This window comes from Erpetoichthys calabaricus, chromosome 11 (assembly GCF_900747795.2).
Source record: "Erpetoichthys calabaricus chromosome 11, fErpCal1.3, whole genome shotgun sequence".
Classification (NCBI taxonomy): domain Eukaryota; kingdom Metazoa; phylum Chordata; class Cladistia; order Polypteriformes; family Polypteridae; genus Erpetoichthys; species Erpetoichthys calabaricus.
Window position 1 is genome coordinate 141143628 of NC_041404.2, and position 102043 is coordinate 141245670.

Here is a 102043-nt window from a genome sequence, read left to right on the forward strand (position 1 = left end):
CTTTAAATATTTAATAACAAATGTTCTGTACAGGATGGCACGGTGGGTAGCACTGCTACCTTGCAGTTAGAAGACCCAGGTTCGCTTCCCGGGTCCTCCCTGTGTGGAGTTTGCATGTTCTCCCCATATCTGCGTGGGTTTCCTCCCACAGTCCAAAGACATGCGGGTTAGGTGCTTTGGCGATTCTAAATTGTCCCTGTTGTGTGGGCGTGTGTGCCCTGCCCGGGGTTGGTTTCCTGCCTTGCACCCTGTGCTGGCTGGGATTGACTCCAGCAGACCCCCATGACCCTGTAGTTAGGATATAGCGGGTTGGATAATGGATGGATGTTCTGCACAAATTAAGAATTCGTTTTAAATAATCACAGTAAAAGAATTAATGATCAGAATCTGCAAAATAACAAATATCTATTCTTCTATTTATTGTAGCAGTCGTTGTGTTAAGTAGTAGCAGTAGCTCTGTCACAAGTACAGTTCCTGAATTTTATCTGGAAAAGTGTTTTAAGGTGCCAAATGCAAAACCTTTTATTTGTAGTAGCTTGAAACTGTAGAATGATGAACCCCCATAAAATGTAAAACAACCATATTGGACATGGGTAGCATAACAGGGTGACATTTTCAAGGAGATTGGTTCAGTTCTTGGCCCTCTGAGCCATGTGCTTCTTTTTCCCAGCCCTGTTTGAGTGTTCTCTGGGCCCGCAGGCTCTTATGAAATCCTAAACACTGAGGTGTTACTGGAAATGCCGTACTGGTCCTTAAATTAGTAGATGTGGGTGCTTGTAAGTGACAGTGTGCCTTCCCCTGGTTTGGCTTCTTCTTGCACCCAATAGTGGGATAAGCTGAGACCCATATGAGACTGAACTTTATTAAATGAGTTTTGCTAACAGATGAATGCATGGATAGTAAGAAACTGCTAAATATAATTAGTACCACTCTATTAATAGTTTCTATTTAAGCTGTACTGTTTAGGTTGTATTGCTAAACTGACCCTACTGTGTGTGTTCCCCCTGCTATAGCCTATAGCCACCTGTTCAGGCGTTGTTCTCACCTTGCATCAGATGATTGCCAAGATGGGCTCCATCCAGCTACCACGCGGCCCTGAATTGAATAAGCAGATTTAGAAAGTGGATGGATGGATGAAGTGGCTTACTTATGGTCAGACAGTTGGTAGGAGACATGGACTGAACCAGCAACCCTGAGGTTGAAATTCCACTTTTTTAGCCACTAAACGACACTTCTGGCCTTGTCTGCTTCATTTGACTTATGACTACCTTACCTGTTTGTGCTGCTCATTTAAACTGCACTGTCACTTTTTCCAAGCTACATCAACCAACCCAACCATTTTTCAACCCACTGAATCCGAACACAGGGTCACGGGGGTCTGCTGGAGCCAATCCCAGCCAACAGGCAGGAACCAACCCACCGCAGGACACACACACCAAGCACACACACTAGGGACAATTTAGAATCACCAATGCGCCTAACCTACATGTCTTTGGACTGTGGGAGGAAACCCACGCAGACACGGGGAGAACATGCAAACTCCACACAGGGAGGACCCGGGAAGCGAACCTGGATCTCCTTACTGCGAGGCAGCAGTGCTACCCACTGCACCACCGTGCCACCCAAGCTACATCAATCCATCCATTATCCAACCCGCTATATCCTAACTACAGGGTCACGGGGATCTGCTGGAGCCAATCCCAGCCAACACAGGGCGCAAGGCAGGAAACAAACCCGGGGCAGGGAGCCAGCCCACCGCAGGGCACACACCCACACACCAAGCACTCACTAGGGACTATTTAGGACCACCAATGCACCTAACCTGCATATCTTTGAACTGTGGGAGGAAACCCACACAGACACGGGGAGAACATGCAAACTCCACGCAGGGACGACCCGGGAAGTGAACCTCAGGTCTCCTAACTGCAAGGCAGCAGCGCTACCCACTGCGCCACCGTGCTTCCCACCTTACTTTTATTCTATGTTAATTAGTGTTCTCTTATTTTAATTCCTATTTATTTTGTCTTCATCATGTAATGCACTTTGAACTACATTATAGATAGATAGATAGATAGATAGATAGATAGATAGATAGATAGATAGATAGATAGATAGATAGATAGATAGATAGATAGATAGATACTTTATTAATCCCAAGGGGAAATTCATGTTCATTCTATATGAAAATTAATTCTATATGAAAATGTGCTATAGAAATAAATGTTGTTTTTGTTATATATTGTATATATATTGTGGCAAGCGGCTGGGGGGTGGTACCCAGCTGGGATGCCCAGAAGGACCAGAGGAGGGAGGCTCATTGGGAGGCACCTGGAGCACATCCGGGTGGGGATAAAAGGGGCCGCCTCCCTCCATTCGATGGCTGGTATAGGACGGAGCTCGGAGGATAGCAGTGGAAGCGGTGGAGAGAGAGAGAGAGAGAGAGAGAGGCATTGGAAAGGCCTGGACTTGTGAGTGATTGGTGCTGGGGCACTGGGTTGTGTGTGCTGTCTGTTGGTGTTAATATGAATAAACGTGTGTTGGCACTCAAACCTACGGTGTCCGCCTGTCTGTGTCCGGGCTGTTCCCCACAATATATATATATATATATATATAAATATGTTATATTCTGTGTATTGATATAAATGTAGTGACTACTGGGGGCATCTCAAAGTCCCAAACCCTTGCAACAATTCAAATAAACTCAAATAAGGTATTTGTTATTTTACAAAATACATTTTTACAGTCCTGCGGTGGGTTGGCACCCTGCCCGGGATTGGTTCCCTGCCTTGTGCCCTGTGTTGGCTGGGATTGGCTCCAGCAGACCCCTGTGACCCTGTGTTCAGATTCAGCGGATTGGAAAATGGATGGATGGATTTTTACAGTCTTCATTTTCAATGCAATACATCTTTTTTCTTTTTCTTTATTAATTCTTTTTTCTTTCTATTCTCCTTCACTCCTCACAGATGATCTTTACCCAATTCCACACCTGACTCTGACTCATCCTGGACCAGGAACTACTAAACACTTTAAACATCAAGAAGCACTTCAGGGTCAGGCAGAACTTCCACAGGACAGAGAGGAGTGTCCTTCTGGCAGCTCCCCCTGGTGGCACCCGTGTACCATAACAGGGCTGCCCATTGGGACTACAGTTCCAATGCTGCCCTGCAGTTACACAAATATGAGCTCCACCGGAGAGTGCTTGCCACTCAGTTTACAGGGGAACACACGTCTCTCATTGCCTCTCATTGTCCTTCTGTTAGGAAGGCCTTCTGGTTGGGTAGATAGATAGATAGATAGATAGATAGATAGATAGATAGATAGATAGATAGATAGATAGATAGATAGATAGATAGATAGATAGATAGATAGATAGATAGATAGATAGATAGATAGATAGATCCCTTACCAAATGACATATAAAAAAGACCTATGCATTGCATTTGTCATTCCAAATGATGGTGCATCCTAAACATTTGTAGTACTTTATTTTACTATTGCAAATGTTTAGGATGTACCATCTGTTGGAAAAAAATACAATGTGTTGTATTGCTATACATATTCCAAAATACACTCCATTAGATGCTGCGTCATAAAAATTAATCCTTCTTTCACGAATCCCTTACCAAATGGCATATAAGAGAGACATATGCATTGCATTTGTCATTCCAACAAATGGTGTATCCTAAACATTTGTAGTACTTTATTTTACTATTGCAAATGTTTAGGATGTTCCATCTGTTGGAAAGAAAATGCAATGTGTTGTATTGCTATACATAGTCCAAAATACACTCCATTAGATGGTGCGTCATAGACATTAATCTTTCTTTCACAAATCCCTTACCAAATGGCACATAACAGAGACCTATGCATTGCATTTGTCATTCCAACAGATGGTGCATCTTAAACATTTGTAGTACTTTATTTTACTATTGCAAATGTTTAGGATGTACCATCTGTTGGGCATTGCCCAAATGCCCTAATGGCCAGTCCGCCCCTGCTTTGGACTGTAGAAGGAAACCAAGGCGCCTGGAGGGAACTCAAATGGATATGGGAAGGACATGAAGAGTGCACCCAGCACTTGAACCCCAATACCTTTGGTCAGGGCCGGATTAAGACGAAATTGGGCCTGATGCTGCTGTGCAAAAAAGGCCTATTTTTTCTCGGCATTGGCGCATGTGCATTCGACACTCACCGTACATGCGCACTCAGACCGACCAAGGAGCCTTAACTGCTTGCGACGCAACCAGCCAGACTTTATTGAACATGAATAATAATAACGACGTAGTATCGTAACAACTCGAGATTAACATCAAACAATGTAACATCAACTTTCGATAGCAATTATCTGAAAAGTGCACTTAATGCAGAAAAGGCTAAACCAGATCAACTCAACCTAGGCATACTGTCACCCTAACTGCACTAGTGCTGCTTACTTATATTGCTGTTTTTCGAGCCTTAGCAAGCGCGACTTCTTGGATTGTGTCAGTGAAGTCAAGGCTGCGCAGCATCTCATGCTCAATGCTCATAAGCGCCAGTATGCTTAGCCTTTCCTGCAAGCGTGCGCAAAATAGTACGGAAGATATCACAAAGTGACGTCACGTGAAAAACCTAATTTCTTACTTAACAGAGTAAGAAAAAATGACTGCAGAGACATTGGGTCAAAGTGACTCAGTTCAGGCTCTTGAGGGTAAAAATTTGTCCACGATTTAAAGTTCATAATAGACCAGAATCCTCGGGCCGGCTTTTAGTTTTACCTTTACAGATAACCATTTAAATAGTCATCGATTTTTACTGTACAGCTAAATTTCAAGGTGAAAAATTTACTACGTGGTACTTACCGAACAATAATAAAGAGACAAGAATCTCCAAGATATTGCAAAAAACGCAAAGTAAACCGTTTAACGTAATTGATAGCATTAACTTGAAATCTTCGGTTAACAATAAACACAATGATGTTATAGTTACGTCACAGCGCAAAGAACAATAGTAACTGTATAAGAAGTAACGCTGTGTCTAGGCGTCCGAAAGTCGGACTCCAAATTTCATTCTAAAAATTATTTTGAGGTTAATATAGCAAAGGAAAACTGTTCAGCTTCTGGAAAATTCTCGCCTGTTTTCATCTGGGCCTATTTCAGGAATGGGCCTAGTGCTGCAGCATCAATAGCACCCACCTTAATCTGGCCATGTCTTTGGTGTGAGGCAGCAGCACTGATGTGCCAGTCCGCCCCTGGTGTGTCCCATTCTTAAAATTGCTGAGAAGCAGAAAGCTGCACGTTTGACGCTAATGGAGGAGCATACTTACTATAATTATTTATTTGTCAGACACTTTAGCTGGTGGTAACGTGAACCTGTTCCCCTGCTTGTTATCTTTAATCCTTCCCGGTAGCCAATGGTGAGCAGGCAAGTGAGAAAATGCCAATGGTTGTAAATGTAAAAGACACACAGGTATTGTTTCAGAGTGGTCTGCTAAATTCTTCCCGCTGGGTTAACAAATATAATCGCACACTTCCTCCTCCACAAAGCTGAACCTTCTTCTCAAGCTACAGTCTGAAAGCACCATACAGTAGGCAGATGGTTCACTAGAAGAAGTCAGGCACCCCACTCCTCTCTCAACAAACTCGACTACCACACCATCATTGAGCTCACTGTTGCTCTTACCTGACAGACACATTAGTCTCCACGGCACCTGCTTGAATCCCCTCTTCCAATGATTGGCACCTCTAGCACTTGGCAGACAGTTCCATACATTCAAGTGGTGCCCTTTTCTCATTTTCAGTTTGAATGTGGGGAGTAGTAAGGAACTGTTGAGACTATTTGCAGTAGAAATGAGCCCCATGAGCTCCAAGGTGCCAAAGATGGCAGTGGGTAATAAGAGTATGCCACCCACTTCATCCATCCATTCGTTTCTCATTGCCAGGACATTAACCTTTGAGATGTGGTCAGAAATCTGAGCAACTAGAAACATGTCACCTACACTGGGAGAACATGCAGACACCACCCAGACAGTTTTTTGGGGATCTGTGAAACAACAACACTACCCTACCGTGCCACCGTACCACCCCATGAATAAAATAAAAGTCGAAGTGTGATAAGTATATGTATGAATGAACATGTCAGGTTAGTAAGTAATGTTACTTTAGCAACTGAGGATCTGCCCTGTGGTGAATGGGAGCGGGCATACGAGAGTAGCCTGAAATGGACAGTCCAATCTTGTACCTGCAGCAGGATGGCTGCTCGCCATGGGATGGCCTGGCACGTGGGCATCAAAAAGCAGATTCAGCAAACAGACTCATGCAAGTTTGCACATGCATGTGTTTATAACTTTGGAGGAATTAGGTGAGCTTCTTGAGCTGAATGGCACGTTCTCTGCAAACATCATCTAACATTCTAATCTACTGGCAAGACGTCTCTCTTTTGGACTTTAGTAGAATATTTTTGTTTTTTTCCTTTGCCATCCTTTTCATATTTTGTCTGCGTATTATAGGTAACTGTACTCTATCCTGTCAGCAATGCACACAAGGCAGGAACAACCACAAGCCTCGGGTCTTTTATGTAATAAAGAAACTTCATTCACTCATCCTGGGCCAGTCATTACTCCATGAATGGCTTTATTTTAGTCATTTTCTTAAATATGTTTTTGCACAAGCGTGTACATTAAATACAGATGATACAAAAATTTCTACTTTATTATTTAAATAAAAGAGCACAGCATGTGTCTTCTGTGACCCAGCTGACACTTGAAGTCTTTATCTCTGCCTGGTGGGCTTGGGGTGCGGCCCTCCTACAGATACCAGAGACAGACCAGCTTGTTGGCTGCTGATAGCTCTGCCCAGTTACTGTATCTATGACTTGCCTTCTTCAATTATTTTTCTTTTTGTTAATATTCGTCACTTGTTTGCAATTTGTAAAGTTGTGTAAGTTACAAGGTGCAAGTGCTGTACAGTGCAATTGAACAACCCATAACAGAACAGAATAACACGGCACCATTTGAATGAGAGGACGCCTCAGGTTTTTCACTTGGGGTTAAAAATCCTTGTGTAATGTGTAATTATTTATTTTTTATATATAATTTTTAATATATATAAATATATTTTTCATATTATATTTTAAATATATGCTATATATATATGTATATATGTATATATGCTATATACTGTATACGCTGCCGTTCTTTATTATATTCTGTAAGTGCCTTGAGCATGGGAAAGGCGCTATGTAAATAAAATGTATTATTATTATTATTATTATATATATTATATATATAAGTTTAGGTATCTGTTATAAGAAGACATTGATATTCTGCATGTCCTTAAACGGTTCATAAACACTCTAAAGACAACTTGAATATGCTGCGCATAAAATGGAGTCCGACTTTTTTAATGGACTGAAATGAAAATTGCGCTTTTGTAAAGTACTGAAGCCCACATGTCAGCATACATCAGTATATCCATTTTGCATCATGTAATATAAATAGTCCTTTATATTTTGAACAGCGATTTATGGAATTAATTAGAAAATTTGATTAACAGTGTCAAAGTAACCCTGCTGCACCCAAAGTAAAATAAAAATATACGCTTGTCCAGCGGCACGATTATTTATTTTTTTTATAATTTTCCCATTATTGTGTAATTTCTCTTTCCCATTTTTTGCTCATTTTTTCATTCTCATTAACAAATATAAAAATTTTAAAGTTGCACTAACAAATTAAAAGTGGACAACAAAAGTGCACTTTCAAGTGTGTAGCTATAGAGATTGTGGTGTACACGCACACACTTTTATCAAACAGTGTTTTATATAAAATGTGTCATATTTTCATATCAAGTATCTTATTATTATTTAAAAAAAATGAAATGAGTTAATTTAATAACTTTCAAATGATTAACATTTTTGACCATTGTTGTTTTGAAGGCACTCAGCAACCCATTAAACAATTATAAATTATTGGAGTCAGTCTTGAAATGGATTAACAGCAAGAAAACACTTAAAGATGATTTGTAATGAATGGTGACAATTTAAACACTGGCTAATATGCACAATTAATATAAAGTTGTCTCTTTTAAACAAATTGAGACTCATCGTGCTGAAAAGCGTAATCTATTTGCAACGTGTCTGGCACGTGGACGTAAATTCCTTACAAACACATTCATTTTACAGTTTAACCCAACAAATCATTAAACGTTAGGCTGCCAAAATCATACTTAGAGAGATTACACGTTGAACGAGTTCGTCTTTTTATATTCATGCTTGCTCCCTAACTCGTCTTCTGCTACTGTGGTCTACGGACGGCGCTATATGAGCTCAAAGTTGGCTTAATTGATGTTAGCAATAAAATGTACAATTAAAGGAAGCAGCGGGCCGCCAGATTAATTCAATCATCTGGCAGCTCACTCAAATTTCGGATTTTTTTTTAATACATCCTGTATAATAGGAGGGTGGAGCGGAGTCTTTAAGATTTGAGTTGTGTACTCCGTTCGATTAAAGAATAAGCCTTCTGTGCTTCCTGATATCATTAAATTTTGTAATCGTTCCAAGTCTCCGCTCCGTCCAACCAGTGCAGCGTTTAATCTGAGTTTTACAATTAGCGCGACATTTCTCTTTTTGTTCCCGCTTATTATTATTATTATTATTATTATTATTATTATTATTATTATTATTATTATTTTAAACTGCCATCTAAAGCGTTTTCTTTTTGATGATACACATTTCGTGTTTATACGCGGATCTCCAGACTCAGTAAGGTGCTGCTGGAGTATGTGAATTTCCCCTTGGGATTAATAAAGTATCTATCTATCTATCTATCTATCTATCTATCTATCTATCTATCTATCTATCTATCTATCTATCTATACATTTCTTTCGCCCGATTAATTCTTTTGTTTTCCATCCATCTATTCACTTTCTAGGGTGCAACCAGTTCAGAGTGAAACCAGGACGGGACATCCAGCGATTCGCTAACCACACTAACTCTTGCATTAGCAATTTAAAATAGTCTATTAACTTGAGTGCCATTATTTCACTTCAAAATTAAACGTTCATTATTTATTAGAAATCACCGTAACGTTTATTTTTTTCCTATGAATTGTTTTATTTAGGACACCCGTTGCCGGAGTGATTAGCGCGTCCGCCTTACTGCTCCGTGGACACGGGGTTTCAGTTTCAACCCGGGGGTTATACGTGTGAAATCTCTATAGGTTTCTGTGACTTATACATTGCAAAGATGAACACGTTCAATTATCGGAGTCAAATGTCTAACTTGTGATGGACGCCCGTCCCATTCGTCTTGTGTGTCTGCAGGCGGTTCGCTTCAGCCACTGCATATGCTGAGTTTCCATGTTCGGTTTTCTTCAAGACTTGCGGGTTCTGTTCACTGGAACCTTACGTATTAGAGTATGTGTGAGTGTGCCATGGGATTGAGGCATCCTGACTGGGCTGTGGCGTCCTTTAGGGACAGTCACAGGTGCTTAGTGATTCTGCATTGAATAATTGAATTAATAAACGAATGGGTGTATTGAGCATCCACACTGATCTAATGGCTCTGAAATATAAGGACCGACTGAAACAGCACCTGGGGACTTAACAGGCGTTGGTAACTTTTATTAAAGAAATGCCCGATCAGCTTTACAACTCCCTGCAGCTGAGAAGAAGACCAAACTTGGAGCACCTTCGTTCACCTTCAGGTCCACATTGCCCTTTCAGATTATAAATATATTCAGGGTCCCACCAAAATAATGTAAAGTTTCTGTTGAACATTTTGATGAAAACACTGAAAGATCATGAAGTACACGTTTATTAAGTCAGGATCAAAAATTCAAAGACACGTATGATCCTTATAGTTGGTTACGCTGATTGTCTGGTTTTAATTCCAAAACATACTTGCACACATACATATGCTAGACATAAAATTAAATGAAAGTGGCGGCCGACAAATTCTCTACTGCACTTCCAAGTTAAATAATGCTTTATTAACATCCACCCATTTTCTAAACACAGTTAATAGTGAGCAGAGTCACAGAGGAGCTGGAGGCTGTCCCAGCAAGTAGGTATAAGGTGTGAGGCAGGAACAATTTCTGGATGGGATGTCAGTCCATCACACACACCTTAAGTCAAGATGTCACCAATCCACCTAAGCTGCATGTCTTTGGACTGTGGGAGGAAAGCGGAGCACCCGGAGGAAGTATGGACCCCCCCAGTCTTCTTACTGCAAGATCAATGCCACTGTGCCCCCAACTTTATGAACCATTGCAGATAATTAATTGTTCAAATTGACTTTTCCACAGGCCTGTTAGCCAGCCCTGTTTGTTAATTCACCTTTAAAAAATGCTTGCTTGTTAAGAATCCATCCATCCAAAACAATAAATCTATAAAAATTCATATCATAACTATTGATAAGGGCATCAAGTGAAAAATAAATATCTTTGTATTGCTTTGTCTGTCTACAGTAAAAAATTTGGATTGGGAATTAAGACGGTGCTTTTATATAGTGCCTTTCATACTTCCAATGAACCCATGGGTATAATAAAAAGCGCCACACAGGTAAGGTGGCACATGCAGGGCCACCCCTTTGGTCTGTTTGTTGCGGCCCTAGTGCCAGTAGGCCTTACAGTCTTAAAACAATAAATAAATCTATAAAAATTCATATCATAACAATTGATAAGGGCATCAAGTGAGAAATAAATACCTTTGTATTGCTTTGTCTGTCTACAGTAAATGCAAAGTTTCTGCATTGTTGTAAATCAGAGGTGTCGAACTCCAGGCCTGGTGGGCCGCAGTGGCTGCAGGTTTTCATTCTAACCGTCTTCCTAATCAGTGACTAGTTTGCACTGTTAAGTAACTTCTATCCATCCATCCATTATCCTACAGGGTCACGGGGGTGTCTGCTGGAGCCAATCCCAGCTGACACAGGGCGCAAGGCAGGAAACAAACCCCGGGCAGGGCGCCAGCCCACCGCAGTGTTTGTTAAGAATTCAATTCTCTTTTCAACAATCATCTGGCCGTGGTGCAAAGAAACAAAAGGCATTTATCGAGGACCTGAATTAAATAACATTTTATTTTGTCAGCCTAATGAAAGTGTGAATAACACTGACGTGTTTCCATTTTTAGATAGCTAACCCATCCGTGGCAGCACGGTGGCGCAGTGGGTAGCACTGCTGCCTCACAGTTAGGAGACCTGGGTGTTCGCTTCCCGTGTCCTCCCTGTGTGGAGTTTGCATGTTCTCCCCGTGTCTGTGTGGGTTTCCTCCCACAGTCCAAAGACATGCAGGTTAGGTGCATTGGTGGTCCTAAATTGTGCTTGGTGCCCCGGATTTGTTCCTGCATTGCGCCCTGGGATTGGCTCCAGCAAACCCCCGTGACTCTGTAGTTAGGATATAGCAGGTTAGATAACCCATCCGCTATCTGATTGTTGAACCAGACCCCAGCCTTCCAGCACGTTCTTTGGTGTGTTTCTGCTGAAGATCACAGACTATGCACTACAGTAAGATGTCATCCTGTTAAGAAGGTTTTTACTGTTTCTTACTTTTCACAACTCTTTACATGCGGAAAATCAATGGGAAACTGAGAAGAGCACATTTCAGGGGAGCCCGTCTTCTTGAAATAGATGTGTTTTGTCTCGTACGTTGATCAAAATACATTTACGTAGGTTTGCCAGTAACCCTGTTCCTTAAAATGAATGCCATCATATTCTTGATTACTTCAAAGCACCAATGTGTTTATTGTTGGAATATCTTAATAAGACCCTGCGCAAAACAAGCAGGGAGATGTGATCTGCTCATTTCTTAGCTTTAACCCTTGAATGGAATACTTCATGGACATGATTGTCCTAAGTGTGAAACACATTCTCAATGAAGACCTCAATGTAATCTTCATCACGGACTAAATTACCATTTCAACACAGCAGAATGCTCTTCTCACGCAAGAATGGTGGCTCAGTATTGAAACCTCTAGGCATGTTAATGGAGCAAGGTGACACAGCTGGCAGTTTATATGCTCAGACCCCGGGGTGGACTTTGTGCTTTTACATTCCTGTTTCGAATGAGCCACACCGGTGTTAAAGAAAGGCACAAGTCCAGGAGAACACAAGTCTCCGAGTCTCTTTTCTCTACTCCTTTTTCCCTGATCTTTTAATATGTTGCCTTCCAATCGGGGTGACAAACTAGCTGAATAGAAAAGCCACCCAGTCATTGCAAGTGACACACACGTCCTTCTTTTTATAGTATGCCTTGCTGGTCTCTTTGGCTCAAACTTATTATCCCAAAGGTTGCCGGTTCGAAACCCCGTCACTGCCAAAAGAGATGAGCTACTCTGCTGGGCCCTTAACCTTCAATTGCTCCAGGAGTGCTGTACAATGGCTGACCCTGCACTCTGACCCCAAGGGGTATGTGAAAAACCAAGTAATTTCCTTTGGGATTAATAAAGTATAATAAAATAAATAAATAATTAGTGGCAGTTGCATGACATTCTATATTTCGGTATTATACCTTTATTTTTTTGCTGGCAATTATTTATATGCTTATTTGCAGCATTTTGTAAATGTACCTATTAGACAGATCTGTCTGTCTGCACTCTTTTAAGTAAACTGTACAGGAGCAGTTCTGCAGGACAATTCCATAGGGGAACCATTTTGGATCCACATGAAGGTTCCAGAAAGATCGTTGATTTAGATCTGTAGCAGGCTCAGACAATAATTATGAACAGATCTGTAAAATAAGGAGACCGGGGTTTGAGTCCTGGTTGTACCCCTTTTAAAAACTGCATGACCTCCCTGCCTCTGTGCAGGTGTCCTCTGGGTGCTGCAGTCCAAACTCATGCAGGTTAGGTGAAGTGGCACTGGTATGTGTGTATGTGGGGAGGGGGGGGGGGGGGGGTTCACCCTGAGGTGAACTTTCCAGGTGTTGTTCCTGCCTTGTGCCTGATGGTTACTGGGATAGGCTCTCACTGCCCTACCTTGGATAAGTGGGTTAAGAAAATGGATGGATGGAGGGAGCAATGGATTCCTTATTTTAAAAAGACCCTCACTGCATGCATAACACAAGCTGAGTTCAGCTTTTCTTGATCTTTCAGTATCCTGCTTAGCCCATCATACATTAAAGATTTCTGTTTTAGCAACCTTTCCAAAGCCCAAAGAACCAACTTGCTATACAAAGAACTCTTTCCATGCAGAATAAAAATTGTTTCTTTGCCAACAAATGAAGCTTCTAGGAACCTCACAAACCAAAAAAGGTGCCATTTTACAGCAATTATTTTTAAGAGTGTGTTGGGGGCAATTCTGGAAGCAAAGGCAATTTCTGTGAGACACCGAATCACTAAGTGTGTAAATATCACTCTTCACGTGGAATATGAGCTTTCAATTCATACTACACTGCAGGTGTGGCCAATGAAAATAAAGTTCAAAATGTGTTATTGCATGCATGGCTGGATGATACATTCCTAATTATCTGATAATTAAAATTCAATTTTTAGGCTGATATACTTTATTATTGGTGAATCTTGATGAGGCTATATCATTAATAATGTTAAAAATCAATGAGTCTAAGTGATTGCTATGACTGATGAAACATTTTTACAATAACTGATAAAACATTTGCCATTCCTGTCTTATATTAGCAGTACATTTATTTATTAAAACTTTTCTAGTGGTAATAAAGAATAATAAAACAATGTATACAAGTTAGAAGTGGTGGAAAACTAAGAATTGCTCACTTGCGATATTATTTTTTAGCTTTCTTATTTTGAAAGATTGTGACGTTTTAAGTGAAAGAACCTGAAAATTAGTACGAAGTTGCTTAAATGAGTTATAAAGTATATTTGGTTATTAAATCATAATTCTGAAAACAGGGACTTTGATCATTGAAATTAAGCTGCGCTCCCGTTACGGCTGAGACAGTGATCGGTGGTCATTGATTTAAGTAATATGACATTTCTTATTTTATTACAAGCATATAGCATTATTGATTATTAACAATACTGTTTGCGCTAATAACATTTTTTTTTCAGAGGGAGGGGGAGAAAATGACTTGTTGTGGACTGAACGACAAACCGTTTTTAGATTAGTGATACATAATTGCGTCTTTATTATAACGCTATGTACTTTATTATTAAAGCTAATGGAACTCGCAGCGCTACCATTGTTCTTTTTTTTTTAATTAATAAGCTAATTGTCTCTTTTTAAACCACGTTCCTTGCCTATAGTTTGCATTATTCCTGCAGTTGAAATTATTTTTGACATTATTATTAATGCAGTATTGCCCCTATTTGCTTTATTGCGCACAGATCGCCGCATGCGGGCGGGCAAACAAATTATTTATCGTGAAACCGGTGGCCTTTACTTCAGAAAATCAAAAATCATATGATCAGTTTTAAGTTCATATAAGATATGAGAATTAAAAGTAGAATGATTGAAAATGGGGAAATGGGTGTTATCTGGGGACCTTACGGGGGGGCTGAAGCAGTTTCGAGAAAGAGATAAGGCGGACCGCCGGAGGGGTGGGATCAATCTGGACATCCAATAGGAATGGGTCTCTGCCAAGTTTCAGGGGCCCAGCTTTTCTTTAAAGAGGACTTCCCGGGGCCGCTAAGAACACGAGCATCTGTCCTTCCATCTTGAGCAAAGCTAGTCACAGCAGCACGACCCTCCTGCCTTAACAATGCCTCTTAGCGGAGCCGACAAGGAAGTGATCGCCGCCACCTGGAGCAAGGTCTCTGGCAAATCTGCAGCGATCGGTGCAGATGCCTTCGCAAGGTAAACTAGTAGAACTATAGTAGCAGTGTTACAAGGGCATTATTCATGATTACTTTTAAATGTACAACTTTACTGAAAAATACTTTGAACATGTTAACTCCTAGCTTCTTGTAAACAGCAAAAATACGTAACTGTATGTTCTCAGAGAAACAAGCCTTTTAGTCTTAGTTGTATTGTAATAATCATTTCTGCTTCCAAAGCCAATCAATTACAGTGTGTGTTTGCACTTAGGAGGTGATATTTGAATGGAATCTAACACTGACTGTTTGTCTTGCCTTTTCACAGGTTGCTCACCGTCTACTCCCAGACCAAGACCTACTTCAGCCACTTTGCTGATCTCTCCCCTGGCTCTGCCAATGTGAAGGGTCATGGTGCCAAAATCATTGATGCCATTGCCAAGGCAGCTACCAACATCAACAACATTGAAGGAAGCCTGAAGGTTCTCAGCGAGCTCCATGCCTACAACCTGAGGGTGGACCCCGTCAACTTCAAGGTGAGCCTCTTACCAGGATCACATCTCCTTTTTCAAACCCTAGTGGTAATTGAAATGTGTAAGATCACAATTTTGCATAATGTTTCATTTTGTCGAATACTGTTTTCTAAGTGATTCTGTATCGACCTTACTATTTATTGCATTTACTTATTTATTTTTGTTGTATTCTCTCTTTAAAGCTTCTGGCTCACTGCATCCTGGTATCATTGTCTATTTCCTTGGGAGCTGACTTCACCCCTGAAGCTCACCTGGCATGGGACAAGTTCCTGTGTGAAGTCGCCGATGTCCTGTCTGAGAAGTACCGATAAGCGACTCAGTGGGAGAAGCAAAGAAAGGCTTTTCGGCTCTTCAGGATGCAGTGCTCAATTCAGCTGACTGGAAACTGTTTACAACTTTGTGTTTTGCCACATGATTGTCAGTACACTCTCCTGAAAAATTCGAAATTCTGCTAATAATAAAACAAATTCTATGTAAATTTGTGCTGCCTCTATAGTGTTTCTTTGAAATGATGTATGGTTCACACTAGCTGGATGTACACACAGCTACGGGTATTACAGTCACTTTCTAACTAAAGTGTGTCTGCTGTCTCCACTGGTTCCACTGGTCCCACTCAAATTCCTACTACCTGTTGCTATTGAGCTAAATTAAATAAAAGCAAACATGTGGGGGAAGCCATTTCTTTTCATATGACTCTCTCATATTCCTGAACCTGAAATAAATCAATACGTCTACTGCAGTAATTAATCTGTGGAAGTAAAAGCTGGGCTTTTGGAGACTAACACCCTTTAATCTCATTGGGAGTTAATCCAAGGTGGTAATCTGATCAGTTATAAACAGCAGTGTATGCACCCGGCCTAACAAGAGGCACTAAAATAAAAAAATGTTTTAAACTGTATACTTAAACCAATTTACAGGTACAATAGGATTCATTATTTTAACTTTGCCAGCACTGACATCTTAAGTGACTCTCTTTGGATTGGGAATTAAGACGGTGCTTTTATATAGTGTCTTTCATACTTCCAATGAACCAATGGGTATAATACAAAGCGCCACACAGGTAAAGTGGCACATGCAGGGTCACACCTTTGGTCTGTTTGTTGCGGCCCTAGTGCCAGTAGGCCTTACAGTCTCAAAACAATAAATAAATCTATAAAAATTCATATCATAACAATTGATAAGGGCATCAAGTGAGAAATAAATAAACCTTGTATTGCTTTGTCTGTCTACAGTAAATGCAAAGTTTCTGCATTGTCGTAAATCAAGGGTGTCAAACTCCAGGCCTGGTGGGCTGCAGTGGCTGCAGGTTTTCATTCTAACCGTCCTCCTAATCAGTGACCAGTTTGCACTGCTAATTAACTTCCATCCATCCATTTTCTAACCCGCTGAATCTGAACACAGGGTCACGGGGGTCTGCTGGAGCCAATCCCAGCCAACATAGGGTGCAAGGCAGGAACCAATCCCGGGCAGGGTGCCAACCCACCACAGGACACACACAAACACACCCAGCACACACTAGGGCCAATTTAGAATCACCAATCCACCTAACCTGCATGTCTTTGGACCGTGGGAGGAAACCGGAGCGCCCGGAGGAAACCCACGCAGACACGGGGAGAACATGCAAACTCCACGCAGGGAGGACCCGGGAAGCGAAACCAGGTCCCCAGGTCTCCCAACTGCGAGGCAGCAGCACTACCAACTGTGCCACTGTGCCGCCCGCCATCCATTATCCAACCTGCTATATCCTAACTACAGGGTCACGGGGGGAATGCTGGAGCCAATCCCAGCCAACACAGGGCGCAAGGCAGGAAACAAACCCCGGGCAAGGTGCCAGCCCACCGCAGTAATTAACTTCTATTCCCTTCATTTTAATAGCCCTGTTTTTAAGGATGCAGGCCTCTGAATTGATTCCTTTCTTCATTAAAAGGCAGCCAAACAGAAATGAGACGTGAAACGAGCTAACAGATGACCAGCTAAACTGGGGCTTCAAACTCCAAGCAGTTTCTTAATGAGAATGTTAATTAGATAGATAGATAGATAGATAGATAGATAGATAGATAGATAGATAGATAGATAGATAGATAGATAGATACTTTATTAATCCCAGGGGGAAATTCACATATTCCAGCAGCAAAAATATTAAATTAAAGAGTAATAAAAAATGCAGGTAAAAAAAAAAAAACAGACAATAACTTGAATAATGTTCAACGTTTACCCCCTCTGGTCGAATTGAAGAGTCGCATAGTTTGGGGGAGGAACGATCTTCTCAGTCTATCAGTGGAGCAGGACGGTGACAGCAGTCTGTCGCTGAAACTGCTCCTCTGTCTGGAGATGACACTGTTTAATGGATGTAGTGGATTCTCCATAATTGATAGGAGCCTGCTGAGTGCCCGTTGCTCTGCTACGGATGTCAGACCGTCCAGCTCTATGCCAACAATAGAGCCTGCCTTCCTCACCAGTTTGTCCAGGCGTGAGGCATCCTTCTTCTTAATGCTGCCTCCCCAGCACACCACTGCGTAGAAGAGGGCACTCGCCACAACCATCTGATAGAACATCTGCAGCATCTTACTGCAGATGTTGAAGGATGCCAGTCTTCTAAGGAAGTACAGGCGGCTCTGTCCTTTCTTGCACAGAGAATCAGTATTGGCAGTCCAGTCCAATTTATCGTCCAGCTGCACTCCTAGGTATTTATAGGTCTGCACCCTCTGCACACAGTCACCTCTGATGATCACGGGGTCCATGAGGGGCCTGGGTCTCCTAAAATCCACCACCAGTTCCTTGGTTTTGCTGGTGTTCAGTTGTAGGTGGTTCGAGTCGCACCATTTAATAAAGTCCTTGATTAGGTCCCTATACTCCTCCTCCTGCCCACTCCTGATGAAGCCCACGATAGCAGTGTCGTCAGCAAACTTTTGCACGTGGCAGGACCCCGAGTTGTATTGGAAGTCCGATGTATATAGGCTGAACAGGACCGGAGAAAGTACAGTCCCCTGCGGCGCTCCTGTGTTGCTGACCACAATGTCAGATCTGCAATTCCCGAGACGCACATACTGAGGTCTGTTTGTAAGATAGTCCACGATCCATGCCACCAGGTATGAATCTACTCCCATCTCTGTCAGCTTGTCCCTAAGGAGCAGAGGTTGGATGGTGTTGAAGGCGCTAGAGAAGTCTAGAAACATAATTCTTACAGCGCCACTGCCTCTGTCCAAGTGGGAGAGGGATCGGTGTAGCATATAGATGATGGTATCTTCCGCTCCCACCTTCTCCTGGTATGCGAACTGCAGAGGGTCGAGGGCGTGTTGGACCTGTGGCCTCAGGTGGTGAAGCAGCAGCCGCTCCATGGTCTTCATCACATGTGATGTTAGAGCGACAGGCCGGAAGTCATTCAGCTCACCAGGACGTGATACCTTTGGGACTGGGGTGATGCAAGATGTTTTCCAAAGCCTCGGGACTTTCCCCTGTTTCAGGCTCAGGTTGAAGATGCGCTGTAGAGGACCCCCCAGCTCTGATGCACAGACCTTCAGCAGTCGTGGCGATACTCCATCTGGACCTGCTGCTTTGCTGGCACGAAGTTTCCTCAGCTCTCTGCTCACTTGCGCTGCTGTAATTGTGGGTGGGGATGTCTCTCCTATGTTGGTATCAGCAGAAGGATGTGTAGAGAGTGCAGTACTCCGAGGTGAGAGTGGGTTAGGGTGGTCAAACCTGTTAAAGAAGATGTTCATTTGGTTTGCTCTCTTCACGTCTCTCTCGATGGTGGCACCCCGCTTCGAGCTGCAGCCAGTGATGATCTTCATCCCATCCCATACTTCCTTCATGCTGTTGTTCTGCAACTTCTGCTCCAGCTTTCTCCTGTACTGCTCTTTCGCCGCCCTGAGCTGGACTCGGAGTTCCTTCTGCACGCGCTTGAGCTCATGCTGATCACCGTCTTTAAAGGCCCTTTTCTTCTGGTTCAAAAGGCCCTTGATGTCACTTGTAATCCATGGCTTGTTGTTAGCATAGCAGCGTACTGTTCTTACTGGAACTAAAGTGTCCATACAGAAGTTGATGTAGTCAGTAGTGCAGTCAACAACCTCCTCAATGTTCTCACTATGTGATCCCTGCAGGATATCCCAGTCTGTAGTTCCAAAACATTGTCTCAGAGCATTCTCAGCCTCCGTTATTTAATTCCATGGCTTGTTGTTGCTCTCATTCTGCCACAGCAGACATTTCCAAAACTGTTGATTTTCTGTTTTTTGATGTCAAAATGTTTTGGTGACCTGAGAGATCAGCCTTACCGAGACCTTCACCTTTCTTTATATTCAGATGTTGTGTGATGGGCACAGGTGAGCTGGTCATGTGTCTCATTATTGTCAGTCAGTCATTTTCTAACCTTCTATATCATAACACAGGGTCACGGGGGTCTGCTGGAGCCAATCCCAACGAACACAGGGTGCAAAGCAGGAACAAATCACCAGGCAGGGTGCCAGCCCACCGCAGGGCACACACAAACACACACACACACACACACTAAGCACACACCGAGCACAATTTAGAATTGCTAATCCACCTAACCTGCATGTCTTTGGACTGTGTGAGGAAACTGGAGCACCCGGAGGAAACCCACGCAGACACGGGAAGAACATGCAAACTCCACATAGGGAGAACCTGGGAAGTGAACCCAGGTCTCCTTACTGCAAGGCAGCAGCGCCACCACTGCGCCACCCTGCTGCCCCTTAATTTATAATGATAGCCTCAGAGTAATACTTAGTTATTACCGGTGAACCAGGTAAACATGTTGTTTTTATTTATGTTTTTGGATGAAACTTTTATACTTTGAATTTTTTTGCTTTTCCTATATACAGAAATAGAGTTTCCTGACTAGCAGGCTGTCTTGTCATAGTATATACATTAAACTCACATTCTTCAATGACACAGAAGGTTTAAAGCAACTTACAAATATTATATATAAGTGTGTGTATCTTTGAGGAAAATGGTGGCGGTGCAGTAGTTAGCACTCCATTCTCCATGCAGGGAGGACCCGGGAAGCGAACCCTGGTCTCCTAACTGTGAGACAGCAGTGCTACCCATGTATTCCCATGTATTAAAAAATGTTAATTAAAAATGATTACACTTCTTCTTCTTCTTCTTTGGGCTGCTTCCATTAGGACTCACCACAGCAGGTCACCTTTTTCCATATCTTCATGTCCCCTGCATCATGTTCAGTTACACCCATCACCACTAAACCATTCAAAGATATCATGGTAATATTATGCCATATTTTTTCATTTTGATTTTGATATTGGGTCCTCCCTGTGTGGAGTCTGCATGTTCTCCCCATGTCTGTGTGGGTTTCCTCCCACAGTCCAAAGACATGCAGGTTAGGTGCATTGGTGGTCCTAAATTGTCCCTAGTGTGTTCTTGGTGTGTGGTGTGTGTGCCCTGCGGTGGGCTGGCACCCTGCCCGGGATTTGTTCCTGCCTTGTGCCCTGTGTTGACTGGGATTGGCTCCAGCACACCCCCGTGACCCTGTGTTGGGATATAGCAGGTTGGATAATGGACGGATGGACTTTGATATTATATCCAGTTAAGGTTAAAACATTTGTGATAAATGATGCAGAACTTTGTCTACATTTTTGAATATATCACTCTTGCTATCCTGGTAGTATTAGAACAAGACAGAAATTAATTTTGGGTGGGTCACACGTCCATTACAGGAGACATTTCTTCAGGCACATTCCCTTTTGTAGAATCGAGTCACAAGTTATTTTAACCATCATATCTGTGACTTGTAAAAAAGGTGGAGAAAACCCCAGACAGAGAGACCCCAGGTCAGAATTCAAACCCAGTCTGCTTCAGCTGAGAGGCAGAAGTTTTGATGAAATGAAAAATATCATTTGGAACCTGAACAGATAGATAGATAGATAGATAGATAGATAGATAGATAGATAGATAGATAGATAGATAGATAGATAGATAGATAGATAGATAGATAGATAGATAGATAGATAGATAGATAGATAGATAGATAGATAGATAGATAGATACAAAATTGTTTTACTTTTTACAGAAGCTCATTAAATAACTAAATAGGGATGCCTGGGGCACCATGTATTCCCGCAGGGCACACTGGGAGTTGGAGTTTGGCATAGCCCTGTTGGGTTCCGTGAAGGATGCCATGGGGAGCTGTACAACCCTACTTTGGGTTTCCTTCACACCTGGGAGTGGTTCCAGTTAATTCTGTTAATTAGTTCCTGTTAGTTAGTTCAATTAATTCCCCACAGGAATCCATGGCGCCACAGCTGCCCAAGGGAGCTGCTCTCTAGTGTCCTGGGGAAGGTACTTAGGTAGTGTCCTGTGGATGCGCTGTGTCCCCCGGTCCCCCTACATACACTCACAAACATTATGGGATCTGATCATAGACCAGAATGAGTTAAAAGGACTTTGCAGTCCCACTCCTGGTGAGGCGTCACAGAGAGGATGTGCAGCGCTTGTCATGATGAAACCCAGTTTTGTCTTCATTCGTTTTTCCTCTACTACCTCCAGGGGGCCCAGAATGCATCCCATAAAAGACCCTTGCCCTTTGAATTAGCTTGTTGATTTCCTGGGTCTTTTTTGAAGTGATGTTGACAGCCCAGCACACTACAGTATAGAAAATCACACTGGCCATCACTTCTATAGTTCCTCTGTGTTATGAGAGCAGTCCCACCTGCCATTATACAGACCCCCAAGCACAGGAGTACACCACCTCTACATTCACTCCACTATCTTTGAATAGTGACCGGATGTAGAGGTCATTGGTGTGGCAAAAGTCAGTAACCAGTTCCTTGGTTTTGCTGATGTTAAGTCACAGACAGTACTTTCTACAAGTTCTTTCTGTGTGTGTGTGTGTGCCCAGGATCGGTTCAGAGCTTGTGTTCAATGCTGCCCATGCACTGGCACTAGCTCCCCACGAGCAGGTCAGCAATCCACTGATGGATGCTGGGATATATAATATTTTTGTACCCAGTTTTGCAAAGTATTGTATACTTATTTGCTTTGTAATGTACCCTTGATGTGTGTGGTAGAGACAATCCTACCCTGGCAATATTGGGCACAAAGCAAAACATTTTTTTTGAGTTAGGGGCAGTTTAGAGTAACCAATTAATGTAATACAGACATCTTTAGCATATGGGTGAAAAAAGGAGAAGCTAGGAGAAAGCCATGTCAACTCAAGTCATGTGGCTTTATTGTCATACTATCCATACCTCATATTGCAGCACACAGTGGCTCAAAATAATACAGGATTCCACAGAACTGCAGTGCAACATATACATAAACATAGCACAAGTGCAAGATAGGTAAAGAACTATGCTATACTATGCTATACTGTGCTATACTGTACTATACTATACTATGCTACACCAGTCTACGCTATACTATACTATACTATACTATACTATACTATACTATACTACATTACACTATACTATGCTATGCTATGCTATACTACACTACACTACACTACACTATACCAGTCTATACAATACAATACAATACAATACTATACTATACTGCACTATACCATTCTACACTATACTACACTACACTATACTATGCTATGCTATACTTTACTATGCTATTCTATACTACACTACACTATACCAGTCTACGCTATAGTATGCTATGCTATGCTATACTATGCTATGCTATACTATACTACACTACACTGCACTATACCATTCTACACTATACTACACTACACTATATTATGCTATGCTATACTATACTGTGCTATACTACACTACACTACACTATACTATACTATACGATACTGCACTATACCATTCTACACTATACTACACTGCACTATACTATGCCATGCTATGCTATACTTTACTATGCTATACTATACCATACTACACTACACTACAATACACTATACCAGTCTACACTATACTATGCTATGCTATACTATACCACACTACACTACACTGCACTATACCATTGCACACTCTGCTACACAACACTATACTATACTACACTACACTACAATACACTATACCAGTCTACACTATACTATGCTATGCTATACTATACTATACTACACTACACTGCACTATACCAGTCTACACTATACTATGCTATGCTATACTATACTACACTGCACTGCACTATACCATTCTACACTATACTACACTACACTATACTATGCTATGCTATACTATACCACACTACACTACACTGCACTATACCATTCTACACTATACTATAATATGCTATGTTATGCCATACTACACTACACTACATGTGGATAGTGCTTTGAGTACTGAGAAAAGTGCAATATAAATGTAATGAATTATTATTATTATTATTACACTATACTACACTATACTATACTATAATAGGTAACAGATAAATAAATCATAGGAAATGAATAAATAGTAATTAATGTAGATAGTAATAAATAAATAAATAAACAACAGTAGTAATAAATGTACTGTAAATAGACTATAGGAACAAATCTTAACGGAGGGAGTTCAGAATCCAGACTGCCAAGGGGTCGAAGCTGTTGCTGAACTGGCTGAACTGGTTTGGGTGCTCCAGAATCTGCTGTCAAGTGAAAGTGGGACAACAGGGGTGGGCAGGTAGGAGGCAGTCCGTCACAAAGCTGCAGGCTATGTGCATGCGGCACTTAATAAACGATGTACTCAATGGAGGGTAGAGATGTTCCAGGGATCTTTTCTGCTGTGTGGACACAGAAAGAATATACAAACTGTACATGGAGTGACCGGGCTGAGATTTGAACCCAGTGTCTTAGAGACATGAGACGTGGGTAACCACTATGCATATTACTATTATTTCTTGATTTGGTTGTTTGTATACTCTTAGAAATCATTTTAATAGCACTTTCCTGGATTGTGTTGTTCCTCGTGGCTCCATTGCTTGAAAAAGTACCAGTTCATTCTGGGACAGGTTCTTTGCATTTGAAAAACTTCCTAATATGGAGGGGAAAAAAAACAAATCTTTAATGTCTGCTGGGCTACAGGACACCACAGATTAAGAAAGCCTGTCCTGTGGTACTGGATGTGTGCAGCCATTGGTATTTGACAAATCCATTACCATCTATTTGTGCGGGTTATTCACTGTATGGGGATCCATTTATACTGTAGATGCAAATAAATTGCATGTGGATGAGTTTATTGGGAACCAAAAATGGTTCCACTTGCTCTGAAGTACTGGCACTTTTATTTTTAGGAGTGTACTAAACATTTTTTACAACACGGAAAAAAGGCAACAACTGAATTCTGCACCAATTGTGGAGCTATAAGAAGCTAACTGTTATGTGTCATGTGGATATTTTCATTCATTTATGAATATCCCTTTATCACATCAATACAAAAAAATATTGCCAGGGCTGGGAGAATTTCCAGCTTGTCTGGCCCCTTTGTAGAGTGAAAGGCCACCACGCCAATAGCAGATTGGCAGCGCCGAGTTGCTGCGCGTCTTATCTACGCCGGGAAACGCGCAGCCTGTGAAAGAGACGGCGCGCTGCTGAGCTGTGCGGGCCTTGCTGTTTGGTAAGGCGATGCTCAGCCAGGCGGAGATAGGGATCATCATCCGCATGTGGGAGAGCATCGCTCCCAGGGCAGAGGAATTCGGAGCGGAGGCTTTATTTAGGTAAACTGGAGAGTTTTGTTAAGGGCTTCGCCGTATCGGGAAGTGTTGAAAGTATGCCTCGGGAAATCTTACTGATGTGGATAATAATCACATGCCGCTGCCACTGAACTAGATTGAAATGGCTCGAAAATAGTTTGATGGCTAATAGCAGAAGGGGTGTGTTTTAATTAAGGTGTGCCTTAATTAATAGGTGTGTAAAATATTGTAAAATAATGTTATAATAGTACAGATCGATGGGTTCGTCTCCAGTCCAGGGTTGGTTCCTGCTTTGGGTCTATTGCTGTCTGAATGGTCTCGGAATTCCAGCGACCGCCTACTATGAGGATTATATAAATTGTTGAATGGATGGATGGATCGTAATTATTTATTTATTTATTTACTACTTACTTACTTATTTTTGTAATATCTTGTGCACAGAAACGTTACCAGCGTTACATTAATACTTTAAATTTTAAAAATGAAACGGGTTCCCTGTATACATTTCAAGTTTTACATTCAAATGTTAATTTATACTTTTTTGCCGTTGCGGTTAAATGCATTTGAATCTTCATTCACCGTAGTTTGTCTGTGTTAAGGAAGAGAAGCATTACAGTCTCTTTCACATATTTACCCTTAGAATTTTTAAATAAGTAAATAAACAATCCGGGACGGCACTTTGGCGCAGTGGGTAGAGCTGCTGCCTCGCAGTAAGGAGAGCCGGATTCGCTTCCCAGGTTCTCCTTGCGTGGAGTTTGCATGTTCTCCCCGTGTCTGCGTGGGTTTCCTCCGGGTGCTCCGGTTTCCTCCCACAGTCCAAAGTTATGCAGGTTAGATGCATTGGCGATTCTAAATTGCCCCTAGTATGTGCTTTGGTGTGTGGGTGTGTGCCCTGAGGTGGGCTGTTGCCCTGCCCGGGGTTTGTTTCCTGCCTTGCGCCCTGTGTTGGCTGGGATTGGCTCCAGCAGACCCCCGTGACCCTGTATTAGCGGGTTGGATACTGAATGGATGGATAAACATTCTAAACATTGTTCCGTCTAAATAGCTGTATATGCTAATCAATACAATTATCAAGTTGTTTAAAGCTTAGTTTCACTTGGTGCAATTGGAACAGCCATTTATACAAATATGGTGTTTTATCCTTTTCTTACCAGGCAGCGACTGGAGGCGCTGTTTAGCGTCGCAACTATGTAGCGCCTCTCAATGTGTACACAATTCCAACACACAGCTCCCAGAACATTATATGCAGTGTGTATTAATATATCTTTATCCGTATAAACATCTTTGGGAAAAAAATAAGAAGAACTTTGTCACTGAGTAATAATTTTAAAACTAGGAAATGTTTAGGGTGGCGTAGTGGGTAGCGCTGCTGCCTCGCAGGAGACCCGGGTTCGTTTCCCGGGTCCACCTTGCGTGGAGTTTGCATGTTCTCCCTGTGTGTACGTGGGGGTGCTCCGGTTTCCTCCCACAGTCCAAAGACGTGCGGGTTAGGTTGTCCCTAGTGTGCAGTTCTTGGGGTTTGTGTGCTCTGCCCGGGGTTTGTTTCCTGTGTTGGCTCCAGCAGACCCCCGTGTCCGCAATATAGCTGGATAGATGGAATTGTTTAATCGACAATCTGCAATGTTTGAAGCATTCCAATTTTTCGAAGAAAGCCGGAGCAATCTATATACTAACGCTCGAATGTTAAGATGTGTAGAGTTTTTAAAATGACAACTAATACTGTTACAAGCCATTCGGATATTTCAACACTATGTCAATAGAGACAACAAACTGTTTGGCAGTTTTGTTCAGAATTTAACGAATCCGTTTATAAATAATTTGGTAATTTCGTGACATATGTTTTCAAAGCTATTCGTTGTCCGTTGCCGTAAATTTGTTTTAATTCATTCACTTAGCGGTGGAGAAGTGGAGTCTATTTCTGTAGCCGGACTGAAGGAGCACAGCACCTCCTCTCTCTCTCTCTCTCTCTCTCTCTCTCTCTCTCTCTCTCTCTCTCTCTCTTACTCTCAAACACACACAGACACCCACACGCACGCGCACGCGCGCACACACATTCAGAGCTACTTTAACAGTCGTCATTGTAAACTGACGTCATAACATTTTGAATCCCACTTAATGTAGTTCTGGGTTTATACAACTTAATAATTAAATTAACCCTTGAGGGGGCTCCTGTCCATTGAGCACACATCCGCTCACCCACGGCCAAACTGCTATCGCCGATTAACTTAACTTAGTCTTTGGGTTGGTAAACAACAGCAAGAGAACATGCAAAAGCCTCAGAGACAGGGACTGTGTATTCCAGCATGTCATGCTTTATATGTTCCTTCCTAAACTAATTTAAAACACATATAATCTAGATTAATTCTAAATGAGCATTTTATGTTGCTTAGTGTAACATTATTGTGATGTATTAATTGACTGGGTAAAGATTAAAAAATGGCATTATAATGGTTACTGGGGGTGGCATGGTGGCGCAGTGGGTAGCGCTGCTGCCTCGCAGTTAGGAGACCCGTGTTCGCTTGCATGTTCGCCCCGTGTTTTGGGGGGGGGGGGGGGTTGTGCTTTCCGGTTTCCTCCCACCGTCCAAAGGCATGCAGGTTAGGTTCTAAATTGTGCTTGGTGTGTATGTGGGTGTGTGCCCTGCAGTGGGCTGGCACCCTGCTCTGGGTTTGTTTCCTGCCTTGCGCCCTGGGATTGGCTCCAGCAGACCCCCGTGACCCTGTTGTTAGGATATAGCGGGTTGTATAATGAATGGGGGCGGCACGGTGGCGCAGTGGGTAGCGCTGCTGCCTCGCAGTTGGGAGACCTGGGGACCCGGGTTCGCTTCCCGGGTCCTCCCTGCGTGGAGTTTGTATGTTCTCCCCGTGTCTGCGTGGGTTTCCTCCAGGTGCTCCGGTTTCCTCCCACAGTCCAAAGACATGCCGGTTAGGTGGATTGGCGATTCTAAATTGGCCCTAATGTGTGCTTGGTGTGTGGGTGTGTTTGTGTGTGTCCTGCGGTGGGTTGGCACCCTGCCCAGGATTGGTTCCTGCCTTGTGCCCTGTGTTGGCTGGGATTGGCTCCAGCAGGCCCCCGTGACCCTGTGTTCGGATTCAGCAGGTTGGAAAATGGATGGATGGATAATGGATTGATGGTTACTGGGATTGCAAAATCATACAAACCTATTGTTGCACCATTATTTGTTACGATTGATCCTGGTAGATTCTATTTATTTAGTTCTAGTGCATCGTTTCACAACCTTTAAGTATTTGCGACCCGAGTTTGAATAACAGTTTTAATCGCGTCCCCCTGATGTTTTTTTGAAAGGAGCCCACTAATACCAATTTGTTCTTTTTTAATTAATGATATATCATAGATGCATATTTTATTATACCTACTTAACTTTTATCGACATTTCTCTAACTCTATATTTATTTTTCTAGTATCAGAATGTAGTTTAAGTTCATTTGTTTCGGTTTCAATAGATGTACTTTTCAAATTTTCGACTCTTCTTTTCTTTTTTTCACATCTTCACGCACCCCCTTTTTGTTTTTTCGCACCCCCCTAGGGGGGCCCACCCCACAGATTGAGAACCACTGTTGTAGTATATGAGGGTAAGTCAATAATTATCCCGGCTTTTGTTATAATTTTTTGGGGTTGTCTTTTTAGCCTTCCCCACACATACAGTATGTGGAAACACGGTGTGCCTGTGGTCAGTGATAAAGCTTCACATTTACATTTACTTATTTGGCTGATGCCTTTATCCAAGGTGACAGACAACATCTGAGATACAATTAGTAACATTTCTTTTGTTTTGTACAATTGAGGTACAGGCAGGTGAGGTGAGTTGCTCGTGGTCACACAGTCCTGGTCTCACAGGTGGTGTGCTGCAGGGGTTCAGGCTTTAGACTCCCAAGCCTCTACTTGCAGGTTCAAATTCAGCTACTGACTGTGTGTCACTACAAGCAGCTCACTTTACCTGTCTGTGCAATCACAAAATAAATATCCTATTGTATCTAAAATCTTGAAAGCTTTGATTACTTAACTTCTCTAGAAGGAAAAATGGCCGCTCCACTCTCTATTAGCGCCAAAGAAGACCAGTGAACAGTCGTCTGATTTTTATGGACTGGAGGTGTACCAGGTGCCAAAATCCTGGTCGGTTCCTTAGAATCGGGGTATAGGGTCTCGCTCAGTGTTGTAGCCTGTAGTAGACGTGGGCGGGCATCCTGCTCCTTCTTTGTGCTTAACACATTTCTGAACTCCACCATAGTTAAACGCTGCCTCCATATTGTGCAGGGAGCCATCTGTAAATTTTGGATTCTGGTACGCCTTCAGCCAATAAAAAGCAGGTGACTGCTCACCAAATTGAGAGTGAAGCAGCCATGTTCACACTGATCCATCCATTGTCCAACCTGCTATATCCTAACTACAGGGTCAAGGGGGTCTGCTGGATGCCAACCGACATACCAGGGACAGTTTAGGATCGCCAATGCACCAAACCTGCATGTCTTTGGACTGTGGGAGGAAACCCACGCAGACACGGGGAGAACATGCAAACTCCACGCAGGGAGGACCCGGGAAGCGAACCACAGGTCTACTACTGCGAGGCAGCAGCGCTACACACTGCGCCACCACGTCAAATTGTGTATCGATATCTATAATGATGAAAAGCAAACAGATATGAAATTTGTCAAAAAGTGCTCAACCAAAAGTAGTATTCTATTTAAGCAACCATCTGAATAATTTGTATCATGGCAATATAAATGTGTGCACGATATTAAAAACTGTATTCACTATAAGGCATATTGTTTTAATAACTATCATTAATTTTATTTTAATTTATGTATCATCAGTTTAACAATAACATGTAAACATTCAACATGCCATGTAAATATAAAGATGTCATGGGAACAATAAGCTGCTACGTCCCCGTCGTGTTCCTGGTAATACAGTACATTTAATTTTATGATTTTTTTTTTCCCACCATCATTATCATAATTAACTGTAGCTAAATGCAGTTTTACCTAGAGCAATTTATTGCAACAAATATTATATAACACTTTTTCTATTTTAGGTGACTATAACTGTTTTTACTTTGCATGTAATCGAGGTAATGCATATGTCATCATGAAAGAATTCCACCGCCGTTTTCGACCTCTCTAAGTGTGAAAATATCATTTTAATATAAAGTTTGATTATAAATAGAGATAAATGTTTATGCATGCATATTATCAATTAGTTATGATAAGAAACAAAAAGATATGATACAAAAGACAGTCAAAAAGTTTCCACACTTGTCTTTAAACTCTATTTATTAAGAATTTCACAAACAAATGATGTCACTTTTCTACACAGTCACCTTCCTTTGCAATGCAATTTTCCCAGTAATGTGACATTTCCAGTTACTACTCCTCCCGCATTCACCATTGCCAACGAAAATATAAAAGTGCGGAAACTTTTTAAATGTCCCTCGTATTTGAGAAATAGATAGATAGATAGATAGATAGATAGATAGATAGATAGATAGATAGATAGATAGATAGATAGATAGATAGATAGATAGATAGAGTATGTTGTATCTGGGGTCTCTTCGTGGAATTCTGTGTTTAATTTCTTTTATTTTTTCATAGGCCCATTGGATTTGATGCTCTCACCACCAGGAGACAAGTTTAAACTATGGGGGTCTTTCACATATACAACTTGAACCAGTTCACAGGGTGCCCCTACTACATGATCCCTAACATTTGTAAAAGGCGCTATATAGCGCCCGACCCGGCACAGACTGAGACAGAGGCACGTACTTAAATAAAACACACTTTATTTCTTCTTCAGCCGTGGGGCACGCCTTCCCCGTGTCCCACAGGCCCAACACAGTCCCAAATACACTCACAATTATTCTCTGTTCTCCCTTTACCACCACTCCTCCTCAGGCTTAGTCCTCCTCCTCCCAACTCTGGCTCTCTCGAGTGGTGGTGGCTGGCCTTTTTATACCCCACCCGGACGTAGTCCAGGTGCTTGGTCACCTGGGCCTAATTGCATTTCTGGGTGGGGCTGAGGAATTGATCAGCCGGGCTAGAAAGTCCATGCAGCTCCCCCTGGCGGCCATCCAAGCCCCCAACCAGGCTGTGGAGGACTCAATGTCCCATGGAGCCATGTGCCAGGCTGGGGAATCATCATCCGCCAGGGAGGCTGCCACCAAGCGTCCCGGGGGAGGTATTGAGCTGCCTGTGGTGGCTCCCCCAGAACAGATGCAGCAGAGGCATCCCTGCCGGGCATGGAACCCGGCTGTCCTTTACACATTATTTTTCTGAACTTGGTTTCTGGTTTTCAGACAGCCACGCTCACTCACACCATAATAATTTGGAATTTCTAGCTAACCAAACTTTCACTTCTTTACACTGTGGAAGGGAAATTAAGAAGCAGAGAAACTCGTACACAGAGAGAACATGCCAACTCCACACAGAAAGCTGAAACTTGTATCTGAAACTTTGAAAAGGTTTTTCTTTTGACCTTTTTACTCCTCCCTGAAAATACAGAAGCCAGAATGGGAAAAACATTCAGAATGATAGGATACAACAGAGCTCCATAGTCCATTTTGTATTCTGTAATCTCCGTTACTTAGTTTTGCCTCATCTTATTTTTATGTTTCATCTTGTCAAGTACTTTGAGTTACATCATTTGTATGAAGACTTGCTCTACAAATCAGTGTTGCTGTGGTTATTTGGTCTTCTCCTATTTCCTTTGGCTTCCAGATTTCTTCTAACAGTCTGATCTTCTCTTGCATGCAGAATGTTCACCACTTTTCCACACACGAAGACCTACTTTGCTCACAAGGACATCAGCGAGAATTCTCCTTTCCTTCGCAGCCACGGAAAAAATGTTATCGATGCTGTTGGACTGGGAGCAAAACATTTTAACACCCTAACCACTACAATGGCACAGCTCAGTGCCTTCCATGCATACATCCTGATGATCGACCCCTATAACTTCAAGGTAACGTGTGCATTTGTGTCTTTTACCATGACATACACATTCACACAATGTCTAGACTAGTCTGTTCTGTAAAGAGCTACACATTCAGTTCTTTATCGGTTGGGCCGCGTGATTGCACCTGTTGCTCTGTGTATGTAGTCTGCACCTTCTTCTCCTGTCATTCCAAGTTAATTGGCAATTCTCAGTTTGTCCCATATGGATATGTGTTTGAATGTGGCCTGTGAAGGACTGGTGACCAGTCTTGCATTGCTGCCTATACATTGTGCCTGATAAGCTATGGCACATTCGCCAACCTGAACTGAAGGTTTAAGATGATGTATAAAACGGATCCTTTACTGCAGGATTGGTGTACAGACAGATACAAGACAAACAAGAAATATTACTCATATATACACCAGAACAGGAGTCTCCAACACGTCGCCCGCGAGGTACCGGTAGCTCGCCACCCCTATCCAAGTAGCTCGCCAAACAGTTAATGAATTCTACATAAATCTGAAAACTTGATTAGTTAAATTAGGAGGGTGGGTGATCTTGCCAAAAAAAATCATATCACGATCCTTTTCACACTGAATTATGATCCACAATCATATATTTGTAAATCGGACTCTGAAGGAGTCACCAGTCATGAACCTCACCGCCCGTCACTGGATTGCATTGCAGGTTTTTGTCACCTACTCGACATGAGCCTGATCTTAACCACAGCATAACCAGGTGTCATCACTGACATAGAACAATGGAGGGGAGCCCTGGAGGATATAGCAGGTTGGATAATGGATGGATGGATGTTCCCCCACTGTTATCCCATGTGTGTGTGTCAGTCAGTTATTGTCCAACCTGCTATATCCTAAATACAGGGTCACGGGGGTCTGCTGGAGCCAATCCCAGCCAACACAGGGCACAAGGCAGGAACAAATCCCCGGGCAGGGTGCCAGCCCACCATAGGGCACACACACACACATACCAGGGACAATTTAGGATGGCCAATGCACCTAACCTGCATGTCTTTGGACTGTGGGAGGAAACCCACGCAGACACGGGGAGAACATGCAAACTCCACGCAGGGAGGACCCGGGAAGTGAACCCGGGTCTCCTAACTGCTAGGCAGCAGCACAACCCACTGCACCACCACTTTATTAATTTAGCATTATTTCTGATAAAGAGCCTGCTTTGTGGCACTTTATTTCTGCATTCACACATAAAGGAGCTCCCATCATGTACACACTACGTATACAGTAAGAATTCACAGTGACATTAACATTGAACGTAGGCCGAATAGGACTTAGATACTGTACTGTTTATATAAAATTCTCTGTTTCTTTCAGCTTCTGTCTCACTGCATCCTGGTCACACTGTCCTCTTGGAAGGGTGACGAATTTTCCCCAGAGGCCCATGCAGCCTGGGACAAGTACCTGTCTGCACTGTCTGCTGTCCTGGCCGAGAAGTACAGATAAAGGACGAGGATGAGCGACTAGCCTCAGGGTGTCTTCCCCTTTATTTTCAGCTGCTTTGTTTCTTTATGGCTGCTTTTCTTTTCTTTTTTTAAATAAAAAGGCATTTCTCTCATTCCTCGCTTACTCCTCATTTCACTCTTTTCTGTTCCTTAATTTCCCCCGTTGTGTTCCAGATTGTCTACCTTTCAATGATATTGAAATTTGAATATGCTGTTTAAAAGGGAACAAAATGATGGCTTACAACTGCAGAAAGGCACCACGTTTTTCATTTTATTTGCCATTTCTTAAGCTCTATTTTGAAAGTATCTATATATATAATTCACTAAGCAGCCGAGAGGGCACGCAAGACAACCATGGGATACGCACGACATAGCCACGCCTGCCAACTCACAGAGCCCCGGCCACCAACTCTAAGACCATGGGATACACCAACGACTCACAGAGCCACGCCCACTAACTCCAAGACCATTGGATACGACGATGACTCACAGAGCCACGCCCACCAACTCTAAGACCATGGGATACGACAACGACTCACAGAGCCACACCCACCAACTCCAAGACCATGGGATACGACGATGACTCACAGAGCCACGCCCACCAACTCTAAGACCATGGGATACGATGACGACTCACAGAGCCCCGCCCACCAACTCTAAGACCATGGGATATGACAACGACTCACAGAGCCCCGCCCACCAACTCTAAGACTATGGGATACGACGACGACAGCCGACAGGGCACGCAAGACAACCATGGGATCCGCACGACATAGCCACGCCCGCCAACTCACAGAGCCCCGCCCACCAACTCTAAGACTATGGGATACGACAACGACTCACAGAGCCACGCCCACCAACTCCAAGACCATGGGATACGACGATGACTCACAGAGCCACGCCCACCAACTCTAAGACCATGGGATACAATGATGACTCACAGAGCCACGCCCACCAACTCTAAGACCATGGGATACGACGACGACTCACAGAGAAAAGCCTACCAACTCTAAGACCATGGGATACAATGACGACTCACAGAGCCACGCCTACCAACTCTAAGACCATGGGATACAATGACGACTCACAGAGCCACGCCCACCAACTCTAAGACCATGGGATACAATGACGACTCACAGAGCCACGCCCACCAACTCTAAGACCATGGGATACGACGACGACTCACTGAGCCCCGCCCACCAACTCTAAGACCATGGAATATGACGACTACTCACAGAGCCCCGCCCACCAACTCCAAGACCATGGGACAAGAACGCCTGCTGACCCACCCGCCCGCCTGACAGTTACCAGCATTCACCACAATGTACTGGAGTGTAAAACTATCACAGCTGCGAAGCTTTCAGCCACGTGAGATTGAGCAATAACAGGTCTGTGATGCCCTTGGATGTCCGCGCTGCACGCGCGCTACACTGAATGGATCAACGTGTGTCTACCCAGCGCCGAGAGGCGTGGGTAAGCCGTTGAACCCCATTCGTGATGGGGACCAGGGCTTGCAATTGTTCCCCACAAACGAGGAATTCCCAGTAAGTGCGGGTCATAAGCTCACACTGATTAAGTCCCTGCCCTTTGTACACACCGCCCGTCGCTACTACAGATTGGATGGTTTAGTGAGATCCTCGGATCGGCCTTGCCACGGTCGCTCGTGGCCTCTGGTGGAGCGCCGAGAAAACGATCAAACTTGACTGTCTAGAGGAAGTAAAAGTCGTAATTCCGTAGGTGAACCTGTGGAAGGATCATTACCGGTTGTGCCGACCCGTCATTGGACGGTTAGGACCCGAAACCTCTCGGGCTTGCTTCCCTGCCCTAAGGGGGCGGAAAGGGTGTCCTCCCTGGGCGTCCTTCCCCTCTCTCCCTGTTCCGCCCTCCACACCCGACCGCCGTCCAGCCCCGTCCCTCGCTCTGGGAGGTGGGGGGCACGGCGGCGGTCCTCCAGTTTTCAGTCACGGACAATAAGTATGTTGCTCTCTCCAGGGTTCCATCCTTTCATTCACTCACAGTCATATCCTCAAACCCACCCCATTTGGACAACTGTGTCGTTCAGGAAGTGTTCACCCATCAATACATAATTATGTGGCGTATGCTAACCTGTGGGTTGGCTAGTTTTATAATATTGATGTAAAGTACTGAACTGCACATACAGTAGCACATATATACTGCAATGGGGTCGCCTTTGTGTCCCGACCTCACACCCCACTAAATCAGCAAACCACCACTCAAATAAAGTAAAGCAATGCCTTTAGTATGCAACTCCAAAGGGAGCTTTTGGGTGGAGTGGTGGCTCAGAGGTTAGGGATCTGCTCTGGTAATCAAATCCCGCAAACTTCGTCAGGCAAGGCCCTTAACCTGCAATTGTTGTTAATCTGCGTCCGGCCTTCCAACCTACATTGCTGAAAACTTGGAAATTCTAAAAGACGGTGCTTAAGGTGAGATTTTTTCCTTGCTGCGTTCATTTTTGCATTTTAACCACCAAAATAGTGAACTTTCTGTGGCTTATTACAGAAGACTACTTCTTCCTGTTTCACAGTTTTGTGATGTTTATAAACAGATTAAGAACTTTGTGATGGCTGGAATTCAGATTTTCTCCCCCTACATGATAATAGTGAAAAATAGAAGCATTCATCCATCCATCCATCCATCCTCTTCCGCTTATCCGAGGTCGGGTCGCGGGGGCAGCAGCTTGAGCAGAGATGCCCAGACTTCCCTCTCCCCGGCCACTTCTTCTAGCTCTTCCAGAAGAATCCCAAGGCGTTCCCAGGCCAGCTGGGAGACATAGTCCCTCCAGCATCTCCTGGGTCTTCCCCGGGGCCTCCTCCCGGTTGGACGTGCCCAGAACACCTCACCAGGGAGGCGTCCAGGAGGCATCCTGATCAGATGCCCGAGCCACCTCATCTGACTCCTCTTGATGCGGAGGAGCAGCGGCTCTACTCTGAGCCCCTCCTGGATGACTGAACAGAAGCAACTAAATTATATAATAAAAGCCAAGAACCAAATACATTCCACTAATTACAATACAATTTATTTGTGTGTAGCCCAAAATCACACAAGAAGTGCAGCAATGGGTTTTAACAGGCCCTGCCTCTTGACAGCCCCCCAGCTTTGATTCTCTAAGAAGACAAGGAAAAACTCCCCAAAAAAATCCTTGTAGAGACAAAATGGAAGAAACCTTGGGAGAGACCCCTTACCAGGTAGGTTGGGCGTACAGTGGGTGTCAAAAAGAAAAAGGGGGTCAATACAAGACACAGAACAGAACAAATCCTCAATACAGTACGGGCCAGAATATCCCATGTACACTTCAAATTAATGGGATAATAATACCATCCATCAAAGACTAAACACCACATGTACTGTACAGTTGCAAGTCCCCTGGTTTCATCGAGTCATGGCTGTCATATGTCGAGTACAGGGACATTTTTTCTTGCGTGTGCTGATCAATATGCCACATGTTGCCACTCTCACAGCCAACCAAGAAAATCACAAATGCTGGTCTCCCATTGGCTAAGAAGCAGCTGGATGATCCATCGGCCTTTTGGGGAAATGGACAGATGAGACAACAGTGGAACGTTTTTGACAAGATGAGTCTAGTAACGTCTGCTGTAAATAAAACGCAGCACTAAACAGTACATTTTGTAACATTAAATTTGTTTTGAAATTAATTAAATGTCAGCAAATATAAATGCAGAATGTAAATGACAAAAGACTGAGAAGGTGACACTGCCATAATTGTTTTTCCCTTCTCTGCCTTTATTCTCATCCATCTACTGTATTTGTTTGTGGAGAGTCCTTATGGACTGCGGTGGGCTGGCGCCCTGCCCGGGGTTTGTTTCCTGCCTTGCCCCCTTGTGTTGGCTGGGATTGGCTCCAGCAGACCCTCGTGACCCTGTAGTTAGGATATAGTGGGTTGGAAAATGGATGGACCTTCCATTATACAGAATGGTATCTTCAGGGCTATATGTTGCACTTTCTGCATGTGCCACCTTATACAGGGTGAGCCAAAATGAAGTACCACATTTCTCAAGGTTCATTGCGTTCAATGGCAATTCTAAATTGTCCCTAGTGTGTGTGTGGGTGTGTGTTTGTGCGCCCTGTGGTGGGCTGGAGCCCTTCCTGGGGTTTGTTTCCTGCCTTACGCCCTGTGTTACCTGGGATTGGCTCCAGCAGACCCCCGTGACCCTGTAGTTAGGATATAGCGGGTTGGATAATGGATGGATGGATGGAGTCCTTATGGAAGATTGTCATTAGATACTTCAATAATGATAATAATAATTCTTTACATTTATATAGCACTTTTCTCACTACTCAAACCGCTCTCCACACAGGGAGGACTGCAAAGCAGCAGCACTACCACTGCGCCACCTGTGAGGTGGGACCTACCTTTAATGGGACCTACCATTTTTTTGGCTCCTTTAATTAACACCATGGGCGGAGTGGTGGCTCTGAGGCTTAGGAATCTGCTCTGGCAATCGGAAGGTTGCCAGTTCGAATCCCATAAATGCTAAAAGTGACTCTACTTCATTGGGCCCTTGAGCAAGGCCTTTAACCTGCCATTGCTCCATCCTGGGTATGACGTTAATTGGCACGGAGGCCCTCCAACCTGCAGGGAAAAACCTGGGAGTTGGTGGCAGAATTGGCACTACAGCCACTATTAAAAAACCTCCCACTGGTTCCATTCCATCTGAACTGGTGTGGTGCTGAGGTATCACCCTTTGCATGGTTGCACTTGGGTCCTAATCTGGGATCCTAAGGTGGTTTGTCATGTGGTGTGTGTGGAAACACGCTGGATCAGCATGTGCTCCTAACCTCTCTCTCCAAAGGAAGGAATGACAGCAGGGAATAAACACAAAGAAACAACAACATAGCACATTTTCATACAAATGATGGAGCTCAAAGTGAAAAGTTAATAGAAAAAGAGAAATATAAAAATAAGATTAGGCAAGAATAAAGTAAGGTCTGATGGCCGGGTGAACAGAAAAAACACAAAAAAAAATTCAGAGGGCTATAGGAAAAAAAAAAAACAAAATCTGCAGGGGTTCCAAGGTAACGTGACCACCCAGTCTACCCCCCCCCCCCCCCCCCTTTTGGCATTCTACCTAACATAAATGATCTCAATCAGTCCTCATGGTTTTCAGGCTTCACGTGGAAGAATTTGATGATGATGATGATGGTCACATGGCCATCTGGCCTTCAATCCATCAATGGAGGGACTGCATGGTGCCCTGATCAGGTGGTGGTGGCGCAGATCGCCACCACAGAGAACTGGATAGAGAACAGCAGAGAAAGAAGGGGTTCGTAATAAAGATTGTAAATAAGTAAATGGTAAATAAGCAAAACAAACAAAAAAAAAGTGACTCTGGAAACTGGGGGTGTCCTAGGCAAAACACTTCATGGGGGTCCTCCAAGTCCCCATGTGATACAATTTATTACCATTACATAAGTGCAAACTCAAAATTAACAAGATAGCAATGAGCAGAATTTAATAAACATAAATCATTTTTTTAAATTTATTAGTAGAAACATCCATCCATCCATCCATTTTCCAACCTGCTGAATCCGAACACAGGGTCATGGGGGTCTGCAGGAGCCAATCCCAACCAATACAGGGCACAAGGCAGGAACCAATCCCAGGCAGGGTGCCAACCCACCGCAGGACACACACAAACACACCCACACACCAAGCACACACTAGGGCCAATTTTGAATCGCCAATGCACCTAATCTGCATGTCTTTGGACTGTGGGAGGAAACCGGAGCAGACACGGGGAGAACATGCAAACTCCACACAGGGAGGACCTGGGAATCGAACCCAGGTATTAGAAGAAACAGATTATATAAAAAAAACTACAATAAATACATTTGCCTAGAAAACAGGAAATCATTAACAACATAATAAAATACATTTTTAAATCTAAATAAGTAAATAAGTGAAAAAGCAAAAAAAATGTAAATTAATGTTATGTACCCACAGCAATAAAAAAATAAATACAAATTGCCCATTTTAATATTTAAAAAGCACTGTAAAAGTGCACATAATATAAATTAAAAAAAACAAAAGATGACTTATAAAGATATTACTATAACTTTCAAACTTGCTGTTTGGGGACTTTGCCTACTACAACTGTAGCCTCGATGTCCATGAGCTCCAAAGACCTTCAGACACTGTGCGGTATTAACATACTAGCTTCGCCCGCGTAGAAGTGGAACAGGCCAATGAGGAGGCCCCGCCCCACCTATGCTTCCCCTCCCCTCGGCCCGTAGCCTCTATCTCGGATTAGCGCAAATGCCGTATTTACTCGTGTACCACGCACCCTCGTGTAAGACGCGCACCCTAATTTTTACAAAGAAAATCACAAAAAAACATTTCCCCGTGTACAACGCGCATTGTGATTGTATAGGAAGAGCTTAGGGCACATTTTCCGCGAAATGCCCTACTGTTTTTGTTGCATGACGAAAGAGCGAGCAAGCGAGAGAGGGGGAGAGAGCGCGCGTGAGCGAACGAGCAAGAGAGACAGAGAGCGCGAACGAGCAAGAGAGAGAGAGAAAGCAAGCGCAAACGAGAGAGAGCGAGCGAGTGAGAGAGCCCAAGCAGAAGAAGTAAACATTAAACATTACAGAAAAAAATTTCCAAGTGTATGATTTGCGCCTGATTTTCTAATGATAATTTTCGGGAAAAAATGTGCACGTCGTACACGGGTAAATATGGTACATCGCTCCTGCAAGCGAGAGAAGTCACAAAATCAACCGGAACGTTCAAGCAAATTCTAGAAAACAAAACTGATTTAAATCCGTTAAGCAGTTCTCTTCTTAGATAACTAAGCGGATATAAGACACGCCCCGTTGCGGATGTAAAACACGCCCCGAGGCTGTCACTTGAGTGAGGAGGGCCCCGCCCCCCTCCCCTCGGCCCGCTGCGATTCTCTCGAATTCGCGCAAATAAATCGATACCACAACCAAACTATGATACTTAGCGCGATGAGAGAGGTCGCAAATTATAGGAAAAAAACCCGATCTAAATCCGTGAAGTGGTTCTCTCGTGAAAAGCAGACAGACAGACTGACGTTGGATTTTATATTTATAGAGATGGGTAGGGACTGAAAGTTTCTCTGGGCACTTGGTAAAGATCAGATAAGAGTTAGTCAGCTTTAAAGATGGCAAACTGAAGAGTCAGAACTGCCGAGGGACTCAATTTTGACTTCATACCCCCGCGTTTCACTGTTTGTGCGTGGCTGAAATGGTTCTGCTGATTTTGGCCACGCACACTCCCTCCAGTGGGGCATGTACAGACTGACAAAGCCGAACTAGAAATGGCCGAATTGTCCGAGCAAACCGAGTCAACCTAATCTCTGCTTCCGCACATGTACATCCTCTTCATTATTTATGATGCTGATGACACTAAACATTCATTTTAAAAAAGTAACTTATATCACAAACACTCTCACAGTGGAGACTGAGGATTCCAATTGTGTCGTTATAGGACGATGCTGTGTTTCAAGGCGGACTCGCGCAGGTTTGTCATTGCAAACTGAAGCTACATAACCCTGACACTCATTACTGTTAAGGCATATTGCCATGCCTTGCCCGTACTGTCGCTATGCTTCTACCTACACATCACTGTCAGTCTCTCTATACAGGCAAAGTGTTGGATTTCACTTGTAGAGCACCACTGTCACTTCTGGATCAAGGGACCCCGACAGAGTGCTTTCTCCTTCTCAGCACAGTAGTTTCTTGCAGCAAGTCACTCGGTAATTCTTATACTCCAGAGGGGTCTTATGTCCAACTTGTATCTTTTTGGTTCCCATTGTTTTAAAAAAAAAGTTACATATGACGCATCACAATGACACAGTGCTTAGATCAACACTCTTAAAAATCAAGGTGCCAATAGGAGACGCCATAGTGGAACTTCTTTTGTTTTCCTAAAGAACTGCCCACATGGAGACTCCAGAAAGTACCTTTATATGTTTAGATCCAGGTAATATAATTAGATGATGACAGATTTGTGAAATATCGGCGGTTTGCTGATTTTAAAAGGACTCTTACTGCACACAATAGGGGTCGGCAACCTACGGCACGCGTGCTAAGCGTGGCGCGTGGAACGGTTTCCAATGGCACTCTGACTGAATTGAAATACAGTATAGTAAAAAATATATATTTTAATTACAGCGCGCGCGTTCGCTCATACGTTTGCGACTCACATGTAAATGGAAACCATGTGTTCAGTGCAGGCTGTGGTACCTTAAAACAAACCTCTTGCTGTTGCATATAAGTGAAAGTGTGATTTATAAAAAATGGTTACATTTAACATTTAAAACAGGCATTTACAACTTTAATAGCATCAATCCATTTGCTGAAACGGCTAAATCCAACTGAAGATCGCGGAGTGAGTGCCAAAGATTACACAAGTAGCTTCGAGGGTCGAGGCAGGAACCAACTCCGGACGGGTCGGCAGTTCTCTGCTGGGCACATGCATTTTATGTTCATACTCATTTGTGAATTTCCCCTTGGGATTAATGAAGTATCTATCTATCTATCTATCTATCTATCTATCTATCTATCTATCTATCTATCTATCTATCTATCTATCTATCTATCTATCTATCTATCTATCTCATTCGCAACGGGGCAATTTAAATTAGTCACTAAATGTAACCTGCATGTCTTGTGAATCTGTAAACAACGGAAAACTTGGGTGGGAAACCTAAAGGTGGAAAGTGTAAACGACACACCCAAAGTGATAGAATCGGGATTCGAAGACACGACTATCTTTACTTCAGCTACAGCAGTTCGAATAATTCACTGCTCTTTTTGTAACCCTTTTATTCAGGTTTTACCCCGACTGCCCGTCTTAGGGTCAAGGGAAGTCGCTAGCATGCCCGGGCAGCATAAAGCAGACAGCAGGAATCCAGCCGTTTGACACACACATACACATTCATATGAGGCCATTCAGAATGGACAGTTCGCATAATGCAAAACTTTGGGGTGTGAAAGGAAGACTGCTGGGGCTACAGGACAGCAGCACTAAACACTGCGCCACCGCCTCTCCCCACCATATTCTTACGATTAATGCACACAAATATTTACATACTGTATATCTGCATGTCCCTGATTGGTTCACTGGGTGACTGACACGAAATTCTTGGCAATTCGCAGAGAAGCTCCGGAAAAATGTTTAACACTAATGATAGATAGATATATAGATAGAAAAAATATGTTATTAGTATTAATGTAAACACATATATTTTTAATATAAACTTTATTCTGCACAATAATAGAAGACATGAACACATCAATACCAATAACAATGACATTACTCCTCCACTACTCCCCGGTCCACACCTCCTACCCCACACATTAAGTCAAATACACAAGTCTGTATTTAGTATTCAGTACTCCAAACAATCCTTCTAACGTTTAACATAACAATCGCACCCCAGCTCTTCTTCGTTATTCCAAATTCATTTTTAGTTGCCCCTCCTCAATGGAGCATAGCACCCCCTTCGCTCCCCACACTTTTTCAAATTCTGCGATATTACACATTGTTTTATAATACGTCAATTCCAGCTTAATTCTGGAAATTACATAAAATTTGAAAATAAACAGTACATCATCTGGTAACGTACCACTTTGTTTATTATTACTGCTTTTTAAAATGGCTAACTTCGCTTGCCCAAGTAAATAATTTAAAAGCTGAACTTTTGATTTTGATGTTTTGTTATATTTCATGCCCCAAATAAATCTCTGATCATCAAAAGATCAAAAGATATGTAAAAACAGATAGATAGATAGATAGATAGATAGATAGATAGATAGATAGATAGATAGATAGATAGATAGATAGATAGATCATATTATTATTGTAAAAAAAAATCAGTACTGCAACGGTAACTTTCTCACCCAACAATAATTATTTATGTATACATATTTAAGAAGTGCATTCCTTTCATGTTATTTTATTGTCATGAAGCATAACAACTTCTTTGATTTTTTTTCCATTGTAACAGTTTACATTAGCAATGTCCATTAAGAAATCAGAACGGCCGCCGTCTCTACCTGTCTTGTGCTACTGGAGTTTCAGATAATCACTGTATTGATAGGTCTTCATATTCTATAAATGTAGCTGTTATATATTATCACGGTAGCTCTGTTATCTATCGAAAAGAAAAAAATATTACGAGCATGTATACATCTACATATAACGTGCTTACTTCTCATGGCATTAATTATTTCCAATTTGAGAACGCTCTTTAAATTGGCCAAGAAAGGCGCTTTATAAGAACAAATTAATCTGCCGTTCAAATGATTATGAAACAATTTAAATTTTTATTAATTTAACAAAACAATTAATTTTAAAGTAATTTATTGTGTAAGGTCAGCAAATATAATCTATACATTACTTTCTTTGAATAAAGTTAATAAAAAATAAATAAAGGCATCAACTTGTTGTGTTGCTTGCCCGACGACTCTTTTGCAGTCCAATTCATGAGCCCTGGTCTGTTCATTTACTTGGCTCTTCGCATGTTTATCTTCAGGGTCTCTAATTATTCCCCTTTGCCCAAAACGAGCCTAATGAATAAAGACAAATGCATAAAGTGATTTTATTTTCTCTATTCTAAGGGACGTAACTATTTTTAATCAAACGGTCAGAGAATGACCAATGCCAAATCAGCACTTATACTGTCAGAGGAGATGTAAAGCTGCTCCTTCAAATTAACGGTTCTAAAATGACACTTTAAAAGGTTGTATGGTTTCCAGTGCTTGACAAAGAACATTTTCATTTGGAGAGGAAACTGATTCTTTTGGGCTATAAAGATGCTCCTTTGTGGGGAAAAAACAGAAATATTTAATGTATCGTATAAACAGGATGATAACAGATCAAGAAAACTTGAACTTAGCCTGTGTTACTGTAGAGTCCTTTAAATTTTGGAAGGTCACTGCTATATCGCAAATATATTATGATCTATTCAAGCATTACGGATCTATATAAATAAAAGATTCTTTCTGGAAACTTCATATGGAAGATTCTTTTGGAACCCCCCAAATGGTTCCCCTATAAAGAGCCACTTTAACACCTTTATTTTTAATAACTATGAAGCGAGACGTAAAATAATGGAGACCAAAGGTTGAATGTATGCATTTTTAGTCGAAACAACATGATTAATAATCTCAAAAAGTTTTAATTTGGTGTTAGTAATTACAGAAGAGGAAGGAAGAAACAATACATATGCAATTAACTCAGGTGATTACTACACTTCGAATCGCACTAATTGCTAAAAATTAAACGGGTCGAAATAATTCTCACACGTCATTTAGGTGAAGTGCTTTGAATCTTATTTTGCTTTGTATTTTTATTTTGTTTTGTCTGAATTGGTTTCAAAGTAAACGGTAAATCTGTTAAATCATTATTATTTGTTTGAGTGGTATTCCTTTTCGAAAATAAAATAAAAATTGCATTAAAGAATAAAGTGAAATCCACAATCCAGAAGCTTGTAAAGACAAGCGAGGAGTGTGTCCAAAATATTTATACGCGCATTTCAAATAGCGTGGAACACAATGACTCGATCAATAAATTAATTGCTAGATTAATTCATTAATTAATGTTTGCATGTCCGATTTAAAAAGACACGCCTTAATATTTGCACGTAGGCAGATCGCTGTTTAATCAACACCCCACACCCCACACACACACCCCAACACCCCACCCGCATCCTAACCAGTCACTTCGGGAGTTCAAATCGGGCGGGACCGAAAGGCGGCTATAAAAGTGGGAGAATTAAACGGGTCCTTACGTTCACTTCGAGAAAAAAAATATAATAATAAAATTAAGTCAGAACAGCGTAGCTAAGCCAAACCAAACGATGGTGCGTTGGACCGACACTGAGCGCAAACACATCACAACCATCTGGAGCCACGTCGACCAGGAGCAGGCCGGGCATGAAGCTTTAACCAGGTATATAGCGCCGTGCATGGCATTCAGAGAAGGCAGATCGATACCTTCAGACTTACTAAGCTATTATTGTTGCTTTTCATGCGCCAATAATTTAAACTACACTTAAAAAATGTTGACACTTATTTTATTGGCAGTTCATTTCACAATGATACTCTGTATTCAGAATGAAACTACTGTGGATTTTTTATTAACTTTGTTTTTTTTATTCCTCCCTTTAATACAGGCTGCTGGTTGTCTATCCCTGGACCCAGAGGTACTTTAAAAAATTCGGGAACCTTGGTAACGCCAGCGCTATTGCTGGAAACTCACACGTCCGCAATCATGGCAAAACCGTAATGGGGGCAGTGGACCTGGCCATCCATAACTTGGACCACGTCGCTGATACTTACACCAAACTGAGTATCCTGCACTCTGACACCCTTCACGTAGATCCCCACAACTTCAGGGTAAGCTGTCCACAAGATGGCGATGCGGGGGAGAATCGGTTAAACGTTAACACTAGAAAAGTGTGGCACGGCGAGTGTAGTGTATGTCGCCTCGCGTCTGGTGTGTACCTTAGTTTAATGTCACCATCTGACTTGGACTATTTTCCTGGTAGTTTTGTTACCCGGGTGTATAGCCGCCTGTGAGTTTGTGTTCTGCAATGCGACTGGCATCCTCACTGCTGCCAGCCGGACTGGCACCGACTCCAGAACAAAGCGGCAAATTACATTAATTAGATTGAGTTAGAAATTCTTTAAGGGAAAAATGAAAACTTTAGTGAAACTGAAAAAAAGAAAGAAAAAGAAAATATGCATATGAAAAAATCAGCTGCATAATCCAAGATGTATGATTTAGAAGACAGATGTACAACGGAGGAATGCTTAAAACGAGATATTATGTTTATCACCTAATTAAGTGAGTTAAGTTATTGAACCCTCAGCTTGTCGCAAAACCTTTTTTTTCTTTCTTTCTTTCTTTCTTTCTTTCTTTCTTTCTTTCTTGTCCTGCACCAGATGTGCCCGTGATTGACTATTTTAATTGATTAAAAAAGGAATAGTAAATGCATTGCTCTCACTTACTGTATATACAGTAACAATCAATGACAGCTCCACGGGAATGTTTAGTCTGCACGGACAGAAAGTACTGATAAGGAGTGTTAGCAGAGTTTTAGATATTGTCCCTTTTTAACTTCGGCCTCCATAAATTAAATTGACTTTCTCTTTCCCTTGCAGCTCCTGAGCAACTGCCTGTCCATCGTTCTGGCCAAGTTCTTCCCTGGTGAATTTAATGCCAGCGTTCAGGCTTCTTGGCAGAAACTCCTCGATGTGATCTGCTCCGCCCTCAGCAAGAAGTACCACTGAGCGCACTGGCCCCTCTGCACGGCCTGCCAGCCAGCCGAACTACCCGTGTGTGACACAAGTCGGCCTTGGCCTCTTGCTTTCTGTGAAGTTTTCCGTAAAACTGAGTGTGAGAAATGTGTGAACAATAAAGATCTGTAAAAGATGACAGCCTTGTCTGTCTTTTGAATAAAGTACGTGTGGTGGTGGTTTGGGGGAGTGGAGGGTGGGGGGGGGGGGGGGGGGGGGGGGGTTATAAGGGGTTTAAATCGAGTCTTAAAGTCTCAGTTCAAAAATCCGAAGATCTATAGCGCCTTTCACAGAGCAACATCGCAAGGCGCTTTGGAATCCAAATCAACATGATATCAAGCAAGCAATGCTTTTTAAGTGTGTCCTGCTAATTATTAAAGCACAAGTCTTCATTCTCCATATTATAAATCTAACGTTCATACCACAGTCGTAACGACATTGAACAGCATGCCGGGATTTTCAACTGTATAGGAAGCAGCAACGTCTTGAGCACTGCGCGTGCGTGCACGGCGAAAACTCCGCACTGACGGTCACCGGGCGCGGCAATCGACCCCACCAGTGGCTCTGTAGAGCAGGACTGTCACTTTCGGACCATGGAGGGTCGCAGGTTTTTCTTCCAGCCACTTTCTTGGTTAGTGACTAATATTGCTCTTAACAATCGAGGTGTCACAGGGGTTCTTCAGAGCAATGTTAATGGGGAGCGGTTTTCGCTTCCCTAATGAACCATCTAAATGAAAGTTCCAGAAATATCCTTTAATTATTTAGATACGTAACATGCTCCATAAATAACCATGAATAAATAAATAATAGCTTTATAAAATAAATAACAGATTTATAAAATGGGGCGGCACGGTGGCACAGTGGGTAGCGCTGCTGCCTCGCAGTTAGGATACCTGGGTTCGCTTCCCGGGTCCTCCCCGCATGGAGTTTGCATGTTCTCCCCATGTCTGCATGCAGGATACTCCGGTTTCCTCCCAAAGTCCAAAGACATACAGGTTGCATTGGCGATCCTATTGTGCTTGGTGTGTGTGTGTGTGTGTGTGCGCGCGCCCTGCCTTGCGCCCTGTGTTGATTGGCTCCAGCAGACTCCCGTGACCCTGTAGTTAGGATATGATGGATGGATTTATAAAATACAACTGGATTCCAGGTTTGGACTCTTTCTGCATACAACAACACGAGCCAAACTCACAATATGTTAGTAAGGTTTCTGTTTTGTCCACCTATTAGGAACCTTTTCAAAGCCTGAAGAAGCAATTTCGTAACTAAATAACCCTTCATAGAACGGTCTGGTTCTTTATGTTCTTTATCACACACTGGTTCTACAAGGAAAAACTCAACCCATACACTCTTAAAAGTCCTGGTTCTTTAATGGCACGTTATGGTTCTTAGTTAGGGTTGTGTGGTTCCTCCAACTATCGCTTGTCCAGTTCTGAGATGAGTTCTCTGCATATAAAGTTGATTCGTTGTGCTTTGAAAAACTTATTATAATGATGTGGAAAACAGCTGGAATCTTTAATGGGTGGTGGTCGGCGCAGGGCACTAAGACAACCTGAACTTTATCCTGCGTATTACTGAACGTATATGCAGTGAGAAGCCCTTTTTAAAAAACATGACCCGTTAGTATTTTACAAATCTGTTACCATCTATTTAAAGTTATTTACTGTATGGCGCCTATCACCGATTTAAATAAATAAAGGGTCTTTCTGAAACCTTCAGGTCTTTCAGGAACCAAAAATGGTTCCCCTGTGGCATCGCTCTGAAGACCCTCTCTGGCGCCTTCATGTTTAAGAGTGTTACGTGCGTGCCATTTCAGAAACATTATTTTTCTCTGCTCTGAGTTAAAGAGTCAAAGCCCTTAATGTATTTCCTTATAACCAGCAGACAAATAATAATGAAGTGCGAAGTGAGCTCACAGGGGTCTCGAAAACAGCTGTTGCTGAGCCAAAGTTTCCTAATCATACACCAGTTATTATTTCTGATTGGCCGCAAGGCGACTTAAAATATTACATTTCTTTTATTTTTTTCCCACAAGTGAAGTGATTGTGCAGTCACACGGGGCCAGTAGCGGGATTTGAACCCACGACCACAGAATATGAAGTCCTAACTGCTACGCCACACCGCCTATACTCCTATAATGAAACAGGTCATTTAATTCTGTCATTCTGATATATTCAAAACTGCTTATTATATTTTTTTTTTCCAGAATGTATTTTGTAGCTCTTAAGTTCTTTAATGGCTTTATTTACCGAGTTGTGAGGTTCCCAATGCACGGCAAAGAACCATTTCTTTCCGGGATCAGGTCCTTTTTCTTCAAACAGTAAGGGAAGGGTGCACCAGCAGAGAAAAATACAAACTTAGCCCGTGTCCTTGTATACAACGAGAGTCCCTTTACAAAAAATGAACCTATTTCACAAAGCTTTTGTCTGCATTCTGGATATTTATATATCCGGTTACCCATCTTTGGGTCTTTCTGGTCTTTTTTTGTTGATCGTTTCTTTAAGAAAGTGAAAATGTTTTCGTTATGCATGGCATCGCTCTGAAGAACTTACTTTGGCATCTTTATTTTTAAGAGTATAGATCAACATTTCTTAGACCTTTTCCTTTTTTTACAAACATTTTTGAAGCAGATATTCTGTGATAGATAAACGGGTGCAAATGGCATCAAGGTATCTGTGGGCTCTCTTTGCATCTCATTATTGTTCAGCTGCTGGTTAAGGAAAAAGAAATTCAGGGTTCAAAATCTTTAAAAGCAAGCCAGTTTACCATAAATGCAGAGCGATGTGCCATCAGAGCCAGTGGCACCATTAAGGGCGCAGATCATAAGGGGGGGGGGGGGGGGGTTGTGCCCATCCTCACGGGTTAGCTACCGAACAGTCGGTCGGCGAAATAATAAACTTTGCCTATAGGGCGTAAATTACTAGTACAATTTAGTGCCATTAATAGTAGTAACTGGTTTATTAGTAGATGGGGAAAAATAAAACAACAAAAACAAAAGGCAGCCTTCTGAGCCTGACAGAGAAACAGCAGGGCTGACGACTGCGCCACCGTGCCACAAGTTATAGCGTTCGTTCTTGTAAAATGTAATCAGTCGGTCTTTAAATTAGAGAAAGCGTTTCTTGGTCTTGGTCAGGGATGTGTGTCGGAATGTGCACTGCACTGTAAAACATTTTACCTTCATTTAATGGTTAAAGGAAGGGCTGCCAATTTCACCGACAAAACGGTGAGACGCGCTTAAGGCTGTTAAAGAGTCAACCGCAAGAATTCAAACCTCAAGCGTGCTCTAAAATACGGTTGTGTGCGTACATATATACTGTATATTCCCATATTCGCTATTTGACTAAACGTCCATTTTTACATATCGATATATGTCACATGCTAAGCATAATTTTTCTTTTATTTTTCTTGCTTCTGTCAGCTGTTCTGAGTGGACACGAAAGTAGGAGTTTCATTGTACGCTCTTATTAAATAAATCAAAGTGGCAAAGTGGAACTTCAGAGCGATGCCACAAGACAATCATCTTTGGTTTCTAAAAGAACCATCCATATAAAGGTTCCATAAAGAATCTTGTATTTCTTTAGATTCATCACAGGTTCCACAGATAATAAATTATAAATTGACTACCACTGCGTATATTAAAAGGACCCTGGCATAACGCGTAAGTTCGGTGTTTTCTTGATCTCACAGTCTCCTGTTTGGTGCACCTTCTATACGTTAAAGATTTCAGTTTTATCGACTTATTATGAACTTTTTTCAGAGTCTAAAGCGATTCTTTGTCTAGCAATGGCTCTACCAGGACCCAGTAAGGTTCACTTCAAGTGCCAGCATCTTTAATACTGCACGTCGTCCTCGGCCAAGCGTCTCGTCTATCAGCCGAGATGGAGTAACACTTAAGTGTCGTAGCAAGTCAGAAGTCAGGCTCGGGACGCAGAAAGAAAGAAAGAAAGAAAGAAAGAAAGAAAGAAAGAAAGAAAGAAAGAAAGAAAGAAAGAAAGAAAGAAAAGCGCGTTGTGTACATTTTGGATAAAACTGCAGCCCTGTGTGCACAAGACAATAACCCCGACTTGACTACAAATGAATAGAGCAAACCATTCTGATTCAATCATTATGAACAATAACAACATAGAGCACAAAATGTGGTGCTTTAACAGATGTCAATGAAGTAGTTACACGCAAAGAAAAAACAAATTCAAATTAACAAGGATTATAAGGATGAAATATCAAATCACTTAAAGTAACACTTCTATTTGAGTCAGTTCTTTCCTTATACACTTTTAAGAGTTACTTAAACACTGTAAGGGCTAATTTAACACTGCGGAACGTGATAGGATACCAAAAATAAATAACGCGCACTTACATAATATATAATGAAGAGAAACAGAGTGCTTAAATATAGAATTGCTTTTTAAGTACTGTATCTAAATGGCGATCCGACGATAAAGTCTGTTGGCCAGAGCGGACAGATAAAATAAAATTTAATTTTTGAATGTAATAGTGTGACCGTAATAAAAGACATCGACAGAAACCGAAAAGTCATTAAAGCGACTGATTTGCAATGCATCACCATGATGTAACAGTTATTTGAATGAACATATTACTGTATGAAGTAATAAAACTGTACCTCAACATTAAAGACCAGCCTTTCAATTTAACCGAATAAAATGGATCGATAAGCAATTAAATAACATTGTTCAGGCACATTCATTAAAATACAGCAAATGTTTTTAGTGTTAGGATTTGGCATAATACGGGAAGGAACTAAATGAAAGCACGAAGAGTGCACCATTTTCATATTTCAAACAAAATTTTTGAAAGTATAGCGTTTAATAAATTATCGTTTTGATGTCAATGCTACAATTCTGCATAATATTTGCTTGCAACTTGAAACAATCGATAAAGCACTGCTGGAAGGCAAAGGCTCGTTTATCTGTTTAAAATAATTTCCCAAACGTTAGAGAGTTGCAGCTTCACTACAACGAAAATATACAATTAATTTGACTTATTTATACGAGAAGTTTTTGTAGTGGATGGGATTGATTCCTGTCCGGCGCCCGACACGATGGTTCGACGATGGATCGATGGACTAACGTGTAGATAGATAGATAGATAGATAGATAGATAGATAGATAGATAGATAGATAGATAGATAGATAGATAGATAGATATGAAATACATAAATACGTACATGCATAAATACATATACTGTTATGTATATATATATAAATAGATGTATGTATATATATGTATACATATATATGATATATGTATTTATATATGATACATACATTCGTAAATACGTACATGCATAAATACATATATATATATATATATATATATATATATATATATATATATATATATATATATATATATATATATATATATATATTATATATTCTATAATCTATATATGTATTTATATGATACATATATACGTAAATACGTACATGCATAAATACAGATTATATTTTTTGTTCCTGAGGGGCAATTCAAATTTTGCAGAAAGTTCGTGAATGGAAGTGAGAAAGTGTACTTTAAAGAGACTTCAGATCCCATATTAGTGAGATTCCAGTAATTTTAACGGACTTCTTTTCCCGATTGCATTCCGAATCTCCTCAGCGAACTCACTTGGAGAGAAAGGAGAACATCAGAACATTAGAAAATCACCTTTCAGTTCGCCAAACCTATCCACCTAATTTCTCCGGTAACATAAATTCGATTTGTGAGGGTCCCTAAAAAGTTCGGTTCTGTCCACCACATTATTCCAGGAAAGTGCAGTGTAGGTTTTATTCAGAGCCACCATCTTTATTATTTCACACAGCATATTACATTCTCAATTTTTGATTACATTTATTGACTACGTTTTTTTATCCAGTCACACCCTTAACAAGAGTTCATTTTTGCACTGTTCACGAACTATACTTCCATTTGGGGAGACAAAAAGACGAAGGATGCAGAGAGAAGGACAAGACAATCGTGGACTGATCATTAGTCCATCACGGCCGTCCCGCATTATTTTAAGTAAAATTCAATACAGCAAGGGAGGCCAGTGACACCCACTCCATCATTAAATTATTTCATTGATCGTTGCAAAAGAAAACAACAACGATTTTAAACACAATTATTTTTCAGATCATACATCAGTACATTTAGTTACTTTGTTTAATAAAAAAAAAAAACAAACACAAAAATCCTTTAATTAAAATTAAAATAATATTGTACCCCCCCGGACCCTTTCCCTATACCCAACCCCTAGGGATGATGCGCAATTAGGAGATCGCTACAATGTATTAATCGTGTCGAATAAACATAGGGAGGAGATTTGGACATAAAAAAATTCTATATAGCCATAAATTATAAGTGCAATATCATTAAGTTCCTTTCTTTCTGCTGTCCTCAAATTCGCGAACTCATTATCAGTCAATTAATTCAAATCTGGCAAGTATCCACGGGTGGGGTCGGCCCAACTTATCCCACGAATGTGGACGGTGCCGCCTTACTGATAAGGTTTTAATAATTTGTTAAGCCCTTTATATCGCAAACAAGGCCACGTTTATTCTGTTAAAAGATATCAACCATCATTCGGCGCTCGGAAAGGAAAAGGAAAAGGCATTATTTATTATTTTAATTCTTACTTTGTCTTTTTTTTCTCTTTCTTCATCATGTAAAGCACTTTGAGCTACATTATTTGTATGAAAATGTGCGAAAGAAATAAAAGTTGTTGTTGTTATTGTTATTGTCAGAGTTTCACAAAGCATACAAGTATACGCACATGTACAGGTATGTGTGTGTGTGTGTGTGTATATACAGTATATATATATAAATATATATAAACGCTTTAAATTAATGTTCTGCAATTGTGGATTTTGTGGCTCATGGTCCATTGCTTGACAAAGATCTATTTAATTTCATATAGATAACTTCTATAGTGTGGCACTTATTATGATTATCAAAAAATATATCAGACAGCCTAAGCTGCATTAAAGAAAATATGTACATTGGATTCAGAAAGTATTCAGACCCCTTCACTTTTTGCACACACTGTGTTCTAGATTTTATTTTAAATAGATACATTTGCCATTTTCATTCCTTAATCTACTCTCGACTATTCATAGCTAACACGTTTTTCAGAAAGGCTTGCAAATGTAATCAGAATCAAAAGCTGCAGTCTCTCCTTCCTAGAAGCATTCAGACCCTCAATTCAATACTTTGTAGAAGCTCCTTTTGGCAGCAATTCCAGCTTTTGAGTCTTCTCAGTAAGTCTCTACAAGCTTTGCACACCTGTGCCTTGGGTAGTTTATTCCAGTTTTCTTGGCAAATCCTCTCAAGTTATGCTGGACTTGAGGGGGAATGTTCTGCCATCTTCAGGTCGCTATGGGGTTTAAGTCTGAGGTGCCCAAGGGTCCTCAGAGGCGTATCCAGGTCCACTCTACCATTATCTTGGCTGTATGCTTTGGGTCGTTGTCATGCTGAGAGGTGAGCTGTCGCCTCATCCTGAGGTGGTGCAGGTTTTGATCAAGTTCTTCTCCGTATTTGGCTGCATTCATCCTTTCCTCAACACTGACCTGTCTCCCTGTCCCTGCACGCCCCCATAGTACGCTGCTGCCGCCATCATGCCTCACTGTAGGGATGGGATAAGGCAGGTGACGAGCAGTGGCCAGACTTCACCAGACACAGTACTTGGAGTTTTCCCCAAAGAGTTCAATTTTTGACTCCTCAGATCAGAGAATTGTTTTCCTCAGCTCTCAAAGAGACTTTACTATAAATAACTGATTAGCAGAGTGCTACTGAGATGGCCATCCTTCCCATCTCAGCAGAAAACTCTGGCCATTGGGTTTCTGTTCGCCTCCCTGACTAAGGTCCTTCTTGCCCAGTTACTCAGTGTGGCCAGATGGCAAACTCTAAGGAAAGTCCTGGTGGTTCCAAACTTCTTCCATATCACAGTTCTTGACGGCCCTGTGCTCCTGGGAACACTCGAAGTTTTAGAAATAGTTTGATCCCCTTGCCCTGATCTATGCATCACCACAATTTGATCGTGAAGGCCTACAGACAATCCCAGGTTGGTTTTTATCCTGACAAGCAGTGTGAAGTTCATATACGCATGTGCTTTTCTAAACAATGTCCAGTCAGGTGGACTCCAATCAAGTTCTTGAAACATCTCAAAGAGAATTAAAACAAACAGGAGGCACCTGAGCACAATTTGGAGGATCTACAGCAAACGGGCCTGAACATTTCTAGAAATAAGAGATTTCAGTTTTTGATTTTTAATAAAATTGCAGCCCTTCCTGCCAATGTGTCCTCAGTTTGTTATGATGGGTTAAACTGAAAAAAGTATAATCTCCATTCGACTTAAAATAATTAAGGTAATGATTCACACTTCATATTTTCAATCTGAACCAATATAATTCTTTTTATCTTATTGAACCCACAATTTTTAAGTTAAGGCAAATCATTTAGAGAGATTGGGTGCAATTCACTTGTTTTATACTGAAGTAAATCTATTTTTTAAGTTGTTACAATTTAAAATGGTTTATTGGTCATAACCTGCTTTTATGCTATTAGAAATATTATGAACATAACACATTCCAATGCTGTACGTTTTACATTCATTTAAAAATCTAGTGCAAATACACAAGCATTTTGCAGTGTAAATCTTAAATATACAATAAAAAATTATTAAACGTTTCTACAGCTTTCTTGAAAAATCTAGTGTAAATACACAAGCATTTTGCAGTGTAAATCTTAAATATACAATAAAAAATTATTAAACGTTTCTACAGCTTTCTTGAAAGAATGTTTTATTACGAGTTCTTATACTTAAAATTAACAGTTGAGAAACAGGGTTACCTACCATAAATAATCCGTTATAAAAGTCTGCTGCTGAAAATGACCAGACCTGTATGGCCACCATGTCCACTCCACTCGGGAATGTCTTCATCTTTTTTGGCAGTTGGAAAGCCAGCACGCTGGAAAAGTTCAACCAGAAGAAAATACAAACGGCTCCTCGCACACAGCACACGAAAACCTAAAATATTAGGTTAACTGAAATAGGATTTTTATGTTTATCCCTCCACCATAACTTACTTTGGTACAAACATTTTTTTTTACTTTGATTCAGATCTGAAACCAAATATTTCAAGCTACAACACTAAATGACTAATTTTAAGTTGCTTGAAAGAGAAAATTTACGTTGAATGAACAACATCAATACTATACTTTTTTCCGTGTTGAGTGACGATTGATGGGCCAAAATGCAAATTCCTCCATTTAAAATTAAATCTGCAAGACAACAAAACGTGCAAAAGGTGAAGGGGTCTGAAGACTTTCTGAATCCACTTTACATGAGCATATATATATACAGTACATATACTGTACATATACATATAAATGAACTTATACATATACATATACATATACATGCGCCCTGTGTTGGCTGGGATTGGCTCCAGCAGACCCCCGTGACCCTGTAGTTAGGATATAGTGGGTTTGGATAATGGATGGATGGATGGATATACATATGCAGTGCGTATACATATACATATAAATGAACATATACATCCATCCATCCATTTTCCAACCGAATTTCCCCTTGGGATTAATAAAGTATCTATCTATCTATCTATCTATCTATCTATCTATCTATCTATCTATCTATCATATAGTGCCTTTCACATCTATCTATCTATCTATCTATCTATCTATCTATCTATCTATCTATCTATCTATCTATCTATCTATCTATCTATCTACACAAGCTTGTACATATACATATACAGATGCAAAGGCTGATAAATACATGCATATACTGTACATAGACATATACATATAATACTGTCTATACTGTTCACTAGTTTTAAATGTTTGGAATCACCTGGAAATGTTCATGTTTTTCATAGAAACTGATACTTTTTATCAAGATACCATGAAATTGATTTTAATTAATTTTAAAAAACAGTCAAAACATTATTAATTTTGCAAGGGACTATTGCTCTTTCAAAAATGTATTATTGTCCTCTGACTATAGAGCACAGGTGTTGAACTCCGGTGCTGGAGGGCCGCAGTGGCTGCATGTTTTCATTCTAACCATCTTCTTAATTAGTGAGCCGTTTTTACTGCTAATTAACTTCTTTTGCTTTAGTTTTAATTAACTTTGACTCAGGGCCCTTAATTGTCTCTTTTTCCTTAATTAGTAGCCAAACAATACTGAGACATCAAACAAGCCGTCATATGACAGAAAAAAACAGAAAAATCAACAGATTTGGAAATGTCTGCTGTGGCAGAATGAGAGCAGCAACAAGCCATGGAATTAAATCCATCCATCCATTTTCCAACCCGCTGAATCCGAACACAGGGTCACGGGGGTCTGCTGGAGCCAATCCCAGCCAACATAGGGCACAAGGCAGGAACCAATCCCAGGCAGGGTGCCAACCCACCGCAGGACACACCCAAACACACCCACACACACACTAAGGCCAATTTAGAATTGCCAATCCACCTAACCTGCATGTCTTTGGACTGTGGGAGGAAACCGGAGTGCCCGGAGGAAACCCACGCAGACACGGGGAGAACATGCAAACTCCACGCAGGGAGGACCCGGGAAGCAAACCCAGGTCCCCAGGTCTCCCAACTGCGAGGCAGCAGCGCTATCCACTGCGCCACCGTGCCGCCCATGGAATTAAATAAGGGGTTTAATTAACAGCAAGAATCTGCTTCTCATTAAGAGACTGGTTGGAGTGAAATCAGTTGGAGTTTGAAATCCCAGTTTAGCTGGTCATCTGTTGGTTTGTTTCACGTCTCATTTCTGTTTGACTGCCATTTAATGAAGAAACAAATCAATTCAGAGGACTGAATCCTTAAAAACAGGGCTGTTGAAATGAAGGGCAAAGGAGTTAATTAGCAGTGAAAACTGGTCACTAATTAGGAAAAGGATTAGAATGAAAACCTGTAGCCACTGCAGCCCTCCAGGCCCGGAGTTCGACACCCCTGCTATAGAGTGTCATTTTCAGCAGCCTTTCCTTCAGTGTCCTAATCATAAACACTCATAGCTCGTCCTTAATAAATCCTGTTTGAATGCTAATTGGTTATCAGAGAAACCTTTGTAATTTTGACAGCATGACTGAGACCTGTTAATCTCTTTACTAAAGCAAGTCAATTGTTTTTCGAAGAACCATTGCTGGATAAATAACCTTTTATATTTATCTTTGGATATGACATTGGTTTTTTTGGGGGATTTAAAATGCTTTCCTAATATATGGAGAAAGCAGAAATGTATGATGCACAGTAGAATACCCACAATCTTAAAAATCAAGGTGCCAAAGTGATTCCAATGCCATAAGGGAAGCAATTCCTAGCTCACAAATGACCCATCCACAGGAAGGTTCCAGAAAGAACCCATCTGTAAATGCTCTGTGCAGTGAAGAACCATGAATAGATAGAAATGCCAGTGGGTCTCGCTGTGCACGTCCAGTACCACAGGCTAAGTTCAGGTTTCCTTAATCTGTCTGCGTCCTGTAGCCCACCACACATTAAAGATTTTGCTTTTTCTACATATTTGGAATTTTATCCAAGCACAAAGAACCAACGTCATATACAAAGACCCCAACCCAGAATGAAAGAGTGCTGTGACAAGCAATGGAGCTATGAGGAACCGCACAACATGGTGGAGAAGCATAGAGAGCCAATGAAGAATCAGAAACAGATCAAGAAAACCTGAATGCAGCCCGTGTTGATGTATGCAGGAAGAGTCCATTTAAAGTCAGCGACCCTCTGGTATTTCACAAATGTGTTATCATCCGTTCATTATGTTACCTGTTATGGACCTAAATAAATAAAAGATCTTTCCAGAACCTTCATACGGATGGCTCTTTTAAGAACCAAAAATGTTTCCCTATAGCATCAGTCAGAAGAACCCCACTGGCACCTTTATTTTTTGGAGTGTAGGAGGGCAAAGTTGGGGGGGTGGTCTTTTTAAACATCAATGCTCCTGACTTACAAACACTCTGACTCAATCCAACTGTCCATCTCCCCTTAGCCCTAACATATTGTTTTATAATGATATCATGTGCTATGGACTCTCGGTCGAAACGTAAGACCAGCTACAGGAGTCTTTTATAGGTGGTCTTCCAAATGCCAGGATGCACCATTTATTCTCTTTTATGCTGAACCGGCTTCTTTCTTTATTTTCTTTAGGCGCACGTTGGCAGCTTTGCTTTTGTCTTAGTTCTGTATCCCTCTCGGCAAGTTTGCTCTTGATCTTTATTTGGACATTGGGTTGACGCTGATTTGTCTGTTTCTTCCTTTATTTTGCAAGCACAGGGCATTGCCATTATGAATACTTTTAGACGGGGCGTTCGTGTGCCCACTATGAGTCCTGATCAGATTTAAGGAGCAAAAATACTCCGAGGCGGGGGCTTCACCTAATCACTAATTTGTTAGCAGAAACTTTACAACTCGGCAATTCTGAGCTTGTATGTTTAATATTAATTACAGTATATTATGCCTATGTTATATTACTATAATTATTACTAGTATCATGTACAGGTAATAATGTGAATAACTTGTGAAATTGGTGAGCATTATACACAACCCTTATCATACAATGTAGCTTTTATTAGTGTGGTTTATATATATATATATATATATATATATATATATATATATATCTCCATCCATTATCCAACCCGCTGAATCCAAACACAGGGTCACGGGGGTCTGCTGGAGCCAATCCCAGCCAACACAGGGCACAAGGCAGGAACCAATCCCGGGCAGGGTGCCAACCCACTGCAGTATATATATACAGTATATGCATACTCTATATCAGTGGTTCTCAAACTGTGGGGTGGGCCCCCCTAGGGGGGTGCAAAGTAACAAAAAGGGGGGCACACTGAAAAAAAAAAAGTGATGATTCACACTTAATTTTTTCAATCTGAACCAATATAATTCTTTTTAGCTTATTGATCCCACAATTGTTAAGTTGAGGCAAATCATTTAGAGTGATTGGGTGCAATCATGGCCGGATTTATATGAAAAGAGGCCCTAGGCTATTCCACTTATGAGGCCCTTTCACCTTCCATTTTTAAGTTTGTAAATTACATGAGAGATAATAAAATTTTGCTAACAATTTGAATGTAGGCCCCTCTTGATCTTGAGGCCCTAGGCTGAAGCCTAGTTAGCCTATAGGAAAATCCGGCCCTGGGTGCAATTCACTTCTTTTATACTAAATCTATTTTTTAAGTTGTTGTTCTTTTTTGGCAGTTGGAAAGCCAGCACGCTGGAAAGTTCGACCGGAAGAATATAGAAACGGCCCCTCAAACACAGCACACAAACAAACTAAAATATTAAGTTAACTGAAATAGGATTTCTACGTTTATTCCCTCCACCATAACTTACTTTGGTAGAAACAAATTTTTTTTACTTTGATTCAGATCTGAAACCAAATATTTCAAGCTACAACACTAAATGACTAATCTTAAGTTGCTTGAAAGAGAAAATTTACGTTGAATGAACAACATCAATGTTATACTTTTTTCAGTGCACGAAGATGTGAAAAAAAGAAAACAAGAATTGAAAATATGAAAAATACATCTATTGAAACCAAAGCAAATTAATTTAAACTACATTCTGATACTAGAAAAATAAATATAGAGTTAGATAAATGTCAATAAAAGTTAAGTAGGTATAATAAAATATGCATCTATGATATATCATTAATTAAAAAAGAACAAATTGGTATTATTGGGCTCCTTTTAAAAAAACGTTGGGGGGGGGGCGCGATTAAAATTGTTATGAAAACTCGGGTTGCAAATACTTAAAGGTTAAGAAACGCTGCTCTATATAGTACAGTATATATATTGTATATAGTAGACAGTATACTGTATATGATTGTTATATGTATAATGCTTGTAATGCTTGGGGTGCCATTTACAGATTTGCCTAAAGCAGCAAAAATGATTCGGTCAGCCCTGACTTCAACTTTACTGACACAACTTTCTTTCGTTTTGAATTCTTCTAAAATGAACGCAGCTTTCTTCATACGCAGAATCTTCAAAAGCTCATCCACTGCGTGTTGTGTGCAGAACTGAATATTGCAAAGCCTTTTTAATGACACATTGAAATCATTCACCTCAGTTTGCTTAAAAATGGCAGTGAGGGTCATAACTTTATAGAATAATAATCGTCATAGTAAAATGAAGAATAATCAAATCAGTCGGGTGGTATGGCGGCACAGTGGTACAACAATGAGACTGGGGTGTTCTGCCCGTGTTAGTGTGGGTATTGACCAACATACAGTTTGGAGGCTTTGGTGATGCTAAATTGGCCCCAATGGGTGTGTGTGTTTCTATTTGTTCACCCTGTGATAGACTGGCACCCTGTTTCTGCCTTGGTGATAGACTGGCACCCTGTGCTTGCTGCGATAGGCTCCAGCTGCCTCCTCTGGATATGCAGGTATACACAATGGACAGATGGATTCATTACCGTTGTTTCCATAAACATTTTGCTTACAGTTACTCCTTGGAATTCATCAAACTCAATCCCTGAAGTTGCAACTCAGACTTAAAGTTCAATGCTTTCATTGCAGTGCCACACTGCCCACCTCAGTAAGAAGCAGTGACGTGTGTGGCATTGCTGTGCCTCCCATATGTATGTATAGATATCCAGTCTGGCACTCGGTTTTTTCCTTTCATTTCTGAGGTTCTGTTTAATTAGCAAGTGTAGACTGGTGACTCGGGGTCAGACTGCCCCTCTGCTGTTGGCATATCGTCCACTTCTTCACCGTGCTTTTTTGAGTTTTCTGTCATTCCGGCCATCCAGCCTTACCTTTTTCATTCTTTCATACTCTATAATATCATTTATTGCCTAGTCTTGTTTGTTTATGTCTTATATATTAATTTCCTTTTTATTTAATTGTGCAAAACACTTTGAGCTACATTGTTTGTGTGAAAATGTGCTGTAGAAATAAATGTTGTTGTTAACCTGCATCAAGAAGACTTCGAAGATGGATGGAGAGAAACATCTGCTGGGAGTTCAATGGGAACTACACCATAAAAAACAGACAGACCTGGAGATCATACAAACCTTAGGAAAAGGAAGATAATGTACATAATATCTGATGTCTTAATAATGATAATGTCTTGTTAGCAATAATAAAAATGCCCTTTGATGATGTCTTATAAAAATTATTAGGGACATAAAGATACTATGTTATCAATAAGATAATGGAAATACTATGGTAAGCAAAATATAGCATATACTGTATATAGGAGACACTTTACAAGAACACAAAGTGAAAAATATGTAAATATATTTTAGTAAGTGGCACAAGTAATAAATAATAATAAATTATTATATAATAATTGTAATTGTAATAAATAGTACCCCGTGACCCAAAACTGGACCTGTACAGATGTAGTTATATACATATATCTACTGTTTATGATCAGTGAGTAAGTACAGTATGTGTATAAAGGATGGATATGTGTCTGTGTGTATACATATCTATACGGTATATATACATTAATATACAGGCATACATATATGTTATTATATACATAGTTAATGTACAGATACAGTAAGTGGGTATAGGACAGATATGTGTGTGTATACAAATATATATATAGTATACATACATTTATGTACATATAGGTATGGCAATACAGATCGTTAATGTAGAGATGCAGTATGTAAATATATGTATACAGGATGGATTTATGTGTGTTCATATCCATATTTATATGTATATAGTATATATACATTTATATACAAACAGGTAACAGTTACAGTATATATACAGTAAGTGGGTACAGTATACTCTATGTATGAAGAAAGGATATATGTGTGTCTACAGTATATTATATACACTTATATTATATACACTTCAATTTCGTTGTTCCTTTGTAAAAGTGACAATGACAATAAAGATCTATCTATCTATCTAAAAAAAGGTAGAGATATGCATAATTACTGCACATATACAGCATGTATGTGCAGAATATGTGTACAAGATGGATATGTGTGTTGTCCATGTGCATATATTTACAGTATATATACATTTATATACACATATTTAGGTATTTTTATATACATCGATACTGTATGCACAGTAAGTAGGTACATATAAAAGCGTGTGATTATATAAACAGACATTTCTTATAAAATACACGTGTTTTTGAATAATTAAATGTCATTGTTACATTTTGCCCAACTTCTCAGTAAATTAGACGAGTTTTACTTCAGTTGTCGGATTTGTCAGCGCGGAGTGATAAATGTTGAATTCCTTGTGCCGACCTGTAAAGCTAAAGCAAGAATGGACGGAACCGACAATCGGCGCATCCGAACCGCCGCATTCCGGTGTATAATAAGCCCCTCGACCTGATGTCTACACTCGGTTATCTTCTGACGGTCTAAAGCCGGTTAATCTGTAAATCGCAGCTGTAAAAGGTGCTATACACACACACAGAGACACGTTGTGATGCTTTTCTCAAAAATCCTCCCTCTAAAATGACACTCTACCGCATTGTGTGGCTCCTCACGGATCCATCGCTTGAACAAGAACCGTTTTATTATACATGGAGGGTGCTTTGCCTGTGAAATTAACTTGTTGGGCTTTGAAAAGGTTCCTAATGTGATGTAAAGTAGACGGTGGGGTCTGCTATCCTGCATGCATGTGAAACAGTCATCTTTAATGGACGGTAGACGAACCAACAAATCGAGACAACGTGAACTTAGCCGTGTTACTGTATGCAGTGAGAGTCCCCCTAAAATCAGCACGCCATTGGCATTTCACAAATCTATTGCCATCTGTTCGTGCTCACGGATCTAAATGAATAAAAGGTTCTTGCCGGAACCTTCATGTGGACGAACCTTTACGGCGTCACTCTGGAGAGCCACTTTGGCTCCTTGATTTTTGAGAGAGTGATCTGCCGATTTAGACAGGTGAGTGCGACGAATGGAAGGATCAAAAAAGGGAAGTGAGACATTTTAGTCTTCACCTGCAGCTGTACCGAGGTAGTTTTGTGGAAAATAAAGTGCAATCATTTACAAAGTAAGAACTAAATAATCATACGTTAATAAATCAATTTCACTGCGATAGGCTGGCGCACGGTCCAGGGTCCGATGCGGTCGGGATATTCAACCCTTTGGAGTCCCTGAAGTGAATAAACTGAGACCGAAACTAAATGAATGAATGAGATTGTTGCATTAATTCTTGAATTATTAACGACCACCTTCCTATCTCACTGAGTGTCTTGGTAAATAATAATAATATTTTTTTAATGTTAATTTTTAATTTTAATGTTTTTTTACCTGCATTATTATCAATCTTTAATTTAATATTGTTCATTGTATCAGTATGCTGCTACTGGAGAATGTGAATTTCTCATTGGGATTAATAAAGTATCTATCTATCTATCTATCTATCTATCTATCTATCTATCTAATAATCTTCATCATCATCATCATCACCCTATCCATAAAATATTGGGAAATCGGAAATTAAAAATTGTTTGACTACAATAAATTATATCAGAGCCCTCTCTCATTTTGATGTACTTCTCTGTTTATTTTACGTAACTTGCGTAGTGCCGCTGCTTTGCAGTAAGGAGACTGTGGAAGATTGTGGGTTCGCTTCCCGGTTCCTCCCTGTGTGGATAGCGCTTTGAGTACTGAGAAAAGCGCTATATAAATGTAATTAATTAATCATTATTATTATTATAACTTTTCTATTGGCGCTATATAATATTTTTTTCAGCCGGTGCTCAATTCTGCTCGCTGTCCGACCTGCGCCTCCCCGATACGCACCCCCCACACACGCCCGTCCCACAACCCGAACCACGCCCTCCCCATACCTCCCCACCAGTACACAGCGCCGTCAGTCTGGCAGGTGTCCACGGGTGGGGTCGCCTTTATCTCAGCCAATCACATCGCAGGGAGGAGAGACGCCGTTCAGTGGGAGTCTACACTTGGTTCAATAAAAGGAAGCCCCATTCACCTTTTCCACATCAGCTTTCATTCTGAGCAGCCAAAAGCATCCAGAAAAGGCAACCTAAACCAAACAAGATGTCTCTCAGCTCCGCCGACATCAGCCATGTGAAGGGCATCTGGAGTAAGGCCAAGGGCAAAGGGGGAGACCTCGGCAAAGAGGCTCTGCAAAGGTATTTGCTTTTTTTTTTTTTATCATTTACGACTTCTTTCTTCTAAATATAAGTTTAAGGATGCATCAAGTTTGCATTTTTTTAAATACATTATCTCAACTTTTTCATTTTGTTTTTGCGACAGTATTGCTTTCTTATTTTTTGGCTCAGTTCTAGACAGTCAAGGTACGAAAAGTGCTTTTTTTGCAATAGCGTTTAATTTTTTTTTGTCCACTTTTTCACAGGATGTTCTGCTCCAGCCCTCAAACCAAAACTTACTTTGCTCACTGGGGTGAGAACCCTCAGGACTCCCCAAACACTGCCATCCATGGGAAAAAGATCTTCGACGCCATCAATGATGCTGTCGATCACATCTCTGACATTCACGGGGCTCTGAGCAAACTGAGCGACCTGCACGCCACTAAACTGAAAGTTGATCCTGCTAACTTTAAGGTGAGAGCAGCCCTCTAATTCCTACACCTGCTCCGGTAGCACCGGGTCCCTTTGCGGGTCTGCTCTTCTCTTCATCCCTCAAGTCTGCTTTCTCTCCTTTTTGTTCAAGTGAATTCCGTTCGCTTCCTATAACATTTGTCCGTGTGCTCTTTCTTCTTTCAGATCCTGTCCCACAACATCCTTGTGACCCTGTCCAGGAACTTCCCTAGTGACTTCACTCCTGAGGTTCACCTGTCCTTTGACAAGTTCCTGGATCAGGTTGCTCTGTCTCTGGCTGAGAAGTACAGATAAGCCTCACAACGTGGAAGAGCCTTCCGAAAACTCTGACCAACTGTGTTCCTTGTCATTGTTACCGTAATGGTGATTTCAAACTAATTTTGGAACAATAAAACTTATTTGCTCAACTCGCACATCTCTCTTTGGTCTCCTTTCTAAGTGTGTATTGCAAATATAAAAATAAAATATGTGTACTGCATTAAAAAAAAATGCACGCCGGGTTTAAAACATTCACCCCGAAAATGACCACTTCGGGTTTGCGCTTGGCAAAAAAAATCAAATTCATGTGTTTAGTGTTATATAAGCTCCTGGGTGAAAACTTTAAAAGAAAGTTCATCAAAAAAAGACGGGAGTGAAGTGTCAGCGCCCATGGATTGTGTGAATCGGAGTTCAAACTTCACCTCAGATGACCTGCCCCTGGTGTTCATTATCGGAGGTCTCAACACGCGCAAGCAAAATGCTGCGCTGTCGAAAGACACATGCACACCGAAGGAAAAAAATGGGGCCATAATAAGGTTTGCCAAAACAAAACCACACTTTACATTGTCCCCCTTCGTTCTAACTTTGTATATTACATTTGAGTTATAAAAAAGTGACTACGCGCTGTAAAGTCGCGCCGTTTCTGAGGAACACGACTTTAAAAGTGACAGTCTGTGGTGGCACTTTACTGGCTTGAAGTCTTGCTTGCCGAACAATCGTTTAATTCTGGGATGGCTTCTCCGCATTTGAACTTGTTTTTTTGGGGGGGGGCTTTAAAGATTCCTAACAGGTGGGCAAATCAGAAAGGTTCAATGTGACGACCCACCAAGAGGTGACAAGTGAAGATTACCTGCACTGTGCTGGCCTTTAACACTCAGGAGCACTTCACATTATAATAATAATAATAATAATAATAATAATTCATTACATTTATATAGCGCTTTTCTCAGTACTCAAAGCGCTATTATCACATCAGCCTGTAACAGATCTAAAGTAATCAATAAAAGCCCTTCTTTTTGGTAAACCAAAAACGCCCCCCCAATGACTCGCTTATTAATTTTATTAATTCGAGTCTTTTCATGACATTGGCGCCTATCGTGCTGAGGTTTGTAATAACGAAGAACTGAAGAAGTGTTCTAAAATCTCACAACTCACAACATGCAGCCTCGTACTTACAGGGCTGAACCCTGAATCCCACCTGGACATTGGGGTCTAAAAAACGGCCCGAATTTCCACGCAGCTCGGAGTAGACGCTCGAGCTTTACATCTAAAATGGAATTCATGACGTCCTAAGATCTGCAAGGTGAAGCTGGCATGGCGTTATTGGCACATTAGACCCCGATGAAAATGTGAGAGAAGAGAAAAACAAATGTTAATATCAATAATAATAAACTTATTTATATGACAGGTCGATGCGCTAAACCTAAAAAAAAAATGACAATCAGCTACTAGCGTGAAATACTGAGCACCGTGCGAGCTCTGGTGTTTACAATTCAGTTCTATTCAAATTATTTTTGTATAGCGCCTTTCATTGAGTTCTCAGGTGAAATACAAGCATTTTCTTTTACAAATGACTAAACACATGCAGACACAGATTTGTGTAAACACTCAGGAACATAAAACGTTAGTCGCCCACTTTGTGGTATTAGGGTTATCGCCTCAGATTGATTCACCAGTCCACATGACTTTCACATCTCTCTAGTTATCACACAATATTTCACAGCTATATAGTGCCTTTCATTTCACAGCTATATAGTGCCTTTCACATCTTTCCGTCTATGTATCTGTACAATACTTCATATCTATATAGCGCCTTTCACGTCTCTCTACCTATCACAAAATATTTTGCATCTATTTAGTGCTGTTTACATTTATCTATGTCATTACCATAAAATGCTTTACATCTATATAGTGCCTTTCATGTCTATCATATAGAAATTCATATCTGTATAGCGCCTTTCACATTTCTCTAGCTATCACACAATATTTTGCATCTATATAGTGCCTTTCACATCTAGATAGATAGATAGATAGATAGATAGATAGATAGATAGATAGATAGATACTTTATTAATCCCAATGGGAAATTCACATTCTTCAGCAGCAGCATATCATAGAGTATTTCACAACTATATAGTGCCTTTCACATTTATCTATGTATCATATTTCATATCTATATGAGTACTGAGAAAAGCGCTATATAAATGTAATGAATTATTATTATTATTATTATATAATGTCTTTCACATCTCTTTAGTTTTCACACAATATTTCACAGCTTTATAGTGCCTTTCACATCTTTCTGTCTATGTATCTATCATACAATACTTCACATCTATATAGTGCATTTCATGTATCATATACAGTAGTAATCCAAATGTATATAGCGCCTTTCACGTCTCTCTACCTATCACACAAAATTTTGCATCTATTTAGTGCCGTTTACATTTATCTATGTCATTACCATACAATACTTCACATCTATATAGTGCCTTTCTCCTCTATCATATAGAATTCCGTATCTGTATAGTGCCTTTCACATTTCTCTAGCTTTCACACAATAGTTTGCATCTATATAGTGCCTTTCACATCTATGTATGTATCACAGAGTATTTCATATCTATATAGTGCCTTTCACATCTCTCTTCTATCACACAATATTTTGCATCTATTTAGTGCCGTTTACATTTATTTATGTCATTACCATACAACACTTCACATCTATATAGTGCCTTTCACATCTATGTATGTATCACAGAGTATTTCATATCTATATAGTGCCTTTCACATCTCTCTTCTATCACACAATATTTTGCATCTATTTAGTGCCGTTTACATTTATCTATGTCATTACCACACAATACTTCACATCTATATAGTGCCTTTCACATCTCTCTACCTATCACACAATATTTTGCATCTATTTAGTGCCTTTTACATTTATCTATGTCATTACCATACAATACTTCACATCTGTATAGTGCCTTTCACGTCTATGTATGTATCATAGAGTATTTCATATCTATATAGTGCCTTTCACATCCATGTATCTGTCAAGGCTCTGCTGCAGTTTATTCTGTTTTTTCATTTTTATGGGCATAAAATCAAATTTGTTGTTTCAATTTCATGAATATTTTTAACGCATCTAACAGGAGGGCATTGGTGTCTGGTTGAAGTTTGTGGCCCTTGGACTTGTTGGTGTCCCTGCACTTTGTCACAGAAAGAACGTTTGGGCATTTGAAACGACAGTAGTAAGGAGAGATGAGTATTTGAGTTCAGCAATTAACAAACATATAAGATAAACTGAAGAAAAAAACAGAAGAGAGTAACCCCATGCAGTACATGAATTGTGTTTAAGTCGAATTTTTGGTTGCTGTTAACTACACAAAGGCACTATATAATGTAAGTATGGCCCGTTACTGAACGACCCTCCGTCCATGTACTTTCTAGCCCACTTCTTCAGTTCGGGTTTAGAGGACACCGGTGCCAGTCTCGGTAGCTTCACGCAAAAGGCAGGAATCAAACCTGGACGGGCAGCCGGTTCATCTCCGAGCACTGGAGGGCGGTGGGACCCTAAACACGGGGGTCTCGATTTAGTGACCCAGTTTACAACACGTTCATACCGATGGGTTCGCTTTAGGGATGTCACTCTTAAAAATGTAATAAAATACCAAGCGTCCTGCATCAAGAGGTGCCCCAAAGACGTCCATTTGTCTTGGACCGTTCGCTCGCCCCTCTGTTATCTGCCCGGCCATACATTAGCAATAAAACCTGATATTAAAGAAATTGGCGAGCAGACTCCCTGCACGCGGGTGCGGCTCCGCTTCTCGGTAATCAAAAAATGAAAGAACATCGCTTCGCATATCCGCACTTCTGCTCGTCGGCACTTCAAGATAAGGAAAAATGCAAAGCCGACTTTATGAAGAATTAAATAATCACCCATCGACGCCTTGCTGCACGAAAAGTTTAGGGATGCATTAAACTTTAGTTTTGTTTAGTTTTCATTTTTTTTAAACATAGGGCTTCCTTCTTATTACTTTTCCCATTAATTAATACTTGAGCACATCTATAAAATGGATGAAATAAAATCCTTAGTCATAAATAACACAATACACATTGTGTCTGCAGTTGACAACTTTAGTTAAAAGGGCTGACAAATCACAAGTGTGAGGTCTTTTGTGATTTAAAATCTGGAGGGGATACGCAACCAAAACTGGGGGGCGGAAGGGCGTGGAGTTTACTGTTAGTTTTGCTTTATTTCTTCAGACAAATGTTAAAATAAAAGGAAATACTCAAATAATCACAGCGCAGTCAGGCCACGAAAATGAAAACAAAAGTCAGGCGTGTGAGGGTCGTCACCAAAACACAAAGGCAAAGTTCGCGCATATTACGAGTATATAGCGCCTTTCACGTCAAATCTCATAACGAGACACGCGGACGATGTGCTGCTCTGTGCTTCACACTTTCGTGATCTCGTTGAAAGTTAAATAAAAAAGTTAAAAGTCAACTGAATTAAAATGAACGGCAGCGGCTCACCTGACGGTGGAGAACTTCCACGGATTTATTAAATCAGAAACAACACGATAGGATAGGTATGACTAAAACATCACTCTTAAATTCCATTGAAGTTTGTGGGATTTTAAAAATTACTATTGCTATTGTCGTTTAAAAAATAAATACATTAATAAACAAATAATGATAGCAAGAAAATGAATATAAACATACCATTAAAGTAAACCACTCAGACTTTAGCATTAGTGATGGGTGCCATCCAGCCATCTAGACATCCATCCATACTCCTAACCTACTTATTCAGAGCGAGCAGGATCGAGATTAGCATTAATATAAAAAATCAACATTCTTAAACTTATAGCGCCAACTAATCATAATAATAATAATAATAGTAATAAAATGTAAGAATGTTATTTAATTACACAGCAAAATTATTCCCTAACCCAAGCGTTGTTAATATCTATTACTACTACTACTACTACTACTACTAATAATAATAATAATAATAATAATAATAGTAATAATAATAATAATAAAGTTTAAGAATGTTATTTAATTACACAGCAAAATTATTCCCTAACCTAAGCGTTGTTAATATCTATTACTACTACTACTAATAATAATAATAATAATAATAATAATAGCAATAATAATAATAATAATAATAAAGTTTAAGAATGTTATTTAATTATACTGCAAAATTATTCCCTAACCTAAGAGTTGTTAATTTCTACTACTACTACTAATAATAATAACAATAATACTAATATTAATAATAATAATAATATTTGAGAATGTTCTTTAACTGTATAACAAAAATAACATTCTTATATGTTATGTGATTATTGACAAAAAACAGAGTTTTCAAACCTTACTATTATATACCGTTTTAAATTATTACTACTATACTACTTATAATAATAACAATAATAATAATAATAATATTGGAGAATTTCTTTGATAATAACAAAAAACATTCTCAAACCTTACTATTATGTAGTGCTGTTAACTAATAAAACAACAACAATAATAATAATGATAACATTAATAATAATGTTTGAGAATGCAAAAATAATATGTTGAAAAAAATTATAAATGTTATTTTCAAATGTCAAATGTTAAATTTCAAATAATATTTTGAAATGTTGTGTAATTATACCACAAAAGCAACGGTTTGAGAATATTCTTTAATTATGTGACAAAAATAACATTCTCGCAGGTTCTAGAATTATAAAATGAAAATAATATTCTCAAAAAATGACTACTAATGTTGTTAATTAATACAACATTAATAATAATAATAATAACGTAAACATTTTTCATAATTATTAGTGTTGTCAAAAAACTTATTTCAGAATGTTAGTTTTATCGTATACTAGTTATTTATGGATAAGCGGGTTAGAGAAAGTGGATGGTTCTAATCGTAATAAAATAGATAGAACGTCATATTATTATTATTATTATTATTATTATTGTTATTATTATTGTTGTTGTTGTTGTTGTTGTATTCTCAAACCGCTTCACGTCATTCCAAGGTGATGTCATGGCGTTATTAGCGTATCGCCCTTAAAGCGTACTTCTCCTTGCGCTAATGTCAAGAGTGCTCTATAAAGAGGACCCTTATTGTGCTTTTAAATGTGAGGTTAGAACCAATGAAGACATTTTGTTTTACTCATATAGCGACTTTCACAAAGCGGGCCGCCACGAGCTTTCAAAGAAGTTCCGAAGGGTTAGAATATCAAACTCAAAATCCTGAGAATTAAAATGATTGTCATTGTGCAAAAAAAAAAGACACCTGACTCGCTCAGGCCACTATAAGACAGCTTCTCGGATGTTTCTTTTCGATTTGATTTCTCAGATTCCGTGCAGTGAAACTCAAAGTGCAATTTACTTGAAGGACGAGTGAAACCCGCAGGTTTAAACTGCAATCCGTGCGCGCTTGGCTCCTGCGACTGATGCTTGCTTGCCCAGCCCCCTGGGCTGTGTAAATGCTGCAGTGTTTGTAATAATAATAATAATAATAATAATAATAATAATAATAATAATAACGTGTATTTTCATGCGAGTGCCACCGCGGCTTGAGGTCCTGCAGCTCAGGTGAGGTGGACTGGATGTCACGTTTTTTTATACCCTGAATCTTTTACAACGGAGTACTAAGGCCAAACAAGCAACATCTTCATTCAATATAGCGCCTATTCCTTGTGGTGTTCCCCCTGCTTGTGTCCGTGCAGGTGAGGTGACTGGCTGGACTTGAACTGTCTACCTGCCCCTTGGAGTTGTTTGTTAGTGATGGGTTCAGTCCGTGTTTGCCCATGCAGGTACAGGTGAACTCCAGCATTGAGTGACTTTTTATTATTATTATTATTATTATTATTATTATTATTATTATTATTATTATTCCACACAGTTAGCCCGTGTGTTGAAGTTGCACGCACAGTCCTGGATTTTTCTATGGCGTTTTTAGCAATGCGAGCTTACAGGAAAAAACTGAAACTGAAGGCAATACAAGAATATGGGCGAAGCGCGCAGGTATTTTTCCACTCGTCTCGGAGCCTAATCTTTTGGGCCATTGGGGGGGGGGGGGGTCATACCGGTGGTCGGTGCCAGGTGCCCGCCCAGCCTCACTCCCAACCCTCGGCACCTCGGTCGTCCCTCCCTCCCTCGCCCTGTCATCTCGCCAGTGACTATCTGGGTGAATTGGCACGGGCGGGGCTGTAGGGGGTTCTATAAAAGCGTCCCGCTTCTGCCTGCTCCTCACAAGACCAGTTTTTGTTTCCCCGAAGAAAACTTCCTGCCTAACATCGAAAGCAAACTCGATCGACACAATGGTTCATTGGGAAGATACTGAGCTGAGCGCCATCGCTTCCACCTGGGGGCACGTGAACCAGGAGGAGATTGGGCACGAGGCTCTGGTCAGGTATTAAAGAGGTTTTCTTCCTTCCTCATTCGTAGGATGTTCTTATGTTTGAAATTTTGAGTCCTTTCTTTCTTTCTTTCTTTCTTTCTTTCTTTCTTTCTTTCTTTCTTTCTTTCTTTCTTTCTTTCTTTCTTTCTTTCTTTCTTCGTTAAATTAGAAGAACTGCTCGTCGCTGTCCCGCATGTTAAGTCGCTCTTCTCTTCTTCTTTCGCAGGCTCCTGGTGGTCTACCCCTGGACTCTGAGGTATTTCAAGAAATTTGGAAACCTCGCCAACGCCGCTGCCATCGCTGGTAACGCCAGTGTCCGCCAGCATGGCAAGACTGTGATGGGCGCCGTGGACCAGGCCATTCACGATCTGGCTCATGTGGACCAGACCTACTCGGCTCTGAGCAAACTGCACTCTGACACCCTCCACGTGGACCCCCACAACTTCAAGGTGAGTCAAATAGGTGCCACTCAACTAACAACGAACTAAAATAGCGTGTGTGTATAAATCGGTGATGCTGCAGGAGGACACGGGATGCTGGACAGGTGTGCACTCCACTTGGTAGAAAGGACTGAAGATGTCGCAGCCCCTCTGTGTCTCTTGATACCATTTAACCATTTGTTACGTCACCTGCACTGTCCAGCCATCTCGGTTGTCCTCTTTCAACCACCGGTCATCTTTGCTGATAAATGGGCGCCCCTAGTGTTTAGTTTGTGCAACTGTCCTGCCTGTTGGCCACAAGGAGGTAATAATTTAATTTCAGCTTCAAGCAAACTGTCCCAAGCCAAGATGTCACCTTCTGCTTTGTTCTTCCGCTTACACTGACTCCTTTTTCTTCTTCTTGTTCTTCTTCCATTTCAGCTCCTGGGCAATTGCATAGAAATTACTTTGGCTAATCACTTCCCCGGAGAAATCACCCCATGTGTCCAGGGTGCCTGGCATAAGGCTCTGGAAGTGATCGCCTCTGCCCTCAGCAAGAGATACCACTAAGATGCTTGGCAGCAGAGAATGAGGAGAGCGGGCACCAGCAGCAAAGTCCTTTATCTTTACTTCTGACCATCCTCATGTAGTTTTGGCTGGCAGGGGAAAAATAAATAAAAAGTATGCATTCTTTGAAAACTTGGGGTCTGGTTCTTTCATTTCTACTTGTCTTAGGTGTAAAGAATAAGCCGTCAAGGGTTAAAAACACAAATGTGTAAATCTATAAGTCGTGTCTTTGACCAGAATGTTGTCAGAATGGTCCTTAAAACAAACTAAAATCCAAAATAAATGATGGGGTCCGGACAGAACTTCTGAGCAGAGTAACTCTGTCCAGCATTTCACACCATCTCTTTGGTGGTGCCCAGTTTATGGAAAACAAGCAAATGTTATTCCATTAGCAAAAACAACCCAAGCAAAAGCATTGGTGACCTTAACTTCTCATGTCATGAAACCTCACCAACCGGACCAGCCAGGAGCCAACAGAGCAAAGAGAGGCATGGAGGACACCACAACAACTCTCCTTATTGTGCTGTACAGGTGCCAGGTGGGTTTTTCAGGGTGATGTCACAGGGCAACCCTTTTTTGGTTTTCCAATAGCACCACCCATGTGAAGGTTCCTGAAAGACCTTTTCTTTATTTAGCTCCACAATGGGCTCCATAAAGTAGCCATGAATAGATGATACCAGATTTGTGAAATACTGATGGGCTCCTCGTACCTTAACACACATTTTGTTGAACTGTTGGTGTCCTGCTAGGTAGCCTACTATAAATTAAAGACCTTTTCAAAGCCCACAGAAGTAACTCTTACCAGACCCTTACCAGAATGTGAGGAACCCCACAACTCAGTAAAGAGTCCTTTAAGAGCTATTACTTTTAAGAGTGGAAAAGCACATGGAAGGACCACAAAAAATCCAAGATTGCTGTTTATGGATGTCTCACCAGCTCTTAATACAATTTTAGTTGGTAAACTGGCTGGTCCATTCTCCTTGGACCCTAACTTGGTGGGGTGGATTGTGGACTTTTTAAACTAAGAGAGCACAGAGAATGAGAGCCCACAGTTGTTGTTCTCATAGCCTGAAGTCATCCATGGGGACACCTCGAAGGCTGCTGCCTGTCACCTCTTCTGTTTATCTTCTGCACAAATAACTGCAGGAGTTCACACGAGGACAGACATGTCCTGAGATGGGCAGGCGGCTCTGTCACTGTGAGTCTTCTACAAGATAAGGAGAGCAGCCACGGACCTGTTCTTGAGGGGTTGGTCCATTGGTGGGGTCGTTTCTGTTTAAATCTTAACATCTACAATACCAAAGACATGGTGGTGGATTTCAGGTGCTCCCCTTCATCCAGTGTCTCAACTTTAATGAAAGGGGAGACAGTGGAGACGGTGGAGACATCTGGGGTCAATCAGTGACGACAGGCTTTTAAACTGCAATCTGAGCACAGAACCACATCACATTGGGAAAGCAATTACCTAAAACACAAACCTGAACAAATGGAGGACGGAAAAGGATTATAATAAATATGACAGGTAGACCACCAAATTAGTAATAAATAAAACAATGTAAATATAATAATTCAATTATAAATAATTAGAAAATAAAAGAAACCACAGGGAGAAAAAAAATAAGCAAATAAATATCAAAATTAGAGGAAGACATCAATAGAGAATTTTAGAAGAGAATAGTAGCCAAATACAAAAATAAATTTATCCATCCATTATCCAACCCGCTATATCCTAACTACTGGGTCACGGGGGTCTGCTGGAGCCAATTAAATTCACAATAACTAATAAGGATTTACAACATACACATTTAAAATATAAAACTTTAAGAACAGAAATGGATATGAAGCCAACTGATTATAAATGCAGGACTTTAAAGGAGAATAACAACAAATTAAAATAAATATATAATAAGGATCTGCGGTGGGTTGGCACCCTGCCCAGGATTGGTTCCTGCCTTGTGCCCTGTGTTGGCTGGGATTGGCTCCAGCAGACCCCCGTGACCCTGTGTTTGGATTCAGCGGGTTGGAAAATGGATGGATGGATATAATAAGGATTTAGAACAAAAAACATTAAATAAAAAAGTAAAATATAAAATTAAAAGACAACAGAATAGAAATGGATGTAAAGCAAATGGATTATAAATGCAAGCGCTTTAAAGGAGAATAAGAGCCAAATTAAAATAAATATGTAATGTAATAAGGATTTAGAACAAAAAAAAGATCAAATTAAAAAATAAAATATATAAAAAAATAAAAGACAACACGGATAAAAAGCAAATTTATTATAAATAGAGGACTTTAAAGGATAATAAAAACAAATTAAAATGAATATATAATATAATAAGGGTTCAGAATAATAAAAAAAGATTAAATAAAGAGTGAAATATATAAAGTTAACAGACAGCGTGGATATAAAGCAAATAGTCTAAACAGAGAACTACTTGACCTTTCTTTAATAATAGTTAAAAATCACAAACTCATTCATTCAAACTAATTTATAACATAATAAGCAATAAGGTCCAAAAAAGAAAGCAAAGTAAGTTGCCAAATTTGAGAAATCCTAAAATTAAAAAATTGATTCAAACACAAAATCCATCCATCCATCCATTTTCCAACCCGCTGAATCCAAACACAGGGTCACGGGGGTCTGCTGGAGCCAATCCCAGCCAACACAGGGCACAAGGCAGGAACCAATCCCAGACAGGGTGCCAACCCACCTCAGGACACACACAAACACACCAAGCACACACTAGGGACAATTTAGAATTGCCAATCCACCTAACCTGCATGTTTTTGGACTGTGGGAGGAAACCGGAGCGCCCGGAGGAAACCCACACAAACACGGGGAGAACATGCAAACTCCACGCAGGGAGGACCCGGGAAGCGAACCCAGGTCCCCAGATCTCCCAACTGCGAGGCAGCAGCGCTACCCACTGTGCCACCGTGCCACCCGAATAGTAACTTTCTCAAGTTAAATAAAGAGAAAACTGAAATCTTGGTAATTGGCAATAATGGATACAATGAGGCTATTAGAAATAAACTGGATGCATTAGGATTAAAAGTCAAAATGGAGGTAAAAAGCTTAAGGGTAACTGTTGACTGTAATCTAAATTTTAAATCGCATATTAATCAGATCACTAGGACAGCATTTTTTCACTTAAGAAACATAACAAAAGTTAGACCTCTTATATCATTGAAAGATGCTGAGAAATTAGTTCATGCATTTGTTTTCAGTCGACTAGATTACTGTAACGCACTTCTCTCAAGATTACCCAAAAAAGACATCAATCGTTTGCAACAAGTGCAGAATGGAGCTGCTAGAATCCTTACCAGGAAAAGAAAATCCGAGCACATCTCTCCAGTTTTGATGTCACTACACTGGTTACCTGTGTCATTCAGGATTGACTTTAAAATTCTGCTTATGGTTTATAAAGCCTTAAATAATCTCGCTCCATCCTGTATATTGGAATGTCTGACGTCTTATATTCCAACTCATAACCTCAGATCCTCAACTGAGCGTCTCCTTAGAATTCCAAGAGCAAAACTTAAAAGAAGTGGTGAGGCAGGCGGCCTTCTGCTGTTATGCATCTAAAATCTGGAATAGCCTGCCAGTAGGAATTCGCCAGGCTAATACAGTGGAGCACTTTAAAAAACTGCTGAAAACACATTACTTTAATATGGCCTTCTCATAACTTTACTGTAATTTAATCCTGATATTCTGTATATCCAATTCATTATAACTATTCATGGTGGCTCTAAAATCTGTACTAACCCCCACTCTCTCTTCTGTTTCCTTTTCTGGTGTCCTTTTGGTGGTTACTCTAAGTACCTTGATGTTCCAAAAATGATGGATGGATTAAAAGCCAGAAGTCTGTATGACCATCAGCATCAAGTGACTCCATGAGAACCCTAACTAAAAAGAGGACTATTTAATTTATGTTAGGTAGAATGCCCAGAGGGGACTGGGTGGTCTCGTGGCCTGGAACCCCGACAGATTTTATTTTTTTCTCCAGCTTTCTGGAGTTTTTTTTTTTTTTTTTCTGTCCACCCTGGCCATCGGACCTTACTCCATTCTATGTTAACTAATGTTGCCTTATTTTAATTTCTTATTTTGTCTTTTATTTTTCTTTTCTTCATTATGTAAAGCGCTTTGAGCTACTTTTTGTATGAAAATGTGCTATAGAAATAAATGTTGTTGTTGTTGTTGGTCACATTCCTGTCCAAGGCCCTCCAGGTGGTTCCAATGTTCTTCCATTTCCCAATCCCCGAGGCCATTGTGCTCCTGGAAACTCCTAAAGCTCTAGAAATGGCTTCATTCCCTGGCCCTGATCCAAGCCTCACCATGATGGTCTATAGAGAGTTCACAGCTTGGTGTCTGCCCTGACGTGCTGAGTGAATTGTGGGACCTTCTACACACAGGTCCGTGTGTGTGCCTTACTAGACGATGTCCTGTCAGTTCAGTCTGCCACAGGTGGACTCCACTTAACTTCTTAAAACATCTCCAGGAGAATGAAACCAGACAGGATGCCCCTGTAATTTTGCTGTTGGTTTCATTTTAAGATGGATACATTTGCCATTTTTGTCCACCAGTCTCCAAAACCAATTACCCTCTTGGATGTTTTCCCATTTTCTTGTTACACAACATTGAATCCCCATGGATTGAATTTCACTTTTTTGTTTTGACATTGATCAACCGAAGAAGACTCTTTAATGTCAGAGTGACAACAGACCCCTGCAGAGTGGTCTGAATTAATTAGAAATAATTGACTACATTAAGTGTTGAGGCCCTTTCATATGAGACCCCCTAAATCATCACTGGGGTCTCCAGAATAAGTTTGATGGCAGATCACCAATCTGTGTCTGATTGTGGTATAAATGTACCTGCACATAGTTAAGGCAAGTTGTATGGTGGTCTAACCTACACAATGAAGACATAAAGAACACACCAAGCAACTCCATGAAAAGCACAAGTCAGGGGATGGAGACGAGAACATTTCCAAGTGACTAAATATCCGGTTAAATTAAACATGAAGAAATGCAAAGAGTGTGGCACATTGGTAAATGAAAAACTGAAGAAGACGAGTGAGGGATGTCACCAAGAGACCACGGAGATCCCTGGAGGAGTGAAAAGCTACAGTGCCTGGGAGCAGAGAGCCTGCGCAGACAAAAACTGCTGCTCGAGAGCTTCATCAGCTACGGGAGAGCATCAAAGAGGAAAAACGCACGAGACATCTCGACTGAAGACACGTGGGGAAAGCTAGAAGATGGTCCTATGGTTTGACGAGAGCTTCTTGGCCATCAGATTAAACGCCACGTTACGCTGCACATTAACACACCATCCTAGGGCTGCCGACCGTCCTCATTTTTAACGCGCCATGGACTGTCCAGGAGGAATTTATAGTTTTGTCAGTTAGTCAGTCATTATCCAACCCGCTAAATCCTAACACAGGGTTACGGGGGTCTGCTGAAGCCAATCCCAGCCAACACAGGGTGCAAAGCAGGAACAAATCATCAGGCAGGGTGCCAGCCCACCGCAGGGCACACATACAAACCAAGCACATGCACACTAGGGACAATTTAGGATCGCCAATGCACCTAACCTGCATGTCTTTGGAATGTGGGAGGAAACCCACGCAGACACGGGGAGAACATGCAAACTCCACGCAGGGAAGCGAACCAGGTCTCCTTACTGCAAGGTAGCAGCGCTACCCAGTGCGCCACCGTGCCGCCCGCCCGCCCGGAGTTTAGGCTCCTAAAATTTGAAAATCTCCATTTTTTTTATAATGTGGTAGAATTTGAAAGCCGTACATCAATCAGCATTTGCGGAAGTAGTCCGCACACTTTTTTTCCCCCAGTATCTTTACTTCCATTCCCGTAATAAACAGCGCAGATAGTGACGAGAATAGTCGATGTCTGCCCAATTTGGCTTTTTCACTCCATCTTTTGAATTCAGCTTTATCTCTTCATGGCGAGCAGACAGTTCATTATAAATGATGTTCCTTTCCCTAATTATCTGCAATCCTAATTCACTGTAACTAAGTGAATTTATACAAAATCGAAATTATAATTTCACGTTTTCTGTGTGAGATCTTATTATCGATTCTTCTTCAACAACTCGGTTTAACAAGAAATTTCACACATCCAGGTACAGTCTGCCATATTTAAGTGTGAGTAAGTAAGTTAACGCGCCATGGACTGTCCGGGAGGAATTTATAAAATTTTGAAAATGCCCGGAGTTTTGCCTGTTAGTCAACCCGCTATATCCTACCACAGGGTCACGGGGGTCTGCTGGAGCCAATCCCTGCCAGCACAGGGCGCAAGGCAGGAACAAATTCCCGGGCAGGGCGCCAGCCCACCGCAGGACACACACACACTCGGTACAATTTAGGATCGTCAATGCACCTAACCTGCATGTCTTTGGACTGTGTGAGGAAACCCACGCAGACACGGGGAGAACATGCAAACTCCACGCAGGGAGGACCTGGGAAGCAAACTCGGGTCTCCTTACTGCGAGGCAGCAGCGCTACGTGAGTAAGTATACTGCTTGTAATGGAAAATATTATTACCACCCGTTATTCCAAAATCGATTTATAATTGTAAATGAATGAGTCAACAACACTGAAAAAAGGAAATGGCAGGTTGTTACATTTACAAAAATGTATTTACTTTATATTACATATTGTTTACGTTGCACTTTTGAACATAACTCGATCATGTTTCTTTTATTGAATCTTGTGGGTTGTACAACATACTAATCTCAGTCATTTACGTAGAAGTCAAAATACTTATATTTAGTCCTTACCGGAAATTAATAAGCGCCAAGCGGATTCCTCGTCAGCGGAGGTTGGCTAAAGTGGCGGTGAAGTCACGTGACTTTTAAAGACGCAATAGGTTGTGGGTTTGAGTTATTATCGCCGGTTAAGATCAAAAGGTTAGTTAAATAAAATGTGAAAAAAAAACACGCACACACGAGAAATATTTAGATATTCATGTAAAACGTCACAAGTCAGTAAATGTACTAGTACGTTGTCCAGATGTACTCGCTTAGTATACCTTCTTCTTCTTCTTCTTCTTCTTCTTCTTTCGGCTGTTCCCGTTAGGGGTTGCCACAGCGGATCATCTTCTTCCATATCTTTCTGCCCTCCTCATCTTGTTCTGTCACCCCCATCACCTGCATGTCCTCTCTCACCACATCCATAAACCTTCTCTTAGGCCTTCCTCTTTTCGTCTTCCCTGGCAGCTCCATCCTTAGCATCCTTCTCCCAGTATACCCAGCATCTCTCCTCTACACGTGTCCAAACCAACGCCATCTCGCCTCTATGATTTTGTCTCCCAACTGTCCAACAAAAAAAATTTGTGACTTTCGTTACGGGTCAACTACTTGCAGTATTGCTGTTCATTAGTATTATCATAACATTGCTCAGCCAGATAAATATTATTAATACAGACAAATAAATAATACACCGAGTACAATACAGGGCGGAGTGGTGGCTCTGAGGCTAGGGATCTGCACTGGCAATCGGAAGGTTGCCGGTTCGAATCCCGTAAATGCCAATAGAGACTCTGCTCTTAAGCAAGGCCCTTAACCTGCAATTGCTGAGCGCTTTGAGTAGTGACAAAAGCGCTATATAAATGCAAAGAATTATTATTACAATTCAGTTGCCGAATTTTCTCGTTTGAAAATAATAAAAAAAAATATTTTGTGAAAGAAGTTGCCAAATTTTTGCACTTTATATTTTACCTATATTTAACATTTATTCTATAATATACAGTTACATAAATATAAATGTATTTTGTAATATAATACTCAAAGAGCATCTTGTTTTCATATTTTTCATACACTGGTCATGGCATTCTGGCACAGCAAAAGAAGCCGTGTTCTTCTACAGCTATACATTTCAACTTTTAAATACTAATCTTTTGTATTTTTACTGGTTTGTATTGTTTTTACCAAATACAACTAGTTTTGGTGTAAGCAAACCTGTTTGTTTCTTATTAATAACTTTGAACAGTCAGTCATTATCCAACCCGCTATATCCTAACACAGGCGTCTGCTGGAGCCAATCTTGCACAAGGCAGGAACAAACCCCGGGCAGGACACCAGCCCACCGCAGGACACACACACCAAGCACAATTCAGGATCACCAATGCACCTGACCTGCATGTCTTTGGACTGTGGGAGGAAACCCACACAGACACGGGGAGAACATGCAAACTCCACGCAGGGAAGCGAACCCGGGTCTCCTTACTGCGAGGCAGCAGCGCTACCACTGCGCCACCCACTTTGAACATGAACTGTAAAATGATACTGAAACAAGTGTAATTGACAACCTAAAAAGGTTATAGCTAAGTATCTCGGTGTGGTGCATTTTTTAAAAAGTTTATAAAACAATTGTTAAAATATTATGCTTTATTGACATGAGTCATGTTCATTTAACATAATACTGCATAATTAATTCAAAACAGAATGAAAAAGTTTCATTCATTTTATATAAAAAATATGTTGTTTTGGTATATATTAATTAATGCATTAAGCAAAATTAAATTATTTTTAATAAAATCAATTTTATTATGTGCCACCAATGTGTGTAAAGATATGAAACATAACCAGTAGTCAGTGTGCAGGCTGCCAGATGAATAGTCAATAAGTGACTCTTTAGGGTTCATATATTTGTAAATCTGACTCTGAAGGAGTCCCTGCCTCACCACCTATGAACCTCACCGCTCATCACCATTCTCTGGGCACATATGGCATGGGTGCGCATCCTTAAAACATCACATATTTTTCCAACATAAAACAGCAATTTGCACCCGTGTCCAGCACTCCTAATGTAACTGGATCATCTGACTGCACTCATAATGCAATACGAGGAAGAAGCTGCTTTTTTTCAGCTACCGTCACTTTCCATTAACGCATAAGTCATACGTGATGCCAGGATGCGACTAGCAAACGTCACGTCTCAGTGGCCTGGGTGAAATGGTGATTCATTTATTTTGAGGCCAACTGGATTGGGCAGACTGACGGTGCTGTATGTGATTTCTAGCTTACTGGTAAAGCTGAACCCTCAGTGATCTATCTATCTATCTATCTATCTATCTATCTATCTATCTATCTATCTATCTATCTATCTATCTATCTATCTATCTATCTATATAGCACCTTTCATATCTATCTATCTATCTATCTATCTATCTATCATATAGTGCTTTTTCTATCTATCTAGCTATTATATAGTGCCTTTCACATCTATCTATCTATCTATCTATCTATCTATCTATCTATCTATCTATCTATCTATCTATCTATCTATCTATCTATCTATCTATTCATTATATCAGCAATCATATCATTACATGTGCCAGGTATTAGCGGATACCCGCTCAGACACTGGCACCTTACGCCTTTACTGGTCCCCCAGAATGAAGAGAATACTGGAGAATATAACTTGACAAATCTGCTCAAACAGGACACGCAGACCTCAAAAGCGGGGCCCCCTTAGGTGCGGGGCCTGGAGTGGTTGCCCCACTTGCCACCCCCAAACGTGCCGTACTTAAAGAACGGACTGAATGCAATAAGTTAAGCTTCTGTAAGTTTGCCTTAGCGAAATAACGGAACATCTAAGTATAGAAAGTAATTGAAGTTTAACAAGAAATGGCTCGGTTTGTAGAAGAAACGTTTTTTCCTTTCTTGTCTTTTATCCTGTGTGTGTAATGACTTTTTTCTCTATTTCTGTGTGAACCGTTTTGTTTTGAATTTTTACTAAACTTTTTCAAAACAAACTTTATTGGACTGAAAAATGTCTTTTGTTACGCGTTTGCCAGCACACTGCTGATGATTCAAAATGCAGTGGCACATCTGGTGTTTAAGCAGCCAGGGTGGACACAATCACTCCCCTCTTCAGATCACTCCCAATGGCTCCCTACAGTGGCACATATGTAACCCAAGGTAGGATAAGATAAGATGAACTTTATCATCCCTTGGTGAAATTCAAATGCGTACAGCAGCAGAAACCTAAAAAACAAGAATACAGACTCTCAGGACAGATATACTGTACAGACTGCAGTGTAACACCGCCCTGGCTACTATTGCTGCACACATCAGAAGACCCGAGTCTCCTCAGCAAGTCCGGTCCCCTCTGGCCCTTCTTGTCCAGTACCGCTGTGTGGTCAGAGCAGTCCAGTTTGCTGGCACACATCCTCCCCCTGAATGATAGGTGGTCTCAGAGGTTTCTTGGCATGTCGGAACTCCACCACCAGCTCTTATGTTTTGCTGACGTTGAGTTGCAGGTTGTTGTCCCTGCACCACAAGACCGAGTCCTCCATGACTTTCCTGGACTCATCTCCATTATTAATGCAATTATTAAGGTCAGATCTTTGATGTTTGCTTACAGAGTAGTCAATGGTCAAAGTTTATATAGTGCCTTGCAAAAGTATTCATCCCTGTCTGTGTTTGTCACAATTTGCTGCAGTTCAACCTGGAATTAAATTTTTTTTTTCCCTATGGTGGTTAGCACCTTTTGATTTTACATATCATGCTTACCACTTTGATGCCAAATATTTTTATTGTGACACAAACAATCTTCTTCTCCTGCCATCTTGTCTCTTGCATGCACAATACACCAACCTTCCTTCTCTCCATGATATCGGCTAACTCTCTCCCTTTACCAGTCATATTGGCAAATTTCAAACTCCATACCCTCACTTCCACTCTCCTAACCTTCCTTCAGACACCCCCTAACTTCTTTAACCAATAGCAGCCCAATTTGCACCCTGCTGGCAGCCATTGTTAACCCGGGCCTCAACTGATCCGGTATGGAAGTCTGTATTGTTGTCCTCGTATTGATCTGGCAAAATTTTACACCAGATGCCCATCCTGACGTAACCCTCCCCATTTAGGCTTGGGACCACCATGAAGACACACACTGATTTATGCATCTCCTGTGACTGGGTTATTGTGACACAAACAAAGTCCAAAAAAGTGTGCATAAGTATTAACCCCCCAAGCCAATATTGTGTAGAGCCCCCCTTTGGCTGCAATTCCAGCTCCAAGTCTCTTGTGGAATGTCTCCATTAGCTTGACATTTCTCACCACTGGGATGGTCAGCCATTCCTCAAGGCCAAACTGTTCCAACTCCTTCAAGTCGGATGGTTTGTGTTGTCGCCCAGCCGTCTTCAAAGTCATGCCAACAATTCTCCTTTGCATTGAGGTCTGGGCTTTAACTCTGCTTGCCATTTCCCTCTGAACCACTCCAGGGTCACTTTAGCAGGATGTTGAGGGTCATTCCTTGTCCTCCTGGAAGGTGAACCTTCATCCCAGTCTCTAAATCGCTTGGCAGACTGAATGAGGCTTACCTCAGGAAGTGCCCTGCATTTAGTGCCATCCTTCTGTCCTGACCAGTTTTCCTGTCCCTGCACCCATGTTGTTCTCGGGGTGATGGGTAGCGTTGGGTTTGTGCCACACGTGCCATTTCCCATAATGGCCAGAAAGTTCCATATTAGTCTCACCTGACCAGAGGACCTTCTTCCATGCATTTAGGGAGTCTGTCACATGCTGTTGGGCAAATTCCAAATGTCTTTTCTGGTTTTTTTTTTTGTTTAAGCAAAACTGAAAAGAAGTGGTGAGGCAGGTGGCCTTCTGCTGTTATGCACCTAAAATCTGGAATAGCCTGCCAGTAGGAATTCGCCAGGCTAATACAGTGGAGCACTTTAAAAAACTACTGAAAACACATTACTTTAACATGGCCTTCTCATAACTTCACTGTAATTTAATCCTGATACTCTGTATATCCAATTCATTATAATAACTATTCATTCAAAATCTGTACTAACCCCGACTCTCTCTTCTGCTTCCTTTTCCGGTGTCCTGTTGGTGGTGATCTACCCAAAGCACCATGATGTTCCAACAATGATGGATGGATTAAAAGCCAGAAATCTGTATGACCATCAGCATCAAGTGACTCCGTGAAAAACCCGAACTACAAAGAGGACTATTTCATTTATGTTAGGTAGAATGCCCAAAGGGGACTGGGCGGTCTCGTGGCCTGGAACCCCTACAGATTTTATTTTTTTCTCCAGCCTTCTGGAGTTTTTTTTTTGTTTTTTCTGTCCACCCTGGCCATCGGACCTTACTCCATTCTATGTTAATTAATGTTGTCTTATTTTAATTTCTTATTTTGTCATTTATTTTTCTTCTCTTCATTATGTAAAGCACTTTGAGCTACTTTTTGTATGAAAATGTGCTATATAAATAAATGTTGTTGTTGTTGTTGTTAAGCAATAGCTTTTTGCTCACATCTCTTCCACTCTGTGGAGCATATGGCTTAAAGTGGTCCTATGGACGGATACTACCATCTCCTTTGTGGATCTTTGCAGCTGCTTCAGTGTTCTCCTGGGGGTCTTTGCTGAATCTCTGATGAATGCCCTCCTTGCCTGGTTTGTGAGTTTTAGTGGACGGCCTTTTCTGGTCAGGTTTGTAGTTGGTGCCATATTGTCTCCATTTTGTTATCGGGGTTTAATGGTGGTCTGCGGGATATTCAAAGTAACCCCACCCTGATCTCTACTTCTCCACAACTTTGTCTCTGACCTCTTTGGAGTGCTCCTTGGTCTTCATGGTACTTGCTTAGTGGTGTTTCAGAACAGGACATCATGTGACAGATCACATGACCCTTTGAAGACACACAGGTGGACCCTCATCGTCTAATGATGGGACTTCTGAAGTTAATTGGTTTGACCAGATCTTAGCACAGCGTAGGAGGATGAATACATGTGCACTCACAACTGTTCAGTTTTGACTTTTTTAAGGGTTTTTTATTTTCATTTCTCATCAACAATTTGGACTCTGGCATTAAGTCCATTACATAAAATCCAAATGAGAACCCATTTTAATTCCAGATTGTAATGGATGGTAGTGAGACCAGCTATGTTATATGGGTTGGAGACAGTGGCACTGACCAGAAAGCAGGAGACAGAGTACAGAGTAATGGGGATTGTGGAAGAGAAGTGAAGAAGAGAGTGCAGGCAGAGTGGAGTGGGTGGAGAAGAGTGTCAGGAGTGATTTGTGACAGACGGTTATCAGCAAGAGTGAAAGGGAAGGTCTACAGGACGGGAGTGAGACCAGCTGTGTTATATGGGCTGGAGACGGTGGCACAGGAGACAGAGCTGGAGGTGGCAGAGTTAAAGAGGCTAAGATTTGCATTGGGTGTGATGAGGATGGACAGGATTAGAAATGAGGACATTAGAGGGTCAGCTCAGGTAGGACGGTTGGGAGACAAAGTCAAAGAGGTGAGATGGCGTTGGTTTGGACGTGTGCAGAGGAGAAATGCTGAGGATATTGGGAGAAGGGTGCTAAGGATAGAGATGACAGGCAAGAGGAGAAGAGGAAGGTCTAAGAGAAGGTTTATGGATGTGCTGAGAGAGGACATGCAGGTGATGGGTGTGACAGAACAAGATGGAGAGGACAGAAAGATATGGAAGAAGATGATACGCTGTGGCGACCCCTAACGGGAGCAGCCAAAAGAAGAAGATGAAGAATGCGACAAAACAGGGCAAACGCCAAGGAGGGGTGAATAGTTTTGCAAGGCACTCTATACATATGGAGACACTTGTGAGGAGGTTCTGTACTCCTCCTTGACCATTCAGGTCTACTGATGTCCTGTCACCTCTACGTGGGGTCGACCACTCAGGTCTGTTGATGTCCTGTCACCTCAACCTGGTGTCACATCTCAGTCCAGACTCTGCCCATGTGTACTTCATGGCTGGTGGAGCGAGCTGCCCACCTCCATCCGAATTTCTGGCTCCCTCGATGTATTTAAGAAGTGTACAATGACTCATTCCTGTTTGGTGAATTTCTCTCAAACTCATGATGGTGGTTTTATTACCTAGGAATTGTAACTCGCTCATGTTTTATTCCGAGATCTTCACTTTTGTGATCAATTTTGTCACCTTGTCCTGTAACATTCGCTCTTTTGCAAGTCCCCCAGACTGATGTTATTCACACCTGCTAAGCAAATCCATGTAAATATCAAATCCCGACGTGATCTTTGCCTGTGTGAGTGGCGTCCCGTCCAGGACTGAGGCCGACATGTTCTAGACGTACAGTATGGAAGCATCTCACTGATTGCTCACCAACCTGAACAACAATAGCTTAATAATAATTCTTTATATTTATATAGCGCTTTTGTCACTACTCAAAGCGCTCAGCAATTGCAGGTTAAGGGTCTTCCTCAAGGGCCCAATAGAGCAGAGTCCCTTTTGGCTTTTACGGGATTCGAACCGTTAACCTTCCGATTGCCAGTGCAGATCTCTAGCCTCAGAGCCACCACTCCGCCTTAGGCAGTTAAGTCAAAACCCGGTAAGTGTCAGGAAAAGCTGGGCTTCCATGTTATTTATTTAGTTATTTATTTATTTGATTTTTCTGTTACTGTGTTTTTGTCTTTTAAAAACGTGCGCGCCGCTCCGAGGCAAATGCATTTCAGAAAAACACGCGCGCCCCCTGCTGTTCAAAGAGGCTCGGTGCAATGCAAGGCGACGCAACCTTATTTAAATGCAGGTCGATCCTGCCACCTAGTGGTTGAGAAATTTACTCTTATTTGTGTTTAATCCGCTTACTTAACACAGTAATGCGATACAATACTAAATAACTCAGAAACAATTCAATATACAAAGATAAATAAAACTGAGGATAAATGAAAACTAAAGAGGCTAATGAGTTAACTAAGTAGTTCCTGCACCAGCCCCCGCGACCCTGAACAGCGGAAAAAGGCTGTGGAACCAATAATGGTGTGAAAGGATATAGCGGGTTAGATAATGGTTGGTTGGAATTACCGGGATCTCCTAACTACAGGATCACTGAACCCCCTCCATTCGTCCAAGCCGTCCATTTTCAAACCCCCTTATCCTGAGCAGGGCCGCTCGGATGTTGGAGCCAATCCCAGCAAACACAGGGCGCAAGGCAGGAACAAACCCTGGGCAGGGCGCCAGCCCACCGCAGGCCTCGCACACACACACACCATGCACACACTAGGGACAATTTAGAATCGCCAATGCACCTAACCTGCATGTCTTTGGACTGTGGGATGAAACCGGAGCACCCGGAGGAAACCCACGCAGACACGGGGAGAACATGCAAACTCCACGCTAGAAGTGTGGAAGCGAATCCAGGTCTCCTTATTGAGAGGCAGCAGCGCCACCGTGCTGCCCATAATTAGTTTCGATTATGTTTTATGCATTTTATTGTTCTCTGGTCGTCGGCGTGAGCGATAATGGTTTTCAGCTGTGATTATTAGTATGATGAAATAAAGTTATAAAGCACAGGATAGGAATTTTTCATATTATGCAAACTCCACGGAAGCGAACACATCTCTACTAACTGCGAGGCAGAAGCGCCACCCCTCCCGGTAATTCTTCAAATTGAATTTGTTAATACGTGCAGGGACTGGCGTCCTGTTCGTGGTTTGTTCCTGCCTTGCGCCCGATGCTTGCTGGGTTAGGCTCCGGCATCCGAGCGGCCCTGCTCAGGATAAGGGAGTTTGAAAATGGACGGCCTGGACGAATGGAGGGGGTTCAGTTCTGTTCCCTCGTAACACCACTAGAGGGAGCCAAAGCGAAACAAAACCTAAAGACGGGCCAAGTCGGCGGGGTCTCCATTTCAGTCTGGGCAGAGCCCCCCCCGGGCTTTTGAAGGTTTTACCCCAAAATTAGTGAGTCGGTGTTACTTTTAATTGATTTGAAATTTGTTACTTGACCTTTGTTTTTCTTTATTCTAAGGCAATAAGCAACGACCAATGGCGCATAGCAGACGAATGAGACACAATAGTGTTTGCCCCCCTTTAGCATTCAGTGTTGTCAGCATATGGATATAATTGAAGAGATCAAACTTTGCAGAAAAGAGTAAATGAAGAAAGATATTGCTAAGAAAGTCAAAGTCAAGTATAACCATAAATAAACAAATAAATAAAGCATTTCTGAATTCATTCGAATAAGAGAAAAAGAAAGCCCGCTAAGGAATGAAACCAGCCAAAAGATGAATAAATACATCATTTACGGCGAAACAGCCTTATGTGTTGACTTTTTAAATATGGTCTCCCGTCCAGGGTTGGTTCCTGCCTTTCACAATATGCTGCAGGGAAACGAAACGCCTCCTGCGACCCCTCATACTGAAAGATAAGTCTGCGCATGAGTACAGGGACAGGGATTCTGTTTCCTTGTGCCACCACTAGAGGGAGCCAAGCCAGCCGTCGAGACAGATAAATACATAGATTGGCTCCAGCAGACCCCCGTGACCCAGTAGTTTGGATATAGCGGGTTGGATAATGGATGGATAGATAGATAGAGAGATTTGGAAAGTGCTATATAAAGCTTTTCCAGACCCTCAAAGGACTTTACATAGACTGTGGATGGCCACTTCGGTCGCCACCAGTGTGCAGTGTCCACTTGGATGGTGTGACAGCAGCCATTCAGGTAAAGGGGTGAGGCTGAGAAGAAGCATAGGACCTCACAAGCATCTCCATATCTACACGCAGGCATGAATCTGAACTTCATACATGCCACTACAGTGCATGGAGCCAGTGGAGTATCCTGAAGAGTGCAGTGACATGTGCCCACCTCAGCTGGTTTCCCACCAGATGTGCTGCTGCATTTTGAATCTTCTGTAGTGACTTGGTGACACATGCTGGTACGCCTGCCAACAGAGAGCTACAGTAGTCCAGATGTAACGAGACGAAAGCCTGAACCATGGGATTGTGCTGCATACTCCATCAGATACGGTCTGATCTTACAGATGTTGCGTAAAGTGAATCTGCAAAACCAAAAGACCATTGTAACATGGTCCGTGAAGGACAGCTGGTCATTGATCGCCATCCCAAGCTTGCATTTCGACTTGGCTGCTGAACAGAGCTGGGGTGCTAAATAGTCAGACGAGCTGGAATGACAAGAAGTTCCATCTTTGCCAGGTTCAGCTGGAGATGGTGTTCACTCATTCAGGCTGCAATACCAGAGAGGCAGGCAAGCATTCCAGCTAATACTGTGTGGTCCTCTAAAAGGGAATGACAGGTCCAGCTGCATATCATCAGCATACATCTGGTAGGAGAATCGGTGGTACTGGATGTTAGGATCAAGTGAGGAGATGTATAAAAACAGAAGAGGAGAGGAGAGGGCCCAGCACTGGCCACTTGGGCACCCCCGTGTTTGTCTGGCACACCCCTGGCATCTCTCCACATCCGGACATGTGATAGGATCTGCCTAAGAGACTGGACTAAGACCACCTGAGGACAGTCTGAGTGATGCCAAAGTCAAAGAAGGTGGTTGACTGTGCCAAAGCAAAGAAGAGATGTATGAAGATAAGGACAATTTCACTTTTAGAGTCCGCACAGTCCACCTAATCCCACTGGGGGGCGTAAGACGTTTTTAAGTGTTGTCCTCTAGTGGCTACTGTGCTGAACTGTACGCCACATCACTGAAGACTGAAGCCTGTGAGATCAGTCCCTCAGTAAAGCGCGTCATCTGCCAACTCTGTGAAAACCAGCGTGATGTGCCCTTAAGGCGGGGTAGGCCAGAAAAGGCGCTATACAAAATTAAAATGTGTGAGTTCTGTGGGCTCACTGGTATTCTCCCTTCTTTATGTCTTCATTTTAAATCATAACTCTGTGAAAGCAGAAATTATATTAAAGTTGCAACATTTTATGGAAAAATAAAACAGTCGATTGAATAAGTGATTTTTATTCTTTCATGTCTGGTGTCATTTCCTAGATTTGTTGGCAGGAGCAGGGGGTTTACGTGTTATTTTGCGCACGCAACAAATTACCCAAAGTTAAACTTAACACTTAATATCTATCCATCCATCCATTTTCTAACCCGCTGAATCCGAACACAGGGTCACGGGGGTCTGCTGGAGCCAATCCCAGCCAACACAGGGCACAAGGCAGGAACCAATCCCGGGCAGGGTGCCAACAAACCGCAGCACTTAATGTGCTAAAAAAAAAGAAATATCATTATATTAACAGTTCGATCATCATGGGCGATTTTCAGCAGATTGGACTTAACGGGTTTCAGAATCTTTGGATCTCGTCGAACTTGAAATATGCAATTCTACGGTTTGCCACTGGAGGGAGACACGTTAACGTTTTCGTGCTGCCAGGGCGCTTTGGTTTCCCCGTCGGATGTCGCCTCTGTTTTGGATAGTTTGGCGAAAGACACACCACCGTCCGAGTCCTGGGTTCAAATCCCATGCACAGTTCGGGATCCGTGTGCAGTTTGCTTGGCCTGTCTGCCTGGATTCTTTTTTTTTCTGACCGTCTCCGTTTTTCCTACCACATCCTCAAAGACGTGTAGATCCGGTGCACTCAGGAGCGGACTGGATCTCAAAACCGGCCCGGGCATCTTTCAACGAGTGAGGTGACGAGGTGGTCCCACTCGGCCCTTTATTCATTGTCATTTTCTTTAAATTTGTGATGAGTACGCGGCTCGCTACTTGCTTTGAGCCTATGATATGAACACTATCTAAACTGCTGCACAACTTAATCTGTACACTGTTGTTTAGACACAAGTTAAAATTTGACGACGTGCTTAGAAATAAAATTTATTAAAAAACTAAAAATTAGTATCACGGCTTATACGTTATTACATGTCAAATGTCAGGTCATGTCCAAGTGCCAGTACCCAGTAGGCTTGTAGCTGCTCATTTACAATGGAATAAATGATAATGAAAACCTTACATGATTGAAATGTTCCATTAACTTAACGATAAACTATAAATGTTCCGTCCTCATATGAAAAATTCCTATCCTGTGCTTTATACTTTTATTTCATCATATTAATAATCGCAGCTGAAAAACACTAATTATCGCTCACGCCGACGACCAGAAAACAATAAAATGCATAAAACATAATCTAAACTAATTATGGGCCGCACGGTGGCGCTGCTGCCTCGCAGTAAGGAGACCTGCGTTGGCTTCCCCGCTTCTCTGCGTGGAGTTTGCATTTTCTCCCCGTGTCTGCATGGGTTAGGTGCATTGGCGATCCTAAATTGTCCCTAGTGAGTGTGCTTGGTGTGTGTGTGCGCGCCCTGCGGTGGATTGGCGTCCTGCCGGGGATTGGTTCCTGCCTTGCGCCCTGTGCTGGCTGGGATTGGCTCCAGCAGACCCCCGTGACCCTGTGTTAGGATATAGCGGGTTGGACAATAACTGACTGGCTAAACTAATTATTAGTACCGAAGAATTTAAATACTATATGAGATAAAATAAATTGCAATAATGTATATGCTAACCAAAATGTAGCGGTAACGAAACAGAAATCGGCAAAAGGCAGTTTTGAGCAAATTTCTCGCTGCAACGTACTGACAACTAAAACAACTCGATGACGTAATACGGTATATTATATAGGACTATATGAACCGCAGTACCGGACAGATAATGTTTAGTAGTTTAGAAAATTAATTTTAATGGCAAACAGTAAACAGTACATAAAATTTATTTCATGAAATGGCCGGCCATGACCAGACCAGAGTCCGTGACCCATATGCCCTAATGGCCAGTCTGCCCCTGGGTGCATTGGACCCCTGTGAGACATCTCTGTGATAGACTGGGGTCCTGCCTTGGCCAGAGAGATTTCAGGACACACCCAGCCCTACAACGACCCCAGGCTGCTTTAAGCAAATTTGAGAATGATATTTTGTGTTAACCATCCGAACGTGGCGGCTGCTCCCGTTGTGCCTGAAGTGGATCATTTTGGTTTCTACTCACAGTCCAGCACAGGCGCATGTTAGGTTGAATGGTGACTCCAAAACAGCCCAATATGTGTGCCCAGCAAAGCACTGGCATCCCCGTCCTAGGAGGAGGGCTTCCCTAGAAACCTGTGATGAAATGTGTGAGTTCGGTGAATGGATAGGTGTGTTACAAGAAACGACAAGGACAGGACGGGACTTTTTCGGTTCACTGAAGAACGGCCGAGCGCGGTGACGTCACAATATTTGTGTCTAACCCTAAGCGTTTCTGATTCCGAGAGTCACAAACGACTTTGTCACTCCTGTTCAGTCCCCCTCTGATCACTTTCTCTGCCCAATTACAGAGTGAGATCATTTAAAATATGTAACAGCGCAAAATGGCTTCAGTGGGCGTGAGGCGGGAACAAAACCCGGACGGGACACCAGAGGAGCGCAGATTAGCGCGACCCCACCGTCACCGAAATGTTCAAAAAGGCGCTATATTAACAAAAAATGTGATCTTTCAAATTACATCCGACGATTAGGGACACAGACTTCTTAAATGTCACCCTGCTTAGAAATACAGTACTGGCGGGTTGTAGATAGATAGATAGATATGTGAAAGGCGCTATATAATAGATAGATAGATATGTGAAAGGCACTATATAATAGATAGATAGATAGACAGATATGTGAAAGGCATTATATAATAGATAGATATGTGAAAGGCACTATATAATAGATAGATAGATAGATAGATATGTGAAAGGCATTATATAATAGATAGATATGTGAAAGGCACTATATAATAGATAGATAGATAGATAGATAGATAGATAGATAGATAGATAGATAGATAGATAGATATGTGAAAGGCGCTGTATAATAGATAGATAGATAGATAGATATGTGAAAGGCATTATATAATAGATATGTGAAAGGCACTATATAATAGATAGATAGATATGTGAAAGGCGCTATACAATAGATATGTGAAAGGCATTATATAATAGATATGTGAATGGCAGTATATAATAGATAGATAGATATGTGAAAGGCACTTTACAATAGATATGTGAAAGGCACTATATGCTAGACAGGTAGATAGATATGTGAAAGGCACTATATAATAGATAGATAGGCAAGGCAGTATATAATAGATAGATAGATATGTGAAAGGCACTATATAATAGAGAGATCTTTATTGTCATTGTCATTTTTACAAAGGAACAATGAAATTGAAGGTGCAGTCGACTCAGTGTGAGGCATAAGAGTTAAAAAGATGAGAGAAAAAAATAACAAACCGAATAGTAATAAAAGTACTTTACAAAATATACGAATTGCACTGGTTGACTTAAGGTCCTTGTTGTACATTAGGAGAATGATATGGAGTTTTATTCCGAGTTCAGGGCTGTGATTGCTTTTGCTATAAAAGCTGTTTTTAAAGGCGGTTTCTCCTGGTTTTCATTGCTCCGTATCTCTTGCCTGATGCCAAAAGCTGGAAGAGGCAATGACCGGGATGTGATGAATCCTGTGAAATGTCTATTGCTTTTTTGCAGCATCGGGAGGTGTAGATTTGTTCCACAGTGGGAAGAGTATAACCAGTTGTTCCCTCCGCTGTCCTGACAACACTGTGGAGCGTTTTCCTATCTGCCGTACCACACACACAGTCCGTACGTGAGCACACTCTCGATGGAACAGTGACGATAAAAGGCAAGGAGCAGATTTTTGGGGAGATGGTTCTTTCTGAGGATTCTCAGTCTCTGCTGCGCCTTCTTCAGCAGCTCCTTGGTGTTGGCGCTCCAGGTCAGGTCATCCTCCAGCTCAATGCCCAGAAACCTGAACACCAGGACCCTCTCCACACAGACCCCCCATGCCAGTGATGAGCGGCTGGATGTCAGTTTTGTTTTTTTCTAAAGTCAGTAACAAGCTCCTTCGTTTTTGTGGTGTTGAGGAGCAGGTTATTGACTCTGCACCACTCTGACAGCTGCTCCACGTCGTCCCTGTATGCCAGCTCACCCTCCTTGCCCAAGATGAGTCAGACCACCGTCGTGTCATCTATGAACTTTCTGATCTTGTTGCTATGGTGAGTGGGGACACAGTCATATGTGTAGAGGAGTGGGCTGAGCACACAACCCTGTGCCGTCCCGGTGTAGAGGCTGACAGCAGCGGAGGTGTGGGGACTCAGCCTGACCCTCTGGGAGTCCAGTATCCAACTGCAGGTGAGTGATGGAAGTCCCAGATCTGCCAGTATGGACACCAGTCATTGTGGGAGGATGGTGTTAAACGCTGAGCTGAAGTCCACAAAGAGCAGTCTGGTGTAACTCCCATGCTGCTCCAGGTGGGTCAGGGCAGCATGAAGGGCTGTGTTCACAGCGTCCTCCATGGATCTCATTGCTTTGTAAGCAAATTGAAATGGGTCCAGGTCTGCTGGCAGGCAGGCAGGCGATGATACGACTCCACACCAGTTTCTCAAAGCACTTCATGATGACAGATGTGGGTGCCACTGGGCGGAAATCATTCAGACTGTTCGTGATGGATTTTTTCAGCAGCAGAACAATGATGGAGGACTTGTCATGGCTGCCGTGTCGTTGAATTGTTTTTGTTTCGTTCTCTCTTTTTATTTACAGGCTTAGGCTTCAACCATCCATGTGCAGGCCGTTTATCTCTCATAAAACTCAAATTATTCTTTAATTCATAATCACATGACATGCCATCCTCCTCCCTGCTTAATCCAATGGAGGATGGCAGGGATCTGCGGCCTATAGAAGATCAGCAGGTTTGGTCCTGACAGTACTTGGATGGGAGACCATCTAGGAAAAGAATGGGCTTCTGCTGGAAGAGGTGTTGGTGAGGCCAGCGACCTGGTTTAGGTCCTTTAGGTGTGGTAAGGTACTGGGGTCATCCTCATTAGGACCCGTGACCACTCACTCACCTACCAGCGACCGGAGCAGTCTGGTATTACGCCTAAGAAGTCTACCATCGACCGCACTAAGGGTTCCCATGGAGCACAAAGCTGTTCTCATGCAGCTTTTGTCGATTTTCATAAAGCATTTGACTCAGTTCATCAAGTTACCCTGTGGGACGTCCTGAGACTTTGCGGGATCCCCTCGAGGTTGCTGGATATTATGGTCGACCTGTATGCTGGTACTGTGAGCAATGTGCAGAGTGGTGGAGAACCTCTGCATTTTTCCTAGTTGATTCTGGAGGTCCGTCAGTGGTGTGTTCTGCTCCTGCTCTGTTCAATAATCACATGGACTGGGTGTTGGGCAAGGTCGTGGGGTCCAGTGGCTGGGGGGCATCTGTTGGTGAAGAAAGGTTCACTGATCTTGACTTTGCTGCTGATGCTGTGATCTTCACAGTCAATGGAGGCTCTGATCGCAGCTCTCAAGAGACTGAGTGAAGGGTCTGAGGGTCTGGGCTTGTGAGGGTCCTGATAAAAACCAACATCAGGCCTTTAATGACCTCGTGGGCACGGCCATCAGTAGGGTGTCTGTCTGTGGAGAGAGTGTCGACCTCGTCATTGAGAGGTTTACTTAGCTGGGCAGTAACATTCATGTGACTCTTCCTATGAAGTCAGTAGACGGATTGGGAGAGCATGGGGGCATCATGAGGTCGCTAGAAAGGGGTGTGTGACACTCCCGATATCTGCAAAAGGATGAAGGTCCAAGTCTTTAGAGTCCTGGTGCTTCCAGTTTGCGAGACATGGATGCCATCCAGTGACCCGAGATGAAGACTGGACTCCTTCATTCAGAGAATCCTTGGGTCCCACTGGTTTGACTTTGTGTTGCTCACGGAGTCCCGAATGAGGCACATGACCTGCATTGTGAGGGGGCATCAGTTACGGCACTACGGCGATGTGGCGCTCTTACCCGAGGGTGATCCGGCTCACAGGACCCTCATTGTTCAGGACCCGAGTGGCTGGACCAGGCCAAGGGGATGCCACATAACACCTGGCTGCGGCAGATAGATAGAAGGGTGGGACTGGACCACCTGTCTGCCTGAGGGGTTGCCAACCAGGATCCCAAGCTGTTTCCTCGCGTGGTGGGTGTGTCAACACGCTGTGCCAGCTCCCCGACCTGACCTGATTGTTCTGGTTTAAGTAATCCATCAGTCATTCAATCTATTTTTTTTTTTTTTGCTAGGCAGAATGGTGGCACTGAGGCTCGGGATCTGCACTGCCAATCGGAAGGTTGCCAGTTCGAATCCCGTAAATGCCAATAGGGACTCTGCTCTGTTGGGCCCTTGAGCAAGACCCTTAACCTGCAATTGCTGAGTGCTTTGAGTAGTGAGAAAAGCGCTATATAAAAGCAAAGAATTATTATTATTATTAATAAAGTTCCCTCTTTTTAAATTAATAATGATTTAATGTGCCATCTATTTACCATATTTAGCAAAAAAAAGGAAACAACAAAAGACAACAAACTTGGGTGTCTTTTCTAGTTGTGAATGTTAAAGAATCCTCACGTGATGTTCTCGGACCTGCCTGGTCTATTTGTGCTCAGTATGTCGGTCACCTCACCTCACATCACAATTGAGGAGCACAGGGCACTGGAGCCTATGCCAACCACACTGGGTACTGGGTGCCTGTTTCAGAAAACACCCATGGAAAGACCGGTTTGGAGTTGCCAATTCACCCAACTTGGGGGTTACGTGTGGGCACTAGCACATTGAGAGAAACCCACCGGACACACAGAAAGCAACAAGGTGTGGGGTTCAAAGCCAGAGCTGCAGATCTTTGAGGTGGCGCAGCGTTGTGCCATCAGGCTGCCCTCACGACTCCATTCAAATCTAACATCTGCCTTTCCAAAGTCAGCTTTTTTTTTCCCATTCAGTTTCTCCTGCTGCTTTACTTCTCACTTCTTCGCCATTCAGATGCCGGCCGCGGTGGTCTGCCCCCTGCTTGTGGGCTTCAAGTTGAGCCAAGCTCATTTTTTTGCCTAATGTGCATCGCCCTGCTCGGTGTGATAGGACATCTGGACAGCTGACCTCGCCTGGTGGCTGCGTTATCAGGGGGTGTCTGACTTCAGGACCCTGATTATCTCTGGCGTGGGGTGGGGAGGCCATGTGTCTCAGGGCTTGGGGTCTTATCAGAGGTTTAGTCGGCTACTCCTCTACTGACCAGCAGGCGAGGTGGCATTGGGGGCTCTTTATCATGACATTGAAGTCGCTACTTATCTGAAATCATTCATGACTTAGTGTGTATGGTGGTCCGAAATGCCTCATATGAAGATTATTTTAATGAAATACTGGACCCCTAAGAACTTTGCAATTCAAAACTAAGCCTGTGGTTCAAATGGAATTTCATGACACTTCATCTTCTTCCTCTTCATCGTCTTCATCTTCATCACAATTCTATTTAGGGTCAATGTTGGCATTGATAAACAAGCCAATAATTAGCAAACCTGCAGCTTTTTTCATAACCAAGTCTCCATAAAGTAAGACTCTGGTCTCTAACAATCATTTCAGAGATGATGGGAATATTTTAAATGACTGCAAGGAACGGACTCATCTCTTTATCTTTATTGATTTGAACCCTAATACATATAGTAACCCTAGGGTCTCTTGAACCCACTGGGTCGTGACCCACCTTTGGGTCGCAGGCTGCCCCCTGTGGGTGGCAAGTTGCTATTGTTTATATCGGCAGAGCATCGGGGTGAGTCGTGAAGTGGGACCGACTAACAGTCGCACTTAATACCCCTCCTGCTCTGACGATCGCACTTGATTCACCAATGGAGACCCCCAAACCACCACCACCACCACCACTCTAATCGCGCTCGACTTGCCCGTGGTGGTGGGCTTTGAAGTCGCACTTATGTGGGTCACGGCATCAAAATGGCTGAGAAACACTGACTTAGATCATTCTTTTAGGACCCCCACTCCCAAAAAAAAAAAAATGATTATCAGACTAATTTTTGGAATTTTATTAGCCCGGATTATTAGGATTAGAAAGGAGACCAGCCTGGAAAAGGCAACGCTGATCTAATGCAAAGTGTGTTATGATTGGTGGGTATTCATGTAATGATTGCTAAATCTACCGGAAGAAAGGTCTTTTTAAGTGGGGTGCATTCTGAGGACAGACAGTGAACAGAAAGCAAAGACAACGAGGAAGAGAGAAGATTGACACCAAGACGAGACATCTGAGTTCCCAAAGGAACCGGCAAGAATTCTGCAGAAAGGACAAAAATCTGAAGCAGCTCTGCACCCAGACTTGAAAAGACTCATCTTCATCATCATCTGCACCCTTACATAAATAACTTTTAAAAAAATGACACTTTCCCAATATATTTCCTACTTTGCCTCCACTGTTTTTACTAATTTTGTTTTATAGTGCTATTGATTGTCTAAAACACGTTGAAATCAACATAATCAACATACACCTCATCATTAACGTTTGCAGTGCACAATCTACTGGAATGTTTTATGTAATGCATTTAGTAAGAAAATGTCTCTTCCATTCCAACAGGTGGTGCAACACAAACATTCACACTGGTTTCATGAATCCCATATGAAACAGCATGTAACAGAGACAAATATATTTGTCATTTCAACAGATGGTGCAGCACACGCATTTTCTAGTAACAAAGACAAATAACAGATTCTGCATTACAAACATTAACTCTGCTTTTATGAATCCTGTACAAAATGGCATATAACAGAGACATATGCATTGTATTTGTCATTTCAACAGACGGTGCATCATAAACATTTGTAGTAAAGAAATTAATTGCATTTGTCATTCCAACAGATTGCGCAGCACAAACCATAACACTGCTTTTATGAATCCCATACAAAATGGCATATAATAGAGACATGTGCATTGTATTTGTCATTTCAACAGATGGTGCATTACAAACATTTGTAGTAATGAAATGAATTACATTTGTCATCCCAAAAGGTGACACAGCACAAATCATAACACTGCTTTTATGAATCCCATACAAAATGGCATATAGCAGAGACCTATGCATTGTATTTGTCATTTCAACAGATGGTGCATTACAAACCTTAAAATGGGTTTTATGAACCCATACAAAATGGCATGTAACAGAGACATATGCATTGTATTTGTCATTTCAACAGATGGTGCATTACCAACATTTGTAGTAACGAAATGAATTACATTTGTCATTCCAACAGATGGTGCAGCACAAACCATAACACTGCTTTTATGAATCCCATACAAAATGACATATAGCAGAGACATATGCATTGTATTTGTCATTTCAACAGATGGTGCATTACAAACATTTGAAATTAATTACATTTCTCATTTCAACAGATGGTGCAACACAAACCTTAAAACTGGTTTTATGAACCCATAAAAAATGGCATGTAACAGAGACATGCATTGTATTTGTCATTTCAACAGATGGTGCATCACAAATATTTGTAGTAACAAAATGAATTACATTTGCAATTCCAACAGATGGCACAGTACAAACCAAACTGCTTTTATGCATCCCATAAAAAATGGCTTATAACAGATGCCACATCACAACATCAACGCTGCCTTTATGAATCCTGTGCGAAATTACATACTGTATACCAGAGGCAAATGTAACAGATGGCGCATCACAAACCTTAACATTGTTTTTTGAATCCTGTACAAAATGGCATATGCATTTTATTTGTCATTCCAACAGATGGCACATCACAAATATTCTGAGTCATAAAATGCATTACTACAAAGGGAAACTTAGCTTTTCACTAAAGCTCAAAAAATATTATAACAAAGAATAACAACAGCCTCCCTCAAATGCACACAAGAATTACAGAAAGAAGAAAATGTTCCACTTTTCTACAGAATACACGGTGGGGCTTTATAAAGGTGCATTTTGGATGTTGTTGCATTTCTGGCTGTCTCCTTGTAGCTTTCCTGTTGTTGTGACCCCAGGTAATGGTAGCAATGGGGTTCAAAGGTCACCCAATATAGTGTGTTCTGATGTTGTGTCTGCAAGTCAACATGTTATAAAAGGGCATCCAAGAAGAGCAGACGAAATACAGAGAAAGGGTTGGAGTTGAGAGACCAAGAAACCCGAAGCGCAAAAACCAAACCGAGAAGCAAGAAATCGGTTTATGAATGTAGCTAAGGTCAGAAAAACAGAGATCAGAAAAGAAATATTCTTGAGTAAGGCACGTAGCAAGGCTTGCTATCCTCAGCTCAAATAAAAACACGGTGAAATGGGGAGACGGTAGTAGGTAAGAAGCCCCCCCCCGCCAACCTGTAATGTTTTGTGGGAAACGTATGCCAAATAATTCATTGGCTGACAGTCCCCCATGCTGGTGTGTCACACAGAGGATGTGCAGCTTTGCTCATAATGGCCTACAGTTTTGTTTTCGTTCTCCTCTCCACCGCTACCTCCAGCTGGACCAGGGGGCGTCCCATCACCGGACCTCCCTTCTTAATCGGCTTGTTGATTCAGTGGGCCTCTCTTTTGTGAAGTTACCAGCCCAGCACACTACACTGGCACTTAATCAGTTCTGCCAGGTTCTGCAGCAGCTCCTACCCCTTGGGGGTCCGGACTCTGAACTCTGTACTGCCCCC

General features: G+C 41.6%; 5 protein-coding genes and 1 long non-coding RNA gene across 7 annotated transcripts; 5 read left to right on the forward strand and 1 right to left on the reverse strand.

Moving 5' to 3' along the window:
- The first annotated feature begins 14569 nt into the window (after nucleotides 1–14569).
- On the forward strand, nucleotides 14570–15705 carry LOC114661039 (hemoglobin subunit pi-like). Its single transcript, XM_028814141.2, has 3 exons — nucleotides 14570–14737; nucleotides 15023–15230; nucleotides 15410–15705. Exons 1-3 carry the CDS (start codon nucleotides 14643–14645, stop codon nucleotides 15536–15538), a joined length of 432 nt encoding a protein of 143 aa, XP_028669974.1. The 5' UTR covers nucleotides 14570–14642; the 3' UTR covers nucleotides 15539–15705.
- Nucleotides 15706–16579: 874 nt separating this feature from the next.
- LOC127529624 (uncharacterized) lies at nucleotides 16580–76609 on the reverse strand. Of its 2 annotated transcripts, none has more exons than XR_007936252.1 (2): nucleotides 76548–76609; nucleotides 16580–16742 (listed from the first exon to the last, which is right to left on the reverse strand). It is a non-coding gene; the product is annotated as an uncharacterized LOC127529624 (long non-coding RNA). The 2 variants fall into 2 exon arrangements; XR_007936251.1 differs by lacking the exon at nucleotides 76548–76609 and adding an exon at nucleotides 57029–57160.
- On the forward strand, nucleotides 24701–33382 carry LOC114661041 (hemoglobin subunit alpha-D-like). Its single transcript, XM_051933810.1, has 3 exons — nucleotides 24701–24860; nucleotides 31604–31808; nucleotides 33131–33382. The coding sequence occupies exons 1-3, from the start codon at nucleotides 24769–24771 to the stop codon at nucleotides 33257–33259; spliced, it is 426 nt and encodes a 141-aa protein (XP_051789770.1). The 5' UTR covers nucleotides 24701–24768; the 3' UTR covers nucleotides 33260–33382.
- On the forward strand, nucleotides 45050–46705 carry LOC114661037 (hemoglobin cathodic subunit beta-like). Its single transcript, XM_028814139.2, has 3 exons — nucleotides 45050–45217; nucleotides 45441–45663; nucleotides 46432–46705. Exons 1-3 carry the CDS (start codon nucleotides 45126–45128, stop codon nucleotides 46558–46560), a joined length of 444 nt encoding a protein of 147 aa, XP_028669972.1. The 5' UTR covers nucleotides 45050–45125; the 3' UTR covers nucleotides 46561–46705.
- LOC114661038 (hemoglobin subunit alpha-like) lies at nucleotides 64545–65554 on the forward strand. Its single transcript, XM_028814140.2, has 3 exons — nucleotides 64545–64712; nucleotides 64937–65144; nucleotides 65307–65554. Exons 1-3 carry the CDS (start codon nucleotides 64618–64620, stop codon nucleotides 65433–65435), a joined length of 432 nt encoding a protein of 143 aa, XP_028669973.1. The 5' UTR covers nucleotides 64545–64617; the 3' UTR covers nucleotides 65436–65554.
- On the forward strand, nucleotides 72648–73934 carry LOC114661042 (hemoglobin subunit beta-1-like). The gene is made up of 3 exons (XM_028814142.2): nucleotides 72648–72828; nucleotides 73043–73265; nucleotides 73677–73934. Exons 1-3 carry the CDS (start codon nucleotides 72737–72739, stop codon nucleotides 73803–73805), a joined length of 444 nt encoding a protein of 147 aa, XP_028669975.1. The 5' UTR covers nucleotides 72648–72736; the 3' UTR covers nucleotides 73806–73934.
- Nucleotides 76610–102043: the final 25434 nt, after the last annotated feature.

Excerpts from the sequence above, each read along its gene's own strand:
- LOC114661042 (XM_028814142.2), top strand. The coding sequence starts at position 72,737 with ATGGTTCATTGGGAAGATACTGAGCTGAGCGCCATCGCTTCCACCTGG. Across the intron at positions 72,829-73,042 it reads GGGCACGAGGCTCTGGTCAG|GCTCCTGGTGGTCTACCCCT; the intron begins GTATTAAAGAGG and ends CTTCTTTCGCAG. Across the intron at positions 73,266-73,676 it reads TGGACCCCCACAACTTCAAG|CTCCTGGGCAATTGCATAGA; the intron begins GTGAGTCAAATA and ends CTTCCATTTCAG.
- LOC114661041 (XM_051933810.1), top strand. The coding sequence starts at position 24,769 with ATGCTCAGCCAGGCGGAGATAGGGATCATCATCCGCATGTGGGAGAGC. Across the intron at positions 24,861-31,603 it reads GGAGCGGAGGCTTTATTTAG|AATGTTCACCACTTTTCCAC; the intron begins GTAAACTGGAGA and ends TCTTGCATGCAG. Across the intron at positions 31,809-33,130 it reads TCGACCCCTATAACTTCAAG|CTTCTGTCTCACTGCATCCT; the intron begins GTAACGTGTGCA and ends TGTTTCTTTCAG.
- LOC114661039 (XM_028814141.2), top strand. The coding sequence starts at position 14,643 with ATGCCTCTTAGCGGAGCCGACAAGGAAGTGATCGCCGCCACCTGGAGC. Across the intron at positions 14,738-15,022 it reads GGTGCAGATGCCTTCGCAAG|GTTGCTCACCGTCTACTCCC; the intron begins GTAAACTAGTAG and ends GCCTTTTCACAG. Across the intron at positions 15,231-15,409 it reads TGGACCCCGTCAACTTCAAG|CTTCTGGCTCACTGCATCCT; the intron begins GTGAGCCTCTTA and ends CTCTCTTTAAAG.
- LOC114661037 (XM_028814139.2), top strand. The coding sequence starts at position 45,126 with ATGGTGCGTTGGACCGACACTGAGCGCAAACACATCACAACCATCTGG. Across the intron at positions 45,218-45,440 it reads GGGCATGAAGCTTTAACCAG|GCTGCTGGTTGTCTATCCCT; the intron begins GTATATAGCGCC and ends CCTTTAATACAG. Across the intron at positions 45,664-46,431 it reads TAGATCCCCACAACTTCAGG|CTCCTGAGCAACTGCCTGTC; the intron begins GTAAGCTGTCCA and ends TTTCCCTTGCAG.
- LOC114661038 (XM_028814140.2), top strand. The coding sequence starts at position 64,618 with ATGTCTCTCAGCTCCGCCGACATCAGCCATGTGAAGGGCATCTGGAGT. Across the intron at positions 64,713-64,936 it reads GGCAAAGAGGCTCTGCAAAG|GATGTTCTGCTCCAGCCCTC; the intron begins GTATTTGCTTTT and ends ACTTTTTCACAG. Across the intron at positions 65,145-65,306 it reads TTGATCCTGCTAACTTTAAG|ATCCTGTCCCACAACATCCT; the intron begins GTGAGAGCAGCC and ends TTCTTCTTTCAG.